The sequence below is a fragment of the Anarhichas minor genome, unplaced genomic scaffold (assembly GCF_050575085.1).
Source record: "Anarhichas minor isolate MPS153535 unplaced genomic scaffold, ASM5057508v1 ptg000027l, whole genome shotgun sequence".
NCBI lineage: Eukaryota > Metazoa > Chordata > Actinopteri > Perciformes > Anarhichadidae > Anarhichas > Anarhichas minor.
Window position 1 is genome coordinate 8,123,107 of NW_027466473.1, and position 144,179 is coordinate 8,267,285.

The window sequence follows — 144,179 nt, forward strand, 5'->3', positions numbered from 1 at the left end:
ATGTGTTTCAGGTCTCATTGATATTCTGCTCATAGTGATGCTCTCAGGTGTCAAACCCACAAGTCCTGTAACCGGCCAGCTTGATGAACAGCTGCACTACCTATGAGCTAATTGAACAGTGCTTCCGTGACTGAGCCGAGGGCTAGTGCTCCTATCAGGGGAGCAATTTTAATTTTACCCCCCCCCCACCCTCACAGACACACACACACACACACACGCACACACGCTCATTGCACACCCTCCCCTTAACAAGGAACCTCAGCTGGAGATCCGCTCTCGGTCAGGTGATGCAGGTCATGGCACCAATGTTACAAGTGTCAGTTAGACGAGTGCGGACTCTGCGTTCCTCCCGGGGATAGTCTGTCTCCAGTCCAGGCTCAGACCAACGAAGCCTCTGACAGCACGATGGGAGGCTGTGTTTAAATACATGGCTCACAAATAAGACTGAGCACCTACTTGTTACGTGAGCGAAAAAAACCAAAACTATAACATTGTTAATTTCAATGCCACTTTTTTGAAGGACCCACATCAATAAAATGTATTACAACGCAGCTCTTAAACTGATTAGATGAATACACTGTAGGTGGAGTTCCAAAAGGGGGGGGGTAAATGCAAACACAAGGCACATTTTTTAACCTTCCCGATGACAACACCACAGTCAGCATGCTTAAATATATTTGTCTGACAACTGAAGACGTTAACTAGCTAAAAATCTTCACGTGGTGAATGTTTATTCTTCTGTGACTGTGCCCAGAATGCAAAAATATAACTGAAGTTGACTAAAATTTAGGATGAAATGGATGAAATATGACATAAAAATGCTCACTTTAGAAGAAAAAGGGATTCTTGGATGAATGTGTGTGTTGTGTGTTGTATAATGCATCCTAAGTCCTCATTCCCTTTGTCAAATCCTCACCTCGTTGGCGTAAGGGCTTCCTCTTCCAATTCATGTCATTGATGTTGAGAACAGAGTACAGTAGTAATCATTGTTTAGTGCAGTAATCATTTATCGTACAGTTGGTTTGCAGTAGAGGAACAAAATATCTATGACAAAAGTAGTCAATCTTCAGTATTCTCCCACTACTTAAAATGGCTCTTACACTTGTGGTTTCTCCCCTCAGCTCTTCCACTGGAAGCACCGGAATGTCTCTGGCCAAGACCACCGTGGACAAGTTGCTGAAGGGATATGACATCCGTTTAAGGCCTGATTTTGGAGGTAGGTGTTGCGGCTACGTCCTCTTTTGGGGGTCTCTGTTGTCGAGGGTATATGTGCACGTCAGGGGGTTGTACACCGTGATATTCACGAGTCATCCCTCTGAAATCCGTCGAAGAAGGGGGCTTGTGGCAAAATATAGGGGACGGCTTTGATGTGACTGCTATCGCGTCATTACTATGCATCTATTCGCATATTGAAGATGGCTGCTCCTCGAGAAGTAGAGCACACATGGAGAAGAGCAGTCAAACACGTTGCTCTTTTAAGACCAGGGATGGTGAACGTATTGATTTTTGATACTTTTCTGATTCTCTGATGCTCTGTTTTTCATGGCGTCTTTGTATCACATGGCAGTTTTTTCTGAGCATTTGATTTGCAAATCAGGGAAAGCACTTTTGCCCCATTAACTTTTATCTTTTATCTTTTTACATCCGCTCTTTAGAATAATGGATGATGAATTATTTTGATAATTTGATGAAAATGGAAGGCGTGGGGGAACAACTCATTAGTGTCATTCGGGCTGATTGTTTTACTAAAACGATTTAACCACAATATATGTTAAGCAATATAAAAAATAGTTGGTTTTTTGAACAGCTTACTAGCCTAATGGCTGATGGCTAATGATGTATGACAACAAAGGCCTACTTTAATCAAAATTAAAGGTTTCCAGAAAAACTATTCTTGCAAATTGAGTTTGTCACCTGTATCTACATTGTGTAGGATGAATTTAAAGATGAAGCTTCCTGTTTCATGGTTCTGACATTGGCATCTGGGCTCTGGTCTGTGCAAGGCCACTCACTGAAGACATCATAACTCAGCGCTGACTGACAGCCACCCTGATGGCTCTAATTGACTGCAGTATATGATTGTACCTAATCATTTCAGCACCAGCTTTTTGGTTTCTGCTGTACACGTGCCCCAAAACTTTGTGTTCAGAAAAGCTTATTGCTACTTTAAAAAACAAAGGAGTGAAACAAAGAGGGCTTTTTACTTCCAGGGCACGTTAACGGAGTGTGATGTTAATTTAATGAGAGTCTGTCGCCACTTGAATTTGCTCTCGCTCTAGTGTTTCATATAAACAAAACATCTATCCTATATGGAAAGATATCAACATGCTGAAAAAAAACCTGCTTTCAAAATTGATGACCATCCCTTGTTCAGCCACAATTACTTCAAATCTTAGTCAGAAATAACAGACATGACATTGAACTTATTGAAAAAATGAATTTGAATGAATGTAGGGAGAGACAATGTTGCATGACTCACCTGCATAATATCGGAACATGCTCTGCAGTCAGGTTATGTGTAAAAAAGCCAGACCGCATTAATACATGATAATGTTCATTGCCTCAATAACTTCACATATTTAATTCACTCTGACAGGTTGGCTTTTTTTTTTTTAAAGCTAAAAAATAATTTAGAATATTTGATATTTTTCAAATTTAACGATTTACATTTTTCAGACAGAATTTGGCCGATTATTATCAGTATCATCATATTCAACATATACAATCTAATTTATGGCTATTAGATATATACTATTCCCCAGTATCTTCTTTAAATAGGCTTGAGGCAGTCAGTTATGCGACCACATCACACTTGATGAGAATGAGAGCAAGCAATGAAACGCATATAGCAGGTGCACCTCCTCATATAACCTTCCCCTGGTTGGGTTCTCTGCCAAAAACAGATGCTCTGATGAAGGCTTGTGTGCCAAAATGCGTTAGCCTGATGTTAGCCATTGTAAAAATATGTTATAGTTGAGGTTACGTCTTCGTTCTGTGTTTGGGAGCGCTGCCATTCCAGAGTTGTTTCATAGATTTGGTGGAAGGAAATGAGAGCAAGAAGCAAAGAAATGTCTCCTTCACAACTGTGTAAAACAGTTAAATCAACAGTTATGAACATTTCAAATTTAAGAAATTTACACTTTGCAGCCAATTTCAGTTTGGGAATTATCAGCTTGCTTCTATGACATATTCACACCTTACTCAGCCAGTAAAAAGGCATTTCAAGTAGTGCTTTCATGACAGTTGGCGGCAACTTTAACTAATCTAAATGACTTTAGAGACGTTATTTTCTTCCTCACCAGCAACAGTTTCGCTCACCAGTTCTACCGGTCAAAGCAGACAAAACGACAAAATGTAACCAAGAATGCTAAAATTGTGTTGCCCATTTTGATAATAAATATGACTAAAAACGTTTTGTTTATGAAATCACGATGAATTATAAAACTATGCATTTATTCTGATCAGACGATTGGGTAAAAGAGGCATATATCTACAGTATTTTTCTGTGTATACTTCTGAAGATATTTTTCAGTGTAAACTAAATGTTGGCACATTTATTGTATCATTTCACCTCTGTGCAATTCTTTGGTTACTTTCATTTTATATCAAACAAACAACTAATGGATTAACGACAACGACACCATTTTGTATTACTTAAATAACTGAGTTCAGCAAAATCCAAGGAAATGAAAGAGGAAGTGTTTTGATTTTTAGGTCTAGATTAAATTATTTTTTGTATTTTACTTCGTTATTAGCAGGTTTGTAATATTTTAGAGATACCTTGACTTAAAAGTGATTTCAACAAACATTTCTACTTCGATGTTGGTTGCTTAACTATTTGTTGGCTGCAGCGCACTATTGTCTACAGCAGCCTGTGAATGCACTGGAGTGGGGAGAGCAAGTTTTAGAGAGTGAGTGTCCCAGGCAGAGAGTAACTGTGCTTTACCCTCAGGCCAGGGGAGCTGTAGTCCGTCATGTCTTTATATTTCCAACATCAGTCAGCTACTTCTGTCATGACACACATTGCTGACGACCTTCAGCTCTCGAGATTCAACAGAGAGGATCTTAATTTGGCACAAAAGTGGACACACACTGGACTGTGGCTCCTAACAGCTTGGCCAACACCCATATTTGATATAAAAACCAACTCAGAGGTGTACATTGCTGGAAAAATATGGCCCTAAATGGTCAGAAAGAGTTTGGCAATAATGCTTCCATGTGATCTTAATGATGTGTTGGGGCCTTACCACCTAGATGATATGCCCACTCTGAAGTCAGTCTATTCAGACCCTGCCCTCTTCCACCCTTTGGCCTGTGAGCCAAACTGGAATTCAAGAAATGAGACTCAGACCCAGATGGCAGCTGTCCCAGAATTCAGGATCTTGCAGGGGAAGCAAATTGTATTTTTTTTGTAATTATAGTTATTATTATTTAGTTTGCAGAAAAAAACCATGTCCTTGTCCTTTCATTATCTGATTGTTTAGATTTTAGACCTTGGATGTAACTTCTTAACATAGAGCTGAATCATAGACCACAACCCCCATGTAACCTGATTGTTACATTACTTAGATTTGTATTCAGCAAGATAACCCGACCACTGCATACCCGGCAAAGAAAGTATAATTATTCAAGGATCGTTTTCTTTTCTACTTTTTTTTGGTACGCATTTGAGGTGTGAGAGTGTAAAATCAAATTTATGCATATTATCATAATGTTATTACTACATAATCCAATACCGGAATTGAAAGATGTGCTTTGTAAGGAGAAATGGCACATATGTTTGTATTACACTCTGCCTTCGTCATTGTTATGTGATTATAAGTTACTCTAAGTTGGCATTGGGTACTAGTAAGGAAATAAGGCATATTATAATAGTGATTATAATAAATTATGAAAGATTATAAAATGTTACAGCTATGGGAATTTGAATACACTATTATCCTTCCAAAAAAAATTACAGTGAGTGAACAGCAAGTATTATGATAATTGACCATATAAGTCATGTGATCAGAGTATGTACCGGTGCTTATAACTACGCTTATACAGTGCTGTAAGCACGATATAACACATTGTAAGAGTTTTAATAATGCATTATAGACATGGAAAGTGCCACCGTAAATGTTTGCTATCTCAGTGCTGTTTATCTTCTCCTATTTAATATACAACCCTAATGAAATAAGGATGAACACATTTTACTTCCAGTTTATCCTGCTGTAGTTATACTTTCTCACACACAAATGTCTCTTGTACCCTAGCTTTAACTAGATAATGAATGGGCAAATACTTAAAAAAAAAAGTATTCTTGGTTAGGCATATGATTCAATGACATGTGTGAGGATGTGTTTGGGTAATTTGGGCCTGTTTGTCAGTTAATTTGTGTAGGGAACTAAAGCTTATCGGGAGTGTTGGGAGAGAGATTGGAACACTGGGACATTGCTAATGGAATTACGAATGAGGTTTAAAAGAGCTCTATTCTTCGAACCACCGTGATCCAAAGCATTGGTTGTCCAGTTCAAAGTTCACAGCCAATCCAATAAGTAAGGACAGTTTGACGTCTATATTGTGGCAGAGTTGTACCACTTGTTGGAGCACTGAATTTTACGGTGTGTTTAGAGACACGCTAAGACAGGCTGCTCTGAAGGGTTAATGATCATGGTGTACAGAACCTTCTGTTCGAGACTGTCTGCTGGTTTTCCGGCCAACCAAAGACTTCTGTTACTGAGTATCATCCTGGTACATGGTTGCCCTCCCTTGGTTTCCCGCCCTTTTCCAGCAGCAGTTCAAACACTGAATAGAGGAGGACCTGATCCTTTGCCATACGTCCTATATCGGCACAAAACAGTGTCTGGAAGAAAAATGCATTCTTTGGGGGACCAGAACGGTTGTACCTCCCTGTGACTGATCGCAAATCGTGGGGGAGATACATTCGGGTGCCTCTCGTTTGAAAAGCCGTAACCAATTGTCTGGTTGCCCGATATTGACAAGGAGGTAGAGAACAAAGCCAACCAACGACTAGTTCTACCATCTCCATTCACGCCTTAGCAGTCTGTTCAAATATCTGTTTTTCTTCATCTGCCCCTTGAATTGTGGATGTTTAAAGTAAATTCATGCCGTCGTCACAACAAAGGGTTTGCAGTCCAGGCCCCTCATCACGGTGGTTTAACAGAGCAAACGTGAGAGCAAAAGTGAAGGAGGGTTTAGAAGATTAAGAGAGACAAGGACAGGTTTGTCTTGTTTCCTGCACCTTCTCATGCCGCGGAAAACCATGAGCTGTAAGTTGCTTTGAGCTCCAAACCCAGTAGGGCCCGGTCTCATTTATGTCAAGATGGCAGACAAGAATGTCTTTAAATTGCACTGAAACCATCTTCATTTGTGACATGACTTACAATTATAGTGTCAGTTTTCCAAAACTGCTCGTGGCAGCACCCGTCACAAAACACCAGGGCACCTGGTACCATCAGTGTTGTTGCCAGGAGACCAGAGAATGGCAGACAGTTCAGACTCAAAGGGTAGAGCCTCCTCACAATAACGAACAGGATCGTTTATACCATCGACCCCTGATTGCTGTGAGCCTTCTTTACCTGTAAGGTCTCCTGTGACGCTGGGGTTCTTGCAAAGCTCTCACTTGTAAACATCCTCCTGTTGAGTTAAACATGTCTTGTTGTTAAGGTATTTATGCTTTTATGGCTGCTAGTTAGTCCCATGTGTACAGCTCTGCGACACTCGGGGACATTCTACAAAATTTACAGTTTGCTTTGCTTTTCTAGTTTACCCAGCTGAGAGGAGTGAACTACAGCTGCGGTTTGTTAAATGTCCTGACAAAGACCTACTCTGGTCGAAACATGTTGGCTCTTTCAATGATTTAGCCACTTAAGAGCTTTTAAAATATAGTTCCTTACTCGTTGTTCTAAGATTTTGGAGTGCCTGGATTGCTTTCCTGTTTATCCCCAACTACAGCTGGCATAGGGATTCTAATGAGTATCGGCCGAATGCAACTAATGTGCTCTTTTACGTACGATGTGGATTACCAAGAACTCTATTCTCTATTCTAGCACAAAAGCATAATCTATGTAAAGCTTTGCATTTAGTCAAGCTATTTGTTGTTCGGATAAAGTGATTATTTTTGTGGGAACATTTTGATAATAATAAAAGGATAAAATGACAATATCCTTATACTTGGATTTTAAATCTTTCATGGTATTTTTTGGTAAGCAATTTAAAGCTAGGGTTTGTAATGTTGATAAATTAGCAAGAGTACGCTAGATTAAAAAAAATTATCCAACCGAAAACCCAGCCCAGTGTTGCCAACTCTTCTCCAATGAAAGTAGCAAGCACCACTGGCTCCAAAAGTCCCTAAATCTAGCAAGAAAGTTGACAAGCAACACTGACAGCCCGTCCTTTCAGGCCACCCTCAAAAGCCACTCCCCCAAATGATCATTATGACCATAAACAGACATGTGGCCCTTTATGGAGGTGTTTTCATCCGACTTTGGAGATGCTTTTATGGATTGACAGAGTGGGAAAGAGCTTGTTAAAAAAGTTAAAGTTTGAAAAATAAATGTAAAAATAAGATTCTGGTGACGCGCGATGAGTCCAATGATTTCATTCAGACCGAATGGTTGGACAAGCTTATGAGAAGTCCTGCAACAGCCACATATACCAGCTTTCTTTCCTTGCTTTTGTCATTTGATTTATTTATTGCTGTCCAAACCTCGCTTTTGTTTGTTTTTTGAGTTTTCCATTATTTCCATTCCCATGCATTTACATTGAGCTTTTTTGTTACACATTAAGAAAGATGCAGAGATTTATTATGCTGCAGTTCAGTCTCACATCCACCTGGCCTTTTGGCAAAATGAAGGTCATGATAATCACAGGAAAACACAAATTCATTCCAACTTCAATTATAATTTTGTATCTATACAAAGACGCTGCATGTCTCTGCATCTATTGATTATTTCTCTGTCGAGTTGTCTGCCATTACAATAGAACCGCCTCTCCTGGACAACACAGCCCACCTTGAAATATTCAAACCCTCTGAAACTGGCACGGTTTCTCTGAAACATGGCTTCAACACATACGTACATGTTGGCACGGTTGGATGGTATACGCTCTATGATGAAGTGGTTTTCGTAAACGTCCCATAAAATGCAACTGAATACATTTATTAAGTAGAGTAATGAAATACATGACCCAGCTAAATCAGTTTCGTAAGAGCCCCATTTAATTATTAACCAGTCTCTCAATGCGTTTACAAATATGGTGTTACCTTGAAGTAGACAATTATTCCAATATTTTTTTATAAGCAACAACAAAATGTACACAGCGATTGTCTTCTTTGCTCATTACTGCATGAAAAGGCTCCTGAACTGCTTGTTCAGTAGTATCTGCTTCCAGTTCAGCTTTCCAGAATTAAAAAACTAGGGGGGTTTGTTCTGCCGGTCAGGGAAAAGGACCGGCTGATCTGACATCGCTTCTGTCTCTATTATTTATTTGCACATGGGAACTGGAATCGTGTAGAGTAATGGGTCACCGGTGGGCAGACTTTCTCAGGATTCCACTTGGAGATCTCAATATTTAAAAACAGAATAACAAACGTGACGTCCAGTCAGTTGGAGGAGGTAACAGGAGCCAGCTCAGCCCTCACCTACCTCGGTCACACAATCGTCCTTCTGGAGGACATATGTAAATCAAGCTGTCATCATCACGGGAATGTGTTTTATGATCTCAGGCTCAGCTTCCACCATTAACAAAGCATGACGGGTGACATATCGCTAATACTGTGAACATGCCATTCTTTCTAAGTGCACGACATTTCTGGACTTCAAAGAACTGAATTTGTTAACATCTATATTTACAGTCAGCACTACAGCATTTTATGGATAGTTAAATGTGCCGGGGTAGGATCATCTTTAAGAAAATGAGGCTGTATATATATATATGCTACCAGGCATGGCAAAACATGTGTTGAAATACAAGTGCTGATCATGAAAAGCATTCAGTGAAGTCCCCCACTAAATATAGTTGACTAATGTCCCGGGGCTGATCTGAAGCAAGCACTTTTGAAATGGTGACTTTGGGGTGAGCTTGTAGTCATAGAGAGAATGTATTTAGAAATGAGTAACCGGACGTATGCTGTGCTGTAGAATACCAGAGTAGACTTAAGTCATTTAGCAGTACATTGATGTAAGCAGAAACAAATGTATACAATTAATAACATCAATATTCTTTCTGACATGAGTACACCACCTGAATGTAATGTTAATTAAAAAATTAAAACTGCTTATGAAGGTCATTATCTACATCATTAAGTGGGAGGTGCTACGCTGAAAACATTTCTTCGCTACATGATCAATGTGCGGTACATACCACGGTCTTTAATGTGATTACAGAAAACTGCACGTCGCAAAACATGCAACATTATAGTGGGAAAGAAATCACTCAGCAATGGGTGTGAAGCTCTTAAACTGATTAAAGTACACATATATCTTCTCCTCTTCATTACATAGAAAAGCCAGAGAAAAACACACAAAAAAAGTTAGCTTGTTGGGTAGGTTTTTAATAACTAACTAATCCGCTTGCTGGTAAGTTGGTGTCAACACATCAACTGCAACTAAAGAGATACGTTGATTTAACTCGGACTGTGATGCAACGCGTTGATAATTTCACTTCCATTGCTTCTATTTAAGGCTCAAGTAGATGACAGTAGACGACAAAGGTTTGCAAAATCATCAAAAACAGTTATGAATAATGTTGTATAGCAGTCACGATTGCTCTAGAAATTGCATTTGTACTGTATGCAATGTATTTTATGCTAGTCAGCATTTTTTTGCAATGGTTGTTGATTATGTCAGCATTTCACATTGTCTTTCTCTCCTTACTATACTGAACATGGAAAATAATTTAGATTATCAGCACAAATACGGTTCTCTGATGCTTCCCTAAGTTACTCTCCCTCCTTACTTTGTCCTTGTCTGGCGTAATAAACAGTGATACTGGCTTAGTGTGTATTAAATGGTATTCTGTCAGTTGTGCAGCAGAGAGAAAATGAATTTCGCCGAGCATACTGTTGATGTGCATAAACGGTGAGAAACTGGAGAGCCTGTAAATGTCTAACAGAGGGTGCTGCACCGGGGTGATTTATGGAGTGTTGTCATTTGTTGTAGATAGCCCTGCAGATTTTAGAAATCCTTGTGACTGCTCAAAAGTGAAAATCTGTTTTGTGATTATTTTGGATAACTTCAAACAAAAACGCTTTCAGAGGTGCATGTGGAGATGCAAAATGCTTCCGTACAGGATGTACCTGAATTAATGAAGGTTCACTTGGGTATCTTTCAGGCAAAAGAGACGGGAAAGAATGTGTCCTGTCCTTGGACTGTAATGTCACATATGAAGCCTCGTGTGAACATTCAATATCAACATACTCACTTAGTCCTAAGCACTGTCAATGTAATGCTTGTAGAATGTACTGTAGATCAAGACATTAGATATCGACATCACCCTAGAAAAGACATATTGTAGCAAGAAATTCAGAAAATATGCAATGAGTGGAGAAAAAAAACAGGAACACACGACAGTATAATATCATAAAGTACAGCCTTAAAAATACAGTGTATTTTAATACAATAACACAAGAACAAAATGGAGCTTTACAAATATTGCTGAGCTATTGCATTACATTGTAGGTACGGTAGTGTTGCCCTGTATGTAGCCAATCAAAAAAATACAAGTTTAATGTTGTTGTTGTCTAAATACATTTCAGTTTGCACAAGGGAAGGAATTAAAAAATATGATAACTTAACCACCAGGATAGTCTGATCAGGTTCATTTTATTTCATCAGATGTGCAAAATACGAGAACTAAAGGATTTTGCATGTCATTGTCTTTGGTTTAGATTCTTTTAAAGCCCCATTGTTGGGTTTGGTTCTGCACAAATTGTACATATGCGCTGCATATTAATGTATGTGGACTTTACGTATATAGGCAAACTCAGCTCGTGTCTTCTAATGTGCTCTCACCTCTAATGTACAGTACGTTGAAAGTCGCCTTCATAGCTGCACAACAGCACAGCTGTCTCTCAAGGCTCCATTATGACTGAACTGAATATTTATCACAATGTACTGTTGAGGAAGTTGACATGAGCCTTTAATGGTTCCAGCTGAAGGCGCATTAGCGTATATATTTTGCAGTTTAACGATCACAGAACATGAAAAAGCCTTAAAAGGGTGCCAGGAGTACAGGGATGTGAGAGCCTGACTCTATCTGTAAGGCAGCTTGTAGCCGTAACTGTAAGCACCTGATCCCTGGCCATATAGGCGGCATTCATTTCACCACTGCCTGTTCATCCTGCAGCCGTGTCATCAAAGCATGGTCACCTGTCCCTGTCTGCCATATACGCAGCCTGGGTTTTACTGATCTCATTTCCCATTGACCCAAATGAGCCCCAGCTGCAGCTTGATCTTGTTTGTAATGGAAAAGCAGTAAATGTAGCCATGAAACTGCAGATCAGTTGCAGTGAGACTGGTGAGTAGAATGGACACTTAATTGACCGAATATGAAAGAGAGACCCCGGACATGTGAGAAAAGCAGGAGCTGCAGCACTTTATGTTCAGTTTCTAATGTACTCTACTGTATGTCACGGAAGTGTAATTGATCTTTAAGGCTACGCTTTGTGTCCTATGAGGTAATGGACTAAATGCTCTTCACATACTGTATGCGTGCAGCCATTTACAAAAGCGCTTCCCACACGGTAGCTTTACCCTCTGCGAACATGACCGCTGATTGATGCGTGCAGGACATCGGCTGCAATCTGCATTTTGGCGGCTACAGCCATCAAGTGATGTATGGCAGCAGTTCTTTCAAGACCAGTGGACGCTTTTGCAATACTGAGGACAATCTCTTAGTGTGTGTGTGCTGCCACATGTCAGATGGCGGGCCGCTTTGCGTACAGGCGGATAGCACAGGCCGTCGTAACTCAGTCTCAAAGTAATGCCTATTCAGCGCAAAAGAGGAGTGTGTTGTCAGAATCCCAGGATGGATGCTGGGACATGAACAAATGGTATCTATCCTGATGAAGAGAGAACGCCCCGTGATATATTTCAGAGGAAACACAGGAAAAAATGCTCAAGCTGGGCACTTTTCCCTTTTCCTTTCACTTAGATTTTCCATTTGAATTAAATGAGGTGTGTATATCGGCAGGCAGAGGGGGGGCAAGGGTGGTGAGATATAGCATGCAGGAGAAAGGACATACTTCATCTTCACATTCAAAGTGTTGTTTTCAGCAACTTTGAAATGAAGGAGAAAAATGCTGATAGAATTGCACTGGGATGTATTGCAGCGGACTGCAAACTACAAAAACCCTGGGTCAGACTTTGGGGAGGCATCCTGCATGCTGGGCTTTTTTCCCCCCATTTCCACTCTCCTCTTAAGGTCCCCAAGGACACACTTTTTTTGAATCTGCAGTGATTGATGGGAGGTGTGCCCTTGACAGGGCCAGGACAGGCTTGCCAAGGGCAAGATGCAGCTATCCAATTGTTTCACGTAGATAAACAGGGAAAGAAATGTAATTTACAGCATCTGGAGATAGATGCTGTCATCCTCACTACCAGGAAGCACGCTTAAAAGCCCACCTCGTTATTGAATTCCAACAGCCGGGCCGTATGAAACGGGTTTCCACATAACTATGATTTGTGCATCGTGCAGAGTTGGAGGGAAAACAAACGGGATGAGAGAGCGTAGATGTTGAAGTCAACAATATGCGAAACATTAAAAACATAAAAGCTGGATATTGCGGTTCACAAATACCCTTAAGGTCAGAGATCTTGATATTAAGTGGCCGTTGTAGTTGCATCCTCTCTGATGTTTGGCCTACTGTGTTCACTACTATACTAGTATCCATCTACATACTATCTATTCTTTGACTTTGTACCACTCTCTCATGGGTATGCGATTGCTCAGCATATATACTAGAACATTTTGCATATTCAACCACTGTTTGTGGTTCATCTGTGAGTTTAATCCAGTTGCAGTGTCATGTCTAAAATATACAGTCAAATGTTGTTTGTCTCCGACAAAAACATTAATTTCAAGTCAAGATGAAATCGAAAAAAAAAATGCATTTTTAACCATTTGAGGTCACATCCCCGGTGATGTTGTCGGCCTATTTAACAATATATGGAAAACATTTACAAAAAAGCAATTTCTTCATATTTCTAAATCAAAATCCAATCATCTCTTCTTCCTGTAAAACAAAATATGATGTGCGCCTAAGTAAGCCGGTACCAACCACTTTCAACCAATAATATCATGACGTCCATTCATCAATTAATCTGCAACTTTCAGCGATGTGGGAGGTGTGTGTGTGTGCGGAGCCACAGTCCTCTGTACCTCCATATTGTGCTACATTCTAAGCCCGCCCACTTTTTAGCTGTCCATTTAAATGCAAAGGATTTGATTACAATCCCTCTACTAACTATACACAGCTCAAATATTCTGTTCCTCTCAGGAACACTCACAGTACAGACGCTAAAGACGCTCTAACCTACGTTTCTACTGGGACTTTAAGGACGCCACAAACACGCGGTAGTTCCAGTCAACACATCGGTCACCATTCAAATTTGAACTGCGGATAACCATAGCAACATAACTGTCTGCTTTGTGCTGCGTAGACCTTGGTATAATCGTGATTGTGCACTCTGAGGTGCTCTGGTAGAGAAAATAACCTAGACACCATTTTGTGTTTTGTCACTTACTGTACATGCAACTGTATGTGCTGGTATTCAGTGTCAATGCAGGAAGCAGAGTGATATGCAGGTCCAAGACGTTTCACAGTAGTTGCCAAAATTCATCCACACTTTAGTACTTAAGGTAATGTATTGAGACATTGAGGGTCTGTCATATGGATTTTGCATAGATCCTTACTTAGGCTTACATAGCATACAGAGCATGACTATAGACAGATGGGGCCCTGTGCGGTTGGGGGTCCCGTAGAGAGAGAGTGGGCACTGTGACAATGTGTTGAGCAGAGAACGGGCCTTTGCTATGGATACAGATTGGCACCTTGAAAACCCTCCTGTGTTCAAAGAAGAATTCAGTTCAATTAAAAATGCCGCCATTTGCTATATACGCCCTCGAAAAGACAAATTTTATAATTTTTTCAGTCAGTAGCAATCTATAACAAAATGATATGCTTATTCTACATAAACAATAACAACTATAAAGAAACTATAAAACTAAAACTGTAAATTAAATGAATAACTCCTTATTTTCTTTGGCATTTTGTCATACAGATATGCAATGATGATTGCTGAGTAATGTTGATGTTGTAAAGTCTGTATTTGATCATGTGACGAGAGGATACGATATACGGTAGCTTTCTGTTTGACCTCTCTACTTTAGCCTAAGGAGCTCATTCGACTGTAGAATCCAACACAACGTGGTAAAATATGTATTCACCAAATGGTGTGTGTGTGTGTGTGTGTGTGTGTGTGTGTGTGTGTGTGCTCCCTACCTAGTAACCAGTGCGCACTGGGGCCCGTCGTGACCACCTTGCACCACTGATACAGCACATTTTGCGGCGTATGATCCCTGTAACTACCTTGCAATGACAGCTGCGTTACAATCATGCGCATTAACTTAAAATAAAGCCGTAGCTCCAAATATTGTTATCATAAAAAGTAAATAACTCCAGCCGCTGGCTGTTTTTTGGCACTGTTTTTAAAGTGCATGCTTTCAAAAGATGATCCATTATTCACGACTGGTTTTGTCTGGTGGGTACGTGGACGTCGCGGGTACACTGTGGCTGCTCTTATTGAGTCTCAGATTCAGTCAACGACCACTACGCAAACATTTGCTCACACTTAAACGTGTGTTCTTGTGTCAACCTGACGGGCTGTTTTTCTGCTGATTTGATCGATAATCAGATGGCTCTATTGATGATGTCTGTATAGTCGAACATTCTGTCCTTTTCACAGCATCGCTGCTGTGTACATCATACATGTAGAGTGTAGTCCAATGTCTTCTGGACTGCTGTCATTTACTACCTGCAAAGTGCTCATTTAGTTTATAATTGTTGCTGTCTGGTCTCCATTAAGAGCATCTGGAACAGATCCGTCCATTTTGCCTCTACAGTTCGAATATAGACGTACGGAGCTGACGAGCTAAACTGTCTTCCTCCAGTCACACGGCACACCTTCTCTATTTCCCTCCGTCTTTGAGCACACAATATCACTTTTCCTTTTGATTCCAATTTTTCCATTTGGTCTCTGTGAGTATCTTATCTTGTTGTCCTCACTTTACATTTATGTGGGTTGTTTTTGATATACTATTTTCTCCTTGTTTTTGAGTCTGTCATTTAGAGCCTGTTATCCAGCTCTGTTGACTTTTGTTTGTCACGCTGTTTTTTCTTTGTTTTGTTTGAGGTGAGAAGGTTTTTGTTTTTTTTGCGTTTCTTTTTTTATCTCACCTGCACAATGTGACTTTCTCTGTTCCTTTGGTGTCCCATCCTTTCATGTGCAGATAAATGAACTCTAAACTCTAGATGGTGGTGCGTGAGAAGCAAAGAACATTAGTCAGATGCATATGGGTAGAAAATATTATGTGACGCACGTATTTCTCGGATTCAATATTCTCATCACTCTCTTACATCCTGGACTGGTCAAGTTAGTAACGTTCATTTTGTAGCTGTCATTTGTAGTTTTCTTTTAAGCCATTTGTTGATGGCAGGCCTACACAGATATGACGGGAACACCCAGAATCTTCATGGCATTGGAGAGATGACATGAGATCAGGGGAGATATATGGGGGATGACATGCAAAGGTCTCGGGCCAGACGTGAACCAAGGACGTTGCCATTCATCGTCGGTGCCTTAACCCCTCAGCTTCCAGGGCGCTCCAGTATTTCACATTTCATGGTCTATGGTTGCCTTCCTAAAACATTCTTTGGTCGCTGTAATTGTCATAACGGCTTGAACTTGAGTGGAAAGAATCAGAGGTAATAAAAACATGTTCAAAATGGCAGCCAACAACATGATCCCCTTTTCACTTGCACGCACACCAGAGTTAATGTAACGGTCACAAATTAATATATTAATAAAGAATTCATTCATGAATCCTAGTCTCTTGAGACACATTAGCCATGATCGTTGAGGAGGATCTACACATAATTACCACAGGTTAATGTTATTACGCAGGCAGCTTCGGCAGGACTTGCCATTACACGGCACGCCACTGAAGCAACTGGGATTTACTGCACATGTAGGGTTACTCAGGAGATTAGCTTTGAAGGAGACAGAGACTGTAAATATCTAAAAATCTTTACCTTTCCCACTTGGTCATCCTTCAAAATGTTCACTTCAAAATCATAAAGGGACATGGAAACAATGGCATTGATTAAAACTGCCAATGTGTGACCTGCTGAATAAATCAGGTCTGTAAATAAATGAATTAGAAGTTGGACCATAAATTAATCATACACTTCTTTAGCCAATAAGTTTCCAAATGGCTTCAGGGTAAACCCTGTTAGGAGGACACTTTGTCCTCAAATGCCCGCACTGTACTTGGGCTTTTTGTTATTTATTTATAAAGGAACTAACCTCCCAGGGTCTTCTTTTTTTAATTTGAGTTTAAAACATTAACGTGACATCAGACTATCTTGTACCTTACCGTCCTTTGTTTGTGCAGCACATGGCCGTCAAATCCAGCTCTGCACGTCTTTTGACGGTATAAAGCATATGTCCATTTGATGATTCCCCTTTGCTGTTTCCAGTAAATACATCTCACCGTTCAACTGAAGCTTACACGAGAGCGGACATGCATTTTTGACTTACTTCCATTTTTAGATATTTCCAAAAAATGGACTAATTATTTCACATCTCACGCAATATAATTGCACTAAATATTTATTTTATGCTTTTAAACTATATTTTATTTACCTGACTAAGCTGAAATATACTAAATGAAATGTAATTAAACGAAACCTTCTATTGTAGTTCGTTTTCCATCCCTTCGGAGTACTTTAATAATGTTCCTCATGGGATTGTAATTTACGAGTTGGAAAGGCAGCCGTTAATATGCTTAGTGTTTCATAATTCACCGACAAAATCTGTGTATGTAAGTAGGAAGCATTGTTCTTATGCATGCAGCGTCTTAGTGTGGAATCAAAGTAGGTTTCATATATCAGGTTGGAGGTTTGTGACAGGATAGGACGATAAGATGAGGCCACCTTTACTTATCCCCTGTCTCTCTGGCTTCCTGTGATGTACTGCCTCTGCTCTCCTGTTTTACCTCATCGTTTTCCTTCTCCTCTGTCCTCCTTCACTCGTCGCGCCAGAGCTGCTTTAATGATTTCCCGTTATTCACCAGCTATCACTAATCTTACCTTGTGGTTTCTCCATCCATACAGTAGTTGCCATAACAGTGTGCTGTATATTTAGAGCTGTTCGGCAGCGTTAGTGATAGAAATTTATTACCCTCAGATAATGCCGGAAGCTGCATTCATGCCATGTAACTTTTATGTGATTCGGAAAGTCCCATCGAGATTGAGAGCTGTTTATTCAGGGAGAGCTGAGTACATGCTAAAAAAGAATACAGAATGCAATATATAGTAAACAGTCAAAGTAATAAATATAATAAAATATATACAGTATCATTCACAATTACATGCATGTAATAATATGTTCAAGGGGGGATTAACAATACTAAAAGCATGGCGAGGGTAATAATCGTATTGGCTCAAAGATAAATAAAAAGTTACGCGATCATTTTGAAGCATTTGAAAGTTTTCTGAACAACAACTTGTGACTTCATATAATAATAGAAACGGATTGATATAGAAGGTGTCCAGGTTATACGACTGAAGTTGGAAATTAATTAGGCGTCAAGAAAAATAACATGAAGCAGAGCAGCAGAATGAATCGCTGCGTCAAGACAGTTGGTCTCCTGCTGGCCTGTTGGGCAATAAAACTGAGCAGCATGGCTTACATCAAATCACACTGGGGACGCGACTACAAATGCTGAAATATCAAGTGTACCGTTTCCAACATTAACCTTTTTACTGCAAACATAATTATAAAACAACAAAACCCTTTTATATCTTCCTTTTTTTTAACTCTGTTTTGCCCGCTGTTAAACTCTAACCTAAAACATCCGAGTCTGTTCATCATCGTCTTCATATGAAAACCTTAACGAGGTGTAATGCTGTACTGCGTTACATATATCGAGTTAAAAGCACAGAATGTCTTTGACTGATTGAATGGTTGTATTTTTTTTAATATATCCTTTATTCAATCAGAAAGGTTCCAATGAGATACAATAAAGTCCTGCACTAGATGAGCAGCGCTTAAAAAAGGTTTCATATACGTCCAGAGGGGGACGGATCATCATGAAAAGTGTACCAGAGCACAGCAACAGACACAAAACATACAGGAATCAGAGGTTCAAATAATCAAAGCAACATCGTTGCAACAACATTGCCGAGAAAAATAGATTTTTAAATATTTCTAAACATGTCAAGAGAGGGAAAAGATTTCAAGATGAAGTTTGTCGTACAGCTCGTTTTCAGCTATTCCTGTCATATTCCAGTTACCCAGCTCTGTTGGGGTGATTGGGACCATGAGGAGAGTTTTCTCTGATGGTCTAATGTTATAGCTAATATGTCAGTAAACTGTACTGTGATATTTTACCCAGTCAAGCTTTTGATGAAAATGAAAACCTAACTCGATCGGGATATTTAATATGTATTTATATAAGTGGCAAATATGAATTTAAAGTATCTTTTTTCTATATCTATTTTTCAGTTTGTAAGGCTTTCAAAGCAGGGGACAGCATTGCTGTTGTGAGAAACAGTGATTGCTGAATGTCTGTATATGAGAAATACATACAACAGTGTTTCCTAATGCAAACAAATGACAGTGGAGGTGTAATATTGTACTTTACCAATGTCTTACCTTCTGTACTGCCACGCAGTGAGCAAGCATTTTATTTTGAAAAGGCTACCGCGGAGCACTGTGGATGGGAGACAATAGCACGACTTATAAATGTTTTTGAATATTTATTAAGACCACATGGCGGCTCAGCGGTTAGCGCTGTCGCCTCACAGCAAGAAGGCCCTGGGTTCCAATCTTGCCAATCTGTTGGAGACTGTGATCTTTCTGTGTGGAGTTTACATGCTCGCTCCACGTCTGAGTGGGTTTCCTCCGGCTGCTCCAGTTTCCTCCCACAGTCCAAAGACAGCAGGTTAGGTCAACCGGAAACTCTGAATTGAATTGCCCGAAGGTGTGAACGTGTTCGTCAGTCTATATGCGTGTTGTCCCTGTGATAACGGCTGGTGACCTGTCCAGGGTGTACTCTCCACGACCGGTGCATGCTGGGATATAGGCTCCAGCTCCTCGCAACCCTGAAGAGGAGCGCGTAGAAAATGGAAGAGTATTAAATTATAAAATAAGTATATAATGTAAAAATATTCTTCTTCATTTATGGCTATAAAGAAAAATAAGAGTTGATATGCCTTGCCTATCTATAATTTTTATTTTTTGTTGATTTCTGAATTGCGAACTAAATACAGCACCACGCAACCCAAGTATTCTGTGAACGGATATTTAAGGTCCCGAAGGTGCAGCATGAATAAATTCACAAGTTCCCTATATGGGGAACTCTCAATGTACTCTCAATGTATGCCATCCATATAACCAACTAGGTAAAAGCATGATGATTAGTCCAATTCTATTGATGATATGTGTTCGTAACCAGCCTTTAGGTTCCACATATACTGAGATCTAAGTGAACACTTTTTGAAAAATATAATTGCCAACTATGTTTCAGGATATTAGGAAGGGTTTTACATACCCATTGCTGATGTACACTACCCTAAGTTAGGATGTTAGAAGTGTCAGAGTTCAAACTCAAACTTCTCACATTTACACAGGAGCTCAATTGGAATATCTTAAGCGTCTAAACCTTCCGATAAGCTCATTACAGCCAAATGTAAATGTGTTTCCCTGAGTGATCATGATCAGAAATCACTTACCAATGTAGGCTACAGTAATGGAGTTGAGTTCAATTGACCCTTCATAAACACTTTTAAAACATAAACATAAGCAATTTACAGGTGTCATTGTTACTTTTTTAAAGATCTTAGTCACTGTCGATGCCTATCAAAGGTTTTTTAAACCTTTTCTGCCTTAAAATACAATTGCATTGGTTGCTTTCCGCCGCGATGGAGAGAATAGATGAGGTCACTGTATTAAATGCAGGGGGAGAATTTGCTGCGACGTAACGTGTTCTCTTTGTTAATTTCTTGGTAAAAAGGGCTTCACGAGGGCAGCGGCCATTGAAAATAAAGACAGCAAACACAGACTCGACTGGATAAATCATCATGCTCCTCTTGCAACACTGTGGGGGAAATGCTGCACAGTTGCTATGGAACCCTGTGTTGCTAGGCAATGGGTTGATTATCAGAGGTTTTTTTTATGTAAGAGGCAGAGTGGTGTTTTCTTCGCTTTCTACCAAATTTGCTTTCAAAACTGACAGTTTTTTTTTACAACTGACAGGATCTATGGAATAACAATGCAACGCTGTCCGCCATTCAAATGCAATTCATCCAGTTTGATAGATTCACTCTCTCCGGACTGGAGTTTGTGCCGCACTGAATATTCAAACGCTCCATATTTACATGAAATGTAAACACCATGAAAGGTTCCACTGGTAAACATCGATGTTGGGGAAGAAACGGTGCTTCTCCTTCCAATGTATACAGCACAAAACCGTATATATGTGACTGTAGCTTCTTTTAGAAGCCTCTTTAATCTGATTTCATCACGTGCCGGTGCTGAATGGGGTGCATCGAGATGTCTTCTCGTCGGCTGAAAACTCATTTTTCTTGGCACAAGTACAGAATCAACCCAGATATGCCAAAAGATTTAATTCAGTCCCTAATCTCAGCACCTGTTTGCTGGTAATTTATGCTGCTCCATTTATTAAAATATCCAATTTATAAGCAGTGGAGATGGTGAGGGAATATCATAATGTTGCCCTCTTGTGGTTGCATTCAGATATCAGGCTGATTAAGTCTTTTATAAGTGTAGAAAGTAATCTGTTTATTTTTATTGTTGATGTTGATTGTCTTTCTTTTTTTTAAACAGCTTTTGCATGGCACCTTTCTTTTGTTTTCAGACATGTCATGAGATTAAAGGGTAGGCTGAAAATCACTGCAATTTCTAAAGCAGACATTATTAATGTTCATAGTCTAAGAAACTATGGATGTAATACCCTTTTGAGGTTTGCAAGTTTGCCAAATACAAAGCACAAGCAATGGATATCAGCAGGGAGGTCCGACTCTCTCCGCATCCTCCTCACATGCTTTCTGCGTCCATGTGGTCTTCAGATTCCATCCATAGTCTGACGAGGGACTCCTCCCCTACTGCCCTTACGTCTGATGAAGCCAGCAATTCTTCAAATGGCAGACATATCTTATATTACATTTCACAAGACTAAAACTAACAATGGTCACCCTAAAGCCAGAGTAAGCAAAGGCCTGATGTGTCTTGTCCTGCCAAACTCCATTAAAAAGTCTAAACATTAAGTGTTGCTTTTTTTTTATCAGTAAATGAGTATACAGGCAACGCTGGCAAACATATGAACCATCATGCAGTGTTTCCATTTAAGTGCAGTGCAAGTTTGTTTGTTTGTTTATTGGCAAGATTCTAATACATATATAAAGAAACCAATATCTGAATAGGAACAAATATGTGTACAGTAGGAGCTTTGGTTGACATTGACAATCCGTCATAAAAGCACTTGATGATTTGTGCAAATTTTCCAATTTGAAAAAAACAAACAAACAAGATGACCACTTCCTCACACTGAACTTATATTGTTTTCATATGAGCTTCCATTACCAAGGAAATCATTAAATAGGCCAGCCTCACCGCCCACCACAGTTTAGCTTGTCTGCCCTGAGGCTAGATGAGACCGTCAGACTTGAAGCGGAATGTGGCAACACATTGTTGGAGTTGAGAGGACAGCATACATACATAATAAGCGGAGAAGGAATAGGATGAATAAATAAAACAGCAACTGTCAACAAGCACTGGAAACACGATGAGCCTAGCGAGATGCATGACTGGCTGGTTTTTTGATCCATCTGGGGAATCTAGATCTGGAATCTAGCAGCTATCGTCATCGCAAAGGTTCCCAACCGCGCTACTAATTCCCTCATCCGTGATCCAGGTCAATCATCCGATGCAGACACGCACTTTAGATGTTGTGAGGATGGTGTAATAATTGTAAACTGTTACCATGGGGATCATCAGGGAGGCAGCACCGTTCAGTAAGCACGTAATGTAAATGCTACAGCGTTTAGTTTCAACATGCAGCCATGTTAGTATTATTAAGGAGGCATTCCCCAATAAAGATAAGAGGAATTAGGCCCATGACACCCTAGAAGGCTAAGCTGTAGTTATTTCCCTGCTTACAATATGTACACAATTCCATCAAGCATCATTGCTTTTTTGAAGAGTGAATGCCATTTTATTATGCACTAAAAATACCAATTGTTTTGATATGTTGTTTAATTGATCACTTTTCGTTCTGCTAGATGGCTCTTTTGGGACAAGGTACTGTCAAAGCCATTAGCATATAATTTATACTCTAATAGGAAGGATATCGGCTGAGGTAATGATATCCAGGGAAGCCAGCTATACCGTTACACCATCGCAGAGATTGATCATGAATGATATTTTCATTAAAGGACTAGTTTGTGTTTGTTAAATGTCCTCTCAGTAAATGAAACAGCCTGAAAACAGATGCCGTAGAATAGTACGAGCACTTTCAAGGAAGTTGGAAAATACCTCTCCCTTTAGAAAACTCTATGTCAGTTTCTCAATCATTTTGCACTTAGTGATCAATATCTCATTGGCACGGAAGTGTATGGTGGTCGTCTTTTTTTCTTCTTGTTGACTGTCGATACACTGTCAGTTCTCCAGCTCTCTCAGCTCTATAGGAATTGAATGTACTCCATGACTTGATTGTGTTGCTCCCAGACCTGATTCTCTTATTCTATTTAATAATAGTCCCCTCTGTTGCCATAGAGGAAGCTGGAGGATAAACTGAACGTCCTGACTTGCTGCTCACCCCCAGAAGCCCCACTGCTGCAGCAAACAGCATGTTTGTGTTGGAATATCTTCATATGCCCTGAGCTCATTTTTGATAAGGGTTGAGGCTTAGTCATTTTTTTGTTTTGTTATCATAGATTGATACCTGTCCTATATTAGATGGATAGTTAGTTGCCATGGTAATACTTGCAAAACAAGGGTGTAAGAAAACGTAAGACTGTGTCATCACATAAGTGACTCATTCTTTAAATGTGTATGTTTTCTTTCACTTTATTTCTACAGTTAATCATGAGTGAAAGGACAGCAGCAGTGCGAGCCAGCAGGGTTCTTACGTTTCAACTGTTGTACAAATGAAACAAACAAGCTATAAAACAGGTTAATTAGTGAGCTTTAGATGCGCCGATATTGGCGGATTGTGTTACCTTTGAACAGAGCCAGGCTGGCTTTGTTCCAGTCTTGATGCTAAGCTAAGCTCTCAGACTGTTGCTGTGTGCGTATGTTTACCCAACAGATGACTGTAACTGTAACTGTACCAAACTTGCAAATGAGCGAATGTCCAACTCATCTTTTAATGAATTTAAAGAAATCACTGCAAAATGCTGCCATATGTTATATATCGTAAGGCTGCTAAATAGTTATGATTGGCTATTGAATTTAAATAGATCTGTATAGATGCCAGTGTCAGTTTATGAACTGATAGAAAGACACTAAGATGGAAATGCTCCTCCAAAGTTAAATGTCTTCATTGCTTAAAGACAAACCCAAGATCAGTTTCCCTCTTCTCCTCTTTTATTGGTACACTGGTGCTTTTGCAGCGTATATCCACCAATAATTGTTACCACCCTTTGCAGTCCCTTTGTGCTCATGGCAAGCATGTGCATTCTGGTGTGCATGCTGGTAGTTTGTGTATTCCGTACTCTTCCACACCTCAAATGGTTAAAAACCCCACAGGGCACCTTTCATTTTGTAAAATTTCAGTAAATCTGTTCTATTGTCTGAGCGCTGTCGCTGTGCCCAGTTCTGCGGGGGGGCCGCACGCTGAGTTCAGTCAAGTGGCAAAACTGGTCGACAATTAGAGATCAGTGCATATTGTTTTCTTTGTCTAGTTTGTTTTAATGGACTCGCATCTATATCCAGCCCATCATCAGACATTTGTTGAAAGCTATTCCTGTTGCGATATTGGCCTGACACTGGTATAAAATCAGAAGCGTGTCAACGCATTCAGTAGATTCTTGGAAAAGTAGTGGAAACTGTTTAACACGCTGATACGATAATTGTTCAGAGACAATATGGTTTGCCTGGGGACGGTATGTTCTCTTTCACTCACTCACTCCTTCCTTTTATATAAAATCCAGACAAAAGGATAGACTAAAGGATGACTGTAGTTAGCACTTTGTTCTTCTGTTCATTGGTATTCTTTTTTTATATCCAAATATTAAGTGGTAAAAAAAAATCTAGCATTTTGGAGACAATGTTGGAAATGGTGGTTGACACTGAATGGAGAAATGCTTATTTAAAGATGTGAAGTAGTGTTATTGTTCTCCCAACTTGTGAAGTACAAGTACAGGTGGAGCTTGAAACAAAAAAAGAAAAAGGCTGTGGTGGCAAAGTGAGTGCCTCTGTTTCACTAAAGATGGGTCAAAATATGCAGAAAGAGAGAGAGAGAGAGAGAGAGAGAGAGAGAGAGAGAGAGAGAGAGAGAGAGAGAGAGAGAGAGAGAGAGAGAGAGAGGGAGAGATTTGATGCTTTCTGTTTTCATCTAGCGAACAAATGTACTTTGACATCTCTGGGGAAAAGTGTTACTGGTTGCCTTCACAAAGTGCGATGGAAAATGGCTCTACTTTTTCCCTTCTTTTTTTGTTTTTGAAAGAGATGGGTCAGGGAATATGACAAAGCTTCAGGGCATTTAGCGTAGTAGGTGGAGTGGAGGGGGAGGAAATAGGATTACAGAATATAACAGGGAGGAGAGATGAGCCTTTTTTTTTCTCGCTGAAGTGGTTGACTAGTTAATATTTTAGTACTTGAAGAGAAACATCATAATTAACCAATATCTGCAGGAAGAAGTACATGATGTTCACGTCATTTAAATGAATAAGAGTTCGTTTTTAAACTATTTGTGTTGTTTGTCTTTTGGCCATCTGATGGACATATTATGGTCAGTGTGTCCACGCCAATGATGCATCCAGTAGTGTTGACCTCAAAACAGAAAGGCCCCAGAGTCTTACATCAGGAGTTCTCTTAACGCTGTGATGTCACAGATGAGTACAGTCACGACTGTCTCCCCTCAGGCTTCGGGGGAGTATTTCCTGACCCTAATACCTCAGTAGAGAGCACACGATACTACACGATACTACATACAGTAGTTTTGTGTGCAGCAGAGGTTACAAATAAATTACTAAATTGTGATCATGTTTTTCTAATTTTAAGGTTTATCAAAGCTTTGACCAAATGGTCCAGTTGACATCATTAATAAGATGTTTTATGATCCATTTACTCACATTAAATCAGCTGGTTTGGCTGCCTGCACACACAGTTCCACCAAAGTGCCGCGGGTTGGTTCCCATATTTCTTTCTTCAGTGAACTTGAGAACAAACCTGCTAACTTGTGATTGACTGGGGCCGCTGGAGAGCACCAATACTACTCCGTCGACTTGTTAACGTGTGCATAAATTGCCCAGCACACAGCTGCCGCATGTTTTTTTCAAAGCAATTTGCAATGTTATAAACCCAGGTGGTGTTTAGCACATGTATGCCAATCCACTTTTATTTGCAAGCTGCACCACAATAGCTAGTTAGAGTTCAGATGGATTCATGCAGTGTGCAGTAAGTTTAGTTCGGGCTGTTAATGTGTATTCATAGGATTTTTGCCTCTAGGTTTTTTAGGAAACGGTGCTTAACGCTAGAGTCGCGTCACTTGAGTGAATGATTTATTTGGAGTGGTGTTGGTGCAGACACAGACTCAACGGTCCCTGCGGTCTGAAGTTGGATCGGATCCTGGCAGTGCGCCCGGCAGGAGGGCGTATAAGTCTGCCCAGGCATGCAAACAACCCTGTGTTAAACCACCTGTTTAAGCCATATTTGCTTTGGGTCAGTGAGACGTGGTTGGACTTTTGCACGGTGTGCTTGGACCCCGTTATCATTTCATGCAAGGCAGCGCGTGGCGATACACTGAATATGTGCTGATACAAAGCACAATTAAATGTGTATTAAACTAAGTGGACATCACGCTTGGTGAATTCTCACCTATAGGAAAACAAAAAAAAAGAATTTCAAAGGAATTTTCCTTTGTTTCATCAGCGCAAACTGCTGCGGGACTAAAGCATGCTTAATGAAGTTTTACCCAACAGTGCAAGAGTTTCCACTGGCTAATTTGTACATCAAACTAAATGCTGGTCAAATACTTTTCATGAATATTTCTGTCAAACAAAATGTTTTTGCTCAGATGTGCTCATTCCTCTCTTATTTCATACACTCGCATGTAGAATGAGCTCCATTCTCTCAGTAATTGAAGCCAGACACACGATTTGTGGGTCTACGCTGTTATTACAGTGATGAACACTATAGTTAGAGAGGGTAAAGTGCAGACTGACAGCTTTGATTGGACTGTATTTTTAGCCATATCTAATAAAAAAAGAAGTATAGTCGTATGGCCTTTTCATGCACTTAGATTCTTTATTGAGGGTTATATTGTCAATTTTTAGACATTGTCAAAAATATTTATGGGATCTGAACTGTGCAAGTCTGCAACCCATAAACGTCACCATAACACATGCTGTCTACAGTAAACGTCAAGATCTTTCCATTCTTTTGGCATTTCAAAGCGTTATATTTTGAGATGATTCAGAAGAAACGCTGAGTTGTGGATCTGATCTGGTCAAACACAGACAATACACACAATATGTTGATTTAAAAAAAAAAAACCTGGGCAGTACATCCATCAACTGAGCATAGAAACGCATCACCCCATCTTCTGTGAGTCACAGTGACCCATAAGAGTCTGTACCTTATCCTAAAAAATTAAGAAAATCAAGACTCCTACGTAACGCTTGCTTCAGCTCATGGCTGTCACATTGTGCAAGATACGACTATGTGAGGGAACGAGACCTTGCAAAGAAGCGAGTAAATGTGAAAACAAGTGATCTAAACAGATGTGCAAGGCAAGTCCGACAAAGAACAAACAACTAACTTCTAGCTGCTTTTGACTGTTAATTTCTCGTCATTAGCGTCTTCTGTTTTGTTCTTGATGTGTGCAGCGAGTCAGAGAAAAAGACGAAGACAAACAGTGACAGAGAGAGGAAGGGTCTACAGGTTCTGTACCTCCTGATTGTGATGATACATGCAAAATGTCCACATTGAAGTACAGCTGTTTTCTGTGTTGTTTATGATCCTTATGCTAATGTCACTGTGATACCATGAAACATTATCTGAATATACTGATTCAGCACTGCCTCATAAACCAATCACTGGAATGTTTCTGCTGTTTCTGCTCTCTGCGTCAGCACTTCATATTTTGTGGCCTGATCATTCTCGCTGAAGCAATGTGAGGCTGACACGGTTCAAAGAGGGGGGGGGGTTAGGTGTTACAGATAACATTAGGACTAAAAAAATGCATGAAAGGACAAATAATTTGTAATGATAAAACACTGAGAATCCGCGTCAAAAGAATCTATTCACCCACAAAGTCCACTGCCGGGGGTAACAGCTTCTCGATTGCTGGGGTCTGGTTGTCTTTACTTTTGCTGCCTGCTAGAAAAAGTACCGAGTAAAGAAACACATGAAAGAAAGAAAAACAAGTAACTGTGAATAGACTCCAGCCCTCTCTGCAGTTCTTCGTCTAGCTTCTTCAGTGTTACTGTCTGTGTTGACCAAGCAGGTGTTGTTGTAGTGTTGTCTCTATTTGAACAGACATCTGCAAGTGAAGGCAGGATCTGTAGGCAATGGGACAAGATTTCTGTATCGGAAGCGTTCTAGTTTCTGTGTGTAGTCCATTTGTAGTCCGACTATTATTGACCAATCGCTTTTCAGCAGAATTTGGTAGCATGCAGTTAAACAGTCTGTATGGTGGGCAGAAGAGGGGGAATGCATTGGCGGAAAGGCTGTCTCGGAACCCATTGGCTATTGTCTGACAACCATTTAGCTATCGAAACATTCAGAACTTAACAAAGGAACCCCATTCATACTGGTTATTGTCCCCAGAGGGTAAATCAACGTCAAATATGGTTCCGAGATTGGTTGCAGTGTGATGCTAATATTCTAAAGTTCATTTGGATTTAATCTCATCTGAAAAGAGCTGAAAACAACAACAAAAAATGAACTCCAGGTTAGTCTTAACAGGAGAGCTCAAGGGTCAGGGAATACACATCTATCACGGCAATTATTCAAAATGTGTTTCAAGCACACAGATGTGAAGCATGTAATTGAATATGTTGCACATAATCTTATCCGTGTGATCATACACAACATAGTCACACAGTATGTCTGAAGGCATGCTACTCATGGTTACAGTGTGGGCGCATGGGCACTGTGAATGGATAATCCTTGTAAACCTTCAGTTGTGTGAATACTGAAGTGGGCTAAGTGTTATCTGCACATGTAAGGGAGACGATGTGCATAGCTGTTTACATGTCCACAGCATGTACTGTAATCATGTAAATGAGACAGTCTGCTCTTCCTGTTCCTTGCGAGCCCAGAAATTAAGATGGATGAGTGCATTTTCCCGGTGTTGTTTAATCAGCGTATGCTGAGAGTCGCTGGTCTTTACTTTCTGTTTTATATACTTTCTGAACAGCAAAAACAGATTTTAATGTTTCATCGGTGTAGTTCAAAAATGTCTGATGTCTGAAATCCATTCTTCTGAGTTGCAAACATTTTCCACGATGGAAAATCTGACGTGCGAATTTAACATCATCATCATCATCATCAACTACTCCATCAATGTACTGTGCGTGGTGCACACACACATTCGAAGCACACCAGTTGCATATTATCCTTCTTGTACTTGACAGCTTTTGCTTTGTTCCCTCAGGTCCTCCAGTCAGCGTAGGAATGAGCATCAACATAGCGAGCATCGACTCCATCTCAGAAGTGAACATGGTAGGTTACAAACTTCTTTGTGTCGTGATCCCTCATTGGCTTCCCACCTACAACTACTGCCAGTTGTGATTGTTGGACAAAATGGCCTTGAACTACTGATATTTAGCTCATATTGTAATCCTTATTGTAATCCTGCCAGACAGCACATATTGTTACGCTCTGACACAGACTTTGGAGCAGTCACGAATGCAGGCTGAGTTGTGAGGAAGGCAATATGGCCGGTGTCTGAGTGACGTCATTCTGCCTCATAGCACCCTCTTTATTTCACTCAGCTTGACTCCTCCCACATGGTGCGGCAGATTTCCTTTTAAAATGTTCTGTGGTATTCTTTATTCTTTTGTTTGTTGGTCTCGCTTTTGCTTTTGAACGGATCGAATGATTTTCAACCTGTTCAAATCCACAGCATGCTTTTTTCTTTGATTTGTTGATGATCTAATTGAGATGTCTTCTGGTGCATCTTTCAATCATGAGATCATAGTAGGAACATAGGAACCCTTCTTATTAATGATGAATCAAATGAATGCTTATGTTCATGAGGGGTATATATATATATATATATATATATATATACACACACACACACAAAAAACAAACAAAATGACAATGTTTGTCATCGGCTTGCTATTTTTGTAGACAGTCAAGTGTCAAAAAAGATTAGTGCTCTGTGTTTCATTTCTATTTCTGCATTTGAAATAGCACATTTCTAGTGACAGATATGGTCGAGAGCGTTGATGAAGTTGTTTATCGGTAGCGTGGCTGAGTGCTGATTAAGACCTGGTTGTTCTTTCACTTAATCATGAAAGATTATTTTCAATACGAAACACATTGCATTGTTAATTACAAAACAGGGTGCAAGGGTTCGTATTAATAAGTAATGGCCATTGATACAAATCCTTCCAAATCACATGTATCATACTTCTGTTTTTATATCACTAAACATCTTTGGAATGAAGAGAAAAAAATACTACAGGTGAAATATTTACTCGGACAATTGTTGAAATTAGTCCAAAAAAGAGTAGGACAGAGCCATGCAGTTTGAACGTGGAAAGTGGTATTATGTCTGTCAGTATTAGTATTTTCCCTCCCAAAATGTGATATGCTATACTATGATACAGTTTAAAGTCTGGGGTGTTGGGATATGTAGTGTTTGTCTACATTCAGTCAGGAATGGGTATTACTACACAGTTTCAAATAGATTTTGACATTCCGCAACTCCCAGTTAGATACAGCCTAATACAGGAGTACTAGCACAGCTGTGTTTATTGGTTTGGTACCCATGTACTATTTTACAAATGCTGAGCTGAGCTTTTCTGATTGTGAAACAATTTTCATGATCTAAGACCATAAACACAGTGTTGTAGTGCCCTCATGGCAGATGCATTTCTGTTATTGCTGTTATTGCCTTATCAGAGTCGCTTATTCTTCTTTTTGCCCTTCCTTAAATGACATTGTGGTAAACTACTGAATAGAGGGATTATAGATTGAAATGTTTTTAAATGTATTATGTCTGTTAGTACACACCATCTTGTTTGTGCTCTCATATGTAACATAAATTATGTTACTGTCTGTCAATTGTGATTTTAGGATTATTAAAGGGTTTTGTTTTGCCTGTGATAACATATATATTCATGTCTTGCTCCCATTTTGATAAACCAAACTCACTCAAATCAGGCACTTGTCAGACGATAGCTTTTTTTGCTACATTCTTTCCGTAGCTCATGACCTTGTGTACAATTGACTTTTTTTTTTTACTTCACATAAGTGTTTCCTTCTCCCCAGGACTACACCATCACAATGTATTTCCAGCAGAGCTGGCGGGATAAGCGTTTGGCCTATAATGAGATGAAGCTAAACCTGACTCTGGACAACCGTGTAGCAGACCAGCTTTGGCTCCCTGACACCTACTTCCTTAATGACAAGAAGTCCTTTCTTCACGGTGTGACGGTAAAGAACCGTATGATCCGACTGCACCCAGATGGCACTGTGTTATACGGGCTGAGGTAAGATGTTTAATTCACCCAAATGACAGTATTGTTCCACAAAAGTCAGAACTGTTAAGAAAACTGATAACACATGATCAGTGTTAATTGTTAAAGTATGACTGAGAGTTTGAACTAAAACAATGTGCGTTAATGCAATACTATGTAACTTTTTTTTAAAGAACTCACACATTCTTCCTCTTACAAATGAAATGTTGAGTTCTTAGGCAATAAAAGCCGCTTCAATACACTAAGGAGTTTTTGCGGCGATAGATTTACTGGCCTGGAGTTGGAGTGGTCAGAGTTCAAAGGGGAGATGTCACACGTCTTATCATTGGGGTAGAACACAGGTGCAGTTAAATCTGATCTGCACTTGGCTCATTTATTGGCGCACAAGCGTACCAAAAACGTTATGTCGGGCCGAGCGCAACGAAAGAGCACCTGAGCAAACACCATTCCTTTATTTTCAGTGCCCTGTGTTGTAACCCTGCAGCATCGCAGCTAGATATTCACTTCACCAACTTTATGACTCCTCTGCACTTTCTTTGCTCTTGCAGTCCGAAGTTATTAAAGAGAGTAGGTGAACTGCCCACTCTAAATTGCCCGTAGATGATTTTAATGTGAGTGTGACTGTGTGCGTCTGCCTGTTCCCAGCGATGGACTATAGAGACCTAGTCCAGGGTGTTTCTCTGCCTTTTGCACAGTGCATGCTGGGAATTACCCAGAAAAGGAAGGTGGTACGGTATAGAGAAGGGATGGATGGAGTTTTCATGTCTTTTTAAAATTTTGCTTTCAGAAAGATTTAATAATGCAAGAAAATGGAAATATAGATATACAGGAAACGTATTTAATTTGTGCTAGGATAGGCTTCACCCCTCCGTGACCCTAAACAGCATTATCACATTCAGAAAATGGGTCGATGGCATCACCAGTACTTAGAAATCTAGAGCAAGAGCGAACGGATGGAAAGGACGAGTGGTACTTGCCAACAGGAAACTGCTGAAGACCCAGACAAACTCCTCATAACTTTTGACTGCTGCCTCACATGTGGCGCCAGAAAAACAAGATCACCGCTGCTAGTGTTCTGGTTTCAATTATGACACATTTATTTTTGGCAAGAAAAAACGACTTTAAAGTTGTATTTATAAAGTTGATAGTCCACAAAGTTCTAAGTGTGACTCAGGACAAACACAAACAATATTTTGGAAGGAGAGGGGTACATTAAATCCAAGACACTTTGTCCCAGAAAGGCTAAAAAAAGGTTCAAAATACTCACTACCTCAATGTCCCAGATCACTGTGACAAACTAGACAATTCAGTCAACAGTAAATGCGCACAGAGGGACCCATCTAGATTCCCCAGGGGACGGCTAAAAGTACGACAGCGTCCTGAGGTTTGTTCAAGCTCAGAATGGATCGCTGCTTTTCTTAACACAAGTCATTAAAATAAAGTAGTTTGATGGAGGCAAGGAAGCTGGGAACGTGTTTTGTTCCATGAATAAAAGAAAATGGCAGTGACAAGGTGTAGATCATACGGAGTAATGAATTATTAATGCAATAATCAGTATTCAGAAACTCTGAATTACTGAATTGGCGCTGACACAAAAGGAGATTTGATGGCAAAAGTTTTTTTTTTTCTTTTTCCTTTCATGACTCTTCACAAGGTATCAGCTTTGTGGAAATGCAGACTCACTGCTGCTTTAAAGGCTGCGCTGCAAATGTCTGCTTTTTGGATGAATCTCTAAGGTTTGCTTTTCACCCTCTGTGACAGTCGCACATGGGCCTGGCAATGTACAAGTGCAATCTTGGCGCAGCATGGTGAGAAGGGTCTGGATGGATATTTTAATGTTTAGAGGACTACGTGAGCAGGTGCGTGTTTTAAGGCCAATCAAATCACCTTCTGTCTTCCCCCTTCTCCTGCTGTTTAATGGCTACATCCTACAAGCAGTTTTAAATAACGTTATACTGTAAGTAAGAATAACCCATTTGTGTAAATTCTAATTTGGTATTAATCAATTAATTAAATGTATCATTGATTGTTTTAAATGTGTACCAGATGAAAAACTTGACATGTGTGCACCTCCACCAAATAAAGCAAGTGGAAACGGGATTCATTTCAAGCCATTTGGTGCCAACATTACACTGCGCCACCTGATCTGAATAAACATTCCCAGCTGCCTCACGTACCTCCGCACATCCGGGTTCCTTTGGAGCCACAAAAGTACCAAGCAGACACAAGCATAGTAACATGGACTTGTGCCTGAAGAAAATAGCGTTACGCCTGCCTTTGCACCTCTACTGGCTTTGTGCCTGCATGAAACAGAGAGCGAAGGCTGTTGCCAGGGACACTAGCATCTTCCAACACGTTGACTTCAAGCATACTGCACATCGGTTTTACTGTTACCATCACCCACTGCAGTAATGGCAAAAGGCAGATGGCATCAGGCCCTTGGTTCTGTCTTCCAGACCATTTTTTTTTCAGCAGTGTACAATAATTAGAAGCGGTGCATAATCTACATGCCATGGTGATTTCAGGACCTTTGCAAGCCTGTCAGCATGCAATTAAACCGCTTTGTGAAAATGTTTGACTTTGCCCAAGGGTTGTGTGGACATATTTTTTCCCCCCCGAAATACAATAGATGTAACTTTAACAATAGATGTTGTGTTCTCAGTTCAATTCATTTGAATGCTGCGCCTCTCGAGTTTGACCACTCGAGGTTTTCTTAAATGCGTTTTCTTGTAAAGACCGCCTGTTTGAATCCATCCCCCGTGCTACACCTGCGCACAGTAGAATGCAAACTGTGGACAATCGCATTACACACACTGCTGCACCTACTGCTGCGCTCTCACCTATCCACTCACTGTGAAATGTGCTGGTACTGGTCTTTTTTTATTTATTTTTTTCAAAACAATTTTTACCTTGAATCCTAATTTTTAAGTACAAGCTCTACTACACAACTGTGTTCACATTTTTTTCATCCACTGATCTCGTGTTGAGCGTTGAATGGTGCGTTCTCCATACCTACAATCTTTATTCTGTGGATAAACCAAGCACATTACAAAACATCAAGTTTTTTAGGGTGCATTTTATTTTCACCAGGATTGTTTTATATTTCTACAAACAAAAATGTACATGTATGCAATGTTTGCTATAGTCACATATAACTTTTGAAAAAAGCTATTTTAAGTGACAGAATTACAAATAATTTTGTATTTCACAAATGTACATATGCCCTTAATTCCTTTCTCCTGCAGTCTTCATGAATTAAACAATGGAGGAATGATGGTGCACTGGAAGCCCAAAAGTCAAATCAACTCACGTCCCTAGAAGGAATATTGCTTTCGCAAACCTTGCTTAAATTGACATTTTTGAGACATACCGTAGTTGGTGTTTTATTTTTAAGTGAAGAGGAGGGAGGGGGCCGGACCTGAAGACTGCTGAGTGGTGCAGCAGAGCGTTTGGGTGTTGCAAACAGACAAAGTCGTTCGCAACGTCAATAAAAGAAGTCGGTGTCAGTAGAAAGTGTCCGGCCCTGTGTGCATGACAGAACAGCTTTTTTTCGAACTTGCCAGTGAGTCGAGGGGCTGAGTCATCCATAAAGAACTGACAACCCAGGTTTTGTAGTGCACGTGGTCCTGAGAACATCGAGGGCTTTTTTTGAGGGAAACGTTTGCCAGATGGTGATTTCTCTCTTCCAATCTTATGTACCTCTGTTTATTAAACCATGGTGTAGTACTATGATCTTCTCTGGTAAGCAAGCTGCCTCACAGAGAGGGATACAGGAGTAGACTGTCTGTGTAGGTGTCAAAACTATTGCTCATAGTATATCTGAAAGCCTCCCTGTCTGTAGTGCTGAGCCTCTTGGATCCACCTCCAGGTTGCTTTTAGTTGTCACGTAACGCGGGCACGATACATGGTTTGAAAAGCCAAGAGTGGCCTGTAGAAATGAGTGGAACTCACCTTTTAGTTGTGAATCAAAAGTTCTTACTACCTCAGACACTACGCCCTACTAGTAAATCTCTTTTTGTGTGTTTTTGCATTGTAATCACATTAAAGAATTTATATTTACATCAACGATTCTCAAACTCTTTTGCCCACACCTCTTAGTAATAATGACAGTGCAATACAAAACAACTAGCATTGCATATCATCTTGCAAAATCTGCAAAGTGAACAGACCGCTGAGTGTCGGACTGCAGTGGCTGCTCAGGTCTGAGGTTGCTGCTTGACCGTCTCTGGTGGGACTGGAAGTTGCTGACCTACATCTGCTGACATTTCCAAATCCCAGGCCCTCGCAGCGAGCCGTCCCAACTTGTGCCTACTCAATGAGGATTCTCTCCTGACTTGTTAACTGTTACATATAAAGTCAATTGTACTCGTCCTGAGTTTTTACCCCCTCTCTGCGAGGGTGTAAAGGGGGGGGCAGCAGGGATTCACTGCTTCATTGTGCTACCAGGGGGTATTGTCTTTAAAGAACAGATGGGTCTTGACAGGTGATATCTTCCTGTTAATGATCCTCCATATTTCACTTACAAGATGCATTTTTGGCATATTTTCTTTTGCTGATGTAATTGTATTACCACAACTTCAATTTTTGTACTTGATACATTTAATAAAAAGGCTGTGCTTAAAATGTGTTGGAAATCTGTAAAGTTCACTCTAATTAGACTTAAAGGCCCCTAAATGTAATTTCACAATCAGCGTCTTACTCTGAATAACAGGATCATACATGAAGACGTTGAGATTTATTGCCAAAGTTAGAACAGTTTTGGTTGTCTCAGATTAGAAAATTCTGTATGTCTTTATTCCTCTGGGTATAGTAGCTAGTAACTTAGATGTTTATTGGTTTAACACCGTCATTCACCGCTTTGCAGAGAAACACTGTGGAAAAGACAGGGTTTTTTTTGCCTAGAAAACCATGATTGCCTAGTGACCTTTCCTATTACTGTAATTAGGCATGATGTTGTCTCCTCACAGTGTGTGTCAGTGGGGGCCCTGCTGTACACTGCGAGGCAGCAGGGCGGTGCAGCACAGCACAACAGAATGCAGTTTGGGCAGCTTAGTGCTTGTGCAGCAGAATGCAGCTCAGTGTCATTGTGAATATATACCTGTCACACATTTTGTTTATATATTATTTTCTTTACCCTTCTGGTGCCTCCTGCTATCACGGACCCAGAGGCTCCACATGCTTGTGTGCTTATTTGGCCCAATCAGCTTCAGCAGAACATATTTTGTTTCCCAATTACCCGACGACAGCAGCTCTGTTCACCCCACCATGACCAATTTACAAACTCTGTGTTCAAGCGATATATTTCCAATGCAAACAGCATATTATCTACTGTATTACTAAATCTAAGGTACAGTAGATGGTGGTGCACATTTGCTTACTGTTTTCACTGTAAAACCACCGCCTGTAGCAGCATTGGTGGCTTTCACCTCAACATGATTGATAATCTATCCAAAATGTGAAACATGCTTTAAAGGGTAAAGCTTCACATTGCTCTCATCATGCTCTGTGTCAGAAGCCACCAGCACGTTCACAGGGGAACGAGCTGGTGGCTCCTGACACCGAGATGATGAGCTGAAAATTAATTTTTCTATTTCCTTTACACAGGAGGGCAGTAAGCGAATGAAAGCTAGTATGATGAACACATAGCAGCTGGTATGAACAGCAGAAATGTAATTGCTAAAATGTGCTGCTCCGGTAAATATTTCAGTTAAATGCCAAAGACCCCTACATGTGTAATTTGTAGCCAAAGCTGAGGTTTCTTCCTGCGCTACTGGGTTTATTGATATTAATAAACTGCTATGCATACATATTTTCTAAAGCTACCTGGCAGAAATGCAGATCTTGGAACTAGCAATAAATAACATGCATTGACAAAATAGCAGATGCTGAACAGTTAGTGATCCATATAAAACGATATATTTCTCCAGACTACTACTCACAGAAAACTGTGGGAAACACCCCCAAAAACACAAACTATCCCTTTTAAAATAAGAGAGCAATGGGTTGCCGCATATGCACCATGACCCTGAACCATGAACGTGCTACACAGTTACATACAGTCAAACCCACTAAGATGCATGCGATAGCGGCAACATGTCTTCTCAATAATATAGGTTTAAAAGCTATGGCCGTGAATTATTGAACGGCTTTCACGTTTTTCAGCAAACAGCCACAAAATAATTTCTATGAAAGTGCAACTCGAGTAAGTGGCGGACACACTGGTGGTTCATCATGTTGTGAAACTTGTTAAAGTTACCCCCCCCCCCCCCCCCGTGTTAACCTTTTTCCGGGAAAACATGTTGTGCATCCATGTCATTATCTCTGTACTGTTTCTGTTTTTCTTAGAATAACCACCACTGCTGCTTGCATGATGGACTTGAGGAGGTACCCTCTTGATGAACAGAACTGCACCCTGGAAATTGAAAGCTGTGAGTATAATTTGACTTTGTCTCTCACAACAAACACTGAACTCACAGTTACCTTCAAATGCAATAAACATGACTGCCAGGAAGCTGTTTGCACTTGGTCATCTTAAAATCGTTGAGTTACCTCTAAAAAATTCCACGTAGTTAATTGAGTTTTTTTTGTGGTAAATACATTTTTACGAAATAATTTAGAGGTGTCGTTCGTGAAATATTTGGCATCTTTGCCAACGTGTGCCATTTGTCAGATGAGTGACCTCGGCAGTTGATGACCGCCTTGAGAAATAGAGATGAAATCACAGTGCTTGCTGATGTGCATTGATTAGTATTCCCTCAGTGTGACAGATGGACAGGCCCACCACTGAATCTTTGAGTGGTGAAGGCAAACTGCTAACATTAATATTAGGGACCTTACTTCATCCTCTATATGGCTCTTAACATCTAAATTATACTAGTTCCATGCAATGTGTGAAGAAACACCCGCCACATCCACAATATTCATTTCAATGAATAATTTGCACATGTGACACATGTGTAAGCAACAAGGAAATACTAATGAGTTATTGGTTAAGTGTCATTTAGCACCTGATTAATCAGGAATGATTCATTAAGGAAGTGGTCAGTATGTAGATATCCAGATATTTGGTTCAGTAAAATAGTATCCAGTAGTGTTTTCTCAATGATAGTAAATTCAATTCAATTAAATCATTGTCTACTATTGTCCTTAAAGGAATCATTTTGGGGAATAAGCTTTTTTGCTTTCTTGCAGGAGGTTATATTAGAACAAGACAATAAATAGTCTGGATTAAACAAACACGATATGATGGGTTAATTATTGAATTTTGGAGGTTCTGGTAGGTGGATATTGTCACCTTTTGGACAATCAGGCTAGCTGTTTCCGCCTGTTTCCACTCTTCTTGCTAAGCTAAGCCAAGCTAACCACCTCCTGGCTTTATCTTTATATTTTCCATACGAAAAAAAATGCAGACTTTACACGATATCACACAATATCATTTAATTGACATCTCATGTCTGTTTTTTTTTTTCAAATGCCTTAATTTAGATAAATCAATATCCAGGAGAAAAATGTGCTCGCGGTGTAATTAAAAATTGTATTTGCTTGATCATTTTCATCGACCGCTCCATCAGTCAACCCACTTGCTCCATACAGCAGATATTTGTGGTCCTTGTTCAAAATAAAGCTGCAGAGTGTTTACCCTCGGGGACATCAGTAGGCAATGAAATATGGATATGCCATGAATTAAAAAGTTGCAAGAATATCTGTTAATGCTCATGGAATAAGCTGCGCTAGTGGGAGTCATGCACATTAGCCATCAGTTTGATTGATTAGGCACGAACAATGTCACATTTCCTTACCCTATAACCTCGGAGGGAGGTTTAATGGTAATGAATCCCGGTCCTTTAGTGAGTTCAATGCCATCCAGGTCTGAATGTGGGGTAGTAGAATGTGAAATGTACTAACACTTCCCGGACTGAGAAATTGCTCTGCAGTGAATGCATACTGCCCAATTGACATAAATCTTCTGCTGTGGTCACTTTCGATTGCGCTGCCAATTGAGAATGTGTGCGAGCGCCATACCAAGTGACACGTGTCAATAAATATTCATGCACCAGTTAATGCATGCATTGATATAAAGCTCCATAGGCGTCTGGACTGTAGAGCATGTGATTGCAGGCCGAGACAACATGCACATTTAAGTCTCAGGTAGAAATGTTTTTCCTTTTCTTTTAGTGGTCTTTGGTGCTGCGTGGTCCTACAGGAGAAAACATTTCTCCTTAAAGCCCATCTCCTCGCACCGTCTGACTACAATCCGTAATAAATCTTTAGGATTATTTTGATAAACTTGTGATGTCTTGTTAAAAAATGAATTGTACTTAACTCAACCTGATAGTCCCATCTCTAGCGCTAGGTTTGAGTTTGATCAGCCTGGTCTCCTATAAATTACATTCCCATTAAAGAAAACTACATTGTTAATTAAGTTTTGAGGGGAAAGTATTTTCTCCCAGTTTACATTTGTTTTTGATGTATCACAAACACGTTTCTAATTATAGTCTGCAGAAATCTGCAGAGGTAGGAGGTCGGGTCAAAACTATCATCCCGGAGACAGCTGTTCATGTCCCGTGTGAAACCAAAAGTCAACGTTGACTTATTTTAATTTACACCCGTAACTTAAATAAGCTAACCTATTGAACATAACCAAGTTGTTTTGTTAGGTTTTTGTTTTGCTGTATTTCAATTTTCAACGTTAATTACATGTTTAAAACTGTTACAGTGCACAACATTCTTTCAGAATGAGACCTTGTCAGGTGGCTTCATTCCAGTAAGTTAGCAGCAGAAAAATATTTTCTATTTTATTTTATTTAGTTTTAGAGGTCTCATTGAAGATAATTATGTCATACCCCACAAAAGGATGAATTTGTAAAAATAAAAAAACAGGCTTTACCAATAGATAGAAAAGTCCATTGATGGCAAAATTAGTATTGTGAAACAGTTTTGCAGCTATACAAGCATAGTTTTGCCATGAGATACATAGTTGTATGATTACAGTTGTCACTTTGATTAATCTAATGCTATTTCATTGTATATTTGTTGAAATTATTGGACATTTTCAATTAAAATACAGTTAGCAATCAGTTAAATGCAGGGTGATACAAATAACATTGGCAATAATGAATCAACAGAGCTCAATTTAATCACAATGACAGGTGTGGACATTGACAAATCTCCCTCTGATTATTGGGTGCTGTGTAACTCATGTCCGAAGGGTAGATTGAAGTGTGTCGGGAATACTAATGGGAAAACCCGAAAAAGAAGCCATCGTTTAAAAACCTGTTGTGCTGTTGTCCCACCCCACAGATTTCAAAATGTGTCATGCTTATATTAGTTATAGTGTGTGTTTCACATTGCTCTTGCCAAAACAAAGAAATGTGTAAAACAAAAAAGTATTTTATTGCACTTTGATAGAGAAAATATTATTTGTTGCGTTGATTTTTGCTGGTTGGGGGTTAAGATGGGTAACGATTGGTGAAGATTAATATGATCACTCGCCATTTCAGGAAGTAGTCACAGATTCTTGCAACGCAACAGCCTCCAAAAGTCAAGGTACCAGGACTGAATAGGTTGTTAGGTTGCTTAGCTCTGAATGACTGTAACGGAACATGGAGTAGATTGAAACAGTCAAAGCGACCTCCACTCATTATCCATACTCTTGGAACGGACTTTAAATAGAAACATGGTTATCTCTAATGGCTGCTTCTTCCCTTTCTCTTCTCTCGGCCTGAATTTGCCCCCGACCTTGACACAGATGGATATACCACGGATGACATCGTATTCTTTTGGCAAGGAGGAGACAACGCTGTGACGGGCGTCGACAAGTTGGAGTTACCTCAGTTTTCCATTGTAGACGTCCGTCTAGTGTCCAGGAAGGTCAGTTTTACCACAGGTAAGCCTTTTGTGAAAAAAGCTTCTAATTTGACTCAAAGTCTCCACTGCATGCACAAAATGATTCTTACACGCTCTATAAACACATCTGGATCCGTGTCACCGCTTTGAGTTGTGTGAGTGGGGGCATCAGTAGATACGTCATTGTCACTGTGGGGAATATGATTATATTTGGGTCGTGCAGGAAGACAATTTCCTTTTTGGTGCAGCAGATTGTAGGTGGCCATTTCCACATGTTTATATAATGTGCACTGACTTGCAGAATAACAACAACAATGTCAACTGAAGTACCCAACGTTGGCTCATGATAACTACAGTAATCTGATATGTTTTATCATTGGTGTTCATTTTAGAATCACCACTGAAATTAAGCACAAAACATGTACAGGAGTTGTTGTTACTTAAATTCAAGTTTGGGATGCTTTTCCCTGAGTATTTCTATTTTTTGACACCTTCCACTTCTACTTCAGTGTGAGCTTTAGGTTGGCAGATTTTTTTTCACCTTTGGACAGAGCCAGGCTTATTGTTTCACTCTTTATGCTAAACTAAGCTAAGCTAACTGTATATATTCAGTGCACAGATGGGAGAGTGGGATTACTCTTCGTATTGAACTGTCAGCAAGAAAGTAAATAAGTGTATTCCTCAAAATGTTGAACTTTTCTTTGACTGTAAGTAAAGAGTCAGATTACCTCTTCCACCACTGAGCAAGGATATCTGGATTTTAATTACAGCACAGTCTGCTTTCAGTTCTATATTTCAATCTCTGTCTGACTGTATAGAGATGGCTCTCTGACTCTGACAGCCCAAAGAAACAACCAAAAGTGATGCGTTACTAGAAAATCAGTAATCTTATTTCTGTTTACCCGGGGCTGCCGAAAGACAAAAGTAAAATTCAAGTGTAATTCTAATGTTTGAGTTTAATGAAACCCGTGAACATTTGTCGCCACCATTAATCTAGGATGTACTTGGGTGATCTAAGCCACTTGTCTCAGGTTTGATGAAGTATGTTTGCTATGGTATTGATTCATTAAAAGATTTACAGGAACCTGGAGATGATGAGGTCATTCATCATTGTGTGTTCCCCCATAGCAAATAGCCTTTTAGATTAAAACCATCACGCTTATCTGAAGCCTTTCCTCATTGGTGACATATTGGAAATAAAACTGTAGATAGAACACATAGAATGGAATTTAACTATATTTAGTGCAATTTGTATTGTTTCCAACCTCGTACATTTTTAGTTATAGCTGAAGCAGAGAGATCCTTGATGTAAATATTGCTGTTTGCATGAGCATTGCATTGTTGTGGTTGTTTAAATTAAAGTGCAGTCAAAAGACCAATTAATGTCTTGGCACAACCGGCTGACATTTTACTGTAAAATGCACAATGGAATGAGTTACCACCTTGCAAGTGCAATGGGCGTGCGTTACAATTATGCACCTCTAAAATGCCGTTTTGGTAATGTTTAGAGGACAGAGAAAGTGCAAAAGAAAAGCAGAGTAGCTCTCCGTGACAATTCTCAGAGGGATGCTGGAGCTGCCTGCTGAGATAGGGGGTTGCAGAAAAATCTGCCGTGTGTGCGACTTTCTGCCATGTTTAATTGGAATCGAACTTGTCCCTGGAAAGGAATCCATCGCTTTGGGGAAATTAAGTGCTCCATCTGAACAAATGGAGAAATGACAACCCTGCGCGTTGTCAAAGTGCAGACTTTGGAACTCTTAAGTTGCGCCAACGTCGCCCACCCCACCTCCCTGCTTGCCTTTTTTTCCACTGATGTGTTTTCACTCTGACTCCCTGCCCTTTTCCCAAACTGTCACTCCATCCTTTCTCCTTACAGGTTCATATCCAAGGCTTTCGCTGAGTTTCAGGATTAAGAGGAACATTGGATATTTCATCCTGCAGACATACATGCCCTCCATCTTGATCACCATCCTCTCCTGGGTCTCCTTCTGGATCAATTATGATGCTTCTGCGGCTCGGGTGGCCCTGGGTAAGAAACAGCCACCACCGCCGCATTATCAGACTTCCAACTCTCCCTGTTAAAACCCAGCTATTATCACTGGAACGAACAGCATGTGGTAGACACATGGTCATTGTTGTTATGTACATTGTTTGCACTTACTGGCACATTAAAACGATCAACTTTATCCAAGACAACTGGTGCTGTGTAAACACTGACAGTCCTGATGTCCAAAGATAGTGATGAGTAGTATTTGAGTATCTGAGAGGACTAATTATGAGTAAGCCTGAGAAACATACTCATAAAATAATATAATATAATGTGTCCAAATTACCTTGAAGTAGAACAAAGAATGTCACAATGTCCAACAAAACCCCCTCACTGCTTTTGTGATGTTTATGACATTTAACACATTTACATTACTGTGTGACAAAGAAGCTCTCTCACTCATATTTCTGACGAAAGGGGAATTTACTGACCTTTGACTAAACTGTCATTGAACTTATTACAAACCCAAATCCTCGAACATTGGTCAAAATTGCAAGATTAGAACAGAAATTGGGAGTTCTGTAAACAACATTTTTCTGTAATTTATTTTAACAATAACTGGGTATTTATCAATTTTCTAAAACTCTTATTCCTGCTACTGTATGTTGATTTATGTGGTCTCCCCCAAATTAAAGGATAAGGTAGCAGTAGGCACCGTAAACAAAATGAGAAAATGTCACTTTTAAAACTTCTTTGTAGTACAATTGGCTTAATCATCAAACAATACAAATATGTAGGATGCTAAAAAACATATTGACAGTGAGTTTCACTATTGTTTTGTAAAACTACAGCAGTAGTGGAATGTAACTAAATATATTTATTCAACAACTGTACTTACTGCAAGTTTAATTTTGAGGCAATTTCACTTTACGTGAGTATTTCCCATTTCTGCTACTTTATACTTCTACTCAACTACATTTTTAACGTGATCTCATCTCCACATAGTGAAGCCTTTGCGTAGTATCTCGACGCAGAAGGTCTGTGCGTGGGTAACATTGGGAAACAGTCGCGCTCAGGTTCCCCCAACAAAACTTCTTGGTTAGCGTTTGGAAAATGCCCACCGTTTGGGGTAAAATAAGTCCGTCTGTTACGTAACTTAAGCGACAAACTTAATGTAATGTTACTCGGTGAACTTTTAGTTTCACTCGGGACACGAGTAAAAGCCTTGTGTTTGTTTGAAACAGTATATAAAGTAGTTACAATTAGATTCACCTTCCCAGCTACAGCATTAAAATGCTGCTTATGTGCCAATGCATCAGTAATGCTAATCAAATAATATGATCATATTACACTGATAGAGGCCGTTCTGTTGCCTAATAACCTTTTTTTATTGAATTTATATTTTGCTGATAATAATTTTGTACTTTTATTTACAAATTTAGAGGGCAGGACTTTACTTTTGATGCTGTATTTTTACGTTGTGTTTGTACTTTTACTATATAATTCTTCCATCTCTGATCTACAGTAAGGTCAGATGGTGTCAACAACTTCTCTGTGTGTGACGACGATTTCTTTGTTTCTGTGTGTGCTGTTGTGCTCAGGTGTGACAACGGTGCTTACCATGACAACAATTAACACCCACCTTAGGGAGACTCTCCCAAAGATTCCGTATGTGAAAGCCATCGACGTCTACCTCATGGGCTGTTTTGTGTTTGTGTTCCTGGCCCTGCTCGAATATGCCTTTGTAAATTACGTGTTCTTTGGCCGGGGCCCTGCGCAACAGAAGAAAATCAATGAGAGGCTGAACAAAGCCAACAACGAGCGCACAAGATACGAAGAGAAGCGCCTGAGGGAACAGGTTTGCGTCTTCATCTGCTACCTCTCTTTCACTCTCCGTGTCAGTCAGGGCTCAAGTACAAAACAGCCAATGTTCTGCACATAAGATTTCTAGCCATAGCCATTTTATCCACAGACACATATGCAGAATTCCCCCAAGTAATCTTCCAGAAGCATACTGATGCCACCACAGCCCAATATGTATTCACCAACCATCATCCATTGCTTCTACCTCGAGCACTGACTGCTTTTTTATCGATCATAGCCCTTTTCATTGAGATAGCGATTCATCGAGCCCAACAGTGGTGTAAAACATTCTCATTTCTTATTTAGGTTGTTGTCTATGTTTATGCTGCAGGCTTCATTCATTCTCACTCTGCTACCTTATGTTTTAATGTGAATTTTCAAACTAAACTGGACAAAATATCAAAATGCGGGCAGTTTTGGCAATGGCGGATGCTGAATTGGTCAGACTGAATGAAGCTCCCCAGTTTTTTTGTGTGAAGTACTAAATGCTATGCTTATTCAAAGGTGTTGACTGCTAACTTTATGTCTAATGCATTGTGTATTTTGAGACAATGTGCTTATTTGCCAGAATTTTTTATAGCCGTTTTAATGTTCTCTTCATTTTTCTTTCACATTGCAAGGACTCCATTTCCGTGCCGTATCAAACCAACACCTTCAGGTCATTTACACAGCGAAGAAATCTGTATCTCGAGGAACAAAGAAAAGTTGGGGTACATGTACTTAGAAATCATATCAGCTGTAGGCCAGCCCTCACAGTTGAGTCAGATGATTAAGGCTGTTCAAATTACTTGTGTCACTTTTTTGTGGAAAGTCACTAATAGATATCTGTATAAAGAAACTCTTTGTTAGCTATTTGTGTGGCATGCAAGAAATTACATTCCATATCATCCCTGCATTTGTACAGCTTGGGGGACGGGAGGGGGGGGCTTGATATAGGTTTCATAATATTGGGGATTTGGGGCTACTGCTCGACACTTCCGCTCTTCCTGACTCGTAGTGTCTTCCCCATGTCCTCGCAGGTGGATGTTTTTGGAAACATGCTCCTCACCACGCTGGAGATGAACAACGAAGTGATGCCTTCTGACGTGGGGAGCAGCATCAGTGACTCTCGGAATTCGGTGATGTCCTTCGACAGCACCAGGGTCCAATTCAGGAAGCCCATGGCGCCCCACGATGGCTATAGCCACCACTCGCTGGATCGGAGCGCTACGCGTAGCCGGGCCAACTGTCGGCTACGACGACGCTCCTCCAAGCTCAAATTGAAAATCCCAAACCTGTCAGATGTTAGCACCATTGACAAGTGGTCCCGGGTCATTTTCCCTATCATCTTTGGATTTTTCAACCTAATCTACTGGTTGTACTATGTGAATTGATGTGCATCCCACTAGGAATCATGGGCCATATTTTGAGAGCACATTAAATTGGCTTTGATACAGTTCCAAAATATGTATACACATATACAAGTTGAACATATGTATATGCATATTTCTATATATTATATTTATATATACACGCGTGAAATCTGAAGGACCTTTCTGCTGTACAAAGTATTAATAGGATGACTTGAATGTTTAAGAATAATTGTGAGAGAAGAATTTCAAGGCTTTGAGTTTCTTTTTCCTCCTGAAAGAAAGAAACAAAGAAAGAAAGAAACAAACACAAGATCCCACCTGGGGGGTTTGGAACTAAAGACTGCATGATATTTTTGCTAAAAAAACAACAACAAAAAAGAGAAAGTGAAAGCACTTGAGAGAGAAAAAGATGTCTCAGAGTCCCATCGACTTTTTATTGATACTTATTGTGATCAAGAAATCCTCTACTGCAGCTCATGAAATCAGTGGTGGCTCGTCTGTTCAGGCATCAGCTGAGTGAGATCCTTGACCCGCCCCCCCCCCTCCCAGCCGCCCTCACCTATCCCCACAACCCCCGCCCATCGCCCATGGATAACATGCACGGAAATCTCCGGTTCTACTATGTACAGCAACCTTGTTTGGATTATGTGTTGTTCCTTGGGTTTTTTGAAGTGATATCGTTCTCTTTATCAGACATCGGCTCTGGTCTAATGGGCTCCATTAGAGGCTCGCGTGGATGGGATGTTTGACCGTCGCATTCCCGCCCAGAGTCAACGCAAACTTGTGTTCCTTTCTCTTCTCATGTTATTTTTAGAAACACGTCCTTGGTGGGGTGGGGGGGGGGGAGGGGAGGGGGGAGGGGGGTATTTTTCATTATGGTTGAAAACAAGTGCTGATTATTGTAGATATGATTTTGTCTTGAAAAATACTGTGATTTCAGAGAGTGTCGGAACATGTTCTAGAGCTAGGGCATTATGAGATAAAAGAGTCAAAGGTATGCATTTCTCATTTTGATTGTGTGAAAAGAAAAAAAAAAAAATCTATACATTTTATCATTCAGTATTCTCATGAAAGTATACTTGTACTGTTTATTTCCTCCTATTGATTGATTCTCGTGCTCTTTAGACGCAGAGTTCATTGACGTCATATCCTGCTTTGTGTTTGCTATGAGGAAATGGGAGGAGTGCTTCTGTGATTTGTTTGAGATTATTCCACAGCAAAGATGTGAGGTCATGTATTTATATTCAAAAGAGTCAACATATCAGCCCGCAGTTTGACCAGTTGTCATTCAGTATACAGTATTTCTTTGTTTGTTCGTTGAGCATTTGTGTTGGAGTAGCAGTTTGTGAAGGCAAGATTATTTGATTGGGATAATAACGTGCAGCCCTGGCAGAAGACATGAGGAGAAGGATTCAACATTTCACAACTTTAACTCGATCAGTGCCATCACACTCCGAACCCAGAGGATCAGAAACATCAGCCTGATCAGGAATGATGCAGTGATTCTCGGGGATAAAATGTGTGATAAATAGCCATGAATTGAAATAACGACCAAAAGGCCTATAACCATATGCATTATTGTTTGGTTTTGCTCTCACACACACACACACATACACACACACACACACTGCATATTCAGTGCTCAGGTTCATTTGCAAAGTAGGGGGAAAAAGTAGTGTAGGACCCTGTATTTTTGGGGAAATAATCACGTTAATGATCAAGTTTTTTGGTTGAGGAATCCATATGAGCCACCGAATGAAAGTTAAAGAACTTAAGATGAAGTCAGAGCATTAGATGGCGGAGGCAGATGGACAGTGGACAGAAGTAGGGGAGAAAACTGATTTGAACAAATCCTCCTGTGCCTGTTTAGCTTCAGCTGAAGTGCAGATCAGCATCTTGTGTCATCTTCACTTCAGGCACAAACAGGCTCTACTTGGAGCAACAGGCTCTGAGCAAAACCGACGCAACCAAATCTACCATTGAGTCCTGTAGCAAAAAAAAAAAAAAAAAAGTGATTAATTAGAATACGTAGCACAGCTTGGTCCCTTTGAAACACAAATAGAGAAGAGAAGGGCATTTTCATATACTGTACACAAACACATGGGAACAAGAGGAGGATGGAGGGACTGCAGAGAAATCAATTAATCATCAGAAACATCCACTCCCCTCCGAGCGCAGGATGTAATATGCATAAGATGTCTTCAAAAAGGAATACCGATCAGAAACCAGGTTTTAGTATTTATTTTTGTTCAAATTTAATGCATTGTCATAATACTGTAGAAGCAAAAGCAAGACAAAAATATCCCCTTTAAGTACCAAGTGATCCATAAAAGATATTCAGGAAAATGGCATGAGAGTAACAGGAAGACGTACTGAGCTGAGTGTTATGTTTCTGTCAGCAGCTGAACAATCTGCCGTTCGTCTCTCAGTCAACTGTGAGGTCCAAAGGATTACATGACCAAAACATAGTGAAAAGTCTTACATGTGAAAAAAAAGACAATTTGTTGTTATTTATGACAAAGCAGTCTCTATTGTGTTATATAGAGATTACATATTCAGTATTAAACTGTAGGTGGCTGGTAAGAGTACCGGCTGAAACGTTGGCATATGTGCACAAATTCAGAGTTCTTCAAAAAGTTGCCAAACGGAAGCGAGTCAAGATTGAAATGCAATGAACTTGAATACGGTAGCATTATTTGTTTAAACATGGGTGTGTTACGCTAGTAGCCCCTTATGTAGCCTCGAGGCGCTAGGCTCAAGCAGAGCTGAGGAGCGGTCTGTTGAGCTCACTTCTTTCTAACTACACACGCCCAGACTTCTTTCATCGTCTTCACACACTGACTCAAGTGACATCACTTGAGGACGTTTACCGGACTTCACACAGCTCCCTCTGGAGCCACAAAAGGCATTATATACCGATTTTCTTTCTCCACATATGCAGTACTTCTCCCCAAGACCTGTAAACAGACTTTGGTGTGTGAAATCAGTGGAGTTCCCCTTTAACTAACAATCGCAAGTACTAGATATGATTCTCTTTGTGCCAATTGGGTTTTGCAATAAGCTAAAGAGCAGATCTTGATTGTGTTCCCACAGAATATGGTTGGGTATATGATGTTAGAAATTTCTGAGTCGGGCACTTTTGAGGTGGTGATTACCGGGGTGCACATTCACACTTTCAGGTAACCTTGTCCTTTAGAATAAAAACAAAGACAGGTGGTAATAGTCAATGGATAATGAATTCAAGTTCATTCTAATAACACCCTTTTACAAATTAGTTGTTCGTCCTGGTCTGCACACGAACAGCTTGACAAACTGTCAGAAGGCAATATGATGGATCTTTACTAAGAGTAGAGTCAGGGTGTGAGGTCATGGGATACTGTTTTCCAGTGCAAGAAAAGCACATATTGTTTGTAAAAATATGGGGCTTAAAGGCAACCATAAGTGTTATTTAAACTAAAACAATGGAAGATGTTCGACCAGAAAGAAGCCTATAATCCATCTACTCTGTGGTTTCAACTTGCTCTTACATTTTTGTAACGCAAACTAACACAAGTATCAAATTCTCATTCAGGTCGGTTTATCCTCAGAATAAGGTTTTTCTTGGAATAGCTGATGCATATCTTTAATGAGCTCCAAACACACACAGTGGAGAAACTAAGCGGCCCTTGCATGCTCGCAAAATATACTCACCACTCATTTCACTGGACATGAAATCAGCACATTCATTCCAAAAGCTGTGAGGATCTTCTGTTCTATGCTTTTACGTTAGGATATTAGCTTTTACAAGAGAGAAGATAGATTTCTTTTGACACATATGTTCAAGGAGCAGAAGAGGAGAAAAAAAAGTGTTGAACTGATTTCAATGTGAATTTTCTTGCCTCTAGTGTATATGTGTAATTACATGTGAATTGTACTGTAAATATGATATCTTTCACTTAATAGTTCTTAATGCATGAACAAAAACATGGCAGTTCGTAATACCAGCTAGCCTCACTGCTAATGGCATGGACAGCTTCTCTAGCATTGGCATACTTCTGCAAACGAAACCTAAAAAAAATGAAACACAAGAAATACATGGTGTGAACAAAATAATGGAGCGATCAATGCAAAGTCCTCTCACAGTGAAGGAGTTTCTGGTGGCTCTGAGCTCGTATTGGTTCTGCTCCCTCAAGAACAAGGCTAATGCTAATGCTGCTGGAGACTGCTGGAAATTACAGTCCGCCTTGGTTCACTGTCAGCGAATGGGATGGTGCCATCTTGAATGAAATTCTCTACTTGGGCTTTTCCCATTTACAATACAGAATTTAGGATTTGCGGCAGATTGCAGAGCGGTATGCCTGCAGCGTTTACCTCAGCCATCAACAAATCACAGAATCGTCCAGGAATCTCATAAAGATATTAAGGGCATGATCGGCTAGCTGGCTTATAGAGGCTAGAGGAGCAGGATGGCCTTAAGAAGGCGAGTGGGGTGTTCTTTCCTGTTCCTCAATAAGACAGTCATGCGTGCCCTTGAGCAAGGCACTTAGCCAATTGCCCTAGTGCAGCTGCTCACTTGCTAATAATAGAATCTGTGTCTGTGCAGACTAGCTCCCGGAAGTAAATTATGTTTAGCTATGTGAGGGTATCGATAGGAAGTTGTCCCCTGGATGCAACTAGTTAAAAAAATCTGTTCCACAAAAGCCCCCTTGGTTCTGTTCAAGTAACTAAGTATTGTAGTGTAATTAAACCGTCTCATCAGTGCTACAATTACCAGCTGGGATCTAAAATGGTAAAAGTTATGAATCATGTCATTTTTTTGTTGACCCCAGTCTTCATGTTAGGGCGTTTCATCTGGGATTACACCACTCCCCGATAAAAGATATGCATGACGAGTTATGAATAGCACTGAGACTCACCCTTAATAAAAGAGTGGACCACAAACATGCAAGAAAATTTCATCCACCAAACACCAGAACGTGGCTGACAGACTCCTCACTGTTGGAAGAGCTTTTGCTGGTGCATTCATTATTTTGTATGTACCTTGTAGGTTTTGTTTTGCATGACCTGAGTTTTGAAAGGTTTATTTTCATATATTTTTACTCCACGCCATCCGATCCATCTTCACAGCCAGGAAAAGAAAGATCCAGTGTTTACATGCTCAAAATTGCACTTGTTTTACAGCCAGCTCTTTAAATCTTGTGAAGCAAACTGTTCGTAAAAACTGGAGGAAAAATGTAAACATGTAGAACGTACATTGTGTGATTCGTGCGAATCATGAATATGTGCTTCTATACAATGTATTTACTGTAAATCACACAATTTGGAATAGATGCACCAAGTGCATGCTGTAGATTTATCAGGTTCAGCATAAGCATTAACATCAATCGCCCTTCAACTACAAAGGATGTAAAGGATGCTCACCAGTCGCATCTGAACGTAAGCCATGTGATTGCACACTGAGTGGGTGTTCCCTGTATTTTCTCTTCAATAAGTTGCCTCTGGTTATGGTCTGTTGTCGATTACTGTATGATGATGCTTGCAAGAAGCTGTGCTGATTCCCAGTTACACATCAGTATGCCTCCCTCTTTGAAAAAAGCATAACAGGGAGACTATCTCTTGTTTAACCAGTGAGTAAGAAAGATTTTCCAACACTTTATAAAAATTGGCAACGAGAAGAAAGAAACCCACAAGACCAACGGTACATTTTTTTTTTTCAATATGAATTAGTAAAATTATTTGATTCATTTCTGTGTTCACTTCTGATTTATTGTATTTGTTGCATTTGTTATGGATTGTTATTCTTACTGTTGTTGTTGTTTTATCATAAGAAGGAAATGTAATTCATCTGATATACTGGCACTGGAAGAAAAATGCATTTGGTTTTTGTACTGTAATTGTTTTGTTCACATTGGGCGCTTATTTGATTCAGTTGTTTAATAAGGTGTTTGATTTCATTTGGAGTATCAGTACTCATGGAATCAACATTTGTGTAGTATGAAGTTGTATTTTTTTTGTCAGTGCAAATTAATGTTATAGTGTCAATCAGCTTTTTTAGGTGTTTGAACAAAATGTGTTTTTTACAAATACAAGGTGTTCAAGTATGTGGTATAAAAAGGGTTATCATTCAAACAACAGACTTTTTACAAATAAAGGCTTATACAGTAAATAAAGCTAACGTCTTTTCATTTGCCCTTTGAGGACTAATATACTGTTTCATTTGACGTTTTATTAATTCATTTTCAAATATTAGTCCACAAAAGGTAAATAGCATTCAATGTTACAAATTAAGAAGATAGGATCAGGTATTTACCATTGCTATTCTAGGTTGTTGTCAGAGCGCTCACCTCTTAGTTGGTGTCTTGCTTGTGATGGGGACTTTTGGACACGAAGACAGCCCAAACACAAAATTTAAGAAAAATCAAGAGTATCTTCTTTTAATTTGATTACAAAACATTGCGCGTTTATGAGAATATACCTTTCATACCCTATTTCCTGAATAAAGACGCAAAGTGACACCTGCTGACAAGTGTAATATTTCCCCCCTTTTAAATTTAGGAACTATTAAATAGTATTTTTTTACATTGTTGACAACAAAGAAGTAAAAATAATATACTGCCGTACAGGTTGGATAAAGTAGAGTTGAGCCATGTCTGGGTCAGTTTGGGTTATGCATCTACAAAGCACAAGATAATTCATTCATTTTGTTAGAAGGACAGATGCAGTTGAAACTCTTTGCTGAGACTTTTTGTCCTCTGTTGGAGGACATGACGCCATATATGGTAACACATTTGGACTTTTTTTATGCTGGATGCACTCTGGGCTTGAACCACAGCCAATATTAGGTGGCGAAGAGAAGGTGAAGAGAACAGTGACTGCACCTGGAGCAGAGAACAGTAATGATCCAGTAAGACATTTGACATATTATGGTCCCCACATAAAGCCTCTAAGGATTAGGAAACAATGTATTGCTGTCCAAACCAGCTCATTGATTTTATAGATTCATAGCAGAGGTCGTTTGAGGGACTTTGGGTGCAACCTCTACCCCCACTAGTCCTATGTGAAGGGACAACCTAATTAAAAGCACAATCTGCGACTAAAAGATGTAAACAAAGTAGTTGCCCCGACTACCAACATTCAAAACACATGACTTGTATCTGCTATCACTTCCAACTAAGCCGACAGGGCTTTTAAAAGGCCAGTTTGAAGGATTTGGCATTATCTGGTGCTGAGGTTGCAGATTGCGACCAACTGAAACGTCTTTGTGTGCTAAGCCTGTTAGAGAACTACGTATGGCGGTCCGCACCAAAAACACGAAAATGTGAATCCATTGTGTCCATTCTGCACCGCAGAAACATGGCGGTGCAACTCCTTGAACAAGACCCACTCCATAGGTAACAAAAAGACAATGATTCTATTTTTCAGGTGATTGAACACTGACAAAAACAATAGTCATTAATATTATACTTTATTTCTGCCAATAGAACCCCCCTAAATGCTACACACTGGCCCTTTAATACATCGACAATTTACAAAGTCATTAATTGCATCTGTTTAAGTTCTATTTACATCAGTAATGTTTGTAGACACGTCTAGAAAACAGACATCTAACAGTTCAAATCTCATCTTTCATATACTCTACCAGATATGGATGTCATGGGCCTCGCTGTGTGCTCTCAGCATGCTCACTCTGTGTCTGTGTGGATGTCCTCCGGGTGTTGTGGTCTCTTCTCACAGTTCGAAGACATGCTAGGACCACAGGAGACTCTAAATTGCCTGGAGGTGTGAATGTGTCTACATGCGTGTTAGCTATGTGGTAAACTGGCAACATGTCCACGCCTCACGCCCAATGCATGCTGGGATAGGTTCTAGTTCCCAGTGACCCATAACAGGATAAGCAGTTAAGAAACTGGATGGGTGGTTGTACTTTACATGTCAAGCTCTGCAATTGCTGTGTGAATATCAGTGTATTTGTAATTTATATGGTCAGAAAAAACACTGATCAGGCTTTAAGTTGTTAACCAAATTCAACACGTACCAGAATGTGTTGTTAATTGTGCATTGATGGCTTTGAATAGCCATCAGTTCCAGGCTTCATTAATGATTTTGGAGCAGTGACATCCCCAGACGCTAATACTTCAATGTCGTTAGGAGCAGGGCCTTGTGTGTGAATGGTGCACATGCATACAAATGACACATACGCAGCTTGGTGTGCAACAACAATTACAATTTACAGTATGAAAACATATGAGTGTACATACACACCATGTGTATGCATATTTGGGAATGGATTTAGGGGTGGGATGTGGTGATGCATTATTTACCATACAAGTTTGTTTTCTTCCTAATAGCCTCTTATGACGTGGAAATATGACTTCACAATACAGTCCAAGGCATTAGAGATCAAATGTAATGCTTGTTATGTTACCAAGCCTGTTCCTAGAAATCCTTACTCATAAAACCCTAAAAGTATTTCTAAGCTACGGTTGGTAATCTTGAGAAACTCGCAAGAGTAAGCTAGATTTTTTTTAAATATCCAACGGAGAAACCCAGCCCATGTGTCGCCAACTCTTTTTTTCAATTAAATATTCAATGCAATTACTATAAGTGAGAGATTTAACAAGACTAAGCATCTACGGCCTTGCTAGCAGCTCTGTGAGGCTTAGGCACAGTGGTCACAATGCTCACGATGACAATACTAGCATGCTGATGTTTAGCAGGTTCACCATCTTAGTGTGGTACATTAGCATGCTGACATCTGCTAATTAGCAAAGTACAGCTGAGGCTGATGGAAATGTAATTTTGCAGAAATTAAGTCACAAACTTATGTACTGGACAAATTAAACGTTTGACCTGATTATCACCAAAGTCATTAGAATACATCATCTGGAATCATGAATGTCTGTACAAATTTTTGTGCCAATCCATCAAATAGATGTTGCAATATTTCACAAGGTGCAAGAGGAAATGTCAGGGGATCGCCATAGTCAGGAGGAGTCATCCTCTGGGCACCATGGATGTCAATACTAACTTCCAAGTCAATAAATTTAACAGTTTTCGAGATATTTCTGTCTGCACCAAAGTAGTGAACCCACATTGCCATCCCGATGCCATGGCAAAAAACCAAGGGCTATGTTCTCCAATCAAAATGATATTGAAATTAATAACATTTTAGCTATTTGCAATAGATGGACGATACATAGAAAATGACTTTTGTCAAGACAGTACATGATGGGGCATCCTGGTGGCCTAGCGGTTAAGATGCAAACCGCATAACCACAATGTTCCCCAATGCGCTCTGTGCTTTTACTGTGACATGACTCGTGGTGGATTGTGCTGTTCTGTCTGTTTCATTAAAGTTGGGCAAGGAATGGAAACCAAACTACTTTTCGGTATAAGTGAAAAACCTTTAGTGACAAAAGAAAAGATGGGTTGCTGACGTTCGTTGGGATTTCCAAACAGCACTACTAAATTTGATTTAATTCAAAATGCCAAATAATATTGTCACTAGTTAACTGTAATATTTGTTGTAATTTTGTGCCAAGTCAGACAAGTCGAATTGTGCATTTAAAAATATTTTAAGATATTAAAAACAGGGTTCCAACAAGCTGTCAATGTTAAACTCGTTCACAGGCACAATGGTGCACTCTTCTTCTTCTTTTTTCAAACACTAAAATGCCAACATGTATTTGTCGCCTTGGTAGAAAAAAAAAGGACAATGTTTTGGTTAAGATACCAAGCTGGATAGAAGCTGTAGGCCTAACCTTAAACATGCAAAATAGCCATTAAGATAATAGCTATTGCCTACCTCGCTCTTGTATTTCTCCAGTTCTGCTTTTTTTCTGCTCCATATCAGTTCTTTTTTGAGACATAGCTGTTTTACTATAAATAATGCATCGGGGCAAGAAAAGGCATGCGGCAGCACAGTCAAGAGAGGAGAGAATCATTCTCTAAATTTCCAGTCTGTTCAGTACAAAGTATGTACCAATGTACTTAACACAAAATGTTTAAAAATGGATACATCCTTTAGTCAGATTCATGATGTTTTATGCGTTTTAGAATTCTTCCTCAAATGTGATACTTTAAAAAAAACTTTAAGCAATATTGAACGATTTTATTTCATGAAATATATGTCAAACATTTGATCAGTAACTACAATTACTCTTTGGATAGCTCTGTTAATACTAGAACTTGAACAACAATGATTTGAGGTCAGAGGTCAAATATTGATTCCAAGAAATGAATTGACTCCCTAATAGATAACTGGGGACGTTAAGAATCAATGCCACTAATGTGTGAGCAGGTAATAAAAAGTTATGGCAAAGCATCTTGTTTGGGAATATGAGTTTACTGCAACAACACCCCCAATAGAGATACAGTAATGGAGCTGCGGATGAATCATTTGGACCATCTGAAACCTACACTGGATCTGTTTTAAATGGGATCTGGTCACAATGCTGGAATGTATCTTTAAAACAGAGATGAGGTAGATGGACTTCTGTGGTTTGTGAGTTTTGCTTATGTGGCTGAAGATCTATTGGCCTAAACTGTCACGGGGTACACAGTATTACGTTACGAGGCTCTTTTGTTGTTGTGCGGTGTATTTCATCAAGCTTAGCCTCCTCTAACTGTGACCTGTGTAATGATCCTCTCCTGGCATGCCCTCCTTCAGATACAAGGCACATTTAATGCACAGGTTTGTCTCACCGAATTGATTTCTTTTCATTTCTTCTCAGTTGCCTCCACCGAGCACTTTGACAGTTGATTACACTGCTAAGTGAGTTCACCTTGAGAGGAGCTAAGCTATATAAAGTATATGCCCAACATGAAAGGATGTACAGAGATCAACCTATATTAAATCAAGATCAAATTATACCCTGTACAACTCAGTACTAAGTGCAGTAAATCACCTTTGGAAAACAACAACAAAACAAGAATATGTGCGAACACTACTGCTGCTTTATTTCAACACTTGTGTTTCGCGTGGATTAAAAATAACACGTACAGTCCCGTTGAATTTTCTGCTTTCTTTCCCTCTCTGCATCGGAGTGCATAGCTCTGTGGAGAAGATGGAAGTAGCCCGGCAAAATGCACCTTCCATTTCTGTGTTCTATTGTCAGCACTCCATATAAAAACATAAAATATTGAAAGGGTGCATTAACATGGGTCAGGAATTGATGGCTGTTTCACTGTGGGGGTAAAAAAAATATATAAAAAAAACAGAAAGTGGCCAAAAAGCAGTGGATGCTTTGGCTCTGTGGCTTAGAATGCGTGTGCTTCCTGCCACATGTGTGATTTAGAAAAATAGTCTTAACTGATTCAAACCGATGCAAAATGGTCAACGATGCTGAGCTGTTGGTGTTACAGCCGTGATTGCTAGAACCGTGCAATATTTACAATCAATCCAGTATTTCAAACAAAGCTCATGTCAAACATGAATGTAGGCTGTAGACACAGTGGTGCTACTCATCCAGGCACAGGATGTACCGTTTCCAAGGGATTGCTGTCACTCATTTTTTCTTGGATTAGCTGGATAGATAACGTCCACCAAAATCATCATTATTTAATCAGTAAACAGTTAAATCTGTTAGTGTTTTACCCCCCCCCCCCCCCCCCCCCCCCCAAAAACAAATCACAAATTCTTCAAGCATCATCTTTGACATGATAAAATGTCAAGCATGCCTCTCCTGTAGCGCGGCGTGTCTATCTATTTTCCTTTTACAGGATGTTCATCTGGGTTGCCATGGAGTTCTTGTTTAGGGGTTGAAAAGATAGTGAAGAGATGAAGAAGGGTGGAAACATAATGTGTCTGATAAAATATTAAGACACATCTCTTTTATGCATTGTGGCCACGGCTGAACCACTAAATCCAAACCCCCCCCCCCCCCCCCCCCCCCCCCAGGGGGCATCATTTAGAACATCCGAGGGTATAGCGGAAAGGGTGGTGGAGGAGAAAAAGGTGAGATTATACATATATGTGCCAAAGAAAATGCCAACACTGCACATTGTGCAATGAAGGAGGTGCACATGCAATCGGTGTCAAAGTCAATTTTCACAATTAATTGATACTGCGTGGCTTTATTTGAGCTCGTCATTGCCCTCCCACATTTGCATTATCCCATGAATATCAATCAGCGCACAAGATCTCATTTTAAGACACTGAAATCTCTCTCCAGTATTTTATATTAGACATTTAGAAAACATGCGAAAATCACCTGAAACATTAGTTTGGTATGCTGCGTGGAAAACACAAACTGCCTCTTGCCAAGTGAAATATTTCACTTAAATTGTGATAAGATCACAAGTCAAACGCATACAATTCTACTTTCCTGGCAAATCTGCTTTTCAATTTATTTTGGCATTTTCCCTGGATTGAAGGCACTCACCGAAGGACAGATTTTAAATGATCAAAAAGGACATTAGACAGTGTGGATATGGGAACATAATGTGTCTTAGGGAAGCGTAATTCTTCTTTCTGCCAATAAGGGTCAACTATGTGCTCTCTCCTTTTTTTACTGCCAGCACTTTATGAAAGTTATAGTTTGAAGGCAACACTGACGGGCTGTCAATTTGACTGTTTGCTGATGTAAACTTTCTCCCTTCCTCTGCCCTTTGTTTCATGCTCTCTTCCTCTGACACGTTCGTGACAGGTCACCTTCACCAACAACAGACTGTATTTCAGAGATGACAAAACAATCAGGAGATGTTGCCTCTGAAGCCTGTGCACCACTTTATATATATATATATATATATATATATATATATATATATATATATATATATAGGTTAATTTGTACCGTTGTGTCTATCTTTGTGAAAGCAGTGTTTCATGCTTGCATTTGATTGTGAGATGATATTTCAGTTTCACTGCATTTGGCTTTTTGTGCAAAGAAGAGAAAAAAAAGCAATGCAAAGGAGACCTTTTCTGTTGTGCGAGTCAGATGATGTTGCACACGACTGTTTATGGTTGTGTGGTCTTGTTCTCGCATATGATTTGGTTTTGTACCATTACTATTCTTTAAAGTAGTGTGGTTGCTTTGTGCCTGTAGGGACAGTAAGTGAATTCATGCTAAATGTCTGGCATATGTATTTATATATATATATACCGTATATAAATATATATGTATATATTTTTCCCCCAAGGCTGTTGGGAGCAGGAGAGCAGAAGCGAAGGAGTAAGGCCTGTGTGTGGTGCTCTTGGCTCTGTTGCCATCAGCATCAGAGCTTCCTGCACCCTACAACACAAACACACACACGCACACACACGCACACACACTCACTCAACATCCAACAGCCTGGCCTGTCATCTGCTGGCCAACTTCTGAACTGCATCCCAATGTTTCTTATAGCAACCATAACGTATCTCAACCAAACAATACTGCTACCAATGCCCACTTGAGGTAAAAACATTGCGACAATAATCAGCTGATACATATTTGATTGTATGTTGTTGTTGTAAGTAAAGGGAAAGAAAACACTCGCTCCTTCTGAGCCAAAGCTCTGATTCACACCTCCTCGCAGTCTGCTGACGGGGAAACACTGGCTGTAGTGGGTGGATGAATAAGTGTGTGTGGAGGTATTGCACTGAATCCTGCTGGAGGTTTGTGTAGGACACAGTTCCAGGCCCAGAAACCTTAATATCAGTGTGTGAGAGAGGTCTGTGCGTCATCGGTCCTCCACTCACATTCAAATAAGTAACTGAAACTATGGATGGATGGATAGATAGATAGATAGATAGATAGATAGATGGATAGATAGATAGATAGATAGATAGATGGATGGATGGATGGATAGATAGATAGATAGATAGATAGATAGATAGATAGATAGATAGATAGATAGATAGATAGATAGATAGATAGATAGATAGATAGATAGATAGATAGATAGATAGATAGATAGATAGAATCCATATAGAGATATATTCAATAATTCTGGTAGTCCCTATAAGCAAATTGCTAAATGTGGTGGCCGGTAAAATAATTTGAATAACTTGGGTGATGCCCTGATTTGTGTTTATGACAGATTACCTGCAAAACTTTAGTTTTGATATGATAACTTTCTACAAAGGGGAAAAAGTAGCACATACCCAAACCATGCAAGCATGACATACAGGATTTAAACAATCTGATATGTACGCTGTGGCAGGCTGTCACAGATAGATATCAATACACTGGCAGTGTGAACTGCACTGAAATAAAAAATGGAACCATACAGCAGTGGAGCATTTATTGAACTTATGTCAGAATGGATAATCGGCATTTCCAAAATGTAACCCCAAGTTTGCAATATTTCTTATTTTATTTAATCTTTTTGGTTTCCAGCACTTGACTTTCATTCACCCTCTCCCCCTCTTATCACTTATTTACTCATGCCGGCAACTGTTCATGGATTCGTCTAGAAGCTGCTCGTGAGTCATCCTGTTGATGTCATTTATTTAAAGAGTGCCCCTTGTTGTTACACAGTACAGTTCTGCCCAAGCACACAGCTGCCAACACATGTTGTTTTCTTCAGACGAAGTCTTGAGACACCGAGCTCGTCTCACTTCCCATCCTATCGCGTTAGTGTCTCCTAGATAATAAGCTCCACACGCCTCCATCCACTATCCCGCCCTATCCCCCCCCTCCAGTCACCCCTGATCAACATTTTTCACATTGTTAATCGCTTATGTCAGCTTCTGGTAATTATAGACGATTAATCATGTGTGATTCACTGTCTCTCTCCGCCAGCATTGTGCTCCACGCTGTGTTGAGCGAAAACGACAAAGGTGAAACTGCCTTTATTAAGTAGGCAGCGCCAGGGAGTGAACTCCCCAATGATAAGCAGCGTGTTGCAGTGCTCTGGCTTACACTTCCTGGAGGCCAGCGATAAAGGCCAGGTGGAGATTAAATTACATTAATTCCTTCGCCAGAAGCCCTGACCCAGAATGACTTACAAGACAAGGAGGATGGAGTGATGCGCTGGAGTGAAACTACTGCCAAAGTACTGAAAAATGAATTAACCATCAGTGTCACAACACACTGTGGTCCTAACCTGCCTCATGGAGTCAACAACCTCAAACACAAACAATAGGCTGCATTTACTAAGAAAACACTGTAACTTTATTTGCTGTGATTTACAATTCCCACCGAGTTACTCATAAATGTATGAACAGGGGGAGTTATTTCCATCTGCCCCCACACAAAATCATTAACGGCTAAATTGTTGCTTTTTGAAATACAACAGAGTGCACACACCCAGTCTGGCAAACAATGATATGCAAACAATGTGTTATCAACATGCTCAGTAAAAGTCAGTTGGTGGTGGAGAGTGCATGAATTTCAGTTCTGTGAGTGTACTCCAACATTGTGTGAAGATGTGCCCCACGCTGCGCTTGCTGGTGCTTATTAGCATAACAGGTAAGTACATTTACTGCGTCTTCCTCTTGTAATTCTGTGTTTGTAAGAGTGTTTGTACGTGTAGGTTTGAATTGCACGGTGCTTTGAGTGATGTTTGATTTTGGATTAAACTTGTTGTTTTGCAGGATGTGTTGAACTGATCTCAGTCAGGACTCCGCAGAAACATGTCACCGTTACAATGGGTGAGAGTGCCTTGCTCCAATGTACGTTCGTGTCTGCCGAGGAGACCACGGCCCTCACCATCCAGTGGGACTTTGTTTCACCGTCCACCATGACGCCACAGCAGGTAGAGACACACTTCTGCTCAGATCACAGCTTTGCACCAAATGTGCTTGAAATGTGTCGCATTACCCGATGGGATGCTCTATAATGTAACATCAGGTTTAGCCACTTCCTTCTTTGGTAAAAAAAAAACGAGTATCAGAATATTTCAAATGACATAAATTGAAGATAAAAGCAACCCTCTCCACTCTATATTGAGTTTAAATCCAGTAGCTCGCATTGTTTGTTTAATGACTGCACAAAGATTTGAGTGATATTGTGAAGACATCAGTCACTTTTCTTTCACATTTGCAAATGCAAGACAAAAATCACAGCTCGTCACCAAAACGTGGCCTGTTGGAGGCACACTGGTGGGGGGTCGAATGAAAGAACTCAACATTTTGGAAGATATGCAAAGTTTTAGTTGTTTTGTGCTTTAAATTAACTTCATCCCAAAGCTTGAACTTTCACCTCTTGTACACAGGTTAGCGCATTTTTTTAGGTATCCCGCGTTTTTTGACTAACCGCCAGGAGACACACCTCAATGAGACAACAAAGCCTGTGACTGCCAAATCAGATACAAGCGGATTTCATATTAACAAAACAAAACCCACAATTCTGAATGATTGCAGGAGTGTGATTATTATTTAGACTAGAGTTTTAATTTGACTTTACAGGACAACTGATTTCTAATTAGCTGCAGTTACTTTTTTAATTAAAAAGGTACCATCCACTGGACTTAATTACACTAAAGGTCATTCATTTAGGCCCTGTGGACCTTATTTCTACTTTTTCACACTTTTTTTTTCATGATAAGCGACAAAAATCTCTTTTCTGGCCATGCTAATTTAACCAACTGCCTTACTAATGTTCAGTTTCATACAACTAAAAGAAAATGCTCTTAAAGTAGTGCACATGGTCCCTTGCAACTTAGGCAGCAGAGACTGAATAAAATGTCTTTGTGAAATCACAGAGTACCACACAGGGACAGAATATGGAAACATTTGCGTCTTTGTCGTGTCTAATGTGTTGCAATTGGCTTTCAGGTGTATTACTATCAGGCAGGACAGGATGCCATCACAGACTCTTATAAAGGCAGGGTTCAGCCTCCCTATTCTCCCGGCAAGACCAGCAATGCCTCAATATCAATAAGCAACATGCAACCATCAGATGCCGGAGTCTACACTTGTCAGGTTCACAACTTTCCTGACGTGGACGGAGAGTCTGAGGCCAATGTCATTGTGAATGTCCTTGGTAAGTTTGATCAACTCCAGAGGGGTGAAAAAAAATGTACTTTACAAATAATCAAGGTACCTTCGAAGACTGTTTTTTCACCCATTGTTCGTTACTTCAAGTAGAATGAAAAGTAGTCAAATAACTAAGTACCGGTACTGATCTGTACACATCCATCCAGCCCAGAGAAGTGTACAATGGGTGTGTATGGGATTTCATACTAATGGACCACACCCGTTAGCGGTATCAGCTTAATATTTACATTATGACAGAATGCAGAAGTAGCTGATAATGTTTGTGTCCGCATGGTGTGATGTTCTGCTTTCATACTAGCGTTCAGGCCTGGACCTGAGTGTTATCTGACAGCATGAGCTGCTGGTAATGTTAAGACAATGAGAAAAAACCCTACCCGGCCCTAATCTGATCCTCAGGCTGGTGTTTCTGCCATTATTCTGTTGCTCTTAAGGGTGTGGCTGCCTGACATGGGAGAGCCAAAGCACACTGTCGGTTTCTTAACTGACACTTAAGTTTTGTTTTGGATTTAAATATACTGTATATGCACATTTTGTAATTCCATAGTAATAATTCTGCTTCCTCGTTTGTCTTTTTGGACTTTCTCAATATTTTTTATGTAAAAGTAAGGCTTCATGTCTGACTAAGCTACTCTCTCAAAGTGTTTTCCAGTGTGAGTTACTGTAGGAAGCAAGAGTACTTAGAAATATTTTAGTGCTGAGATTGCTGTATCTATTATCAGTGTTGTGACATTAACACATCTACTAAAGCAGTGGCCCTGAATAGTGCGATTGGGGAATTACATTCAGCTTGAATCCTCTCATCCACCGAGTTACCAGGGACAACCTCGCAGGCCTCGGTATCCTCAGTAGTTTCCATGGTTACTGCAGCAGTCTCCTCATTGTCAGTGTTGTAAATTAGAGGAGGACTGTGACTGCACCCTTGTTCTGCATACAGAACATATATCAGCATCCGCTGCATGCAAAACACACGTCTTGTGATTTCATAACCTTTATGAAAATGTTTGCAGGGCAGCTTCTGGATGTAACGCTTACTTAAGTGCTGCGTGAATATGTATGAATGTCCTCATGCTGATTATCAGGGGATGAAAGATTTCCATCATCACTTACTGGTACATAGAATTATGATAATACTGAAAAGAGAGGGAGGATTCCATCATGGATTACAAGTAAGTCTGTGAGCTTTACCCTTATTGTGAAAATACTACGCTGATAACATAATGATTGGTGGGCACCGTGGGGATCAGCTCGGGAGTTGTAAGGCCACTCCCAACACACTTCCTGCCTCGGGATGACTAATGGACGGACACAATGTTTGAATAACAATAAGCAAAGGATTTGTCATTTTATCAAACTCAAATCTGTAAATTGTCTGTGCCACAAGACACACAGATTTATACACTTTTCTCCAGAATCCAACAATTCTGTGCAAATAAACAGAAATAAAGAGCGGCTGGCAGTATTAAAAAACCCTATTGATTTATTCTTTGACCAATCAAATGAGTTAGCAGAAACTGTTGGATTGTAATAAATATGCAGGATAGCATGAGCCAATGTTACAGCAGTGGTGCAAATTCAGTTCACTTACTAACTGTACTTGAATATTTCATACTTTATACTTCAACTCCACTACATATCTAAATATATTGCCCCCTACATTTAATTGACAGATAAAGTTACTAGTTACTTTTCAGATCAATACTTTAAATGATGTGCTTATAAGGTACAATGCATAGTTAGAGACCATTTTGGCTTGTGGCCTTTTCAGATGTCTAAGACTTGTTAGCGAGACTGATTTCCCCTTTAAACTGATCGATTTTATTTAAATAATTCTTGCAGGCTCGAAGAGGTAAAATTATCAAAATATATCATAAAAAGAGAAAGAAAGAAAAGTCCAAAAAGTGAATACATACAGTATTTGGGTCGCAGAGCATTGTTTTATCTTGTCTCCAACCCTCATTAATTATCTCAAGATCCCCAGATTTGAATGTTGACTTTTACTTAATTAGGATTTTGAAGTACACTTGGCCTGGAGTATTCTTTCAAATTATGTACTGGTGGGTCTGAGTAAAGCATAAACATATTACTCTTAGTGTGACACAAATTGTTCTACCAAACAGCTCAGGATCAATTCAGTCCGAAGCTCTTTCTGAAATAGTATGATAGCATAATGGTATGAAATATATTCTCCTGATTAAACATGTGCTTCGTAATAATCCCAGGTAGAGTTACTAAATATAAAGTCACCCTCATGCGTCCTCTTTGTCCCCTGTCAGAGAAGCCCTCTGCTCCTTATTGCTCGGTCCACGGTGACGTGGAATCGGGTCACCTGGTCACTCTGACCTGCCACAGTGAGCGTGGGAGCCCGAACCCGAAATACACCTGGATCAGACTGGATCAGACTAAGACAAGGAGGCCTGTACTGGGAAGAGGTCAGTACTGTGTGTGTGTGTGTGTGTGTGTGTGTGTGTGTGTGTGTGTGTCTATTTGTGATTGTGGACATGTGCACAGTCGTCATTTTTTATCCACAAGTGTGCACTTGTTTCTTCAGTAACCGACACTGGAGTACTGCAAATCAGAAACATATCCCAGTTTGAGTTTGGGGAGTACCAGTGCACCGCTACGAATGCGGTGGGATTTTCAACATGCACTATAGAGCTGAGTCCTGGTATGTTTACAGTTTTGGTTTTTGAGAATATTGACTAAAATATTTAAATCAACACAACTACTAAAATGACTATATTCACTTGTGTTTGTACAGAAGTGGAAGATGGAGTGATTGCTGGTGCCGTGATCGGCGCGCTGCTCGGGTGTGTCCTGATCCTTCTGGTGGTGTGGTTCATCGCTCACACTCTGAAGAAACGCAGATACAAACGGGTCAACCCATCAGACGCCAATGAGATGAAGTAAGACTTTAGATTCTCGATGATGTTGCATTTCACCATGTCATTCCTACTTTTAAGTGTGTGACACCGACTCTCTGCCACCAGGAGGAGCGCTCCTCAGGCCCAGCAGGCCTCAGATAGCGTTACCGTGGCAACCCCGGCCAGCAACCTCCATGCTGAGGGAGATGAGCCACAAGCCTAAAAAAAAAAGACCCGGAGCAACGTACACTCTCCTGAACAGGATGTCCAGTCTTTGGCATACGGCATTCTAACATTTAATCAACGTGGCAAAGCTCACGTTCGTGTTCAAACTTGCGTTTTGTTATACGTTTGCTGAATCATGAAGTTAAGATGCTCACCATCTATTCCATCTTTAACATGTCTTCCATGTGTTTTTTACTTAAAATGTGCTTTAGTTCTATTGTTTGCTTTACCATTTAGTTAGTGTGCCAATCAAACCATGTTGAAGGGCCCTGCATTTTTTAGAGGTAAAATAAATGCTCCCAGTTTTGTACGTAGCACCTTTAAGTATTACAATTTCCGCATAAAATTGAAAAAAATGTAGTTAAATGGATAGTACAAACTAACTTAATAAAATCTATCTTTAGTTCATCTTTTTTTTTTAAACAAACTGTCAAGCAGCTATGGATGAAGTATGATTACTTTATGTAATGACATCCACAGATCCTGATTCAATAAAATACTCTGTTTCCTGAGTCACTGAGTCATGTAGCTTATAATTGATAACATCAAGGTTCATCAAGGTGGCCGGAGTCTCAAAATCTAGCTGAAGCGCTCGGTCAGGTTAGAGTCCTCCTCCTGTCCAGAAATTGGTTTCCCCTCTGGCCTCTGCTAATGCAAATCTAGTACCCACAAATGTATAATCATTTGGCGAGTGTGAAGGCAGCACAGAGACCTTCAATAGGTGTCCTTTGACTGAACTGCTTGGCGTCTTCATGAAACCAACTATGAAATAGAATTGCACAGGTTACACTTTAACTACGACTAGCTTTGGCCAATCTACTTTGCATGATTAATTCACAGTCAGCTCTGCTGCGGTAAACAACGCAGCCATCCTGCACTACAACCGCAGTAGAACTCAAATACCATGTGAAGTCAGCCAGCTTTACCCACTTGGACACATTATTTTTCAATAAAGAACGATGAATTTTAGTTTTGCCAATTGATTTGTCAATAAACAAGCATGTCAGCAAACAAATTCTTACCTGATGACTACATCAGATCTGCAGGTTGACAGTGATTCTCAACATCATTATGTTCAGATTTGTTTGCATTTAGACGGAGATGATACACATACGTATCTCCCACACCTCACTTTAGTGAAATACAATAACCTTGTGTTACTTGAACCTTGGATCGGTCCACCACGTTGGTCCAGACCTAAATATCTCAACAATATAATGGATTACCAGGATGTTCTATTCAGACATTCAGAGGATGACTTGTAATAACTTTGGTGATCCTTTAACTTTTCATTTCGTGCCATTATCAAGACAAAAGTACTTGAAAACAACTGATTTACCTTATAGCCTCGGCTATACTTACTTTTTAATAAGCTATAGCTTACTGTAATAAGGGCAATATTACAGACCCAGTCCCAGCCTCTATTACACCTTTTAATGTGATGATGTGATTGTAAGAGCTCAATAATATCAAACCATTTCAGTACTTATACATTTAATTATTCTAGGGGTAATTCAGGAGACATTCAACACTTTAAAATGATTAAAAAAAACAATTAAAAAACATTATTTACAAAACAATTAACAAGGACGTGAGCAGAGGATAAAGTCACACTCCCTCTGTGTGTGTTGTAATCACAGCTTCTCTCTTGGTTGTGGTTGCTGGGCCCGGGCGCTCGTCCGTGTTACTGCATGCGAGTATGAGAGAGTGACCTCCCACACAGCATTGTAAAAGCAAGATGGCAGAGTGCAGCTCAAGGAGTTCAGCAGAAGGATGCTGAAAAGCACATTCTACTCATGTTTTAGGTAGCTAGCGTTAGCAGGACGTTACATGGATTTATGTCACTCGGCAGAATAAAGAAATAGCTCCTTACCAAGCTGAATGTTTGACTAAAATAACTCCGTACTGTAAAACTCAATATTCCAACCCAATGAAATAATAGCAGAGATGTACCGTATTTTCCGCACTATAAGGCGCACTTAAAAGCCTTTAATTTTCTCAAAAAACGACAGTGCGCCTTGTAATCCGGAGCGCCTTATATATGGATCAATTGGTTAATTGGTTGATCCATACTGGTTGTACACGGCGCTCTGTCAAAATGTTTCAGTACGACTGGTAAACTACAAAGCCGCACCGCGGTAAACACCAGTACTGTGCTTACTCCTAGTCCAACACCACTTGTGTGTATAAAGACCCCAAAATGGCACCTTTCAAGAGACAGGCTTACGACGCTGAGTTCAAACTCAAGGCTGTCAGCTACGCAGCCTCTATTGATCAAAAATCAATAAAGTTTGACTGAATGATTTATCTGACTGTTTTGTTGACATTCCCTTTAGCACAGCTCCATCTAGTGGATGCATAACGCAACCCCAGTCAAACGTTTGACTGTAGTAGCTTCTATTCTATGCGCCTTATAATCCGGTGCGCCCTATATATAAAAACAGTTCTAAAATAGGCCAATCATTGAAGGTGCGCCTTATAATCCGGTGCGCTTTATAGTGCGGAAAATACGGTACATCCTCTTGCTTGCCTAGAGTCTACTTACTACTTAAGGGGAACTTTATTCTTTTGTTAATCTCGTTGTGTGCAAAGAGGCCTTTCTCTGTGTTTTACAACACGTTGCTATGAAACGCGAATGAAGGGAGGGAGCTGTGGCCAACGCACGTTTTTTTTTTTGTTAAAGCATTTTATTTTTCGACAAATATTAAAAACACGTTTCTAGAATACATCATTTAGCTTTAAGGAGGCAAAACTCCTGTGCCACGTTCTTGTTAACTTTTACAGAGGACCAATAGTACTAATAGAAAGCATCCTGACTGGAAACATTACAGACTGCCATGTGCACAGCCAGGACAGGAGTGCTCTACAGCAGGGGATTCAAATCGGCCAGAACATCTTTGTTACCCATCTACAGGCAGGAATTGATATCAGTGAGGTGAGGTGCCTACACAGAGCCCAAAAGATATTAAAAGACAATACCAAGCCCAGTAACAGCGCGTTCGACCCTGCTGCTAACTGATTAAGCACAGAGGTGAAGGAACCTTCATGTCCAGGATCAGGCCTGCAGACCGAAGCAGCGTGCGGAGCTGAGGACGTCGTCTCTGGTCAGATAGCATCCACAGAGCTGCCTCAGGCCAGTGAAAGACTCCCTCCCATGCATGACACGCCAGTTGTCTATGAAAATCACCTCGTGAAGAAAAGAGAGGGTACAGTTCTTAGATCATACTGAAAGACACTTACATCTGTATCTTTCCAAGTTTCCTAAAGCTGTAAATGAAGTGGCTGAATTGGACATTTGGAGAGCTTTTATACAAGAAGTGTAACTTTCTTACTTTCCCTGGAGCCAGTTTCACCCACAGCTCGTTCTCTGGTCGCCTCAGTTCTGTAGTCAGCTCTCGATGTGCCACGTACCATCGCTGAACAAGGTCATGGGGTATTGTGTTTATCACTGATCGGTCATAGTTGTTGTATCTGTTGATAAAAGATACAACAATCTTGCTTTTGATTCGAAATTCAAAAATATGTTTTAATGCCTTTTAAAACGACTTAATATTTCTTTAAAAACCGGGACAAATTTGCCTTATTAATACATTTACTCAAGGGAAGTCTTGCATAACTTAATAACAAGACATATAAAGCTTTAGCTCTACATTAAAATCCTAAAATGTTAATATCTTATAATTCACTACTGCACAAACATGAGTAAAATCACATCAAACTAAAGCGCTGACATACCGGATCAGAGACATTTCATTGTTCCAAGGATAGACGTTCAGCACGGGGCCGATGCCTGTCATGTGGTTTTGGTGGTTCTCAGAGGTTTCAATGTACTCGTGCCTGATCGGCACACGTGCAAGCAGCTCAAAGTTTTCAGGAGACTGCTGGCGCACTTTCTCAGCGGCGTAGAACCCATCTACAAGTAGTGTCCTTCCCCCAGTTCCCTCATGCCTGAGGCAGTGGAATACCTGGATTCTGCAACAGCAATCTGCGTCATTGAGTTAGAAAATGCCAACATTTTCTTAGGTTTTGTTTAGGATGTAACTAAATTCCTTTCTATTGGGGCTGTGTTGAAATCCCATATCAGCACATCCCTGCTGCACCTACCCACATGGTTCCTGAAAGTAGGAGGTGTCAGTGTGACGGTCCAGGGCCAGCTGGCTGTAGGCAGAGTCTCCTCTGGAAAAATCTGAAGTTAAAGACCACATTCTTCCGTATGTAGTCTCCCTAGTGGATCAGTAACACAGAAAAACACAAGTGGATTAGGAAGAAGTCAACAGGGCCGAACATCTTCTGGGCTGCCCGTGAATTTTGCCACTGAAGGTAAATCGCTAATGCTGAATATGGTTGCATAAGAATGTCATTTGTGAAGTTATACAGTTTCACAGTCAGCACTTAATACCTGATCAGACTGACCCTCTGGGCCACTGCCTCTGTGGCCTCGACTGTAGCTGGGACATCATCTACAAAAGCGATCCCGTACAGAAGATAGTTTTGAAGAAACTTCTTCACTTCGTCATCACTGCTCATAAACGTGTCCCATTTGGCGGAGGGTGCGTTTGCATTTTTATAGATGTCTGAATTCCAAAGGACACGTGGCTGGACGGTGCTCTGCTTCTTTGCTTCATAGCTGTTCTCAGCTAGCCAGCTAAGGCTGTACTTTGACACATGACCTCCAGGCCCTGGGACACAGAAATTGAATATGTTGTTATTAGGCACAGTTAATGGAGTTCAGTGTGTGTGTGTGTGTGTGAGAGAACTATTCGTTTGGTACTTAAGTACAAAATATCCTGAAATGATTAGAGCATTCTAATCTAATCTTAAATCTAATCTCATATTTTAAAGCTCTTTCCTTTTAAGGGGCCTTGTGTCATGTGCATGAACAAACTTAAATGGGAAAATAACCTTTGCACTGCAGCACATAAGGTTTTACAAGATTACAGATCTAACAAAGCCAACCCCCCTTTCTTTCATGACCTGACCACACCCTCGGGATTAACTGACAACAGAGTGAATCTGCACAAAACACACCCATCACAGAGTGAAAAGTGACCTTTGCATGAGCAGAGAACTTCTCAAGTCAGTGGACAATGACAATTTGCTCTCATGATTGGCTCATTCACTGCGTTGTATCTGACTAAATAGCCCTAGAGACAATAGACGCAATTTATTTGTTCATTGGAAATGAGCGATTGAATCTGGCCCAAGGTTGCATGTTATAAATGCCTTATTTCATATTGTATCGCTTTATTTCTTGGTGCTTGTGTACTTTAAACTGACTTACACGTGAGGAGGAGATGGCCATCTTGCACAGTTGTATTGTCAGGACGGATGTTGAGGTCTATACTCCCAGTGTCCAGGTTTCTCTGGTTAGTCCCGGAGTTGTATGAGGAGGGGGAGCGGCAGTGATCCCGCAGCCACAAGTAGTTCAAACGCATAGGCGTCCCTCCATAGTTGATCACTGGCGAAATCATCACATGCACACGGTCAACAGTGAGTTCTGTCTCACACATACGTGCAAGCATAGGTTAAAATGTTGTCAATACTCACCGAGACAGTCTTCCAGAGACTGAAATGTTGCTGAACCCGCAGCACACGCGCGGATCTGCATCATGTGACTCCATGGTAGCTGCGAGCTTCTGAAGCCAGACAGCAGCTGAGGCTGAGCCTGTTTAAGCGCGGGTCGCAGTATCCTATTGAACGTGCCCAGCATCGTGAGCACTGTTCGGTGTAAAAAGTAGAATGAACCCCAAACTTAAAATGGTAACGTTCTTCTTCGCCGATAAGCCACGCATGATCTCCCTCAGCGCTCCACCTCTTCACTCTTTACTCTCACAAAATGTCTTCATAAATCGAGATTAATTATTAAACACGGCTAAATCGCTCTATTGCAATTTTGGTTCGCACCTGACATACACCTCGATTGAAATCATGAAGCCGGAAAAGTGGGTAAATTCGGCGCATGCGTGGTCCCCTCGACCTCAATACCCGGATGCACAGCGTTTATGGCGTGTGTGCGTTGACTCAACTTCTAAATAGAGGTACACCGCGATACAATTCAGTGAGATGGATGCAAAAATAAGTGAAGACCCATGTGTGCACAACAGGTTATTATAATATAATATATTATTATTGGTGTGGAAATTTTAAATATCGTTCTTTTAGATATAACTTATAAGGTGTAGCGCGCGGTGCCCCCACACGCTTTTTTAATTTTTAATCAATAAAAAAAAATATTTTAATTAATTTCTTTTTTTTCTTAATTAAAAATTATTTTTTATTTAATTTATTCACAATTATTTCTTATCAAAATGTTTTAATTTATCAAGAAACAAGAAGTAATAAATAAATAAGAGGCCTTTTGTTTGAAACGAACAAAAGTGGAACAAGGGGCTCTCAGCTGTGGATGCGCGAACTGAGAGGACCCTTGCCGGCGACGGACAGACCCGAGCTGCCGTCGGAGTGACCACGGATCCACGGCACCTGTGCCCCGCTGTCCGGTCACTCCCTGTGAGCGCCCCTGATTGCAACGAGAGGCTGTGAGAAGGGGGAGAAAGGCGAAGTTCAGGTCTCTCTCTATGTGAATCGCTCACCTGGCCTAATGGGAGAGCGTGGCCGATAGCTCACCCCTCCCTGATTTGCCTCAATGCCTCCGCTTAAAGAGAACCTCGGACCGGTAGCTGATTTGACCTAAATGGTAATAAATTGCCAACACGAGCCCAGTATCGATAGCTCGTTTGCTTTCTTTTCCGAATCGCCAAACAGGGATATACTAAACAGTATAATCGGTCGCTCGAATAGCCGTTGGTCTTTATAAATCCTTTTATTGAATTTATTTATTTTATATCAAATTTCAATTTATCCGTCCCTGCTCAGAGCTCAACAGATATAAAGCTCTTTCAAAATAAAGCGGGACTTCCCCGGGTTTCTCTTACCTATAGAAAACGAATGCTAGAATGTGAAGATGTGTGTGCGCATAAAGTATGCAATCAGTTGTGTGCCGTGCTGAGATCGCTGCAGACTTACCACAGGGGCTGGGCTGCCTCTCCCTTAAGAGAAGCCCTCTCCTCTCTGAGTTCCCAAAACAGTTGAAGAAAAGAGTGGGTCAGAAAAAGCTAAAAAAGTTCCTTATTTATTTTTGTCCAATTCAAAGTATATTCTCTTGGTCCAAATACAGAGAAAACGTGATTAATAACAGGAAAATATAAAAATCAACAAAGTATTTTAAAACCCTCTTGTGCCCTCAGCTGAGCAGGCTGTGTTCAATTGTCCGGAGTAAAAAGTTTAAAAAGATTAACTCAGCGCAGGTTCTAACCTGATGGCTTCTTCCCCAACTCTGCCTTTTCCTTGAAGACCGAGAATACTTATAATCTCTAACACCCCAGGGGCTTGGTGCCTCCGTGGGGTAGGACAGTATCAGGCCTTTGATCGTACTGTTTATCTAAGTCAGCAGTATATGCCGACACCATTATATCTGCTGGTACTCAGAACACATGAAACACCCCGCTCACTGTTTGATGCCTTCAGGACACAGAGATACATGACACTCCAAACAATAAAACATAAAACACCTTTTATCCCCAGCGTAAAGACGTGGTCAAGTGCCGGTGCTTAAGGCAACCGGGAAAGACCCTAAGTAATAAATCGTGAGTACAAAGACTGGCTGGCGCCCTCGGTATTTCCAGAGCGCCCCTCCTGCGTGCAGCTGTGCATCCATCACAACATCACAGGCTCTACCTGTCCCCTATAGGGTTCAGAGTAAGGCCAAGGTTCTCATCCATGTGTGTGACTAGCTAACAGGCTAATGCAGAGTGCCAACCTCAGCAGGTGACTCGTGTGAACTTAATGTGCAATGGTGGAATGGTGAAACGCCCCCACCATCCCTGCTCCCATGTGTAGGCGTGTGTGTGTGTGTGTGTGTGTGTGTGTGTGTGTACGCCCCCCTTCCACGTACGTCCGTACGCAGAGGGTGTGTGTGACCACAGAAACATGCCTGTGCGACAGGTGCAATTTTATAAGAGACTCAGCCTCCTATGTCTCTATTTTATTTTTGTTTTTCTAACTTTTTATTTGTTGTTATTTCAAGGTGTTTGTTAACCCCTAATAACCCTGGCCTTCCGTCTAGGAGCATCACAATTTCGCAAAACACTATGTTCAACAAAGGAGACGAGATAATGTGCATATATACTCTGTTTTGTCTATTCATTGTTGTTAGACCTCAGAACCATCCGTGGGGAAAGAGCTCTATCCATTCAGCTGAATTATTATTAGTGTCTGTTCAATATGTTTTTATATTGTAAGAGTTTTCTCATCTCGATTATTTCTCACCGGGAGGTTAAAAAGATTATTTTCCACCACAATTATTATTATTATTTGGGCCCAGACAATGGGACTCACACAGGTAGACTCAACCAACAGAAGTGTAAAGGATAACCCAGTCTTAGTTTATAGTCAAGCAACAAAGAAGCGGACACGCAGGTATACCGCAAACAAATCAGATGACTGCAGGGGTATCTATCGCTCAGGGAGTTGTTCAGCTGGGGTGGAAGGGGCTTATCTCTAAACATGTTCACAGGATCCTGTGTTCCCAGCAGGCAAGTGTATCTCTTACACATTGTAAGAGATTGGTAAGGGCTGTCATCGCTATTCAAATTGCAAAAAGAGCAAAGGGAGATGGACGTTTTCAAATGCAGTTGGAATGGTAAAAATCTGTGCAGCTACTGTGGAGATATCAATGTTTAAAGTCTCAACTGTGTGTGGTTGATTTCAACTAATTAATCCAGGGAAGCATACATTGAACCCACCGACGACGGCCTAAAAGAAACGGCCTTTTTCACAGTAGACATCTTGTCACGGCAGCAAAAGAACATGTTAACACCAACAATGGCTCTGTTCTCGTCGAGTGTCCCAGTAAGCCACGACAGTGAGCCCGCATTCACAATACCAGGACCCTGAAACTAAAGCAGCTAAATTGAATTCAGCCGTCGTTTTATTATTTACCCCTGTGCTTTTCTTACTGTGACAAATCCAAATGTCTCCTGTGAAAGAAATGAATGCTTTTCACCTGATGGCTGCGTGTGCATGTTTTATGATGTCAGCGGGAAGTGGTCTTTGTTTTAGATGAGGTGGGGCACCTCATCTAGGAAACACCACAGGAGAGGTGGAAAACCTCTGAGGGCAACGAGTGAGAGAAGGCGAGTAACTGGATGTGACATGACAGGAGACGTTATAGGGACGCAGCAGGACACTGACAGAGTAATTAGAGGGTAAATGAGGTGAGTCTGTGGCAGAAGTAGTGTGTGCTGCTCACCTGACAGCATGAGAGGCCTTTTCTACTCTGGAAACCTGACAGCTGTTTGAATGAGAGGCAGAGGTGAAGCTAATAGCTTGCTCACCCCATATTCACAGATGAGGCCATGTTAGGCGGATGGCTGATACAAACCTGCATGCTGGCTCCCTCTGGACTCCTCTCTGGAAATTGTCTGCTTTTTAACACACAAATCACCTGGCTGAATACCGCTTTCCTTTTCCCCCAGCTACCAATTATCTGTTTTGTTGTGCTTCACAACGAAGAGCAGTGGTACACAGCTGTTGGCCCTGCTGCACACTTTGGTATCCATATAAATTGGGAAGTTTAATAGAAGAAGATTCCGGATGCATAAATCATAATAGAGCAGCCAAACAGAAGTGTGATCATTTTACCATGACGATTACGAAGTAATCCTCTGTATGAAACTGTTATATAGACGGGAGTGATTTGTGCATCAGTAAAGAATTCCCTTTTGCATATACCAGACATGAACAGTGTGTATTCCTCTGGTAGTGTGTGTGTTTGGCATTCTCTGTATTGAAGTTGAACATGTCATTGATCAGTTTGTTTCAGGAGCCTAAAGTGAAGTTTGTGTAAATGTAAATTTGAAAAATCTGAGGTAGGCTGTACAGGAAAAGGGACTGGAACCATCGGGGGAAATAACCAGATTTTTATATTTAAATATGTAATCATAGACTAACACTCAGGCCCTGTTTTCAAAATAAAGTGTATACGTGTTTTTCTATTTATTATTTTGCATCTGTAGCTACAAGACTGAAACGCCCGTGTATTAATACATCACGTGATCGGTGTAGGCTAATTTCCCGTTGATGATTGTTGAAATTAGCACCCAGACAAACATACTCACGCTTTGTTTTGTAATGGACATCCCTCCAAATCAGCTGCTGGGAGGGGATGACCGCCAGTAGCACTGCGTTATTTGGCTTCCTTGTAGCCGGATAGTGCAGCCCTGCTGAGACCGCTGCGGTAATGCCGCATTCAAGTACTGTCGGAAATTTGATGTTTCCATTCGGTGTCCACGAACTGTTTAGAGTGAGCTATATGAAGGTGGATTGTTTAACAGAATGTGACGTTACGGGGCCATACAACATGGTAACGACCGTTGTTATCTATAATTATTATTGTATGTTTCTATCGTTCCGGTCGGCTCTCACACTTTTATTAAATTATATAACTTAAAAGTTTCAAATTTGAGCAGATTGTAAAATCAAAAATTGAAAAACGTGAAACAATAGAATAAAACAGAGCAAGGCAACCAAACAGTAGGCTATTATAAATTTGCTTCCAATATTTCTTGGGATACAGTTAACTTAGTCTTAATTCATGTATGAATAGATATAAAGTATTAAATAAGCAATTAAGAACATATGCTGCTAAAGTATAATCTAAACACAGCAGCATAGTAGCACTTAATGTGGGCCTTGCAAAAAACAATCCTGTGACATGCTCTATTGTGCTGTAATTTCACAGTTGAAACACACTTAAATCCATAGCCTACAACAGAAACAATTTGAGTATTAGGATTCAGGAGTTTATAGGGCGCACCTGAAGGCAGCATTAGCCTTGTCCTCTGAGCAGCAGTCAGTTGCATGTTTACTTGCTTTGTCAGCGGTGTCCCCGCAGCAGATATCTCGTGCACCTCACCTGCTGCTGATCAAAACCTTGGACTTTTATCTCAGAGGGAGACTTATCGCATCTCCCGGGCTCCTTATCGGCAGATTCCTCTCCGCGTTTCGTGGCGAGGCCGGCCTCTTGCGGACTTTGAGCGGGGGGGGCACATCGGGTTCATAGTTTTTTTTTCTCTAGCTAACGGAAAGATGACGTTAAAATCCAATAAAAACGAACCCGCTGTCATACTGGAGTCTGTGAACAGCGTGCGGACAGCCCTCTCCGATCTCTACCTGGAGCAGCTCCTTCAAAACAAACCAAAGTCTGACAAGGTAAGGTCTCGTTTTTACTGTCTTTATCTTTTTTTTCTTTTTTTTTTGACCCCAAGATCTTGGTGTACATGTTTGCTTCCGGGGAAGCAGAGATGGGGCACATGACCGTTGTTTGTTCCTCGACAAGATCTCTAAAAATAGACCCAGTCGTGTTTTCGTAACAGAACGCACAGCAACTGAGTGTAGTCTGTGAAACAATGAACTATACATGAAGGTCTTTCTTTAAAAACATCAGCGGGTCCGTGTGTCCGGAGGAACCACTGCATTGCTCAGCGGTGCTCAGTCAGCTGTAGTTGGATCCAAGTAGACATTACATTGGCAGTTTCACTTCTGGGTTCCTCCTAAAAGCCACACATGGGAATCATCTGACGATTTGGGGAAACGAGGCTCCATCACATGTCATACGCTTGGCTGGGATCATATTACAATGACCCTGTGAACTTTGCCTGCAGCTACAAGTGCTGCTGCTTAATCAGTGAGCTCTGAGGCCTGTTTACTACTTCACACTGTAACACAGGGTTGGCATTTAAGACATGAACTTGTTTTCAAGTTAAGGCCAGATTATGTTGCGAAACCACTTTGCCTTAATTAAAGCTGGACAACACGTGTGACCACTAAGTAGTTAAGACTGTTGCAACTTTTTTTTTTGTTTTTATGACTGACGACCTCAAGGCACCAATTTTGCTGCCAGTGACGCAGAGGGAGCTCTTTGTCCTAAACCTCGTCTCTGAATTTGAACAGTCAGCAGTGAGCTACTGAGGGGGAATGGAGAAGGGAGGAAACTCCCTTTCCTGACCTCAGCAGTTTGCAGTTTGACAGCCTTGAGTTTGCAATCTCGGCGACGTGTTGTTCTGCTCAATGCCGATATGGGGAATCAGTTTCTCTTAAAGCGAGGTCACGTGCTCCATTTATCTCACAGTGCAGACACTGCAGTGGGCTCGTATTGTGGTACGTGAGTGAACATCCGACTGATTTGCTGAACCGAATGGAGTCTTTACCTTGAGATTGGTCATAAAAACTAATAAAGTGAGGCGGCCTGTTCTGTTCTGCACGTGTTTCCAGCTCAGTAGTGTTCTCCTGCCTTACATGGAGCTGTTGTCCTCTGGAGATACGGGCCCTTCATAGACGGGACATTCAGGCGTTTAAAACTTGTTATTGTAGCCACACTTCTCGCTGTCACGTTAAGAACAAAACAAGTTTACGCAAGTCGGGCTTCAGGCAGGTGTGGGACGGAGGACTTCATGTCCTGGCTGTCCCTCTCAGCTATTTCTGCGCAATCTATCCAAATTCTTCCGGCCCCATATAGGTCAAATGTTGATCTCCTACTGTGTTCCTTCAAGAGATCAATACTTCTTTGCAGACCAGCCCTAAATCCCACAGGGGGGGAGGGGGGTGTCATAAATTAATAAATACTATTTCTTGGCTTTAGAAGACAAGTCGTCTCATGAGAGAGAAGAGGCCAGAAAGAGACGGATTGTTTCGTAATGCAATCAGTCGTATTAGATCACGGTTCCTTGTGGAGGAAAGCAGGCAGAACAATAAGGTTCAGGTCTTCATAGTGTTTTATCTTATCCAGAGACTGGCTTTCTGAAATGCACTCTCTGTTTGATCTACTTCATATGAAGCCAAATTTACCTTTTAGGTGAGGTGAGCGGATCAGGGGGGGGACACTCTGCTCTTTCCTCGATGCACTTTTGTCTTTCACTCGACTTCTTTGTTTATTCTGTTGCTTCTCCACACACAAGACCGGCATTCATGTTTCTGTAAGGGCTTCCTGACCCTGGTTAGAGTAACATATGTTTACTGTGATTGCATCACACTGTGACAAAGCAGACGAATACTCTCAGTGCCAATCCAATCCAAAACTCATCACACGGGTACGTTAGCATTCAGTGGTGAAGACGTGTGTATATTGCCTGCTATATGGGATAAATCTGTTTTTAGGTTCGGTGGGTTCGTGCTAAAGCCTTTAGATTTAACCTTTGTCCGTTTCCTTCCTGCTCGGTCCTGAGGGTCAGCACTTTGTTGGGAGGAAATAAAGTCTGCTGCTCTGTTCCTTGTGGAGAACTACCCGATAATTGTGAACATAAGTTGGGCATTTATCCCTGCCTGTACATAAGTAGTCTCTCTAAATTGGGAAAAACAATAAATGTTAGTCATTTCTGATACTTTTTATGCGCTTTCATCAAGTGAATTTATGCTGAGTCACAAGATCACGGACATGTGGTTCCACTAAATTGCTCTCCCATTAACCTTGGAGCAGCTTTGATCTGCAAGTTAAGTTTTAATATCCGGAATAGGAATAACAAGCGAGACACATTTGGAGTTCAGAGATAGAAATCAGTGTGTGTGTGTTGTTTCACGGTGGATTTGTTTGTGGGGATTGTAACTGTAGGGAGATTGCTGTACAGACTCCTTTCCTCAGAGGATGTAATTTCATCGGTTCACCATTGGACGCCATCCAAATACTCGCTCCTGGTACGGCACACATTCCTGACACATAACAGCACGAGGCTGGTAAATAAATATCATGTTGCACAAGTAAAAAAAAAAAACAACTGCGTGGCTCTCATGACTTCTGCTTGCTTGACCAGCGCTGTTCACTGAACGAATAAAGAGTTTCATTAAGATGAATGAAACTCATAAGAGGAATAAACCTACAGTAGAAACACTCTTGCAGTATTTTTAGGGCCGAGCTTACAGGCGTGGAGGAGGAAGGCGATAATGATATTTATTGGTTTATTGTAGTGCTGATGCTGGAAGATAGATAATATAGTTTTTTTTTGTTTTTTTTTGCTGAAGCAGTGCTGATGTGTCATTTCCATGCAGAGCGTCTCTCTTCTCTGACGGGGATCTGGACTAGAGACCACCTTTGTTGACACTATGGAAGTAGGGTGGAAATTTCCCTGGGATTTCCTGCTTTTGAACTCATCTTTGGGTTCATGTGAGTGTAAAAGCGTAGTCTGACTCCACAAAGTCAGCCTTGGGTCCCTCCTTTTGATTTCTATACCAAACGTAGACAGTTCATTCCAACGCTATAAGGATGAGCTTCCTCACATTAATGCTACTCTTCGATGCGATCACCTGATGAGCCTGGTGGTATCCATGACCACATGAACCAGGTGGACCAGATCACTGGACGTGGCTAATGAGGTGTGATTACACCGGGTTAATTTTCAACCTCGAACATATGTTGAAACTGCAAATGAAACACGGCTGTTGGCACGCATTAGCAAAAGAAAAACTTCCACGGCAGTTATTGGAAATAGCAGAGTGATAATGATCTGCTCTGACTCTAAATCTTGAGTTACATTATTTACCAAAAGGAAGGTTTAAACGTTGTTGTTCTTTTCCTTTTAAGCAAAGTTGATTTCATTCTGTGGTCTTCTGTGTGACATAAAACAATACATGCTTAATTTTTTTTTCTTTTTGTCTAACAGGCCGCTATGCAAACCTATGAGAATAAGGGCGCTGAAGTTTACACCAACGGTAGCACTGGACACATGAACGGCACCGAAGTGACCAGGATGAAGGAAATAGAATTTGAAAAGAGTCCTTCAGAGCCAATGGTATACGATCTGCCTCTACGCGCATCTCTATGTTTTTATATTTGTGTTGCTGATTCCTCCTCATTGACGGTGGTCTTTGTCTGCAGGGGGTCACTCTGAAGCTGAATAACAAACAAAGGTGCACTGTGGCCAGAATATTGCACGGGGGCATGATCCACAGACAAGGTAATCAATCGTGTGTGTGTGTGTGTGTGTGTGTGTGTGTGTGTGTGTGTGTGTGTGTGTGTGTGTGTGTGTGTGTGTGTGTGTGTGTGTGTGTGTGTGTGTGTGTGTGTGTGTGTGTGTGCGCGTGTGTGTGTGTGTGTGTTAGAACGTTCTCTTCCCAAAAGTTCAATAGTTTGTCTCATGCAAATCTGTCTTAGCATCTTTATGATCATTTATACAGTACATCTCAGGCCAAACACAAGCCGAGCTGTAAAAAAAAAAAAAAATACTTAAACTAATCAGGTTCAACATATTTTATTTATTTACATGTTTACATTATGTATTTATGATTTAAGATTCAGACTGCCACTCAGTTTTGTAACTGTCAGTAATAATCTATTTAAATCACGGTCATTATACAAGGCCTTGCTCATCTTCAGTTTATCTCTCAGGAGAATGGATGTTACTTCTGGAGCTGCTAGCACATATTAGGAGTCCATAATGCAGTAAACAGAAAGCACAGAAGATCATATTGAGAGCTACTACACCTCTCCTGGTCTCTGCCTCTCTCCAGGGTCTTTACACGAAGGGGACGAAATAGCGGAAATCAATGGGAAAAGTGTGTCAAACCAAACTGTGGATCAGCTACAAAAGATTCTGGTAAGTTCATTTCTCATCATTTTCATTTTGGCACTAAAGTCAACGCACATTTTTTTTTATGTAATTACTGCACTTATACAGCTACACATGAGTTAACCCATATGAGTTCACACGCAGAAAGAAACCAACGGAGTAGTCACAATGAAGATCGTTCCCAACGTGCCGAGTCGATCCCGAGCCTGTGAGGTAATAACATGACCTGTAGAATATACATTTACCTTTTTGGTCTTGTGGTTGATTTTGTATTTGTCGTCTCCAAACTGTAATTTTGCATGAATTTAACTAAGAAAATGAACTTGACAGCCAAATCCAATGGTAACTTCTAGTGGCGTAATCTACAAAGACCAGTTTGATTGCATTTCTTTCGGGTTTTCCCTTCTACAGTTTACGTCTTAAGAGGATTTTGTTCTTTGTTAGGTGAATCTCCTCTTAGTCAATGAGCAACCCAGGTGACTATAAAATAAGTTTAAACTTAAAGAACATCACTCACATTAGTTTTGCTAGTTTGACTTGAACCACTTTGGTGTTTCATTCTGCCATCTACTGGCCACATCATATATCCCCCCCAGCGGCCATTTATATGCTCCCTATGCACCAAAGGAATGGCTGCTGGTTTGATTCAACAACATATAACAACAGTATGTTGCATAATCAAATAACCACAAAGAATACATTGCATTCAGTGATGTTACTCTGGTCTTAATACAGTTCATCGCTGCATTAAGTTCCAACTTTGCTGTGGTCAGTGATGGCAGGCTACTTAAAGGTTTATAGTCAATTAATATGTAGGTGTAGTTAATACGCTTTAAAAATGTTAATGCTCAAAGAGCATCATTTTTGGTGACCCAAACCACTCCAGTGCACCCACTCTTTGTACATAATAGGTGTCACTATCACTGGAGTAACTTGGGGAAACCACAAATGTTCATGAACTCTACTAACAACAGTAATATTTTACCCTGAGGAGAATTTACACGTGTTCCTGTTGTGATCTTTAACAGTGTTAGGAGAGGTTTCTACATACATCTCTCTCTCTCAAAAATGAGACGACAAATCTCAGCAGGAGTTGGTGTTCTAATCTGGAGCTGTTTTTCAATTTGGACATCAACTCAGTGATCAGTGGGGATTTACCAGACGAAGTTCTGAAGAGTTGTAGCTTCAGCTGACATTAATGTATGTTTTCTGCAGATCAGCTGCATGTACATAATTGATGATTTGATGAATTAGACCTCCCGTCTGGAACCGGGAGTAAATAGTTCATTTTCACAACATGAACTGAGCTGTTCAAGATCATATCATGAACATGTAAATTCTGTTAAAGGGTGGATTTCCCAATTAACCGTTGCAGAATCTAAATGTATATTTTAGAAAGACCTAATGTGAATATTTAATTAGACCTACGTATAGGTGCTGTAGGTCTTTGAAGTCCGACATTTGCTGATTCACACATGCTCATGATGTTAGGCCCTCATCACAACAATATGGGTGTATTATGTACGCTGTCAGCAGGCTGTCAGAGGCTTCTGTTACATAGAGAAATACACATATGAGATTTTAAGCATGAACTTGAGATGTCCCTCTACTTTATGGCTTAACCTTTGAAGAAAAACTAAATGTTGAATCTTTAATTTCAAGCTTTGCATGAGCTCACTTAAAACCCACAGTGACTGTCCAACATTTGACTGTTTTCATTGTATCTATAAAAGACTGAACTATAAAATACCTTCTTCTTTTAGAGCAACTATTCATCAATATAATAAAATGGCACGCTCAGTAAGCGTCTGCTACAGCAGTATATATATATATACATTTATAGCAGTGACAAATATCTCACAACAGATTAAATGAAATCTGGAGAAACTGTCTTCATAGAGAAACTGTTTTTCTTGTGTTTCGAAGTCAAAAGGTTAGTTTGAGTTCAGCAACAATAAATACTCTGATACCAGGGACTATTTTCACAGCTGACCTATAGGATGGGAGAATGAACACATTAGTAACGTCTGCAGATTCATCAGTAATGTCCAGTAACACCAAATACACACTGCAAGTCTTCATGAGCTCCTTCTTTCCCCCCAAAAAAAGTCAATAAACCATTATGTACTCTTCATCTATAGATGTACATGAGGGCCCAGTTTGACTATGACCCCACCAAGGATGACCTCATCCCGTGCAAAGAGGCAGGCCTTAAGTTTCAAACTGGTGACATCATTCAGATTATCAACAAGCAGGATCCAAACTGGTGGCAGGGCAGAGTGGAAAGCGGCGTTGCTGACTACGCTGGACTGATTCCCTCCCCGGAGCTCCAGGAATGGTAAACAGCTCTGCCGCATGAAGTCGCACATACCATGACGATGCCAAAGATTGACATGATGCAGCTGAGCAAAAATGTTTCCAATCTTAACCTACATCTCTTTTCACTTTGCAGGAGGGTGGCAAGTAAAAGCAAGGCCAGAGAGGGCAGTCAGTCCTGCAGCCCATTTGGGAAGAAAAAGAAGTGCAAAGACAAGTACCTGGCTAAACACAGCTCGAGTGAGTGCATCTCTAGAGTCATGCTTCTTTTCCCTCAGTGTTAGTGTGCTGTGGGTTTGTCTCAAACAAAATCCCTTCTGTTCTTCTGTTGCAGTTTTTGACCAGCTGGATGTGATTTCTTACGAGGAGGTTGTCCGGCTCCCTGCTTTCAAAAGGAAAACGCTGGTGCTCATCGGTAAACTGGGTTACATTACTCAATAGGGGTATCAAATTCATTTTTCTCAATCATTTCTGATACACATGTTCCACATCTGGCAAATCTACAGCACTCTATTAAAACCTCAGACAATGTAAAGATAGTTTCTCTGCAACCAAAGATTCAGACATTAATGTTTGATTGAAATGTCCTTGGAAATAAAGAAAGTCCTTGTTTTTTTAGGTGCACCTGGTGTAGGAAGAAGCCATATCAAAAATGCACTATTGACCAAATACCCTGAGAAGTTTTCCTACCCTGCACCTCGTGAGTAGACCACCAGACTTTCTTTCATAAACAAGTTTGCTGACTTGTCCTTTGGCTAAGTCTTGAACCTTCTACACAGACACCAGCCGACCCCAACGGAAGGAGGAGGAGAATGGACAGGAATATTACTTCATCTCCCATGAAGCCATGACCAAGTGCATCTCTGGAAATGAGCTGCTGGAGTATGGCAGCTTCCAGGGAAACATGTTCGGTACCAAAACTGAGACCATCCACAAGATCCACGAGCAAGAAAAAATCGCTTTACTGGATATAGAACCACAGGTTTGCATTCATAGGTTCTTTCGGAGACATGACATGAAAGGGATAGTTGAGGGAAATTATACTATTAATTGAACATTACCCAGAGTCAAATATAGTCTAAGGATGTCTTTTTATGCCTCTTTGAGCTGTTTGCAAGTATTTAAAATGCGAGATTAACCTGCATCAAGCAACTATTAGCTCTTTTTTTTCTGCTGCTCTGGCTGCTTGTAGGTTAACAGGGAGTGGAACATTTGAAGTATACAATCCTATTTCTGTCATTAAAAATGTATGTGTGAATAGGCAATATAAATGTATTAATTAAGATGTGTGCTGAAGTTAGACCTACTATCTGTCTGAGGTGAAGTAAAAAGTCGCCTACTGAGCTGCAAACACTAAAGTTCCCCGTAAATGTGTTGAATACAAACACATTTAAATAAAAGATGTAGGTGAAGGTAGCCTTTACAAGTGGTTTCCGTGTAGTTAATTAGTTTAACAAAATTCTTCTTTTCTTTTCTGTAACATTTGAATGCAGACCTTGAAGGTCTTGCGGACTGCTGACTTTGCACCTCTCGTGGTGTTCATCGCTCCGACCAACACAGCTGCCCAGGTGCTAAATCTTTCTCCGAATACACTCGAGTGCTTTGAAACATCAAACTCAATCACCCAGCAGCTGCTTAACCCTCCGTGTCTTGTCTCCTAGACGGAAAACCTGCAGATGATCCAGAAAGAGTCGGACGCCATTTTCACCACGTACAGGCATATCTTCGATGTGGTCCTTGTCAACAACGACGTGAATGAAAGCGTGAAAGGTGTGGAGGAGGCCATGGAGCGTGCCACCTCTACCCCACAGTGGGTGCCTGTATCATGGGTGTACTGACAGATGTCTGGCACCGCTATAATACTTTTCTGTTTGTTAAAAAAAGCAGTGCAATATCACTCCTTACACGAGAGCGAGTTAGTGATGTCCCAGGTGTGTATGCGTTTACTTTCGGTTCATGTTAATCGTCACTGAGATTTTTTTGCACAAATGCATCCCAAAAAAAAAAAGCAATATGTAGAAAGGTTTATTTTAGAAAGTCGAGGACCTCACCGGGGAGGTTTTGTTTGGTTGGTTGATGTGACATTTGTGCTTCAGGATTTTGAGTGGCTTAGGGATAGTTTGCGCCTTTGTGATTGTTGGAACGTGAGCAAATGCAAAATAGGACCACAACTGTGAATGAAATCCTCCCTTTATAAATGACAGGATTTTATCATGTGAAACATTATTCATGAATTCATTGTCTTTTTTTTTTTTTTTTTTTTTTTCTGTTCTCATTAGTTTGTGCCATGAAATTGAGATTCTAAAACTGTTCATACAGTGAGTGTAACTCCACCATAATGTCTTCTAATCCAAACCTTGTCATTGACAACATCACTTGTCTCATCTCGTCTAAATTGTATATCTCATGGGGTACTGTAAAGGCACTTTTAAACAAAAAATAAATTTCCCAGCTCTATTGGAACCGCTTCCTTGACTGTGATTCACGTGGAAACCTGTTCGCCAGAGCCCTTCGGGAAAACAATGGCAGTTTTATGTCAGCGGGAAATCTCCAAAGTGCACAAAAATTCCTTCAACTAGATCCACATAAAACACGAAAACCCATGGCAGTGTCGATCACGAGCAAAACCACTGCAATATAAAGGTTGGTATTTATCCTGTTTTATAATTAAAGGGTTTGAAAGACGTCACGGCTCAAAGCTTTGATTAATTATAGATCAAGACTTGCTTATCAGAGCTGTACAATATGTCTCCCACACATTGCAATTCTTTGCTCATCCACAGTGTGGGAGAACTAGTTACAGGTTATACATGACAATGAATTTGTTCACAGCTTCTATCCAGAACACCTTTTCACAGTTTCCTGGTTGCATTGTCAGAATTGTCTACCTTAATGAACGCAAAATATATCGTGTGAAAAATATTGTTTCGTGTTCGGTTCATTCTGTCTAATTTCAAGTACAAGTACGTATGGATTTTCTATATTTGTGTGTTGAATCCACGGACTAGCTGTTTACACATGTGTATGTTTGTAATTCTTCTCAAATCCTCAAATTTGGTCATTATTATCATTCGATTTTTCTCTATATATTCCGCACTGAAGTTCAGGGAAAAAAGGGATCACGAGGAACCCTATCTACTAGGGAAACATATTGATATGACCTCCACGACGTAAGATAGCTACTTCTACATCTACTTTATAGAGACGTTAGCAATAAGACTAGCTGTCCTATAGCACCACCATGTGGGCTTACTGAGTTACCATCACCCTATAAAACATTGAACCTACATCCTTTTTTGGGACCATTGCATATATTAAATATGCAACGTAGCTGCCACCACAGAAAAGGTCTTGTTACCGAATCTTTAGCCACTAAATGCTTCTGTTGTGAGAACAGATGAAGATACTTTGTATCAAATTCTTCAATTCCGTGCTGCTTCTTTATAAAAGCCTGATCTGTGACTCTGTGAGTTAATGTGATCCAATGTACTTACTTTATCATATGAATAATGAACAAATACATTACAGGAACATCCAGATGTAAAGGAGGAGAGTTTAATAATGCAAAGAATAAAACCAAACAAGAGACTCGACTTTACACTAAACAAGAAAGAAGAAACGATTCCAGTAAACTAAATCTAAAGTGTATTTGGTCTAGCAAGAGTTCAGATTGAGAGTTCAGATTGAGAGTGGATTTACGAACTCACGTGTGATTTCAGTGAGGTCAAGCCAGGTTCAGTAGGTTAAATATGTACCTGGATGTTTGACTGATTGGATTTCCAGTGTTGGTTGTCACAACAACAGTAAACACGTGGAGGCACAAAACAAATAGCAACAATATGAAGTATCTCTCCCTCTGGGATTATTATATACAACATTTTTCATGAGAGACACTGTATTTTTGCATCCAGAAATCTGTCCAAGCAGTATTGACTTGATCCTGTACTTAATGACAGTTGCTTTCGGTTTATTTTACAGGAATTCAACAAATTGTTTCTCTTTAAATCGACATCGTCTTTCAATCCGGACTTTCTGGCATTGCCTATGAAGATAAAATGTTCAGGACCACTAACATCACAGAAAAAACAACAATTTAATTTAATGGAAATTTAATTCACACTATCAAATGAAGAAACATTTGTATGTATTTCCTTATTGGCTTATAGACACCTGTTTACAAAGAAAACTAAAAATATATTATGGGCCATCATATATACACATTTTAAAAAATTTAACTTTTCAATACAAAAAGTTAGTATATAGGCTATTATTCATCCAATTAGGGGGGAAACCGTACATTTATTATTGGGTTCCATGGAGCAGGAAGAGTCCCCATGACCTTAAGAGACTCTATCCCCACGTGATTTACATCAGACTAATTACCAGCAGCTAACTGAATGCAATGCCGCCTGAAATAATAATGAAACCTTGTTCTTCAAACAAAAGTCAAAATGCTGTCAGGTGGGTTTCGTTCCCACTAGATCCCTCTCCATATTTACTATGACAGATAATCAAACACCGACTGCCAAACTCGCCACACCCCCTTTCGAGGAACGCCATTTTGTTGACACACAGACGTGCAGTCAAAATAAGCTCCTTTACTAAAGCTTTAAACCCAAAGCACGAGCATGACATGTAATGTGTGTAAAGAAAATGAGCGCAGAGTCCCAATAACAGCGCCCATACGTTCAAATCAGCGCTGTCCCGGCCGATAAAACGCTGTTATTTTGAAGTCACCCATTTCAACATGAAACTCGCCTCGATTGACGTCACCGAGCCATCTTTGTCCACCTTAATCCGGGCGGCTGTTTATTACACCTTCATTACTACACGGACCCTGACAGCGCCGGGCTCCAGTTCAGCCTGCAGGTGCCGCATCTCCGTAGAAATAGGAAGAGAGGGAAGAGTTGTTTTGTAGCGAAGGGGAAAACATATCTCTGTGGCAGACACAAAGCCAGTGCTCCTCCTCGGCTATATAGGCAGGGAAACGCCACGATAACCAACCAAAGGGTGCCAGAGGGTAGAGAGGAGCGCAGAAGGCAATCCACATCCATCTGCCAGCCACTTAGTCCGCGCTAACATTTCCAGTCCGGATTTCAGCACAGCTGTCCAGCCAACACATCCAGGAAAATGTGAGTACATCATCGTTTAAAGCTCTTATTTTAAACCCTAATTTATTTATGAATTCCAATTTCGTCCTCACGACTGGTGTTGGCAGGCTACCCGGGATTAATGGTGTCTGGATGGTCTCTTGTGCGTCTTTGCCATCAAATACTCAGGTTATTTCACTGGAGTCACGTTAGTCGGTATATCATGAATATTTTCTGCTGTTGAATTTAATTTGACAGCTTTTATTCATTTTATATCATCCGATCGTGTGTGTAGAGGCTAACGCGTCGGCCTAACCTTGGAGCAGATGGAGGGTGTATCGGCTTTAAACACATTATTAGCCTTGTTTTTTATTTTAATTTTTTTTACGTCTACACGGTAAATGAGCCCCGTGTTTGTCCGCGTGCCTTCTTTTATTTAGTCGTCTGGAGCTTTTTTTTCCACAGGAGCCAGCACGCACGCATCTTTTTCCAGTTTGGACTGGTTTGGATTTTATGTAAAGGACACCGTCTGTGTGCGATAACCCCACAGGCTAATTACAACCACACGAAGAAAAACATCACGCACAATAAAGCCTTTTTGTTGTTGTCCTTTGTGAACGTTTGCAGTCCTTCGTTGTGTGTGTGTCGCTGAACCACAGGTGACGGTGAAGCTTACAAGCAAGGACGCAATGTTGAACATGTAACGCGTCGACATTATTCGACGAATACTCCACGGACCTTTATATAGACGATGGTATTATTAGCTCTGAAATAGGCTTAGGCCTAGTTGACGTGATATTTGCAACCCACAGCGGGGGGGGGGCGGGGGTGGGGGGTGGGATAGCCTAGCCTCCTACTGTATGTCGTCGATTGTCGTGCGAGGGCGGACAGTCATATATCTCATCATATTTCAGGCTGTTTTGGGACTTAACGGACACATCTCCCTTCCTAAGCCTTATTTGAACCCTCTCTGTTTTCGACCGCACATGACATAACATATAAAGGGTAGGCTAAGTAAAGGTAGCCGTGACAACCTCGTCTGTCGGGTTTTTCTTTTCGTTTTCGGTTTCTTTTTTTGCATAGCAGGCAGTTTAACGCTGGTGCCGACGCACGACATGTCATTGAACCGCGTCGACGCGTTTGTTAACAATCCTTCTATGCGCTGTAAGTTACATTTGTCGCCAACATTTGGTGACAATTGTTCATACAAGTGCTTGGAATCCATCCTCCCCCCCCTCCACAAGGAACCTCCCCGCCCTCGATGTGCGGTGTAGGCTTCCACTGTATTTACAGGCCCCCAGTCGTGCTCGTCGTGGAACGTGATGCAGGCCTGGTGTGTCTGTGTATACGGTAAAAAAAAGAAAAACGGAAACCAGTGAGCGCTGTGGGTCGGGCTCCAGTCCAGGAGCATCAAACAGAATGGACAGTGAGAATAGGATCTGACCGTTTTTTCGGTCTGGGTTGCTGTGGCGCTGTCCAGTGCTGAAATGTCGCTCTCCAGTGCTCAAAGTCAGACAGTGTGCTTTTTCATGACAGTGACCCAAAAAAAAAAAACAGAAATAAAATAAAGCTAAATGAAGCAGTAGCCTAGTAGTTAGTTTAAGTCAAATGTAAAATGGTATTGGTATCATATCTATACTTTTAGGATATATAGGGTGTGAGATAATAAGTGTTTATATGATTCCTCATTTCATCAGGGACCCCTGAAAGGCTTGCACAGACCCCTCAATGTCACAGGAGCCCTCTTTGGAAACCACATGACTATTTTTTATTATTATATGTGTCTTTAAAGAGGGTTGAATATATTGCGCTTTCATTGCAAATCTGACATCGGTGGACTGTAGATCCAGCGTGTTAGGTTAGTTGCCTTTAACAGATCAAAGGGCTTTTTTTCTTTTTGAATTTGTGATGTTTTATTGAAAAGAGAATTCCTGTTTATTCCTTTTCTGTTGTTTCCCCCCCCCCCCCCCTCATTATTATCTTGAAATAGGGTGAAGCTGAAGTATGTGCTCTCTTTATCCAGTTACCACCTCATACAACAGTGTCTTTTTTGACACTTTGAGACAAGTGAGATGCTGTGTTACATCCACCACAAATATCTCTTGACTGTATCACTGAAACTAATACATCTATCAGTAGACAGGTGGTGATATTACTACCCCATGTGGCATAATCAGTGGGGCAGATTCAGTTCACCATTTTGAATTAAAAATGAAGATTGTTGCACCAAAGGGGCCCATTAGAAACAGTCACCCCACCTGTGTGCGGAGCGTCCAGTTTGCCCCTCAAACAGGATGTGGCGGCTGATGAGAAATCGTGCGGCTGCACTAGCAACTCTTCCCGGTTGGTGATGATGGCGTAAACCTCAGCACACATTCCACCTCTGTGGTGATACTCATGCTGGCAAGTTGAAAAGGAGCATACAGTGATGCCATAGATATATTATAGTAGTTAGTCATAGTGTTTAATATTAGGCATGTGGACAACTCTTTACTCAACACATCTTTTGATTTGTGAACATGCTGCTGTAGAGTGATAATCACTCTGGTCTCAAGAAATGAAACAATATGTTATTTGTATGAAAGGCGTAATAATAATTCACCGTTATACTGTATATATCACAGGTAGCCTCGGGGGGGGGGGTTATATTGTCAGTGTCTATTAGGGCTGGTTGGCAGCTGACAGGGACCACCGGGACCATCGGGTCAACTATTCAAAAGGATTTTTTGGAGGATTAGTAATGTGTGAGCGTGTAGAGGTGACCTTTATACAGAGTCTTTTCTCACACCGCCAGAGCAGCTGAGTTACAACTCAGCTAACTTTGTCAGAAGATACGACAGCCTTTAGTCAATGCCACACTCTACATTTAGAGACAGTTTGTCTGTGTAATTGTATTGATTGAGTCTCTGCATTTATAGATAGCAATAAAGCATGCTGTGCTACTCAACACTACATGCAATATTTAAGTAGTTTAAGCCTCTTGAAGCATTTCTCGTTTGCTTTTTAAAAAATGTATCTGCTGCTATGTTAAGTTGCAGAATGTTTAAGATGTAATGTTTAGACTATGTTAAGACTTGTAATAGATATATGGGCCCATCTTATTATGAAAGGTAAACTGATATTAGTTGGTTGAGAGAATCATATCTCATTTAATATCGTGTCAGACAGGCTTGTTGTTCCTTTTATAATTATGGTTAATCAATCGTACTGTTTTGGATTTGTGTGGTTGTTGTGCCTGCTGTCCATTCTGCATTTCAATGAAGACATGCAGGCTTAGATTTTCTCTTAAAGGGAGTCTTTATATTTACATTTAGACAGCATTCATCATTTCTTTTTTTTATGTTATAAAAGAATAGCCTTTAGAATAAAGAGAATAATGCATATTTGGTGAATCTGACATATTTGGAAATTCGGCCAATTCTGTTTATTTCTGTAGGTTGTGGCTCAGCCGTTACATGATTATGTGCTCTATGTTTCTGATCGGATGATGTGCCTGCATGAGGTATAGAGTTAGTCTGTAGTTTTTTCTGTGTACCCTAAAGCTGTCCACTCAACGTAGGTTTTTATTCATGTGTCATGTAACATTTAAGACAGCAGGAACTAGATGGAATGGGATTAGTGATTTTGTTTTGGTTGAAATATTAGATTAACATTCGTAAATTACCATATATACTTTTAACATTTCGGGTGTTTCTCCTGCTGCAGAGAGCAGAGGTACAAGTACTCTCCAGCGCTACCGTATGGGAATATCCATTTTTGGAACACAGTAAATCTTCCACATCCTACAAGTTAAATCTGATTCCAGCTTGAATCTCAATACCATTCATAAAAAGGTGCATCTTTCATTTCTTTTGATACACAGCAGAGTACTAGTAGTGTCTCCATGACGTTGCACTATCTGTTAGCTCTAAGCAGTGTTCAATCCACAGCAGAACTCCACAATCTGTGAGTAAATATACTGAGTGAGTTAAAAACAACAAACGGTCCCCCAAACAATACATTTGTTGGCATCCCACATTAGATATTTGTCTTCTTTGTTTCACCCCCTTCCTAAGAAGTGTATGATTACAGATATAAACTAAAGGGGCATATATATATATATATATATATATATATATATATATATATATATATATATATATATATATATATATATATATATAATCATAATATAGCATGTTTTCTGGTAACCAGTGTTTTGTGTACTCCTGTGTGAATTAAATACTTGACAAATGAAAAGTGAGTATTTTTTAATTGAACATTAGTGCAAAATGATCCGATTTTCTGGGGAATTTGAACTAGTAAGAGCTTGTTGTTATCACCTTAGACAACGTATCATATCATTTTGAATTATCGCCCAGCCCTGAGCATAAGTGGAACAAGGTGCACATCTTTAATGATCATAGGATGTTATTTATATGGCTTATTTAATCTACATTCTATTTGAGCACTTTATGAGCATAACATTTTAGGAGTTTAAACTAAACCTTTAACTGAGACGGGCAGAGTTAGACACTTACTTAAACATTGCAACCATTTTTATTAATTTCTAATAATTTCCCTGCAGTTAGACCATTAGACATGGTGTAATGTAATGTCTGATAGCATTCTTATTCCTTTACTTCTTGAACTATTTATATTCGAGCCAAACTACTGTCCTTTTCTACAATTCCTTTGCAAATGGAAGCATTACTCATTCTTGAAATATAAACCCTGTGATGTTTTTAATATGTGTATTTTGTATTAGATAGAATGGTTCTGTCATGAAGTTTTTGTTGTTGTTGTTATTATTGTATTTTCAAGGCTTTCTTAACTTTTTCTAAATGAGTTTGCTTTGCATAACAATCAAATATTTGTATTTCTTTTTGTATCACTAGGTCTGCCCCAGCTGGAGCCCCTGGAGCAGATGGAGGGAATCAGCCCCCCAACCTCACCAGCAACCGTCGTCTGCAGCAGACACAGGCACAAGTGGATGAGGTGAGCACAAGCTTCTCTGCAAAGCCAGAGTCGTGCTGTCGGGCTCAGACGTAGACATTTACGGTTTTAGCATAATCTAACTCAATCTTCTCTGCTTGCAAATTTGAAGTGGGAAAAACACAAATCATTGTTAGGGCTGGGTTTGAGCTTCATATAAAGCTTAAAACCGTGATTTGACATGAAAAAAAATGACTTTCAAACATAATCCTTATCCAACAGCCATTCTGTCTTGATAGCTGATTGCACTACATGGCTCTCTGCGTGTCTTTCCTCAGGTGGTGGATATCATGCGTGTAAACGTGGATAAGGTTCTGGAGCGTGATCAGAAGCTGTCAGAACTGGACGATAGGGCTGACGCCCTGCAGGCTGGAGCCTCTCAGTTTGAGACCAGCGCTGCAAAACTGAAGAATAAATACTGGTGGAAGAATGCCAAGGTGAGGACATGCAGACGTGCTGACTTGAATAGCAAATACCTGTGCATGAAGGCAGCCTTAAACCTCCCTGTTTACGAACAAATGAAAAATAACACCGATAACAATACAGACAGAAGCAGATGAAATGAATGTGTGATTTTTGCACTTTTAAGAATTCGGTTTTACAAATGAAAAAGAATTACAAATTTGACTGCTTTTCTGATGACTTTCTTTCTGAAAATTCACTGACTACAGATGATGATTATAATGGGTGTGATATGCGTGATTATCCTCATCGTCATTATTGGTAAGAATCCTTCTCACGTTTGTGCACATAGATTTCTCATTGTTGTCTCAATGGACTTAGTCAACGCTAAAACAGTTTGTCACATTCTACACATATATATATACTGTATAATATAAGGCATGTCCCTGAATGAAGATTGACCTTGTTGTCAGCAAATGTTGGTTTGATAACTTGGGCATTATAATGAATAAGACTTTCATTTCATTTCTTTTTTACAGTGTACTTCAGCACCTAAGAAGAGTTGCTCCTACCCCAGTCTAATCCTTCCTCGCTACAGAAGAAAAACCCTCCAATTGATTACAAAATTAACCACGATAAGTCATTTATTATATATATCTCCCGATTAGCCTCGATATATAACACCCCTAAACCTTCAGGGCCCCATGGCTCCCCCACATCCACCACCTCGCCTCTGGACCCCTGTCAATATTTGTCCTGTGAGTGTGTGGCCCTGTTTCCTTTCTGGGTACTCTTGGCTTTTCTAACCGGCCATACTGAGAACCAAACACTTGTGACGATGCAACAACAGAAAAGGAAGCAACGTTTGGCGATAATTGTTACATAATTGATATATATATAGTTCTTTGTAGAGTTTTATTCTGATATATACTGTTTTGTAGGTGTGTGTGTATGTGCGTGTGTGCGTGTGTGTGTGTGTGTGTGTGTGCATTTTGTATTTTTTAATTTTTTGTATTAATTTTACGTATGCTTCAGCGTTAACTACTGCCTATTAATCAAAGTGTGTATCTTGCATGTTTTCATCATCGGTCTGTCTCCCTGCTTACTCTCTCTTTTCGATGTATTTTTGCAAAATGGAGTTCGTCTCCATTTCACTACGGAAAGACTTTTTGAGGTTCATCTGTGCTACTCGTGTCCAATAAGAAAGTACAAAATAAGCCAGAGAACTAAAACTTGTACTAAAGAGATAACATCAAGTTACACACATTTGAGCTATTACACACAAAAAACTGCCCCTGAGAATGCCCCAGGTTACTCTTACCTCAGCTCCAAATTTCTATAACTTGATGTCATCACGGAATTCAAGTCTTAGCTTCTTTGCTGGCTTTCTAAGAAGAGCTAATGCTCACTCATACTGATCAAACATACAAATAATGCATGAATTGTTAAACTAATTCCTAGTAACCATCATTTTCCAGCCCTCTTCATCCGATCCTCCCAGTATCCGTTTCGTTTCTCTTTCTCCATTTCACTCGTCTAATAACGTTCATCTTTAACGCCCCAACACTTCCGTCTGTCAGCATGCTTGAACACCTCAATTTCTTCTGATCATTTCTAAAACTGCCATAGTACAGTCGGACCAATGTCTGTAGATGTTTCTTTTTTTATTTAAATATTACGTAGTGTCTTATTTCGAAAACATTCCTTCATTGCAGTCTAGTGCAAATGGTCTTACCGTAGCACATATAAGTGTAAGTATCTTTAAGGAAGAAAAAAAAAATGAAACTTGTGTCGAAAACGTCGGTCATACAAACCATAGGAGAAAAAAATAGTTAATAGCTGTAAGGGTAAGTTTTGGATAGACAGGATTAGACTTTCAATCTGTCCAAATGATTTTCTTTTGTAATATGGGTGATGTTATTTTAACATTACACGTAGGCTACAGTATACTGTGGAGATGTCATTAATGTCAAACTGTGGATAGGGGCTTAAAAAAAACAATTCTAATGCATAAAATGGGGCCGTTGCATAAATTGATACATTTCCATAAAGCAACGGTTAATTCTTACTGGCCTGTTACTTACATGGACACTAAAAAGCCTTAGTCTCCAGTCACTTCTATTAGTTACCGTAGAATATTTCCAGTCAAATCCGCCCTCACACTTTTAGTCTGTGCAGGGGGGAGTGGCTGACTGCAGAAAAGGAATCTGTTTAAAATGCACAAACAACCTTGTTTTTGATGGCGCTGTCTGGCTGGTCAATAGCCTGTCCAAAGGAGATCCTCATGCAGCAAAACCTCTCCACACGAAGAGCACATATAAAGAAAAGAGATAATTCAGCCTTATTTGCAAATCCAGGAACAGGGACAGAGGCTAATGAGGATAATGTCAAATTCACAGTTGAGTTTTTGGTCAGCAACTTTGGGGTATCGGCTCAGAAGTGTACTGTCAAAGGTTAGCGACAAGCAGCGCGACAAGCAATTATTCAAGAATAGTAGCACTCCGAAGAAGAGTGTCTTTGCCAGCGCAGTGGTTCTGTCTCAGTGTTTCTCCCTATAGTTAAGGCCTTTTTTTCTTTTTTAAATATAATAGATTCTATTTTTATTATAGTATATTTTTGTGTGAAACAGACAGGTAGAGAGGAAGTGTGCAATCAGTACTATTTGCTGCCAACAGCAGTAAGCTCCTCTTTACCTCAGTCTGCTGTGTTTTTTGTAATTCAGCTCTGTGCGTTATACACTGCCAAGCAACAAGGGAGAGGCTTCTGTTCTTATTGCAGATTTCTTTCATTGGTGCCCAAGCTGGTTTGGTCTTAAAACATTCTTTTACATGTGTCTGGCATCTTCTCCTGTGTATACTACGTGTGGCTACTTTATGAGCAGGAAGAGCAGGGCAATACGATGCACTTGTTTGTTTTTTAGTGCTCAGTCAAACTAAGGCCTTGTACACATGAACATGAGATGACATCAACCTAAAGTTAAATTTCCTTGATTTGAGACTATTTTGCTTTCACCTAAGGAAGATCTTTAATTACAGAGTTTTTGCTTGTGCAAGTCTGCATTAATAAATGCTGAACAGGAAGCAATTTAACTAAACTAAAATGTATAAAATGTTCTTATAGTAGGCTGGAAAGTTAAAGATCACGAAGCCACCAACAATATTTCAAAACAAGTGTGTGTAAAGCCTTAGTAGCCTTGTCTCTTTTCAACATGACTTTTTATCTGCCCCACCAGCTGAGTAAACCAACCTGCCCCCCTTTGCTCAACCCACTGATTCAGAATCCTACAGTGTGTGTGTGTGTGTCTGTGTGTGTGTTTCTGTGTCAGCGCAGGTGCATCAATGTGTTGTGTGTGTGTGTGTGTGTGTGTATGTGTTAGAATAGCTCTGTCTCGGGAATATCCCCAGTTTATCCCGACAGATTAGGCCGCTTAAATCTCAGAGTGAGGGCACGTTGTTTCCTTGACCACTGAAGTACACAAGCAGACAGGTTACAGATCTGCCGGCCAGTTCTAATAAGGAAGGACCCGAACCTTAACAAACCCCCTCCTCCCCTTCCCATGTTTTCTTCCAAACAGAGCAAAAGTAAACTGCAGAAGATTACCAAAGACCAGATTTCCATGCTTACGCTGCCAATTGCCATCAAAAACAAGCGGAGAGAAACAGGTTATCCAAACTATCCAAGTCTGTTTTAAATACCCTTACCCTATTTATCCACAGATGACGGGACCTTTTAACTATTGCACACTGTTCATATGGTGTGTCAGTTTGGCTTGTGAGTGTGCCATTCTAACATATGCAAGTTAAACCAAAACATGAGGGCCGCATACTTCAAAATCGCAAATACAGCCTGCCCCACCAGGCGCATCTAGGTCCGAAGAGCCTCTTTAATCGAAAACAAGTTTTAAGACACATGATCCTATAACTAATAATAGCACAACTCTTCTTTTTTGTCTCCATAGTGCTGCCAAGTTCTAAAATGAAAAGACATATAAACTAACTATATGCTATCAAAAATAACCATGAAAAACTTTATAAAAATCTGCATTGTTTGGTGTTGTAATATGGGGGTGTTTTGGGGGGTAGGGGAGTCCTATATCCTCAGGTTTAAGGTATTAGCAATTTACCAAGATATATATGAGGACAAAACTATATAAGCAAAGTATAAAATTGGGTTTTTGGCAATAGAAAATCATTAAAGGGTTACAAATGTGGTCCTTAGAGCCATCCTGCAGGAGTTAACCACACAGTGGGATGACGTGAAATAGCACTACTGATTGGGGTAGGACTTCTGTGTTATCCATCAATCCGTAATCCATAAATCCGTTGTGAGTGCTCAACCAATTTGATCACAATGGTGAAAATGAAGTGAGTTCTCCCTTTTTTCTGTTGCTTTACTGTCTGTGTGAAACGAAGTGCGCATATATTTTAACACCGTGGCACTTTTTCTTTTGTGATTCATTGATTTTGGTGGGATGGGAACATGATTCGGTGGAGAATATTGTCTTATGTCAACCTCAAGAATCGTTCGGCGATCTCAATTTAAACGCTGTGTTCAGGTCATTTGGGGGGTGATCCAAAATGCAAGTTGCCATCACGGAAAAAAGGGTTCAGACCCTCTTCCAGGTTGGAAATATAACTTGTGATTCAAACTTGGAAGGAAATAAGCAGAAAGAAAGAGATCAAATGAAGATCCAATCTTTCAACAAAGCGTCATGTGATGTGTACAGAGCAGGAGAAATGTTCCCCAACGTTTACCGTCAACCCCAAATGGTATGAATGCAGCAAAAGGAGGGAACCTTTTGAGTCTCTGAATGTTTACTGGATGGTTATAATAGTACAATATTCTACTTAATATATGTTTTATTTTCGGACCAAATATTGTGTTTTTCTTTTGCATCAATTTAGTAATAACTCCAGATGTCACTGAATTGTTTATATGTAAGCACTGATGGGTAACGGTAAAGAAAATGGGAAGTTAATGGGGAAAAAAAAGTATTTTTACCTTCAATTGTCCAGAATGCTGAGAATGATTCTACAGTTTACATCAGATTCCCGTTTGTATCTACAAGATATATTTTTTGTTTAAATCTGTTTATTTTTTAGGAAATATTTTGATTTCTCTTTGGAACTGGGGTTTCAGGGATGAAGGCCCATATTGCCCCTGGCCATCTGGCCTTACAGGAGGGACAAGACTGGAGGATCATGGGCAATGTGTTCAGTTTTATCTTACTTTTGTTCCTTCTTTTTCTTTGCTCTTATTTATTGATAGATTTATTGTGCTGTCATTTGGTATGGGATTAGAAACTAAAGACGTAAAGAAAAGGAGACTGAATGAAAAACTGAAGTACATAAAATAATTGTAGTGTAAATCTATCAATGTCTTATTATATTGATGAACATCATGAAATATATGTATATTGGAAAAACAGTACCTATGACAACTTGTACTTTTGTGTGTGCTTCACGTGCTTTGTGGGTGTGCAACAATGGGCAGATGCAATTTTGACTGCAATTCTGGGACCTTATCTGACCTGTGTCAATAAGCATAAATTTATTATCAATACAAAGATAGACCTCTTGCTTTAATTTATACTAATTACGTGTGTGTTTAAAAAATACATGGAGACCTGGAGCCATAAAAGGGCATATTTCTGCATTTACAGTCACTTCAGGCTGCCCTTCACATCCTGCCTCCATCCAACACACTCATAGGCCTACCACTTTAGGTCTAGACATGCCTGCACACAAGTGGTGCTCAGTCCCACCTATCTGCAGACAACCCCATAATCCCCTCTCCCAAAGAGTATGAAGTACCATATGTGTTGGAAGATGTTAAAACAATTAAACTAATGTATTGCAATCTATGAAGCATTCACATTATTGAATGGTGTATGCCAACAATATGTGCATGCAGGATTTGCAAAAGTATTAAACCTTTGTCATGGCTCATGCAGTAGGCTATATTAACATTAAATAGTTCAGTGATAGGGCGTCAGCCAAACATTTCCCTTCATGCAGAACGATGGAGCAGTGCTGGTTCATTCCACCGTTAGTCTAATACTAGTAGGCTAATGGAGGCCGTGGTAGAGAAGTCACGTGCAGTAGCAGCAGAAAAAAAAAGCTCCAGTCACTGGCTGTGGTTACTAGTCTGTTGGAAATACGAGCCACCAGTGAGAGTCACTTCCGGCGACTTTTATTTTGAAGTACTACCATAGACTGCAGGCAATGGTCGCCTCCATAGCTCAATAATATGTTGCATATCATATGTCCTGCTCTTATTTCGCTACATCTTTAGTTCATACGTTTCATATACACCGCATAAACTCCCGGACATGTTTTGCTAGCTCTTCAAAATGCCAGTAAACAAACACGGTAAGGAGTGCTTCGTTTAGTGCACTGTTAGCGGGTTTTTTGGAGCTCGGTGAAGGACATGGATTTAGAGGACAGCTGACGCATTGCATCGCTGGCATTTCACTCGGTTTCTTTCTTCACTTGCTTGGTCAACGCAAAATACTCTCTCCCTGCCCCCGGCTGACTGACTTGTCGGTCCACATAACGCGAGGCTAAGCTGCACGCCGTGCTACTACATTAGCCGAAGCCTAATAAGCTCTCATCACTATGAAACTAACGTTACTAGTGTTTGGACTAATTGTATCACATCGCTATTAAGTGGGAATAACTATTTGTGAAGAGGAATTAGGTTTATTCATGCTAAATAATTAAGCTCCACGAGAAATGACACCGGATACAGCAGCTTCGCCACCCAAGCTGTAGTTTCAAGTCTTCACCACCAGGTGTCGCCATGTACATGTTATGAACCCGCTCTACAAATGTATGTGGAGGGAAAGATGTCTGCGAATTCATCATAAATGTATGTCACCTAACGTCTACATCCCATAACATCACTACATATAAACATTATTGATTGGTGGATCAAATTCTTGTGTTAGAAAGGTATTTATCCAGTATAGCACATGATAACCCGTCATTGTCAGCACTGTAGGGTTGTGCTGAAGATGAAAAGTGAATAGAAAGGGCTGCAGTGTGGAAAGCCTGAATGTTTACTTTTTGTTTCAACACATACCCCAATACCCAATTGAGATTATAGTTTAGTTGGTATTATACACTAATTATGTTGAGCATGCAGTAAAAAGAGCGGGGACAACTTTATGCACAGACCTCTTTTCTATGTATTTGCAAGTAAAAGTACATCACTGCAAAAACAATTCCTTTTTTTTGACCACAATTTTATTTTGGCCCATTAGTCATCCTTATAGTTAACAAGTCACACATGACTATGAGGATGTGCTAAATTTCCACTATGCTTTTCATTTTTTTTTTTAAACACTGCATATTTGTGTCTATTGCTGTTTCCACTGTGAAAGGGTTTTACTTTCCTAGCTATGCTATTGTCATTACCATCCATGCACTTACTGGCAAATAGTGATGTGTCTCCTGGGCGTTTTGCCGTGAAAAGTGAAGGAAGGCTCACAGCTTTAAGTGTGATACTGTACGCTTTATTTTAGCTGTTATTAGACGGATGCATCTACAGCGTGTTTCAGGGTCCCTATTATAAGATAGCACTTCAATGCAACACCCTGTTTTCATGCCAAATGAGGTGCTATGATCTTTTCAGCACATTGTCCTCGCACTGAACACACAATATCACACGTTCTCCCGGAGTGCACAATGAAGTGTAGTAGTACATGAGCTCTTTGAGACAACTCTGTCAGAAGCCGATGACAAATGTTGATGTTTCATACTTACAGTCGGTCGTCCTCTAGTGCTTGGCTCCATCTGTAATGCTCTTGATGGATGTCTCAGATTATCACCACGGACATCATTTCTCATCAAATCTTCATCTCCGTGCATGTATTTCCTTTCATTGCTGAGGTCACATGAACTTTGGCCAAGTGCACTTCACTGGGAAATGGAAAGACTTAAACGGAGAGTACATTTGCAAGGAGCCACAATTACAGCGAACAGACGGGTCTGCGATTGCTAATCAGCTGTTTTTCGGTCCGCCACCTTCCCAAATGGACTTGCACAACTGCACGCATTCGTTTTTCATTTTGTTTTTCCACCTCTCAAGCGCAGTGTCGCATTGTATAGTGTTTTTTTTTATGAATCTGAGAGATTATCTTTGACATAATGGGAGAGTAATAATAATAATACAGTCGTCTGTTGGTTTCGGGAGGCATGAACATGACCTGACTCCAGAGTGCACCCAAAAACAACTTTTCACTCAGTTAAACCCTGTCTCTGTCTGGTCGTTTGAAGTTTATTGTTCCATTTCTCTGGTTTCTCCAACCCCTCCTCTCATTACCCATCGTCTCCCCCCCCCACTCACAACTACTCATCTACTCCCCCACTGCTATTCCCTGTGACTCTCCAGAAGGAATGCACGTCCAACTCGAAGGGTTCATCAGGAGTTATTGCAGAAACTATACACCCGTGGCTTGGATTCTCGCTAAGTGTAAAGGTCACTGTTACTCCCACACATAATGGCAGCGGCCGCACAGTTGTGCTCGCTCAGACGCTGTCCGCCCCCCAGCAGACTCAGCACGTCAGTGCATTCCTGCTTCTGCTGCCTCTTATCAGGACTCTGGGTCGACATAAACACAGCGCAGCAGGACTAAGGACTGCTCAAGTCTCCTGCTCACTATGAGCAGTTCATTCTCAAAGTGAAAAAAGTCATAATGCTGGCTGCCACATGCACTTTGAGACACAACCTCTCTGTACAAACTCTGCTTTGTGTTTTAATGAGCTGACCATCCTGACTGCTCCAGACTTTGATCAAGGTGTTGCAGCTCTGTAGTCTGTAAAAGTGGCTGATTTGGTAGCATTATTGAAACACCATCCCCTCCACAGGCCTCAGTAATGTAGGCTAAAGGGTTTGCTCTTCAGTGAATCCTAACAGTGAAAGAACACTCCCCCCTCTAGAGTGTTATCCTTGCCTTGGTGGATTGCGGGGGCATATAAACACTCTCTGGCTCAGAGGCTTTGGAGCCAAAGGAGCCCCTGGGGCTTAGGGAAATACGGTAAGAGGAAAGAGATCATTAGTTTTATGATACTTGTTTGTCTAAATCCTTTTTGGGCTCCTTTTGGATCCTGTATGTGTTTTTGTTTACGCTATAGATGGCTGAAGTTAATCATTCTATCAGGAAAATAATCTGTTTTGTAAATTAAAGGTCTCCCAATGTTGTTGTGGAATGTAAAGATGTATGGCCCTACTAGTTGAGTGCTACATCCCACAGAGCCTCAGGCTCTGCACCCATCATGTGCACCCTAATAACCAGCCAGACACTCAGGATGGACGTTAATATATTGAATGTCCACAAAGCCTCAACCACAACTTCTGACACTACTTCCCTCTGCACCTCTGTCCTAGATGCCCCCTCCGTTATATTGAAACCATGGTTATTATGGTGAAACATCTGGCTCTAATTAGAGCCTTCATCCCCCCCCTCATGGCTCTTTGTCGCCGCTGTTGTCCTTTCAGTATCTCTGTCCGACTCTTCATCCATTCTCGAACTTTCTCCCCCCCTCCGGTTCCTTCCCACTCATTCATTCACTCCTTCTCTCCGCCCATCCTGGGCGAGCGGCCTCCCCCGTTTTTCACCTCCTGCCTCCTGCCTCCTGCTAGCTAATTTTTCAGTTTGCTTCGCTTTATGTCCACGCTGCATCATGACACATGTGGACTGCATCTGGGGTCTCTTCTTGTTCCTGTCTCTGAGTTTAGGATGGACGAAGGCTCAGGAGACCAACTACACCAGGTGAGGACAATGTTATAGTATTTTTGAGAAACGTGTCTGCTTGAAATCAATTCTAATCTTAACATATGTGGCTTTTGGGATTTTTTAGATGGGCCTATTCTTAGTATAAACAAAAATCAACAAATTGAGTTCACAAGAGCCTCTAACTTGACGACTAAAATACTTTTCCGTCTCTCGAAGCAAATTCTTTCCAATTCCGTGTTTGATTGGGCACAGAGTTGTCACGTTGGTTTTTGGCTCATGATGTGAGGCACGAGTCTGCAGTGGCTGAGCCTTCACAGATGTTAATGCTTTTGAGTCCGCCTATGGGGTCGAATCAGAACAGCTTGGCTCTGACTCTGGACATCTTGGCTTCAATCAGCAAGCGTCTGACTTTGCTGGGGTTCTGCTGTGTGAGATCGTAGTTTGTGTTTTTCTTTCCATTGCCTCTGAGTATAGCTTTACTTCTTCAGAGTGGGGGATGGCTGAAAAATGTTTTTCTTACTTGCTCCCTTCATGTTCTTGTCCCTTCCTATGTGACTCATTTAAACATAATTTTCTCGGTTAAAAACAACCACAAACTGTAAAATGCCCCAAAACGACAACTTATTCATAACAGGCATGTTCTTATTTGCTGACAAGTATATAAATGGGTCTATGGTATCCCAGCTGGCAACAACCTGAAATTTCCCCTTCTGTGAATTTAGTTTTGACATTCAGTGAGCTCTGTGAGTGTATGGAAAGCAACAGAATTTAGTACATAAAGTAACACAGTAACAGTGTTAAATAGTCTGCCAGCTGTAAAATGTACTTGTCAGCCATAACTGGAAAAAATCTTCTTTGTTTCTACGACTTTAAACAGCGGCCCCCCTAACATTTTAAACCATGGCACCCATCCAGAGGGATTTCACTCACACTTTTTAATTACTACGACAATCATACATTATGAGCTGTGGCATAACTTAATTTAACACTCTATGTGGATTCCGATGTTTATTGGTTGGATTAAATATAGTCAAAGTATATGTGGTGAAACGGTATGAACATTTTAAGCACCCAAAGGAATCTTTCCCATCCATAATGGGACCACTTCCTTGAAGTATTGGATTGTGTTAAGTTATACTCTGAGTCGTCAGTTTTAGTGTTAGTATTCAGAAACCACTATCGTTAACCAGCTAACAAGGTTTTTGGTGTATGTAGAAGGTCATGGAGGGAGCTTTGTTATGTTTGTTTTGAAGTTGGCAACTCCCACAACTTCCACTGAGAGCTCATTGTTTCTCACTAGATCATTATTATAAAATGGTATTTAATCATTTATTTTCTTAATTTCATACCATTATATACGTTGTTATACCATTTTTTATTTCAGTACAAATTCATTATTTTTCAATTCAATTTCAATGTCTGTTTTGATTTCATTATGGCATTTTTTCCAATGACATTTACATTTTATGTCAAGTTTTATTTCATGCCACATTTCATGACAGCGTTGTTGTCACCACCACCTCACCTTTTAACAACTCACTTGTCCCCTGTCTCTCCACCACTGCCAAATGTAGCCAGTTAGCTCCTGTTAGCTATAGCGACATTAATGCTAAAAGCTATTTTCAAATAACTAAGACAGCTGCTGCTGTAAATGAACACAGTGCACAGACTCTAACCAATCCAGAGACCGTTCAGAAATGCCAGAGCTAACTCATTTTCGCAGTGCAAAATATGGCTGTTAGATGTGAAAATATCTAATGTTGGCAAAGAAAATATGAATTAATTATGCAGATTTCTTTCTCACATATATTTCAAAGTTGTATTCATGTTTGAGATTGATGAGTATGAGTAAACAAGGGTCTGTGTTAATAACTCCTCTTCATCTGAACATACAGAGCTGAAGCTGAAGCATTTCCTATTCATTTCTTGAACTTAGGCCATCTAATTTCAGAGAGTAACTGGCCAGTATTAATTCAATTCCATTGTCTCATAGACCTACAATACCATTAGTACTGTGCATGATATTCTGTCCCCCACTGTCTTACTGTCTCCTTCTTCCCAGGCCTGTGTTCTACTGTGGAGGTGACCTGGTCATAGACTCAGGCTTTGTTGGCAGCGAAGGGTTCCCAAGCTTCTACAAGCCCAACAGCAAATGTACCTGGCGTATCACCGTGAGTCACTGACCCTGTAGCATGTCTTAATACTGACTCTTTCCTCACTCAGTGTCTCGGTGTCTGACTCATTTACAATCTATCTGGTTTCCAGGTCCCAGAGGGAAATGTGGTCATGCTCTCTTTCCGCATTTTTGACCTGGAGGCTGACTCACAATGCCGCTACGACTATCTGGATGTGTACAACGGCAATTCCAACTTGGTGCAAAAACTAGGCCGCTTTTGCGGAACTTTCCGGCCCGGTACTCTTATTTCTACCACAAACACCATGATGCTAGAGATGGGGTCCGATGCAGAGACGCAGGGCAGAGGGTTCGTGGCGTATTTCAGTGGAGCCAAACCGTACGTCGATGGTATGTTGTCACATTATTTTTAAAGTAGATTTAATATAAACCATGAACTGTAACATTGACTGTTATCTCTGTAATCTCTGCTGAAATTAAATCATAAAAAGGCCAAAAATCATAAAGAGGGAAAAGGCCAGGTTACTTGTACATGTAAAAACTGATGCTATGAGGGGGAGAAAAGGGGGGGGGGGGGTGCAATTAGGCAGCATATACACAGGCCCCCCAAGTTTCCTGCCCTGCCCCTGAACTTGCAAAATGTATTTCCCTTATGTATAAATTTGCCTTGGGGAATTTTAATAGCTTTATTAAGAATACCAGCTCTTATTTGTGCAAGATCTTTAACTTTGAACTTTGACTTAAAAGTCAAAATGTTATCATGAAAAAGTTACCTAACAAAATCAGTACATTGCGTACTTCTTAGTATGTGGTCTGTGTTATCTTCGTTCATTGTTTTCATGGAGTGTGCCCGACTTGTTTCAGACCAGCAGTTCTGTGGGGGGAAGATGACAAAAAGCCAGGGTGAGGTCATGACGCCCAACTGGCCTGACAAGAAATACCCTGCAGGGACCAGCTGCTCCTGGCTCATCACTGTGGAGCCCGATATGGTCGGCAGCACACCCACTCCCAGCACGAAAACATTTTATTTTCCAGTCTCCACACACCAAACATGGAAAACAACAGTTTATTAAGTGATCATTTAAAGTCATATTTCTGTTTCTGTTTGGGTACCAGGTAATTCAGGTGAACTTTGACAAGTTTGTCCTGGAGGCTGACACCTATTGTCGGTTTGACTATGTGGCATTCTTTAACGGTGGGGAGAAAGATGATTCACGGCTGATTGGAAGATACTGTGGCGATCAGGCCCCACAGTAAGTGACAGAGATCCATAAAGGTGTTAGTTGGCCATCAAAGCTATTTTAAATTGACCACTCTAAACTTTCCACCCCACCTTCTACCTGTCTCCTGTCCAGGCCCATTACTACCAGTGGCAACGTGCTTCTAGTCCAATTCGTGTCTGACCTTAGTGTGACATCTGATGGATTCCTCGCCCGCTATACCAGCGTCTCACGTGGTTCTCAGAAACCACCATTCAGCTCAGGAGCCGGTACAAGGGCCATCCCCCCAAAACCTGCAGTCAAACCTGCCGCCACCATAAAGCCACCGGCCCCCACTGCCAAATATGTGCAACCTGCGCCCACCATGAGACCCAAACCAGTCAAACCCACGAGAGGCCGTGGACAGGGCACCACAGGCCAGGACAGGAGGGTGCCCGTCACAAGGCCAAATGGAAAGAGGCCTGGTGGGTGAAGTTATGTGCACGCTACGCTTGTGTTTCAATGTGCGGAAGATGTATATCTAATGTTTATTTGTGTGGCATTCTTTGCGTTTTTAGTCCCTCAAAATCCTCTGTGTGCCAAAGCCTGTAAAAGAGGTGGAACCATCAAGACCAGCTTCTGTGCCAGTGAATTTGGTGAGTTTCCTACCATTCACATGATGCAAGAAGTAACTAATACGATGCGGCGTTCTCACTGAGCTCTCCTTTTTGCAGTGATAACCGGGAAGGTGACCTCTCTTGCCCCCGGGCCCCGAGGTACTCTTCATGTCAGCGTCTCCCTCATTAAGGCCTACAAAGCAGGTCGACTAACAATCACGCAAGTCGGAGAGACCATGTCTGTTAAGCTGGTGTCACAGTGCAAGAAGTGCCCGTTGCTCCGCAAAGGTATCTCGGATTTACATACACATACGCCACAGATTATCAGCATTTCTATTTACTCAAAAATATATATACTTATCACTCTTTCTGGTCCCTCTTCTTTCCCTACAGGTGCCAATTACATTATCATGGGTCAAGTGGGTGAAGACGGACATGGTACCCTGGAACCTGGTGCATTCACAGCTCCATACAAAGCCCCACATGGCAGATTATTAATGAATATCAGCAGCCAGCCCTGTTAATCTCACACGTCTTTAAAGGCTGGGAAATTCAGATGACATATCAAACACACAAAATCCAGACATTACAATGTGAAATACAGATCTATTAAAAATAACTTCAGTTTAATCCACCATTTTAAAGGATTAAAAATAATTTTATTCAAACATCTGCCACACCTAATGTTTGTAATTTGTATATGAATAAAGGTTTTATATCTCTTTCAAATGGTTTGGCTGCATACTTATTCATCATTTTGCAGCTTAAACTCTCTCCAACTGTATCTCTGTCTCCACCTACTGGATTTAAAGAGTATTAGCACTTAAAATAAACTATTGCTAATCCTACAAGTTTTATTTCAAAAAGCAGGTCTAGATTTAAAATCCTTTGACATGAGTTGACCATTAGTCATGTGGTCTACCATCAATGTGTCAAGTCTTAACATGGAGATTAATGATCCCAGAATGTTTGCTTAAGTTTTAATAAATTAATCTTTTTGCATCAGAGGTAAAATGAGAACAATAAAACGTTTAAAATCTCCTATTTTGACAGTGTGTTACTAGATCTCAATCCAAAAAAAGATATCTTACTTCCAAAGCTGCTCTTTATTTGGTATCTTTGATATCTTACTGTACTGTAACTTTTTCATGACTTTTTTCGACACACTATACTATGAATATTTAAAAAACATACTATACTATTACCCACATCTGCCTGCTCGGAGGTGGACGGATGAGACAGATCCACTGGACTAGGGGGTGCGTTTGGGGGTGATAAGGGGTGGTCTTAATTCCTTCCTAACAGCTGGTAGACCTGTTATAGCAACCTAGACATACAATTAGTTCCACAGTCTGTCAGGACCTCTCTAGGTATGCCTACCCCGGAGAACAGCTGTAAAAAGCAATTAGCAACATTTCTGGCTTTCACAGACTTTTGGGGGAAAGCTTCAGGATAGCGGGTTGCATAATCACAGATTACCAAAATGTACCTGTTACCAGAATAACTCCTCTCTAATGGTCCCACTACATCCATGCCTATTCTTTCAAAAGGTGTTTCGGTAATTGGTAATGGATGTAGCTGGCCCCTGCACCCCTTCTCTGTGAATTCAGCTGACATTTCATAGGATACACATGCTCATCCCCATGAATACAATTTATGGTTTTATCCTCACTCCACTTGTTCCTTGGCACCAGGCTGGACAGTACCACTGTCTTAAATACCCCTGTCTAAAAGAGCTATTTCTCTTTGACTAGAACTGGTGCAGTAGGGGCTGTCTCTTTAACTACCTGTTGTGTAGTTGGCCTAGGGACTGAACAAAAGAGAGATGGCTTCGTCTGGTTTGTAAATGAACAAGAGTACTGGGTATGTCCTACCCCATTACACAAGTAACATCGCACATCCAGTGCTTTTATCAGGGTCTGACTTGCTGGTGTTACGAGATGGAAACTGCCTACTGCTGGAAAAAGCTCTACCTTGAGCATGACCAGAGCCTCGCTCACCCCCAGTGGACTTACATCCCTGGGCTAAATTGGTGTCTCAGCCAAAATGGTATGTCTGGTCCCTCTTCTGGCTGCTGTGAATACTTTGCATCCTCTGCAGTACGGGGGTCATGCTCACGGATCCTCACCTCCAGGTCTGGGTGCACCATCCTCAGGAACTGTTCAAGAATCAACATCTCAGATATCTCTTTCACTGTGGACTTTTCTGGTTTGACCCATTTCGAAAACAAGTCTTTTCGGCGAACATACAGTTCACGTGGGGTCTCTCCTTGAAGAGGTCTCTCTCCTTAACTTGTTTTCCAACATACTATACTATGACTTTTTATGACTTTGTTAAACATACTATGACTTTTTTCGATACACTATACAATGATTCTTTTGATACATTGTACTGTAACTTTTTTCAACATGCTATTCTTTGACTATTTCATAACGTTTTTGACATTCATTTCTATGAATTTCTTTTCATATATTTTATTAAGACTTTTTCATGACTTTTTTCAACATGGTATACAAAGACTTTTTTGGACATACTATACAAAGACTTTTTTGGACATACTATACAAAGACTTTTTGGACATACTAAACTAGGACTTCGACATACTATTCTATGACTTTTTTAAGACTTTTTTCGACATACATTATAATGTATTTTAATGACTTTATTCGACATCCTATAGTATGACTTTTTCATGACTTTTTTCTAAATACATTACAATGACTTTCATGACTTTTTTTGAATTTTTTCAACACACTAAACTATGACTTATTTAATGACTTTTTACAACATACAATACAATGACTTTTTTACTATTTTTTCAAACATACTACACTATGACTACACTAGGACCCCTCCTTTTCACTAGGGGCCTGTGTCCTGTTTGCTGGCTCCTCTCCGTCTTTCAGGATGTTGATCAGCTGATGACAAACACCATAGTCTGGGGTGGTTCAAGCTTTAAAGACTTACCACCTGAACATGGACGCCCTGTTCCTTGGCTGACACGGCTGCTGTTTTGTTTGCTCCACACATTTTCGCACATGTGCGGAAATGTGTGGAGCAAATGTGGAGGAAATGTGGAGGAAATGTGTGGTGGAAATGTGTGGTGGTTAAAGCTAATAATAAAGACTTACCACCTGAACATAGACGCCCTTTTCCTTGGCTGACACGGCTGCTGTTTTATTTAGTTTGCTCCACACATTTCCACACATCCACAAATGCTGACACCACTGATTAATGACTCTCCATGTTTGTTTTATTAAGTTCATGTTATTCTTTAAATAAATGTGGTTATTTGTTACTTTTGACTCGTATTGTCTCCCATTAATGTAACACTATACTATGACTTTTGTATGACTGTAAAAAACAAACTATACTATGAATTGGTTCAACAAACGATACTGTCTTTTTTTGCCTTTTTTCAACAACATACTATGACTTTTTCAACATGCTATACTATGACTATTTTGACATAATATACAATGAATTGTTTAAAACTTTTTTTGACATGCTATACTATGACTTTTTATGACTTTGTTAAACATACTATAGTATGACTTTTTTTGATACACGATACAATGATTATTTTTAATACATTGTACTGTGAATTTTTTCAACACACTAAACTATGACTTATTTAATGACTCTTTACAACATACAATATAATGACTTTTTTACTATTTTTTCAAACATACTACACTATGACTACACTAGGACCCCTCCTTTTCACTAGGGGCCTGTGTCCTGTTTGCTGGCTCCTCTCCGTCTTTCAGGATGTTGATCAGCTGATGACAAACACCATAGTCTGGGGTGGTTCAAGCTTTAAAGACTTACCACCTGAACATGGACGCCCTGTTCCTTGGCTGACACGGCTGCTGTTTTGTTTGCTCCACACATTTTCGCACATGTGCGGAAATGTGTGGAGCAAACATGCTGACATTACTGATTACTGACTCTCCATGTTTGTTTTGTTTCGTTAATGTTACTCATCAAATACATTTGGTTACACATTCATTTTAAAGTTAAAAAAAATAAAAAAGAAACATGTATATTTTAAATCTGTATGTGGTTTGCTTTGAATGTAGCAGCACTGCTGTATAGTGTCATTCCTGGTGGGAAACCACTTTTATGGAGGGGGTGTTATGTCCCCTCTTTTCCACGAGGGGTCTGTGTCCTGTTTGATGGCTCTTCTCTGTCCTTCAGAATGATGATCAGCTGATGAACCACAGCTGAGTCTGGGGTGGTTAAAGCTAATAATAAAGACTTACCACCTGAACATAGACGCCTTTTTCCTTGGCTGACACGGCTGCTGTTTTATTTAGTTTGCTCCACACATTTCCACACATCCACAAATGCTGACACCACTGATTAATGACTCTCCATGTTTGTTTTATTAAGTTCATGTTATTCTTTAAATAAATGTGGTTATTTGTTACTTTTGACTCGTCTTGTCTCCCATTAATGTAACACTATACTATGACTTTTGTATGACTGTAAAAAACAAACTATACTATGAATTGGTTCAACAAACGATACTGTCTTTTTTTGCCTTTTTTCAACAACATACTATGACTTTTTCAACATGCTATACTATGACTATTTTGACATAATATACAATGAATTGTTTAAAACTTTTTTTGACATGCTATACTATGACTTTTTATGACTTTGTTAAACATACTATAGTATGACTTTTTTTGATACACGATACAATGATTATTTTTAATACATTGTACTGTGACTTTTTTCAACATACTATACTATGACTTTTTATGACTTTATTCGACATATATTACAATGACTTTCATGACTTTTTTTGAATTCTTTCAACACACACTAAACTATGACTTATTCAATGTCTTTTTTATTGCTTTTTACAACATACAATACAATGACTTTTTTACTCTTTTTTCAAACATACTACACTATGACTACACTAGGACCCCTTCTTTTCACTAGGAGTCTGTGTCCTGTTTGCTGGCTCCTCTCCGTCTTTCAGGATGTTGATCAGCTGATGACAAACACCATAGTCTGGGGTGGTTCAAGCTAATAATAAAGACTTACCACCTGAACATAGACGCCCTTTTCCTTGGCTGACACGGCTGCTGTTTTATTTAGTTTGCTCCACACATTTCCACACATCCACAAATGGCTGACACCACTGATTAATGACTCTCCATGTTTGTTTTGTTAAGTTCATGTTATTCTTTAAATAAACGTGGTTATTTGTTACTTTTGACTCGTCTTGTCTCCCATTAATGTAACACTATACTATGACTTTTGTATGACTGTAAAAAACAAACTATACTATGAATTGGTTCAACAAACGATACTGTCTTTTTTTTGCCTTTTTTCAACAACATACTATGACTTTTTCAACATGCTATACTATGACTATTTTGACATAATATAGAATGAATTGTTTAAAACGTTTTTCGACATAATATACTATGACTTTTTTCACTTTTTTCGACATGCTATACTATGACTTTTTTATACTTTTTTCAACATACTATAACTTTTTTTCAACATGCTATACTATTACTGTTTTTGACATGCGATACTATGTTTGTTTTTTTACTATTTTCGACATACTATACTATGACTGTTTGTTCACTTTTTTTGACATGCATTAGTATGACTCATTTATATATTTTTTGACATGCTATACTATGACTTTTTCGACATGGTATACTATGACTTTGATTTACAGTTTTCGACATGCTATGTTTGTTTTTTTACTATTTTCAACATACTATACCATAACTGTTTGTTCACTTTGTTCGACATGCTATACTACGACTTGTTTATAATATTTTCGACATACTATGCTATTACTCTTCGTTCACTTTTTCGACATGCTATATTATGATTTTTTTCGACATGCTAGACTCAGACTTTTCTATACTTTTTTCGACATGCTAGACTATAACATTACTATACTTTTTTCAACATGCTATACTATGACTTTTTTCGACATGCTATACTATGACTTTTTTTGTGAGGTTTTCATGACATATTATACTACAACCTTTTTTATGACATTTTTTCATTATAATATACTTTTGATGGCATTATACCATGACTGGGCTTTACAAATACAAATTAATTGAATTGACTTTTTATGACCTTTTAATGAGCACATTTAAATGACCACAATTCCTATGGTTGTGGTCATTCTTAAGTATACTATGAGTTTTTAATGATTTTTATGATTTCTTTTAATGATGTATTTTACTATCTATCCATCCATTATCTGTAAACATTTAAACAGGGTCGCAGGGGGACAACTGGCATAAGGCAAAGGCAGGTCACTAATCTCTCACAGGGCTGACACACAATTAACGCATTCACACCTGTGGACAATTTAGAGACATAAATGAACCTAACTTTTTTTATATTTTTATATTATGACTTTTTTCTGTTTTTTAAATTACATTGAAACAGCTTGATAATCAAAGTTTGTGTGGGACACAAATCTTGTTTATCTATTTACCCTATTCAGTGCACTTCTTTACTTCTTTAAACTTTCTCTTCTTTTCTTAAATGAAGTTTACAGTCCATTCTGTGTCAGTTTGCAGGTGTCTCTGTAAAACACAAAGCAGCAGGTCGAGACACTTTATTGTAAAAAAGAAGGTATAAAATACAATCAAAACATTTAAATTGCATATAAAAACCAATATTGACTTCCAAACAATCATTATGAATCATGAAATATGTTGGCTGTTTGCAATGGCTTTAGAAATAGAAAGCCTGTGGTAATTTGCATAAAACATACCCAGACTCAAACAACCCCACTCTCATTATTAAAAAGAGATACAAATTACAACCATACACAATCCTCCTCTCCTCTCCTACACCCATACGCTACCCTTCCCCTCCCTCTCTGAAGTGCCCTGCCGGCCACAGCAGCCTTCTGCGTCAGCCTTCCTGTGGCGAGAGGCAGGAAGGTTCTTGTAGACAGCGCGACTGTAGGGAATGAAACACATTCCCAGCTGGAGGTGGCGGGCCAGGCGGCAGTAGGCAGCAAGTGCCAGGACCAGCAGAGGGGTGAGCAGCAGAAATCCCACAACCAGCAGAGCCACGCAGCCGGCTTCATCCAGGATGTCTGAGCAATACAGATATGTGCCATGGGGCTGCACCTGGAGAGCAAGAGGAGGAGGAAACGGATGAGTAATGGGGCATGGATGCAAAAATGAAGAAGTATGAGGGAGGCACACACACACAAACACAAACACACGCACGCACACAAAACTACCTCTAGTTTTTCAGTATGTTCACAGGGGAAAAGTGAGTAATTAAGTATAATCAATACGCACAACATATGCAGGATTTTTGAGTGTGCTGATGGGGTACACACTACTGTCCTATAAAGCACTAAGGAAATAACACATTTAATTTATGTTGTATGGACTTGGACACAGCAACAGTGTGACCCATTCAACCTGTAGCCTCTCACACTTCTGTCAGTCAAAAAAAAAAAAAAAGTTTCCATAAAAGATTGTTACCGTGGGGTGGCAGAGGAAGCCAAATACGATCATGACAAGAGCAGGGGTGAGGATGGTGCCAAAAATGACGCTGGCCAGCCCGCCATTGATCAGTGCTATGATCAGATTCTGTGCAGTGACCAGCACAGAGCATGCCCAGCAGTCCAGAGAGCCCCTTAACTCCAGAGGGGTGTCAGGCGCTTCGCTACCACCGAGAGAGTATGGAGGGGGCACCACGACTCCAGACCCCACTCTGAAGGGGGAGCCCGGCTCAGAGTGGGCCTGCTCAGTTACGGTCTTCTCCAGCGTTCCGTTCCGTGACAGACTCATCTTTCCTTGTGGTCTCTGCTGCAGGAAAGAAAAACAGTTTTAGGTCATAACTTGATGTAATTATTGAATCTATTAATCTGCTATTGTTCTTAATTTCGGTGGCTTTAATGTCACCCTGCTGTTAGGTCTAAAAGTTTATAATTGGGGAAAATTACAATATCACAATATTCGTATGATGTGTGCAAAATCTTTTATGCATCAGCACATTTTTCTGTTGCACCAATTCCTTCTCTTCCCTCTACGCCCTAAATTCTTCAGTACATCCACTAAAATCATGGAAAGTCAAAAGAATGTTAATCCATTTAGTAATGGGTTCCTTAAATAATGTTGTGAAAGGTGTGGAAAGCCAACACAGATAACTGCACAGCTCTAAGTGTGAGGAAATGGGGCTCCACTGACCCCACCTCCAAACTCCAGGATAATCACGACCCAGAACAATGAGCCGGGAACAGCTGGAAAACTGAAAAATCCCACTAATCACTAATGGTAGGGTCAGGAAAAAACCTGTTATAACTTTCATTTTCAAAGAACAAATAATGTGCTTCAACTTTCTTTTTTTTTAACACATCAATGGTAGAGTGTACGCTTTTATTTCCACATCTTGTTTCACTTTTATTTTGTAAACTCAGTGACGAAAAAATGACATGGGCATGTTCCATTTCCCTCTGTTCTTGAGTGTGTTAGCAGCTACTGTTATTATGACAAGTACCATGGAACACATGGGTTTAACAAGCAATATTTCATCATCTGTCACCATCATTTAGGTAAATTCAAATATTCAGCAATATTTACAGTTCACTAAATTCATAAGATCCATTGTCAGCTCATTTGTTTGTCATGCTGCATAAAGGGAAAATCTACAATAAAACTGGATTCATGCACATTGTATGATTTTAGACCCTCTTTTTTGAATTAATGTCATGTTTTTTTAGATTGTATAAATAGCAATAACAATAATTTGATCTTATTTTAAGGGTTTCCTGCTCTTTTCAGATACTTTTATATGATTCTCCAACAAGCCTGAAGAACATGAAGAACATTTTTGAAGTGCTTTCTATTTTTAAGATGTTCTGTTTGTGAGAATAGCAAAGTCTGCTTTCCTTTCAATCATGCAGCAGCTCAAACACTGGCCTTCTTACTTTTAGATTGATCAACTTCAGATATCAAAACTAACTCTCCAGAATCACAGGAATAACATTACTGAGGAAACATATTCAGGATGTTTCTTTAGAACGATGTACTGTGGACATTAAAGTAAACTGAGCCCTTTTGTTAGGAGCAGGATTAGCATTTTTCGTTTTTTTTCAACATGTGATTATTAAAATAAAGAAATGGTGACATGGTTTGTTGTACTCACTTTGTTGTAACCTGAGGATGTGTCCTCCTGCAGCTCTATGGTGGCAGCAGATGATGAGACTTTGAAAGACCTTACCGGTGAGTGGTCAGAGACAAAGAGAATTTCAAGAATTTCCTCCTGATGTATGTCTTCTCTGTTTGAAAATCCAGATCTTGAGAGTGGGACCCGAGTGAAGTTTCTACTAAACTAAATCTAAAATCCGTTTCTGTGCTGGCCTATTTCCAAAAATATCCACAGATATTTGCTCACTTTTATGAATCCAAACTTCTCCTTGAGACCTCCTGCGAAAAAAAAGCTCTGCAGACTTGAGGCAAATTCTGCTTTCCCACTGGCTTCACCGCTTCCTTCCCTGACATTCTGCTTCCTCACTCCGACTCCAGTTTGAGATATGATTGAATGCGTGAGTGGTTACGAGTATACGCATGTGTGTGTGTGTGTGTGAGAGCGTATCCTGTGTTGCCTCTAATGTGGACGCACAGAAAGAAGGCTGGGCTGTGTTAAAGGCTGCTGTTAGCGTCTGGGCAGGGGAGCAGTGGAGGGGTTTGTGTGATAACCCCTGGAACCAGGGGGAGGGAGGAAGAGTGTTTATTTGGATAGATTAGAGGAGGCAGGGTATGCTGCCCAATCCTCAACACACTTTACACCCTCACTGAGCACTTTCTCTACTCCACTGTCAAGTACTGATAAGGTGGGTTTCAAAATTATAAACAACTGAGATGGTTTTATGTTGCTGTTCAAGCACAAATAGAAACTCACACTAACTGTTAGTAACCCCATTTTTGGGGATTTTAGACTGGCATGTTACATAAGATGTAGGCCATGCTACACTGCAGTATACTATACTGCACTACGAATGTGAGGGTGTGGACAATGATACAGCACCACTCAACTACTGCAAAAGCACAGACCTCTGCAATAAGAAGGTAAAGGGCAAGCCAGAGTTGCTTAAGATTGGTCCCTTGACCTTTTGATGGAAAACAGAGCTCTGCTTTCAGAAAACATAAGGAAATGAGGATTGTGGGGGTTGGGGAGTGTATGCGTGTGTGGGGGGGGGGGGATTGGCTAATTTGGTGGGGGAAAAGTGTCTATCATGGGACTGATAAGAAACCAGAGAGGCTCAGTTCAAAGGGTGACATTAGTATTTCGATATGGAGATTCATTTTTTCATCACGCCGCCCAGCACTGTTTATTTACTATTTCTTCAGAGGGGTAGATATGTACTCCCTGGAGAGAATAAGGGCATTTCAACAGTTAGTACAAGAAAAAACGATCAAAGAGTTTGTGGCATTAGTGGGTAAAAATATCCAAAGGGTGGTTTTCTCGTTAACAATGCCACAGAGTGTTTATATGTGTATGTCAATGTCTGAGGGGGTTGGTAGAGGAAGAGCAGTCTTCCTGTCCTTGGAACCGGGATATCCGCTGCTGTGTCCATGTTCTAGATTGAGATGTCTCCGCATCTGCAGTTTTGGTAATCTCATGTCCTTTCCATCCCATGACCCGAGAGATTGAGACAGAAAACAAATGGCAAACATATATATAGCAACCAGAAAGAAAAAGCTCCAGTTAACACGTATAAAAGGTAGTAAGACTGCTGCCCTGAATATTGTTGTAATGCTGTTTTGATCATGGTTGAATGTTTTTGTGTTTACATCTGTTATGATATTTTATGAGAGAGACTGATATAAAGCAGACAGGTTACAAACTGGTTTGTATCATTGACTGTATATAAACTGTACAGCTTGATCATATCCTAGACCACACTATTACATAAAAAGAAAGAAAAGAAAAACAGTCATTAGCTTTAGTAAGAAATTACATTTGTTTCATATTAGTATTGTTCACATTACTTTCTCTTACCTTGTTTACAATGCTTCTTAACTAAATGGATCAGCTGTAGCCTGCAGCTTTGACTAAACGGTGTCACTGACATATTGGAGGGAAACATAAAAAGTATTGTTCTCTCGTCCCTTCATGTAGCTATAAGCAAACTGGCCCAGCAGAACCCCCCAGTGGCCATTAGCTGCAGACTGTGATTACAATACAGCTGCAATAGTATAGTGTAAAATGTAATATGCCATGAAAAAGTCAAAAAATGTCATAGTATAGTATGTCATAAAGTACGTCATCAATAAGTCATAGTATATGTCATAAAAAAGTCATAGTATAGTATGTCATCAATAAGTAATAAATAGGTCATAGTATAGTATGTCATAAATAAGTCATAAATAGGTCATAGTATAGTATGTCATAAAAAAAAGTCTTTAAAAATCATTGTATGCATGCCATAAAAATGTTATGGTATATATAATGTCAAAAACGTCATAGAATAGTAAGCCATAAAAAGGTCATTAAACGTTTCATTGTAGAGTATGTCATAAAAAGTCATAGTACGGTAAGCCAAATAAATGCTGTACAAATGTTGAAGTATAGTATATGATTAAAAAATGTCATACAAAAGTCATATGCCATAAAATGCAATACAAAATTACATTTTATAGTATAGAATGTCATATCTACAAAGGTCTCTGTCAGGTGTGTCTGCAACAACCACTGCTGTATTGGGTGGTTGAATGAATACAATGCACAATTCTCTAAGCACCTGTCTAGACACTAATGGGCTGTAAACACACTTGATTCAAACTCAAAAACATGAGCTTGAAGTCTTGGTATAAGACATTTCATACAATCTATCCAAAAACTAAATTAAGCTCACCATGCTGTCTGCCTAGCAGTGGCTGAATGGCGGCGATTTACTAAGCAGTGTGTGTACCGGTAGTCCCGTTTGCTGTTAGCAAAACAGACCCTTGAGGTCCTTGAGCATGCGGCCATATTTTAATTAAAAGTCATATAGTAAAAGATGTTATAGTATAGTATGTCACAAAAAATGTCATAAAAGGTTATAGTGTAGTGTGTCATATAAATGTCTTGAAAAGTTAAATGTCATTAAAAAGTCATTGTATAGTCAATAGTAAAATGGTCACAGTTTATATCAAAAGAATCATAAAAGTCATCATATAGTAGATCAAGTCACAGTGTAGCATGTCATAAAAATATAATTTAAAGAGGCATAGTATGCCATAGAAAACGTCAAAGTATTGTACTGTATGTCATAAAATTTGAATTAGAAGTCATAGGAAAGTATGCTATAAAAATTACATTAAAATGTAATTGTACAGAATGTTATAAAATATCATATATCATGCCTTAGTAGAGGTTGTCGAAAAAAAAAATAAAAAATTGAATTACTATATGTGATAAGAAATAAAAGAAAGTCATTTAAAAAGTAATTTAAAAGAAAGTATAATGCCAAAACAAATAAATCATTTTAAAAAAACGTAATAGCAACAGAGCCATTTTGTTCTTTCGACATGTGGTAAAATACTTATAAGTGAATTGGAAATGTTTGAGGTTAGAAGTATATTGAATTTTCAATGAATTGTTTTTTCCATTTTGGGAGTGGGGTCGATCTCCACGGGACCCTCCACACAAGTGTCCTCTGCCTGGAGACGTGGCAGCGCCTCCGGTCATATGATTTCAGTCCACACCACGAACCCCACCCCGTTACTGCCCACCCAGAAAAGATTTTCACACAAAAATCACTTGTCCGTTCTTTGTGTGAAATGTGAAACATCTGCCGAGATTTAAAAGTCCTGCAAAATACTCCCATGCGTAAGTCTAGACATAGTAGACACGGAATTTAGTGGCGTTGACCACCCAAAATAGTGCCATTTTTAGACGTTTACTGCTGACGTTTACAGAGGCTTCAAATAGCTTCCGTTTTACACTGGTAGTGATTGGACCCCGTGAGCTAACATATTGGTTGAACTAGTCCGACATTCTACACTCCAATGGAGGAACAGCCCAGAGATCGGGCACAAGAAAGGCAATATCACCACCACGGAGAGGACAGACGCTCGACTCAACATACAACTAGTCTAAAACATGATCAGAGCCACTTCCAGCGCCAGCATCAGGAAACGCAGACGAAGAAAACAGGTTGGGCCATCCGCGAAAGTGAGCTAACGCTTGCTAGCCTTAGTCAGCTAATGTCAACGAGCCGACTAGCACTCCGTCGTGATTGAGAGCTTAGCGTGAGAGTTAGCTATTAATTCAAACTATATGCTTGTGCCCCGAATAGTTTAAGGCACGTTATAGCGGGTGAGTAGCGTGCTGATTAAACCGATAGTTGACCACTGTCGGACCAGAAACCAACCATTAAGTTAGCTAGCTAGTTGGCTAGCTGGCGTTGCGTGACAGTTGTCGCTGGTGGTGGTTTGACATATCAAGGATTGACCTTGTGCGCCAGTTTCACCCATTTTTATTTCGCAAATGTAACTAAAATTATCTCAGAAAATCCCATTGTGTCACCGCGCGCTCTAAAAACGCATAAACTGCTGTGTGTGTGTGCACGGCGACTCGCTGTCTACAGCAGTCAAATCTCGTATCATTCATTTCAGCATGCTTCTGTCCACTTTAGGAAAGCGAGCCGGCTCCACTGGAATGTTCGGAGCTGCCATTTCCTGTCGGCCATGTTAGAGTATCACTGCGAGCCAATGCTATAGTTACTGGGCGAGTGAATAATGTTTGTATGACCACAGTACTGTGCAACTCTGGCATGTCGTTGTTGTCTTTTGCTTACGCGGGTTGCTGATGTTAGGCCGCGGTCTTACGGCACAATCAACCACTATTGTCGCCATGGCGTCCTGATGTCCCAACGAGTGGATGGCTAGTTGACATTAGCTAACGTTAGCCGTCTGTGACAGGCCTGTTGCATGTTGTCCGGTCAAAGTGAAGCCACGCAACAACACGGTTACCAGTTGATAACGATGCGGTTGCTGCAGCTAAAACAGACGCCGACTGCAACCGTCGACCTCACGTCCGCTCGCGGCACACGTTAATGTCGGCGCAAATAAGCGAGGACATGCATGTATGGTAAGTGAAGCGCGGCTGTATGCAGCAGCTTGTGTGTGCTGTGCCCGCGGACATGAGGGGCAGCAGCGTTTAATTTAAAGGCCCACGTTGACACAACCGTGCCTTTGCAATGCATACAGGCCTATTTGTGGTTCACGGCCACTCCAGATGTATGTCACATATGCTGCTGTGAGCCTTCCTTTTTACATCTCGCTGCAACTGGTCTTTGATGGCGGATCAGATCAAGAAAGTTAACGGGGTAGCGGTCCATTATGCAGTTGACAGTTGTGAGGGGTAATACGTGTCTGTGACTTGTTAAATTCATGGTGGAATGTGTGAATACATGTTCAGGCAACACCGTGAACGTATCCTATCTGTCTCTGCTTGGGATAAATGTTGCTGGAAAACATAGCTTTCTTACTAACATTCACTGCTGTGATGATTTATCAGGAAAGACAAAGGTTAGCTGTGAACACAATAAATGGGTTTGTTATCTAACTTGTGGTGCACTTTCGTGCTTTGCGTAGGACACACCAGTTTAAATCTGTGGATAGTAGAGACATTTTAATGCTGAATGTGAATGATGCCGATAATTCATACTTGGATTATTATTAAGTCTGAGTATGATGGTAGCTAAAGCATCTTAATCAGTTTCCAGGTTTTGTGACTTTAGGGTCCTATATTTGTAAGTTGCATAACTTCTACTTTGTGGTGAAGGTCAAATTAATTGCATTTTTTTACACGACAGGAAAGACTGGTTGAATGATGTCAGTATAAACTCAAACTTTATGCCTGGTCATATGCATACGACTGATTTTGTTTCCCCTTTCAGGCAGTACAAAAGTAAACATCTGTGAGGAGGAGGGGGAGAAGAATCCACATCTGTCAGATACTGTTGGCATGTCGCACCCCCCCAACAGCAATTGTAACAGACACACAAGTAATGCAAATGTGAAGCAGAAATCGACGCAAAAGCTGTACACGACTGTTCCAAAAGTGAGCGGCAAAGGCTTGGACTTTAAGAAGAATATGGACCTTAAACATGACAAGGACAAGGCTCTGGATTTGAACCATCACGAGGGCCAACCTATGGATAAGAAAGACGCTGTGTTGCTTCAAAATGGCGTCGTAAACTGTGGCTTAATTACAAATGGCTATTCTAGCAAGGACAATGATGGCAGCGGCTCCGAAGGTGGATATACTACTCCGAAGAAACGCAAGGCCAGATGTAACAGCGCCAAGAACACTGATAATGTGATAAGAGACAAAGAGAGAGACATGCAGCAAGAGCATGGGGCTTTTAATCTTGAGACAGCTGAGAAGGGAGTGACTTCTAGACTCGATGGCTTTAGAGCCGCCCATAAAGTAGACGCTCAGTCAGCAGCTCGACGGGCTGTTGTGTCAGACGCTTCGATGGGTGAATCTCAGAGGAAGAACTCCTTTGGTAAAAAGACTGAGGAAAGGCACAAAGCCAAGCTTTCCTCAAATTCAAAAGAGGACTCGTGGACTTTGTTCAAGCCCCCGCCAGTATTTCCTGTGGACAATAGCAGTGCAAAAATTGTTCCCAAGATCAGTTATGCAAGTAAAGTAAAAGAGAACCTCAACAAAGTAGCTCAAGGTGGAGGAGAGGCACTGCCTCCTCCTGTCAGACTGTCACAGGTCCCCATGTCTGCTATGAAAACTATCACCTCAGCTAGCTTTACTAATGGCCCCGTTTCTGGAACCGGTAACGGCTGCCCGTCAGTGGGTACCTTCTTTGCTCCTGCTGCTAGTAGTATTCCACTAGCCCTGTCTTTCCCAAGTGGCGAGAATGTAGCATCTCCCGTGGAAAGTAACTGTAGCTCCACAACCAGTCCTGTAGATGGAGACGGATACGAGCTTAGAAAAACTCTTTTAATTTACCCTTTAAATATGCAATCTGTGCTCCCTAGTGCTCGCCACCTCGACCCACCGGCGGCTCAGACAAATCAGAAAGCCTTGGGGGATATCTTCCAGAATCAGTGGGGGCTTTCCTTCATAAATGAGCCCAACTTGGGGCCAGAAGGAGGAGGTGGCAAGGTGCCTGCGGAGGACAAGACCACTGCGGTCGCACCTCAAAGCGAGTGTCAGGCTCTTGCTGCCAAGGCCGCCCAGCCCTGCTTTGATGTTGGCCCATCATTCTTCGAGCTTGGCACTTTAGCTCAAGACCCAGAGAAAAGGACTTGTGCCCCCTGCAATGTGTCTAACGCTTGTTCTCCGAGTGAGAAGGAGATCAAGCTGCAGCCACGTGGCCAGGAAAAGACGAAAGCTGAGGCCAAGGGTGCAGGTTCTGCTGTGTTGGCTTCCAGTAAAGACAACGGTGCTAAGCCAGCACAGGGCCAGCTAACCACTGTGTCGTTTGGCTCCTCCAAACAACCGGCCCACTCTAAAGACATTGGCAGGAGGTGTAGCTGGGGGTCCTTTAATATTAAAGCTGCTGTCACTTATCACACTAAAGGTAACCATCTACTTTATTTATCAAATTAACTTATATAACCATTTAAGTTGTAATCCTTAAGATTGAATGTATTGTATATATATTGAATATTAGCCGATTCATTTGACAGATTTATTTTTTTGATGATGATGAACAATTATGATAAGCGCTGACCTCTGTGACAAATGCATTGCGTCTTTTGCGACTGCTTTCACAGTAAAAGCCACCCGGTGTTTTGGCAGCTGGATGCTTTTAATGTGAAGCACATGTCCAGTGTGGATTAGCAGTAACACAATACAGCGCTTATTCCACTGTGGGAGAGCGAAAGGTAAACAATGAGGCTGATATTGAGGAGATAAAATTACAAACTTTAACGCTGGATTACGTGCCGCATAGTTTTCCTGTCGATCCCTCTTGAAAGCAATTTGAGTCCAGTGTGGGAATGTCGGCTCTGCCATTTTTGTTCTACAAAAACATTTTATGAATATAATCATGTCTAGTTAACGCTGATAATAATAATAATAATATGCCTTTTTGTTTTCCCTCAACAGAAATGGAATTCATTTTCAACTTGCAAAAACAAGGTAAACTAAAGTTGTTGGTCTCACTTCTTCTTTACATCTATTTTATTTATTTTTAAATGTTTAAGCGCTTCAGTTTTGTCAAGAAGAATTCGGTCTAGAAATGTTAGAACATATTATAAAAGTGAAGAAGAAGAAAAAAAAACAAGATTTGTGAAACGCCTGAACTTACATTCATGAATGTGTTCTGATTCTGATCCAAATGTGATGTAATGTTAGAAAAACAAAAGGACGTAGATTTTATTAATCACTTCAATTCATTTACAGAGTGAGCTTTATAACTTGTGCAGCAGAGGCAACGCGGTTTCTTTAAGCAAAAGATATTGTTGAAAAAATGTCACAAGACCAAAACATGGAGGATGCAGACTAAGCTGTGTACATGCTCGATCTAAAGATTGACATATATTTCAGTTATGGAGTTCTACTTGCTCACAATACCTTCGTATGAGTAAGAGAGCCTGTGACTATGGCAGTCAGTCACATAATTGTAATGTTTCTGTTTTGTTTTTTTACGTGGTTAGTGTGCGTGTACACCTATTGACTAACGTGTAGTCCATAAATAGTGGTAACCTGATTACAAAAGTCCTACAGCGTGTTTAGCTACCTCCGCGCTATAAATCACTCGACACAAATATTGCTCCAGTTCGGCTACAAAGCAGCATTAATGCCGTTAGCGAGCCTCTCTAGGACAGTTTATATCATGGACTAGCATCACATAACAGGCCACACTGTAACCACCTACAGAGACGTACTGCAGTCATGCCAGTTATTCTGTTGTAATCAACGCAGACATGAACTCAATGATGTTTAACTTAATATTCAGTCACAAAATATCCCAAAACTGGCAACATTTTAACTTGAATCATTATCTGTCGCTTGTGTTCGTTTGGGAGTTTAGTAACCCTTTCCAGTTCGTCAGTGAGACTGATGCCGCGTTGACTAATCCAACCCTTCGCCTCCTTTCTTTCCCCTCTGCTGTAGATCCAAAAAGAGTAGTGGTTTATGATGAGACCAAGGATGGACCTGATCAGTGAGAGGTAGATGGTCTACAGTACTCACCCTCTTCTCTTCTATGTGCTGCGATTATCTACCTTGGGAATCATAAATCCTGTTGGACAGATAAAGAGACAACTGTGAAAACATTGATAGTTTAGCATGACAGATTTTCCTTGGAACCTCCGGCGAACTAACAGACTTCTTTGGGGGGGGCATCAGACAAACACGCAGACACTCTGGAGGGACGTAAAACGGGAGGCGACCGGTGCCTCTCCAACACGATAAATGCAACTTTGGAGCTGTGCTAGCTGTTTGTCTCATGGCTCTTTAAGGAGGATGTTCGGGAGTTCAACAAAGGAAGGTGTCATGGATTGCACCTCCCTAAGCCTTTACCCTGTTGAACTGCGGCAGCCGTCGGTCTGACTATGGGACGCCTCAGTCATTTTCTTTCTTCACGCATTCAAATGAGTTCATTGTAGATATGTTAGACGTTATACATGCACGGTTGTGTGCGAGCTTGAGTTAATTGTGGAAGAAAGGAGGAGCACACTTTTCAAAGAATACCTTGAAGTTGTGGTCAAGTTCTTTGGAGTTAAACTGTAAGTTAAGTGGAAGCTCATAGGTGAGGCCCCATCCAGGAAGGGAGATCCTTGTCTTAGTCCTTTTGTAGGGGAAATCAGAGCCCAGAACTGAAATGCTTGCTTTTTCTTTTTATACCATTTTGTCTGCCCTAACGTGAGTGTTATCTGCACTGCAGTATGATCCCAGAGCACAGGTACAGAAGTGCCCATTTCGAAGGAAAGCTCCGCCCCCTTCATTTCAATGTTTATTACACGTGTGCTAAAGATTTTTAAAATCGGGTCCGTTAAAGGCCAAATCTTTTCATCCATTTCATGCAGATCATTATGATGTCACTGAAGAGTATTCTTAAATTCAGATTCATACACGTATATACCTTCTAATATAAGAGTCCTTGAGTTGAGGAATCGACGGAGCGAGAGGCATTTCTACCAATAAGGTCTGCTGCGTTCTGTGCTATTTGTTCAGCAGCAAGACTCAGGATGTCCAGACACATTATTTTGCTTGCTTCTTTCTTTCTATGTAAAAACTGTTAAACCCCTAACGTCAGAAACATGTTGCATTTTACGACTGATTTAAAAGATTCTTTCTGGTCTGTTTTATGGCATTGTTTTGCATGTTTACTGGTGGAAATGAATGAGTCAGAGGTCACTGTTCATCGCCATACAAAGATAACAGCAACACAACAATACTCGCAATACTAATCTAGGTTCCCCATCAAACCGTGTTGAAATGTGAAGACGAGTTGTACTTTTATGTTTTTACTGTTAACATTTGCAAACCAGTGTGCAATAACACCGTGTGAAATGGGTTCTATGGAGCTACAGCATCATCACCCAAGATGCTGGTGGGGTTTGTTAAACAATGTTCAAGATGCGTTTTTTCAGTTTGTTGCACAAAATCCTTAAGTCAATTTTGCTAATGAGCTCACGTTGAAAGATCTAATTAAGTCTAGGGAGCCCACATTCGCTAACTGCTAACTGGCCAGCTGTGACATCGCTTTCATCACCATCTCCAAATCAGGATCGGTTTACTCAACATAACGAAGTTACGGTCCAGGTTTCGTTTCTCTAGAAGTTATGATTTGGTTAATGTGTGGATTAATAGCACTTTATGTAAACTAATTGCTTTTATCTTTTAATTACTAGAAAGATCTATATGTACTGACAAGAAATACTCCTTGAAAGAATGGCTCTGGGCTGTTACTCTTCAGAAGAAACAAAAACAAGTTGATTAATCCAGAATTATTAAATGTACCTCAGGTAGTGTTGATAAAGCCATGACTATGTTTAATATTTTTTTTTACCAAGTGGCCCCTCTCATGTAATGTTCTCAAATTGGAAACGTTGACTTGGAGTCCTATTATATAGAGTCTCGTATGATGCGGAAAACAAACACCAAATACTTTTGAGGAAAACTTGTCATGGCATGCAAGGTGCCGACGTCGTCATTTTGGGCTCTAAAAACGTACGTTTTCCTGTTTTTATTTACCCCTTTAAAAAAAAAAAAAAAAAAAAAAAAAAAAAAAAGCACATTGCTCCATGGGCTGTTCTGTGTATACTAGACTGTAATATTGCAATCTTAGATGGTTCGTCGTCTCTCTCGTGTGCATAGTGAAGCACCCCTCGGTTTGTTGCTGCTCAACATCAGTGGTGCTACAGTCTGGGTCTGAGCTCTCCGTACATTTCTCTCCACTGTGTCCTGATCGCGCTGCAGCTTGTGATCGCGGGGGTGGGGGGGGGGGGGGGGAGTGGTAACTGCAGCCAGTTGTCTTGACATTTTAACTTCCACGTCTTATCTCGGTCTGCTCTCTGGTATTTCAAAATGTTCTTTTGGCTTCCATTGTACGGCGCAAGGCGGGCGAGTGCATCAACAGACGCTGCCCTCTGAATACGAACAGTTGTGTTGGATCTGGTGGAGGAGGCAGCGAGGGCATTTGAGGAGATTTCAGGACATTAGCATTTATACTTTTGTGTTTTTCTGTGCTTGTTGACGTTGCCATTTTTTTTTTAAAATCTGACATTAAGTTACACAAAACTGACTTCTTGTTGGCCATAATCCATAGACAAAAGTGACATAATCAGGTTCCCATACGGTAAACGCCAAATAGTTCAGGCTGAAAGCATTCTCTGCAGACAGTGGTGCATCTATAGGCTTCTCCATGTAAAACAGGGTGATCAAAATGAGTAGTATGTGACGTTACTGTAGTCTTACAACCTTTCTTTTGCTTGTTGAGAGGATGGTCCTCTACAGGGAAATCTGATAATCTCCCATCCTCCCACCCCAAGGCTCCTCTTTTTTTCAAAGCACTTAATACAGCAAAGAGGCCATGTAGAATATGCATTTATAAAGATAGAACCATTATTTAGCGTTGTAGCCTGCAAACCAAAAACAGGTTCTTGAAGCTGGGTAGATGGTTAATCAAGGGTGGGGGGGGGGACTGACTGACTGACTGACTGACTGACTGACTGACTGACTGACTGTTGGTGTGTGGAGAAAGTAAAGCCTGACCATGTGGAGTTTATAGCTCCACCCCCTCAGGATGTGCAATCACCTCAAGGGTGCAGGCTTCCAGGTTGTGAGTGACGAGTTCGGCCTCGTTGTTTTGTGGCTGTGTGCGTAGCGAGTTCTTCCTATTATATGCAAGTTCCTCGTATATTTCAAACCCCCCCCCCCCCCCCCTCCTGTTTCATGTACAGGTGCCTGTGTGAAAAAAAGATATACTTTTACAGCAATTTTGATTGTTTGAAATCTGCTTCCAGCATATATCTGTGCCATTTCTTTTTTCTTTCTTTTGTAACATTTGCAACGTTGTTTAAGTTTTCTTACACCTAATCCTAATTTTGTCTTTTAAGCAACGTGGATGCAGCTGAAAGCAATGAGCAATTTATGTGTTGTGTAGGTTGTTTTTTTTTAAATTGTCGTGGCTTGTGCTCAGAATCGTGTGACCTGAAGCCAAAATCAGTTTGAATGGGACGGATGATGACCGCTTGCTGGCGTATACTCATGCCAGTCCATTGTCTACGTTAATGTCTGAAGTAGCACATAATTGATTTGAACTGATTTAACAAATTAGTGTTTTAACATGTGTTTTTAAAAGGTTTTTGTTTTTGACTTATAACCTAATTTATCCATAGATGCACAAGTAGGATGAGACTAAAAGGAATAAATGATACAGAAAATCAAGATGTCTCATTTTTCGTGAGTTTTAGATGATTTAGTTACTAAAGATAAAGGCTGATGTAGACCTTATAGCACCAATGTCAATATATTTCAACTATTTTCCATCAGATTTTTATTTTATTTTTTATTTTTACAAACTACTTTAACTCATTTCTTCAAATAGTTGCGATGGAGTGAGGAGCATCGAAACACACTGCATCCCGGGGTTCCTCTCAATATATATATATATATTTTTTTTGTATTTGTAGTGATGTGGATCATGTCGTGAGGGGGAGTGAGGTATTAACGTACGGTTCAACAACTCTGAAATCTGCTTTCGCCAAAGGTACACTACTCAGATATTCAGCAGGTGAATGGCGAGCGCACAGACCGTCACCGGGGACGTTGTTGATGATGTCACAACCAGCGAGCTGACATCGCGCTGGCTTTGGAGGAGCGTTGAGTGAACAGAAGTCACTACTGTAGCAGCTGAATGTCACTTTGAGCGTGTTGTCATACGGTGCGAGAGAACAAGCAATCTTCAAAAGATAAAACAAATACCGAAAGTGCTGCTTCTTCATCCAGTAATCAATCGTCTGTAATGGGAAATGCTGGACTTTGGTGTGTTTGTGCTCGACTTTAAAAACTGTCCCTCCTTTAAACGCTCGTTGCCTCTTGTTGAAATGTTTTTGATTTCGGGGGCTTTTTTGTTTTTTTTTAAACACCTGAGAGGTACAGTGTTTATGATTCCACACATGATGAATAAAAAAAGGGCAACATGTGTCTTTACAAGGTTCAATTATGAAAAGAGGTGATGAGTTTCGCCAAGTAATCTTTTAGTTCTGTTTCTGTGTGTCATCTCCAATGGCTGTTGTGCTTGTTGATGCAGTTTTGTTTTTTTGGTCTGCTCCTCTTATCATCACCCCCCCCCCCCCCCCCCCCCCCCAAATATGAGGCAACAGCATTTCTTTCTCAAATGTCTTACAGGTTGACATTTAAGCTTTTAAGTGAGCAGTCTGATTATTTCATTTTTGTTTGGAATTTAACAAGTGTCACATTACAATGTTTTTTTTTTTTTAAGCATGATAATAACCCTCAAATTTCAAACAATGTAATAGAGTCGATATATAAAAATAAAAAAAATAAAAAAAACTTCCAGTGTTCACAATTTTAGTTTCCATTAAAATGTCAAATTTTCATGAATTGTGTGTGTTGTGCATTTCTGCTGCCTGATGTCACATTCTGTTCACCTATTGCAAACTAGAGTGTGTTGGCTTGTTTATCATGACGAGTCATCTTTATCACATTGCAATATCACACATAAGTTTAAAATCTTAAATATACCGGTGGCTCGCTGCCAGACCTCAAGACCAGGTTTTTAGCAGGACCGATCTTTGTCGTCAACTGATACATGGAACCACAGCTAAAGCAGTAACTATACATTCCCTTCAGTAGAAATACTGGACTTGTGCACAATTTTGAGGTGCTTCTACTTTACTCGACTATTTAAATTTTATTTGACTTTATACCTCTCCTCCACGACATTTCAGAGGCAATATTCTACTTTTTAACTCTTAATTACTTTAAGATTTTTCATAATAAACATACAGTATGACCACCTTTCAAATTATGATGCAAAAGACCATTTCGCAATGCTAGTATGTTAGTTTAATTTGAAGTAATCTAAGTGTAATGATGTGCCTTATCTTATTTCAAGTTACTGTCAATTCTTTAGAGTCAAAGTCTTATAAAGACAAAATGTCTTTATAAGACTTTTGAACTGTTGGAGAAAGAACTGACCGTATACAAAGTAAAGTACCACCTCCACTGACTACAACAGTAAAATGCCACTTGCACATTAATACATCAATACTATTAATACCACTATTTAATGGGCTGTTCCACCGTACTTATAATTTATGATACTTTCAGTACATTTTTGCTGAAAATAGTTTATTATTACTAAAAGGAACGGTAGCATTTAGGGGGATCTATCGGGATAAATGGAATATAATATTAATAAGTGTTTCTTTAGTGGATAACCACCTGGAAAACAAAAATGGTGCATTTCTGGGCCTCGAGTTGCGGCTTTGGAGAGCTGCTGTCTCATCAATGAGCGGAGGTGCTGATTGTTGTACAATGCCGCCCCCTTGTGGATGAAGGATTAGTGCACATTGACTGAGTCACTGCAGAACCACACAGATGCTGCTTTGATCATCTTTTGATTTCACGAAGAGATGATGTATAACTTTACTCCGATTAAACCTGGTCTCACAAATGCTCTTTATAAAAAGTTAGAAATATGTTTTTTTGTTAATAAGACCTTTCTGTAGTATTCATGAATAAATTGCAGCACAAATCAATATATTAAGTTTTAAACTTGATTTTGACCATTAACATGTAGATATTTCTCAATAAATGAATATGAATATCATATAAATGCCATAAAATGGTTTAATGTTTATCCGATCTCTAGACTTTATTCAGGACTGTCTTCACTCTGAAGATCACTGAAGCACTGGAACTCATTTTCGTCGCCCTGTATGAAATGGACAGTATAATGTATGGGCTATATATATAGCCCATACATGCTTCAGAATTGCTTTGTTTGTTTTTTTGCCACCTGTGAATCTTACAGCTGTTTGATTGCAGTGACACTGTGAGCTGTAGACACAGCAGGTGGCGTATTTTCACCACAAACACACACAGGTACAGTACACACATGTTTCTCTCTCTTTTCATGGAATTGAACCGGTGTTTACCGACACCCCCTTCAATTTTACCTTGATTACTCTGTACTTCACGGAGGCCACATGGGGTTTGATGGTTGGTGCACTGGTGCGCGGAGAGATTGTCCGATGTGCTGGAAGGTCACTAAAAGGTTTGATCTCTGCCGAGGTGTTTCTGAGGTGCTTCTTCTCACTCCAGGACTTCCTGCAAAAAGCATGAGCACAGGGTGACCCTTATGGAAAAGAAATAGGTGTCAAGCAAAACATGTCTTTCCAGAAGTCAAATGGACAACAGCTAATCAGGCCAGGACCTCGACTCCATCACCAATATCCAAAAACGATACGTAATCTCCTCATTCCACTATTTCATCTATTTAGTATACTGACTGATTTACTTCAATGCGACGATGTCAGTGAATTTGACATCACTTGAACCTTGAAATTTTTTTTTGCTCAATAATACGTGGTCCTATTCCTCTATTGCTCTTGGCTTGTAAGTCACAACTGAGAAAGCATGATATATGCCACACAGGTCAATAACTTCTTATATCTTATAGAACAGTCTTTCTGTTTAAAGCCCTCACACATTGTGATGGGTCCTTACTGGCTTTTCATTCTTGACAAGGACAGAAATTCGGGGGCAGTGTATCAAGCGAGTGCATCTCCTGCTTTCAGGGATGAATATATCAGCTCGGACCAGACAGTCCCTGACATTTAGTGATCTGTGATGATCACCATAAACCTTACATCATCAAATGTCAGACTCAAGTACTAGCCAGAGTTTGCAACTGATCTGATGAACATCACGGTTGAAAGAGTAAATACTGCGGGCCCCGTCCCCAATGTTCACCCCGAGCCTTAAAACACTGAACCCTCACAGACTTTCATTTACATTTACTGTGTGCAGGAAGGCACAAGGGCTCAAAACGCTTCACTGGGACAGCTGCCCCCTTATATTTTAATAAGGTATAGGGGGAGCTACATAGACACATAGGCCTATAGAATATTATTTTTTGGAATAAAGGGTAATAGATCACTTCCCAGCGGGGAGTTTCATGTGCAACAAAGCGTGTCCCTCTGGTCGACCTCTGCGCTGATTTCAGAGGATGATACAAACTAAGGTGTCACCTTCAGTATAAATACATTCTCCAGGTAGTAAATGAGCTACTTGCTTTGTGAACCTATTTTGAACAAGACAAAGAGTCTACAGCCTTAATAGCAGCTCTGAGAGGCTATTTTCTATAGGCATAGTGCTGCTTTATGCTAAATGCTAATGCTAGCAGGGAAACATTCTCACAGGGGCAATGCTAACAAGCTCCATCTTAGCCTAGCCTGTTAGCATGCTAACATCCGCTAATCAGCAAAGGACACTAAGTCATCAGACTTGATCTATATATTCAGTGTTATGACGATCCATTCAGTGATTTTGACACATTTCATAGAGATAGAAAACGTGTTTTTAAACACGTTTCTCTTTTAGATACCGTGATGATTAGCCGAGCCTGATTATAATCAGCGTTCACACTGATTCTGTTCAGTCCATGTTATTGTGACTATTGTTTTGAAGACATTTTAAAGATAAATGTGATAACGTCTTAGACTAAATATGTTGCAGGTGAATTTCTAAACTCTGGTGTGGGAATAAAACACCCCAAAATGATGACACACTGTTAGCTTTGGACAAACCACAAACCCTCTAAGCTGAGCAGTGTTGTGAAAGGCTTGATGCATGTGCCCTTATACACACGCGCTCATTGAAATCCTCTGATTATGCAGCGGACTGTAATCATCCATCACCGAAGCTGTCTGTGTATTCCGGCTCAGTGTTCCCAGAAACCTGTCTTGCCTGGTCACAAACTCCACCTCTATGCATGTAATCCCACAGGGCCCATCATTCATTTCCTGTTTACTTGCACTCCTCTGTGGCCACTTCTCTTCACACTTGTTCACGAGAGAGAGAGGAAGATGGAGCGAGTCACAAAAGACTGGAAATCTATACTCGCAGGCGAACTCTGTGACACGGGTCTATAAGTATATAAAGTATATAAAATAAGTGCACAATGACACGGTGTGCCCAGCGGTGCATCCCGGTGATCTCAACAACAGGGGCCACCGGTGACACCTGAAGAATGTAAGGCAGGTTGCAGCCGGCCTGCTGATGATTTCTTTTGGGTCATCAGTAATATTCTCTCAGTAAACTGCTGCGTATTGTTTGCTGCGAGGTGGAATGAAGCTTTGTGTGATGGTGGGCTGCTGTGGGGGAGGAGGAGGAGGTGTGGGCAGTATGTGTGATATGGGCCATTGACTGCTTTTCCATAGCTCAGGAACAATAATGAGATTTTTTTTTTTTTTTTTCAGAATATCAGTGCCGCCATTCAGCGCACTGATTGTGTTTATGAAATTGTGCATACATCTCACAATGCTGGAGCAGGGGAAGGGAAAGCTATTTTCAAAACATTAGCAAATTGTTTTCTGTTATTGTGCAGAGATTGATAAGAGTATGTGTTGTCTAAACAGAGACACACACACACACACACACACACACACACACACACACACACACACAGACACACAGGGGAGGAAAAAAAAAAAGCAAAAGCGTGCTGCTGTGACTTAGACTTACCTACAGCATTGCTCTTCCCATCCACAAGAAGGAGAAAAGAGATCATTTTAAAAACTATAAACTGCATCACGGTCCCTTCATGCTGCCATTAAGATGTAACTACAGTGAATCCAATTGTTTCTTTGCAATATTTTTGATGCATTTCTGCTGAAAAAAAATGATCTTTTGAGGATAGTGCAATGTAATTTACTATTATGCAGTTCACGGCTGCTGTTTTTACTTCATGCACCTGTATGTATCGTGCGTGTGATGCATGTGCTGCGTTGCTGAGCTGCTTTTCACATTGTCCTGATGAGATATAACAATGACCTTGAGCTTAACCTTGCTTTTGAAATCTCTGGCGTAATATCTCACCAGCAGATATTGTGTAAAATGACTTAATATTTCATACAAATCCCCTTTTACCGGATATAACAACCCCTCTGTATGTAGGTGTTAACCGATGGAAACACAGCTCTCACTAGTGTTTGCACTGACTTTAACGGGGGGGGGGGGGGGGGGGGGGAACTGATTTTCTGGGCTTAAGCAGGGTAATGTTTGTATCATAAGAGAAATGATGACACCTCATCACAACTGGATTACACGGCGCTTTGACGAGGCTCTTACCTGACAGCAGAGGTGTCAAACTAAATATTCAATATTCTTTCGAAACCATTTTCTTAACTTGGTTTCTGAATTCATCACAAATCCCAAGAACGCAGAAAGCTGTTGAACTCATCTTCTCAAACAACACTGTATTTATTTAGGGGGGGGGGCTTATTAATGAACTGCGGGCTTTTCTTTCTAGTGGAGATCTGTGCCATTCAGACAAGGAAGTAAGCGTGTTGTGGATGTTTTATAATGGGAACTATTTTGACGTGTTACGCCAGAATGTGTTAGTGACACATACTCTTATCTTCTCAACTAAAACAACACTAGACTCAGCACGCCTCTTGACCTGTTGGCAATAAACAGAGTGTTTCCACCTACACGCTCATCTCTCATTAATGTAATTGCTGTCATGCTAGTTTAGAGGGAGGACTAGAAAAGTCACTGTGCTTTAAGGTTCATCTGTGTTTTTTTCAAAGTGAGCTTTATAAGGAATTTGCAGCACCCAGCCAAGTAGTCATTAATCCATCGGTAATGATCCCATCAACACCATCACAGCAGCCCCCCCCCCTCTCCTTGGCAATCACTTTGTATTTTTTCTCTGTCCTCCAGTAATAATTGACACTCTTACCTGCTCCTACAGTCTGCTGCTCACTAGTTTGCTCTGAGGCAGCTATTGATTCCGGAGCATCGGATCCATGAAGACAATGATGATGAACAATGAACAGACAGCTGCATCCTCTGTGGTGTGGGCCAAAAAGCGATGGCCTTTGTAAGCAGCATGTAAAGCCTCATCTGGTGGATAATATGAGAGAAAAGAGGGACACAATTTGTGAATTTTCTGAGTCAGTTAGCTCGAGCTCTCCTCTGCTTCCTCTGCCGGCTACAAGTCTCAACGTTGAGGCCGCTGTGACTTTGATTCTACAACAGACTGCAAGTGTGTCTCTCTTAAGGAAGCGAGTCGCCGGCGTGCATCCGACTCTGCACTGGATTTGAAATCCCATTACCATGATAAGCATTATAATAAACGTGTGAGTGACAACATATAGAATAAACAATGTCTACATGTTTCTGATCAACACTTGTCTTCGTCAAACATTCACCACGTGGAATCTTAAAACCTCACATTAAATCATATTCAGCATCATTTATATTGAGAGAATAATGAGACACGTCAAAGTCATGGGATTACAGTTATCTCATCCCTTGGAGTTTTTATTAAGCAATTCTAAAATATGTAGATACTGGTCATTTAAATCTCATTTTAATTGAGTGACGTCATCAACAGCTCATTCATTTGAACTACAAGATATCAACAGGCTACAATATGATATAAATGTCATGTTTTTAAGCTTTTCATGATATAATACGCAATTGTAGTTATATCTATTGGATTGTGTTAGCATGTTAGGGATTATCTTAATGTGCTAGTCAGATTGATAGACTACTCTTAGATAAGGAAAAGGTTATATGAGCTCAAGGACAATTTCTGTGAGGATTAGGACGCAATAAAACTCGTTCCTCTGAGAAACTCAATAGTCTCGCACAGCACGCTGCCGGTCGTCTCTTATCTCCACACTCTCAAAAACAAATCCAGCGACCAGTTCCACATACGGAGCCGTCCGCGTTCTTCTGCCGCAGACTATTTGCCATTCCCCGGAAGGTCATTTGGTTAATGCACATTTGGGTTTTCATGGACTCTTAACTAGTTTTTAATCAGCAATTATTAGTGAATTGGAAGGCTGTGCAGGCGCATGACTCTCTGCTGGCGGGAGAGTGCCCATCAATGTCACGTCAATTTCCATGCCAAAGGCTACATTAGGCCTGGAGTCTGCGAGGAAACAGCCACCTGAGTGCCTCATCTCCCCATCCACAGCAGTCTTCCCATCAACTATTGACTCTATTACACAGCTCTGTCAAAAAAATGTTCCGCTTCAAAAGAGGAGCAAACCATTACATGGCTGTGCTGGGAGATAATTTAGCGATGCACATAAAATTAAGTGCATAACCATTGAACATTGCTCATTATTGCACTTGGGTTCCTACAATACCAGGCCTCTGCAAGGTTGCTTCCCAACCTTTTCCTTCCTTTCCAAGGTATAAACACAGCTTGATTATTTAGGCTGATGTATTATATAAATACCTGTCATTTCCATCTATAGCTAACCTAACCATAATTGGCAATTAAACATGCCGGCATCTCAGACTAGCTCTTAATTACTGTTAATAAATGCTGAGGGGCCCTGGGGTGTCCTCTCAGGCTGGAGCATTGGGGTTGTGAGTCTCCTGCAGCACCACATCGCGACATGAATATGCATGGCAGACAGGTCTTCTTCAGCTCTCTCCTTCGGCTTTCGGCAGGCTGACGCACACGGAGGTTGGCAGCAGACCGCCTCTTGAACTATACCTCTTCTCCATTACTCCTCCACGGCGGCCCGAGCGTTGTTACAGCAACCTCCTCGCGGTGGCATTCCTGCACACTGCGCCTTGTTTGTGTTTGCCGTGGAGCTGTCACATCCAGCCTGTTAGCACCCCCGGCCCGTGGGAAATTTACACACAGCCTCTGGTATGAGGTGAGGCCATCAAATGAGCTGGTGACATGCTGCAAAACATATCTGGCAAAGTTTGCGCGTATGTGTGTCACTGTGTGACGGGTGAAAAGTTGGGGAACACCCTGAATTGTTTATTGTGGGGCTTGAAAATGAATGCCATGTGAATGTAACATATTTGGAAGTAAAATATTGTTAGTGAATAGGTCACTTTATTTAGGCAACTGTGTATTTGTGATCATTATAGTTTCTGATAGATAGAGATCATATGTAGGTGATTATATTGTTTTCATAGTGTCGGCCCTGCTGCTCAAATATGACTTATGACATTTTAACTTTAAAGCCAACCTTGATTCCACAGATTATGAACAGCTTCCTTTTCTCTGCTGCGAGCTGACATTTAGCTCCCGTAATGACTGCTGCTTGTCTCGCAGTGTTCCACCTAAGACACGAATCCCTCTTTTTTTTTTAAGGGCTGGCGAGTGTCGAGCTCTCTGATCGTAATGGCACTTTTAATTAGCACTTAATTAAAGGCAGGTGGACTGCAAAGGTCAACCGGTTAGGCTTGCAAGTTAAAAACACAGACGAGCGCGAGCATCAACTGTTTGATGAATTTGTCTGCTAATTACAGCGACCAGGAATCTGGACCAACTCCTTCCAGATCTGCTGTAGGTCAAAGACAAAATACAGCATAAAGCCACAGACATCTTTCAAGTGGGCTAACTCTTATTTTACACCTATTTTGCTTGGGATTTAACAAAATAAACACATACGAAACAAAACAATATTTCTTCTAATTTTAGTTTTTTTGTTCAAAGCAATTTCTAAATTTTGATTTAATCCAACAATCTGGAAATACGGGACATGTAGCTATAACATTTGTCTGACTGTTGATATGTTTTTACACGCGCTGTAGTTCATCCGTTTACATGGTTTGTGTGTTTGAATGTCATGTCTACACATACCTTATGACCGGGCTCCACACATGGTCTGTCAGAGACAGCATAAAAATCAAAAGCAGCTTCTGTAAAAATGAAACAATAGTCCAGGTTGTCAGTGGGATTATCATTCCACTCATTACACAAACACAATGACTGCAGCGTGATCTAAACTTCTCCTTTCCTCGGCTCTGAAAAACAAGAGCCGGGAACAGTATTGATCTCAAGTCAGAGTTATCGATCACCTTGTCTGAATGAGTGATGAAGCTGTCGGGACTGTTGACAAGCACCCATATTAAAGATCCTGATCAGAGAATTTCAATGCAGCAGTAACAGTATGTTTAACAATCATAGTCTATATCAAAATAAACATGGCACAAAAATATCTACAGAATCTGCTGGAGAATACTCATTACATCATTATCTGTATACCTATGTCTATGGTATAAGAGATAGTGTATATTAGTTAGGTAAAAGCAGGACTAATCACACGGTGATGAACGCATCAAAGACAACACTCATCACACAAACACTTAATACTTCATGTGTGCGTCGCCACTACTGTGAGGCTCTAAAAGGGGCCCGCCACGCAGCAGCCTCGTTTGCACATCTACTCATCACAGCCGTTGAATACGCGGAGCCTTTAGCTAATATTGATGCTCTCCGTGTGATACTGCCGATGTTAAATAAAGCACCGGTGGTGGATGCTGTGCTTATTTCTCCTAAAAAGCGCTGCTGCATCCTCCAAAGTGCTGGAAGAGACCACTGAGGGGCAGCAGAATTACACGCCTGCACTTATTTGTTCACCCCCCCACCCCCCAAATGCACCACAGTGCTCAGACTCTATTAATCCTGCTGACTTGATGAGTGACCTGGAAGGATCCCGGAGCCGAGGTAGAATGAAACAAAAAAATAGTCCTGTTTGTATTAAATACTCACAACAGTCTGGTCCATAAGTATCCAGTTATGGGATGTCAGCAGATGCTATATACAGTAAAGTAAACGTCTGTTTGAATTGATGGGTCGCCACCTAATTATATGTGACATTGAAATGCTGAGATCAGGTCATATATCATATTATGCAAATATATCACAACAAATAAAAATGCAATGAAACAGTGAAAACAAGTCATATAACAATTCAGTTTATTTTATTTATTTTCCAGACAGACACATCAATTTCTGGACCACAGTAGAGGATGGAAACCTTTCACAGACATTTTTTGTCAATATTATTATTTGAAAATACAAATATAAAATTAGACTTTCCACATTTGATATGTGAGAGACCCCCATCCATTATTATTATTGTCATTATTATCATTTTTTTGTTTTTTAGTATATTTTTACAACAGGGCTTAAGCAAGCCATATGATAACCTGAAAGATGCTTTCAGATGTCAGTCAAGTCTGTCTTGTCTCTCGCCATAAAAAGTCGGTTAACATAAAAAAAAAAAAAGGGGGCAAGTGTTAGGAATGGGCAGACAGCAGGGAAGAGAGCTCTGTGCTCAGCCTGCAGAAACATGGGAGCACAGCAGAGCCTCACACTGCCGTCCATGCAGTCTGAAGAGCTTCCAGGCTCCCCTCTAGGCCATGCGGTCTGCTCCAAACTCGACAACACGCCAGGGGGTGGGGGGGGGGGGGGGGGGGTGAACTCTCGTGTTGGTGAACATAAGCTAATAATGAACCTGGGTGGAGCTGTGTGAAGAGTATTCTGTATACAGCTGAGGTCTCCAGTCTAACATTGTTCAAATGTGTGAAAATTGCAAATATATATTCATCTATACACATATACATTGCAATTGTATATATATTCAGTATATAATGAGCATGGGGTGAGATGGCAATGGTTTTGGACTGAAGGGGGAACGCACCCTGAAACACCACAGTACAGTTGGGACTTGCCTTATTTCTGTCACCTTGAAGGGTTCAGTCGAAATTTTGTGAACACGAACGGATCGTTATGTCCTGAAACAAGAGAGCCGGCACTAGAGACGAGTGACTTGGTGGACTGGGAGACTAACGTTGTGGCCACTGTGACAGTATATTATCCAGTATCTCTCAGAGATAAGGGCACATTGTCTGGTTTTAACACCATTAGCACCACTACCAATAAGCCGGCTTTTGGGTATAAATGGTCAAGAACGTTCAATGAGCCTTCAAAGTCTGTTCAATTAACTGGAATCAGAGCAGAGCCTGAAACAGTCCTCGTCTGATGTCCCCCGCTTTAGGGAGACGGCAGTTCTTATCCATGAAACACATTCAAGAGGACAGAAACCTCACAAGTGCGCGAGTGCTTTCAGGGTGGGCTTCTCCCACAGCGGATGGGATAAATCGTTTGGCCATTGCCTAGCACTTGCCTCAAGATTCAAGTTTAAATGGATACGGTAGTACAACTACAAATGCCAACACCTTCCAGGTTGACTTTTTTTCTTTTTTGATTATATATATTTTTTTTTATATCTTAAATCAAGACCCCTCCCCTTTTCCCCCAAATGGATAAGCTAGCCTACTAAGATGTGTAACATTCATCAGCTGTAAACTGCTGTCAGTTTGAGATAAAAATAAAAATTACAGCAACAGAGCCATGCTACCTTAAAGTCCAAGCTACAGGATCACAAAACAATGGAAGAGTCCATTTTCTATATTGTGAGAGGGAGAACGAGCCGCTTCGCTCAGAAAGGGTTCATTGTCGTCTGAGCCACCGGGCGCTGCAACAGTGAGGAAAGCTAAATATTGTGTTTCATACTGGTTGAACATTTGTTCTTCAGATGAATCGACGACATGTGGCTCCTAACGAGCTTCTAATAGTTTGTAGGTGCTTTGAGTTATAGTTTACTCTTTGATGAAATAGGAACAATGCTGCAAATAAAACGGAGGAACACTTTCTCTTACCCTGTCTTTCACTTTTGCTATTACACACAAGATCCTATTCAACATATTGTTGATTTTTTTTGACACTACAATGTGCAAATGAGGTGAACATAAGCAATAATACTTGAAACATGTTATTTCTTCGAATATGTGATCAACTGCTTTTGTCATTTTACAATAAAGTTGAATATTATTTGACATTGTGGACGTCGTCTCTTGGGATCATTTCTCTTTGCCTATTTCTAGACGACACACTGTCCCCGTATACTTGCTGGTTCATTGGAATAATTTGTCCTTTAGCATCGCTATCAAAGCTGCCATTACTGTGCTTATTGTATGTAATTTGACAGTCTAACGAATAGACACTAATGTTATTTATTAATGTAACAGGATTCAATTGTAAGACCCCATGAGGTGAAATAATGAAATAACTGTGATAAACCTGAATTATGTTTCATTGAAATTATACTCAAAAGAATAGCTGGCAGTGCGCACACAGCTTGAGGCTTTATAATAGCTTTGTTTTTGCTTGAAACACAGCTGTTTGTGGGAATCTAGCAGGTTTGAATTATGGACATCCTCCGACATGGTATTTTTTTTTTAAAGAAGCTTAAACTGAGCATTTAAACTCGAGTCTAAATATAATCTTCTCTGCTTGTCAGCAATGAATCACAGCTTTAAGGTGCTGGTCCAATGTCAGGACATGAGTTCCCTGATTCACAGCCCGTCCTTTAACAGCTGCTAGTATTGCTTTGGAGACAGAAGTCTTCTGTTTAATGGAGTCTTTAGCAGTGACGCCTCTATAACGCCAACGCGTGTGAAGAACATTGATTGCCGATTAAAACGAAAGCTAGTTCCCAGAATCTAAGCTTTAAATGGTTAAGACTTATTAATGGAAGATGTGACAGAAATAAGAGTTTAAAAACAGTCTCGTCTTAAAACAACTATACGGGATATTTCCAAATTGTACAAATATTGAAAGATATAACAATATTTAAACAGAACTATGACTGGGTGTTAGGACTAGTGTGATAATCATTTGGTATGTTTCTTTAAAAAATATGAAATACTTTTTACATAAAATCTTTGTCCGTGATTATAACTTGTGTCCCTCTTAGAAAGTAACCAAAAAAGAACTGTTTTGCATATCTAGCGTTAGCATTTAAGGTAGTATGGCGCACCCCTTTTAAAACATTCAAGGGTGGGGATCCAAATAATGCCTTGTGAACAATTCCATCTTACGGCAACCGTTTTTCTCTATTGTTCATCCGTGAGAGCTTTGGTTAGCTGAAACCATGTGAGAGTGGCAAAAACCGAAACCAAAAATAGAAACTTACACAGGGAATAAATTACAATGAACCTCTATCAAAAGAATGAACTGCAAATCTCAGAATAACATGATCATTGAGAGAAAGGTCTATCTTGACTGGTCCTAAATCCACTATTCACTACAAGTATTATATTAATGAGTCCTATAGAACATCTACTTTGTAATTACAGGAGATAGAAAAAGAGCGCGAGAGGGGAGAGAGGGATAAATATGAGAGAAAAGGAGAGGTAGAGCAAGGGAGAACAACAAAGACCACTACACTGGTATCAAAGACAGCACTCCGTTTACAGGTTAACTGTGAGTTCTTTACGCACGAATGAAACACATGAATGACCAACAAAAGAAGTAGGATCTCTGAGGATGGGGAATGGAAAGAGAGAAAGCAA

General features: G+C 40.4%; 9 protein-coding genes across 20 annotated transcripts in view; 6 read left to right on the forward strand and 3 right to left on the reverse strand.

Annotated features, from left to right (window-relative positions):
- Nucleotides 1-1,143: 1,143 nt before the first annotated feature.
- gabrb4 (gamma-aminobutyric acid type A receptor subunit beta4) lies at nucleotides 1,144-46,277 on the forward strand. Its single transcript, XM_076101707.1, has 8 exons — nucleotides 1,144-1,216; nucleotides 29,131-29,198; nucleotides 30,978-31,198; nucleotides 37,532-37,614; nucleotides 40,935-41,072; nucleotides 42,909-43,061; nucleotides 44,621-44,877; nucleotides 45,902-46,277. Exons 1-8 carry the CDS (start codon nucleotides 1,144-1,146, stop codon nucleotides 46,253-46,255), a joined length of 1,347 nt encoding a protein of 448 aa, XP_075957822.1. The 3' UTR covers nucleotides 46,256-46,277.
- A 15,288-nt stretch (nucleotides 46,278-61,565) lies between these two features.
- On the forward strand, nucleotides 61,566-66,221 carry LOC142959839 (V-set and immunoglobulin domain-containing protein 1-like). Its single transcript, XM_076101328.1, has 7 exons — nucleotides 61,566-61,608; nucleotides 61,734-61,894; nucleotides 62,916-63,123; nucleotides 65,411-65,566; nucleotides 65,686-65,802; nucleotides 65,896-66,040; nucleotides 66,125-66,221. Exons 1-7 carry the CDS (start codon nucleotides 61,566-61,568, stop codon nucleotides 66,219-66,221), a joined length of 927 nt encoding a protein of 308 aa, XP_075957443.1.
- Nucleotides 66,222-67,593: 1,372 nt separating this feature from the next.
- On the reverse strand, nucleotides 67,594-73,287 carry tmlhe (trimethyllysine hydroxylase, epsilon). Its single transcript, XM_076102616.1, has 8 exons — nucleotides 73,247-73,287; nucleotides 71,771-71,941; nucleotides 71,505-71,681; nucleotides 70,623-70,902; nucleotides 70,328-70,447; nucleotides 69,959-70,195; nucleotides 69,556-69,694; nucleotides 67,594-69,410 (listed from the first exon to the last, which is right to left on the reverse strand). Exons 2-8 carry the CDS (start codon nucleotides 71,931-71,933, stop codon nucleotides 69,279-69,281), a joined length of 1,248 nt encoding a protein of 415 aa, XP_075958731.1. The 5' UTR covers nucleotides 71,934-71,941; nucleotides 73,247-73,287; the 3' UTR covers nucleotides 67,594-69,278.
- A 3,846-nt stretch (nucleotides 73,288-77,133) lies between these two features.
- On the forward strand, nucleotides 77,134-86,618 carry mpp1 (MAGUK p55 scaffold protein 1). 2 transcript variants are annotated; one of them, XM_076102433.1, is made up of 12 exons: nucleotides 77,134-77,491; nucleotides 80,932-81,060; nucleotides 81,147-81,225; nucleotides 81,779-81,864; nucleotides 81,982-82,050; nucleotides 83,979-84,175; nucleotides 84,290-84,393; nucleotides 84,488-84,568; nucleotides 84,773-84,853; nucleotides 84,933-85,135; nucleotides 85,647-85,721; nucleotides 85,815-86,618. In XM_076102433.1, the coding sequence occupies exons 1-12, from the start codon at nucleotides 77,141-77,143 to the stop codon at nucleotides 85,989-85,991; spliced, it is 1,632 nt and encodes a 543-aa protein (XP_075958548.1). In that variant the 5' UTR covers nucleotides 77,134-77,140; the 3' UTR covers nucleotides 85,992-86,618. The 2 variants fall into 2 exon arrangements, with proteins under 2 accessions (XP_075958548.1, XP_075958549.1); XM_076102434.1 differs by lacking the exon at nucleotides 77,134-77,491 and adding an exon at nucleotides 79,850-80,435.
- A 7,500-nt stretch (nucleotides 86,619-94,118) lies between these two features.
- LOC142959873 (neuronal synaptobrevin-like) lies at nucleotides 94,119-103,286 on the forward strand (the record flags this gene model as incomplete). Its single annotated transcript, XM_076101377.1, has 4 exons — nucleotides 94,119-94,220; nucleotides 94,496-94,654; nucleotides 94,889-94,957; nucleotides 103,014-103,286. Coding segments are annotated over 4 exons (603 nt in total), but the record flags the coding sequence as incomplete, so codon positions are not given.
- On the forward strand, nucleotides 101,669-109,135 carry pcolcea (procollagen C-endopeptidase enhancer a). Its single transcript, XM_076101969.1, has 9 exons — nucleotides 101,669-104,394; nucleotides 106,421-106,529; nucleotides 106,624-106,882; nucleotides 107,357-107,481; nucleotides 107,609-107,745; nucleotides 107,848-108,176; nucleotides 108,270-108,347; nucleotides 108,426-108,596; nucleotides 108,702-109,135. Exons 1-9 carry the CDS (start codon nucleotides 104,306-104,308, stop codon nucleotides 108,830-108,832), a joined length of 1,428 nt encoding a protein of 475 aa, XP_075958084.1. The 5' UTR covers nucleotides 101,669-104,305; the 3' UTR covers nucleotides 108,833-109,135.
- A 4,972-nt stretch (nucleotides 109,136-114,107) lies between these two features.
- Nucleotides 114,108-118,462, reverse strand: tmem88a (transmembrane protein 88 a). The gene is made up of 3 exons (XM_076102707.1): nucleotides 117,480-118,462; nucleotides 115,814-116,140; nucleotides 114,108-115,447 (listed from the first exon to the last, which is right to left on the reverse strand). The coding sequence occupies exons 2-3, from the start codon at nucleotides 116,120-116,122 to the stop codon at nucleotides 115,160-115,162; spliced, it is 597 nt and encodes a 198-aa protein (XP_075958822.1). The 5' UTR covers nucleotides 116,123-116,140; nucleotides 117,480-118,462; the 3' UTR covers nucleotides 114,108-115,159.
- Nucleotides 118,463-121,254: 2,792 nt separating this feature from the next.
- On the forward strand, nucleotides 121,255-131,360 carry nufip2 (nuclear FMR1 interacting protein 2). 2 transcript variants are annotated; one of them, XM_076101438.1, is made up of 4 exons: nucleotides 121,255-121,475; nucleotides 123,223-124,866; nucleotides 125,397-125,429; nucleotides 126,408-131,360. In XM_076101438.1, the coding sequence occupies exons 1-4, from the start codon at nucleotides 121,328-121,330 to the stop codon at nucleotides 126,458-126,460; spliced, it is 1,878 nt and encodes a 625-aa protein (XP_075957553.1). In that variant the 5' UTR covers nucleotides 121,255-121,327; the 3' UTR covers nucleotides 126,461-131,360. The 2 variants fall into 2 exon arrangements, with proteins under 2 accessions (XP_075957553.1, XP_075957554.1); XM_076101439.1 differs by lacking the exon at nucleotides 121,255-121,475 and adding an exon at nucleotides 121,530-122,411.
- Nucleotides 131,361-140,713: 9,353 nt separating this feature from the next.
- msi2b (musashi RNA-binding protein 2b) overlaps nucleotides 140,714-144,179 on the reverse strand; it is a 220,634-nt gene continuing 217,168 nt past the window's right edge. For all 10 annotated transcript variants that reach the window (XM_076101369.1, XM_076101370.1, XM_076101367.1 and 7 more), the window contains one exon: nucleotides 140,714-144,179. This exon is cut by the window's right edge. The gene's annotated coding sequence lies outside the window, so the exon portion shown is untranslated.

Coding starts and splice junctions, on each gene's coding strand:
- gabrb4 (XM_076101707.1), top strand. CDS start 1,144: ATGTCTCTGGCCAAGACCACCGTGGACAAGTTGCTGAAGGGATATGAC. Junction 1,217..29,130: donor TTTAAGGCCTGATTTTGGAG/GTAGGTGTTGCG, acceptor TTGTTCCCTCAG/GTCCTCCAGTCAGCGTAGGA. Junction 31,199..37,531: donor ACTGTGTTATACGGGCTGAG/GTAAGATGTTTA, acceptor TGTTTTTCTTAG/AATAACCACCACTGCTGCTT.
- LOC142959839 (XM_076101328.1), top strand. CDS start 61,566: ATGTGCCCCACGCTGCGCTTGCTGGTGCTTATTAGCATAACAG. Junction 63,124..65,410: donor TGTCATTGTGAATGTCCTTG/GTAAGTTTGATC, acceptor GTCCCCTGTCAG/AGAAGCCCTCTGCTCCTTAT. Junction 65,567..65,685: donor GAGGCCTGTACTGGGAAGAG/GTCAGTACTGTG, acceptor TTGTTTCTTCAG/TAACCGACACTGGAGTACTG.
- tmlhe (XM_076102616.1), bottom strand. CDS start 71,933: ATGCTGGGCACGTTCAATAGGATACTGCGACCCGCGCTTAAACAGGCT. Junction 70,448..70,622: donor CAGAGGGTCAGTCTGATCAG/GTATTAAGTGCT, acceptor CTGATCCACTAG/GGAGACTACATACGGAAGAA. Junction 69,411..69,555: donor TGAAACTGGCTCCAGGGAAA/GTAAGAAAGTTA, acceptor TTTCTTCACGAG/GTGATTTTCATAGACAACTG.
- mpp1 (XM_076102433.1), top strand. CDS start 77,141: ATGTTTACTTGCTTTGTCAGCGGTGTCCCCGCAGCAGATATCTCGTGC. Junction 84,854..84,932: donor GTTTTCCTACCCTGCACCTC/GTGAGTAGACCA, acceptor CCTTCTACACAG/ACACCAGCCGACCCCAACGG. Junction 85,722..85,814: donor CGACCAACACAGCTGCCCAG/GTGCTAAATCTT, acceptor CTTGTCTCCTAG/ACGGAAAACCTGCAGATGAT.
- pcolcea (XM_076101969.1), top strand. CDS start 104,306: ATGACACATGTGGACTGCATCTGGGGTCTCTTCTTGTTCCTGTCTCTG. Junction 104,395..106,420: donor CAGGAGACCAACTACACCAG/GTGAGGACAATG, acceptor CCTTCTTCCCAG/GCCTGTGTTCTACTGTGGAG. Junction 106,883..107,356: donor AGCCAAACCGTACGTCGATG/GTATGTTGTCAC, acceptor GACTTGTTTCAG/ACCAGCAGTTCTGTGGGGGG.
- tmem88a (XM_076102707.1), bottom strand. CDS start 116,122: ATGAGTCTGTCACGGAACGGAACGCTGGAGAAGACCGTAACTGAGCAG. Junction 115,448..115,813: donor GCTTCCTCTGCCACCCCACG/GTAACAATCTTT, acceptor CTTGCTCTCCAG/GTGCAGCCCCATGGCACATA.
- nufip2 (XM_076101438.1), top strand. CDS start 121,328: ATGGAGGAACAGCCCAGAGATCGGGCACAAGAAAGGCAATATCACCAC. Junction 124,867..125,396: donor TGTCACTTATCACACTAAAG/GTAACCATCTAC, acceptor TTCCCTCAACAG/AAATGGAATTCATTTTCAAC. Junction 125,430..126,407: donor TTTCAACTTGCAAAAACAAG/GTAAACTAAAGT, acceptor CCTCTGCTGTAG/ATCCAAAAAGAGTAGTGGTT.